The following is a 144,179-nucleotide window of genomic DNA, read 5'->3' as shown; positions in this document are numbered from 1 at the left end:
CTGAGCTGAAGGCAGACATTTAATGGACTGGGTCACCCAGGCGCCCCTGTTTTTTGCTTGTTTGTTTGTTTGTTGTTATTGTTGTTGTTTTTGATAGCCGAGAAGCTGGAGAAGAAACCTTGCAGAAAAACTGCATATATACAAACAGGACTGCTCTTTCCAGCTTGTGAATTCATTTCTACCTGCCAGACATCACATAAGTGCATCTAATTGGTGATCTCTAATTCGCATGCAAAACCGGAGCTGCATGGCATTAAGAGGTGGAGTGAAAGTGGAGGAAACCAATCCATAGAATTAGCACAGTCTGTGATTATTATATAGTATTACTAACTACCCACTTCTGCATAAGCCTGGATAACACACAAATTTCAGCTATTCACTGCCTACCACTGGACCTTAGAAGTGAGGGAGGAGACAAAGAGGCAATTCACAAAACAGGAAATGCATATGACTTACAAAATTATGGGAGAAGAATTTTTAAACAACTCACCAGTAATTCAAAATCAGTAGTAAAATTAGATCTTTTTTTTTTTTTTTTGGCTTGTAGAATTAATTAACATAAATTAGAGATAACTTGAAGCTGGTGACAGAGCAATAAAATGGACACTTATTTACTGCTGGAGACAGCATAAAGCAGTCCAAATACTTTGGAAAAGAAATAGACCATATGTGTCAAGAATCATTACTGATAGTCATATGCTGTGACCCAGTAATTACAATTTGGGGAAACTATCTTAAGATAATATTCTTAATATTCTGAAAAGAGGTTTATACTCAAAAATATTTACTGTAGCATCATTTATAATAGGAAAAAATTGTAAACAACCTAAATATAATAATATAAGTAAATTTTGGAACATATACAAAATTAAACATTTTGCAGCCATAAAATAATGCATTAGTGAAATGGTCATTATGTTACCAGAGACTTTTTATTTTAATCCATTGGTCAGTATAGGCACAATGCCTAAGTCCTATGAACTTTTCAAGGACCTTTACAAAGGTATTTGAAGCTTGACCAAAATTACTGGCTTGGAAACATAAAGCTAACTAGAAAATTAAAGTCAATAAATGTTTAAGTAAAGGTTGAAAAATGTAACACGACCATTTTATAAATTATTACATTTCATATTCAGAAAAACTTTAATACTTTGGAAAAATTGATTGGATTGTATCAGTTTGTAAGAATTCTTGAGTGTATATAATCTCTGCCAAGAAGTCATAACTAATGGTAAATTTCAAAAACAAAATTAATTAATTAATGTATTTATTATAATTTCAAGTTTTTATTTAAATTCCAGTTAGTTAACATACAGTATAATATTAGTTTCAGGTGTAGAATTTAGTGATTCACCACTTACATATAACACCCAGTGCTCATCACAACAAGTGTCCTCTTCTTTTTTTAAGAATTTATTTATTTATTTGAGAGAGAGAGAGAGCCTGAGTGAGGGGCAGAGGGAGAGGGAGAAGCAGACTCCCCGCTGAGCAGGGGGACTGATGCGGGGCTCAATCTCGGGGCCCTGAGATCATGCCCTGAGCCAAAAGCACACGCTTAACCGACTGAGCCACCCAGGCACACCCCAACAAGTGCCCTCTTTTTTTTTTTTTTTAAGATTTTATTTATTTATTTGTGTGAGAGAGAGCACATGAGAGGGGGGAGGGTCAGAGGGAGAAGCAGATTCCCTGCCGAGCAGGCAGCCCGATGTGGGACTCGATCCAGGGACTCCAGGATCATGACCTGAGCTGAAGGCAGTCGCTTAACCAACTGAGCCACCCAGGCGCCCCAAGTGCCCTCTTTAATACCCATCATCCATTTAGCCCATCCCCCTGCCCACCTCTTCGCCAATAACCATCAGTTTGTTCTCTATAGTTAAGAGTCTGTTTCGTGGTTTGCCTCTCTCTCTTTTTCCCCCATGTTCATTTGTTTTGTTTCCTAAATTCCACATATGAATGAAATCATATGCTGTTTGTCTTTCTCTGACTGACTTATTTCGCTTGGCATAATACTCTCTAGCTCCATCCATGTCATTGCAAATGGCATATATATATATATCTGTCTATCTATCTATACACACACACCACTTCTACTTTATCCATTCATCTGTCGATGGACATTGGGATTCTTTCCATAATTTGCTATAAACATTGGGGCGCATGTGTCCCTTCAAATCAGTATTTTTGTATCCTTTGGGTAAATAGTAAGTAGTGTAATTGCTGGATAGTAGGGGAGTTCTATTTTTAACTTTTTGAGGAACCTCCATACTATAAAAAACAAAATTTAAAATTTACTTCAAAATTCTAGCAAAAGATACATTTAATGTAGGATATGTGTACGTGTTAAAGTATAAATGGTAAAATGTAGGGTGGCACTTTCAAAAGCAGGAGTGCTTAGGGTTTAGCATTGTCTTAAAATATTCTGCATATGTTTTGAGCACCTACTATGTGCCAAACACTTAATATGCACCATATTCTTTATTTCTTTAAAAAAAGATTTTATTTATTTATTTGACAGAGAGAGAACACAAGTAGGGGAGCGGCAGACAGAGGGAGAAGGAGAAGAAGGCTCCCCGGCTGAGCAGGACCCTGGGATCACGACCTGAGCTGAAGGCAGATGCTTAACTGACTGAGCCACCCAGGCGCCTTATTTTTCTTTAAGTAATCTCTACACCCAGCTTGGGGCTCAAACTCACAACCCCAAGATCGAGAGTCACATGCTCTACTGACTGAGATAGCCAGGTGCCCCTGCACCATCTTCTTTTATCCCCACAATAGCTGGGAAAGGTAGAATTGGAGTTTGAAGGCAGGTGGCTTTGACTCCAAATGCTGAGCCTTTAATGAGAACTGACATATGTTATAGCATCAAACTTTTTTTAACAAAAAGAGCTTACAAAATTGTTTACATGGTTTAATTATAAATTTAGAAACAATACAGTATTCATTGAAAATAAAATATTAAAATAAAGAAAAATATTTTCTCTTACTGTTCTGCATTTTCTAAAATATTTTTATAACAGTCATGTAGCACATTAATTTTTAGAACATAGAGTTTGAGAACTCTTGTATAATAGTGACATCGCGTGGCTACAAGGGATCATTACAAAAGTACTTGGGAAATTCCTTTAATTTCAATTTGGGAGCTGGCTACTAGAGGGCAGCACTGAGCCTCATTCTGGTCAAGTTTTCTGGGGTTGAAGGTGGCAGAAAATTGGGTAAAGATTCCACCTCTCCCCTCAAAACTGCCATAAATAAATCGATAAATCAATAGCTCGATAGATAAACTAAATACCCTTAATTAGCCTCTTTGCATCCGGTAGCAATATAGCAAAGTTATTTAGCTCTGAGCCCTGGAACCATGCTGCTTAAATTTGATCCCTGACTCCACCATGTATAGCTGCGTGAACTTGGCCAAATACATAACCTCTCTGGATTTTATCTTTTTCTCCACCTCTGAGGTGAGAATAAGAATTGTCCTCACCTTGGGGTGCCTGGCTGGCTCAGTCGGTAGAGCATTTTACTCTTGATCTCAGAGTCAGGAGTTTAAAACCCCACACTGGGCATAGAGCTTACTTTAAAAAATAAAATAGGGGCTCCTGGGTGGCTCAGTCCGTTAAGCATCTGCCTTGCGCTTGGGTCATGATTCCAGGGTCCTGGGATCGAGCCCCACATCATCAGGCTCTCTGCTTAGCTGGGAGCCTGCTTCTCCCTGCCCCTCTGCCTGCCCCTCTGCCTGCTTGTGCACTCTCTCTCGCTGTCAAATGAATAAATAAAATCTTTTTTTATTTAAATTCAATTAGCCCAATCCCTCCCACCCCCACCACTCCAGCAACCCTCAGTTTGTTTCTTGAGATTAAGAATTCCTCATATCAGTGAGATCATGTGATACATATCTTTCTCTGATTGACTTATTTCGCTCAGCATAATACCCTCCAGTTCCATCCATGTCGTTGCAAATGGCAAGATTCCATTCCTTTTGATGGCTGCATAATATTCCATTGTATATATATACCACTTCTTCTTTATCCATTCATCTGTCGATGGACATCTTGGCTCTTTCCACAGTTTGGCTATTGTGGACATTGCTGCTATAAACATCGGGGTGCACGTACCCCTTCGGATCCCTACATTTATATCTTTGGGGTAAATACCCAGTAGTGCAATTGCTGGGTCATAGGGTAGCTCTATTTTCAACTTTTTGAGGAACCTCCATACTGTTTTCTAGAGTGGCTGCACCAGCTTACATTCCCACCAACAGTGTAGGAGGGTTCCCCTTTCTCCGCATCCCTGCCAACATCTGTCGTTTCCTTACTTGTTAATTTTAGCCATTCGGACTGGTGTGAGGTGGTATCTCATTGAGGTTTTGATTTGGATTTCCCTGATGCCGAGCTATGTTGAGCACTTTTTCATGTGTCTGTTGGCCATTTGGAGGTATTCTTTGGAAAAATGTCTGTTCATGTCTTCTGCCCATTTCTTGACTGGATCATTTGTTCTTTGGGTGTTGAGTTTGATAAGTTCTTTATAGATTTTGGATACTAGCCCTTTATCTGATATGTCATTTGCAAATATCTTCTCCCATTCCATCGGTTGTCTTTTGGTTTTGTTGACTGTTTCTTTTGCTGTGCAAAAGCTTTTTATCTTGATGAAGTCCCAATAGTTCATTTTTGCCCTTGCTTCCCTTGCCTTTGGTGATGTTTCTAGGAAGAAGTTGCTTCAGCGGAGGTCAAAGAGGTTGGCTGCCTGTGTTCTCCTTTAGGATTTTGATGGATTTCTGTCTCACAATGAGGTCTTTCAAACATTTTGAGTCTATTTTTGTGTGTGGTGTAAGGAAATGGTCCAGTTTCATTCTTCTGCATGTGGCTGTCCAATTTTCCCAACACCATTTGTTGAAGAGACTGTCTTTTTTCCATTGGACATTCTTTCCTGCTTTGTCGTAGATTAGTTGACCATAGAGTTGAGGGTCCATTTCTGGGCTCTCTATTCTGTTCCACTGATCTATGTGTCTGTTTTTGTGCCAGTACCATACTGTCTTGATGATGACAGCTTTGTAATAGAGCTTGAAGTCCAGAATTGTCATGCCACCAGCTTTGCTTTTCTTTTTCAACATTCCTCTGGCTATTCAGGGTCTTTTCTGGTTCCATACAAATTTTAGGATTATTTGTTCCATTTCTTTGAAAAAAGTGGATGGTATTTTGATAAGGATTGCATTAAATGTGTAGATCGCTCTAGGTAGCATTGACATCTTCACAATATTTGTTCTTCCAATCCATGAGCATGGAACGTTTTTCCATTTCTTTGTGTCTTCCTCAATTTCTTTCATGAGTATTTTATAGTTTTCTGAGTACAGATTCTTTGCCTCTTTGGTTAGATTTATTCCTAGGTATCTTATGGCTTTGGGTGCAGTTGTAAATGGGATCAACTCCTTAATTTCTCTTTTTTCTGTCTTGTTGTTGGTGTATGGGAATGCCACTGATTTCTGTGTATTGATTTTATATCCTGCCACTTTACTGAATTCCTGTATGAGTTCTAGCAGTTTTGGGGTGGAGTCTTTTGGGTTTTCCACATAAAGTATCATATCATCTGCAAAGAGTGAGAGTTTGACTTCTACTTTGATGATTCGGATGACTTTAATTTCTTTTTGTTGTCTGATTGCAGTGGCTAGGACTTCTAATACTATGTTGAATAGCAGTGGAGATAGTGGACATCCCTGCCGCGTTCCTGACCTTAAGGGGAAAGCTCTCAGTTTTTCCCCATTGATAATAATATTTGCTGTGGGTTTTTCATAGATGGCTTTTATGATATTAAGGTATGTACCCTCTATCCCTATACTCTGAAGAGTTTTGATCAAGAAAGGATGCTGTACTTTGTCAAATGCTTTTTCTGCACCTATTGAGAGGATCATATGGTTCTTGTTCTTTCTTTTATTAATGTATTGTATCACATTGATTGATTTGTGGATGTTGAACCAACCTTGCAGCCCAGGGATAAATCCCACTTGGTCATGGTGAATAATCCTTTTAATGTACTGTTGGATCCTTTTGGCTAGGATTTTGGTGAGAACTTTTGCATCCATGTTCATCAGGGATATTGGTCTGTAATTCTCCTTTTTGATGGGGTCTTCGTCTGGTTTTGGGATCAAGGTAATGGTGGCCTCATAAAACGAGTTTGGAAGTTTTCCTTCCATTTCTATTTCTTGGAACAGTTTCAGAAGACTAGGTATTAATTCTTCTTGAAATGTTTGGTAGAATTCCCCTAGGAAGCCATCTGGCCCTGGGCTTTTGTTTGTTGGGAGATTTTTGATGACTGCTTCAATTTCCTTAGTGGTTATAGGTCTGTTCAGGTTTTCTATTTCTCCCTGGTTCAGTTTTGGTAGTTTATACATCTCTAGGAATGCATTCATTTCTTCGATTATCTAATTTGCCAGCATATAGTTCTTCATAATATGTTCTTATAATTGTTTGTATTTGTTTGGTGTTGGTTTTGATCTCTCCTCTTTCATTCATGATTTTATTTATTTGGGTCATTTCTCTTTTCTTTTTGATAAGTCTGGCCAGGGGTTTATCAATCTTGTTAATTCTTTCAAAGAACCAGCTCCTAGTTTTGTTGATCTGTTCTACTGTTCTTTTGGTTTCTATTTCATTGATTTCTGCTGTGATCTTTATTATTTCTCTTCTGCTGGGTTTAGGCTTTATTTGCTGTTCTTTCTCCAGCTCCTTTAGGTGTAGGGTTAGGTTGTGTATTTGAGACCTTTCTTGTTTCTTGAGAAAGGCTTGTATTGCTATATACTTTCCTCTTAGGACTGCCTTTGCTGCATCCCAAAGATTTTGAACAGTTGTGTTTTCATTTTCATTTGTTTCCATGATTTTTAAAAAATTCTTCTTTAATTTCCTGGTTGACCCATTCATTCTTTAGTAGGATGCTCTTTAGCCTTCATGTATTTGAGTTCTTTCCAACTTTCCTCTTGTGATTGAGTTCTAGTTTCAAAACATTGTGGTCCGAAAATAGGCAGGGAATGATCCCAATCTTTTGGTACTGGTTGAAACCTGATTTGTGACCTAGGATGTGATCTATTCTGGAGAATGTTCCATGGGCACTAGAGAAGAATGTGTATTCTGTTGCTTTGGGATGGAATGTTCTGAATATATCTGTGAAGTCCATTTGGTCCAGTGTGTCATTTAAAGTCTTTATTTCCTTGCTGATCTTTTGCTTAGATGATCTGTCCATTTCAGTGAGGGGGGTGTTAAAGTCCCCTACTATTATTGTATTGTTGTCGATGTGTTTGCTTTTGTTATTAATTGGCTTATATAGTTGGCTGCTCCCATGTTAGGGGCATAGATATTTATAATTGTTAGATCTTCTTGTTGGACAGAGCCTTTAAGTAGGATACAGTGTCCTTCCTCATCTCTTATTATAGTCTTTGGTTTAAAATCTAATTTGTCTGATATAAGGATTGCCACCCCAGCTTTCTTTTGGTGTCCATTAGCATGGTAAATGGTTTTCCACCCCCTCACTTTCAATCTGGAGGTGTCCTTGGGACTAAAATGAGTCTCTTGCAGTCAGCATATCGATGGGTCTTATTTTTTTATCCAATCTGATACCCTGTGTCTTTTGATTGGGGCATTTAGCCCATTTACATTCAGGGTAACTATTGAAAGATAGGAATTTAGTGCCATTGTATTGCCTGTAAGGTGATTGTTACTGTATATTGTCTGTGTTCCTTTCTGGTCTATGTTGCTTTTAGGCTCTCTCTTTGCTTAGAGGACCCCTTTAAATATTTCTTGTAGGGCTGGTTTCGTGTTTGCAAATTCCTTTAGTTTTTGTTTGTCCTGGAAGCTTTTTATCTCTCCTTCTATTTTCAATGACAGCCTAGCTGGATATAGTATTCCTGGCTGCATATTTTTCTCATTTAGTGCTCTGAATATATCTTGCCAGTCCTTTCTGGCCTGGCAGGTCTCTGTGGATAGGTCTGTTGCCAATCTAATGTTTCTACCATTGCAGGTTATAGATCTCTTCTCCCGAGCTGCTTTCAGGATTTTCTCTTTGTCTCTGAGACTCGTAAGTTTTTGGGTGTCGGGGTGTTGACCTATTTTTATCGATTTTGAGGGGGGTTCTCTGTGTCTCCTGGATTTTGATGCCTCTTTCCTTCCCCAAACTAGGGAAGTTCTCTGCTATAATTTGCTCCAATATACCTTCTGCCTCTCTCTTTCTTTCTTCTTCTTCTGGGATCCCAATTATTATAATATTGTTTCGTCTTATGGTATCACTTATCTCTTGAATTCTGCCTTTGTGATCCAGTAGTTGTTTCTCTCTCCAGTAGTTCTCTCTTTTTCTCAGCTTTTTTATTTTCCATCATTTGGTCTTCTATATCACTAATTCTCTCTTTTGCCTCATTTATCCTAGCAGTTAGAGCCTCCATTTTTGATTGCACCTCATTAATAGCCTTTTTGATTTCAACTTGGTTAGATTTTAGTTCTTTTATTTCTCCAGAAAGGGTTTCTCTAATATCTTCTGTGCTTTTTTCAAGCCCAGCTAGTATCTTTGAAATCATCATTCTGAACTCTAGTTCCGACATCTTACTAATGTCCGTATTGATTAGGTCCCTGGCAGTCGGTACTGACTCTTGTTCTTTTTTTTGAGGTGATTTTTTCCATCTTGTCATTTTGTCCAGAGGAGCATAGATGAATGAGAGAACAAAATGCTAACAGGGTAACAATGACCCCAGAAAAATATGCACTAAACAAATCAGAAGAGACTTGAAACCAGGGGAAAAGAAAGGGAAAGAAAGGAAAAAGAAAAAGATTAAAAAACAAAGAATATGATCAAATATGATCAGGCTGGTGAATAGATCAGTGCCACGCATTAGATCTTGGGCGTATTTTGGTCTGTTAGAAGAAACTGCCTCCCAAAATTTTAAAGAAAGAAAAGCTTATATATGTACAAAAATAAGGGTAAATATGATGAAGGGATGGAATGTGACTGTAAAGATGAAAATTATAAAAGATTTTATAAAAGGAATCGATAAGAAGTTGGTTGAAAAAAGAAAGAAGAGGATTTAAAAAAAAAGGGAGAGAATGTGATCAGGTAGGAGACTAGAACAAAGCCATACACTAGAGATTTAGGGTATATTTTGGTCTGTCAGAAGACACTGTATCCCAAAATTTTAAAGAGAGAACAACTTATATATATACCAAAAATAAGGTTAACTACTATGAAGGGATAGAATACGACTCTAAAAATGAAAAATAAAAAAGATTTTTTAAAAAAGGGATTGATAAGATGTTGGTTGAAAAAGGGAAAAAGAAAATTTTTTAAAAAAAGACAGTTAAAAAAATTATCTTTGAAAGACTAAAGAATCATGGTAAAAAAGCCATGAATTCTATGAGCTGGAGTTCTGCCGTTCTCATTGGTCGGTAAACTTGGTCTTGGCTGGCTGTTCTCGCTGATCTTCTGGGGAGGGGCCTGTTGCCGTGGTTTCCAAATGTCTCTGCCGGAGGCGGAATTGCTCCGCCCTTGCCCAGTCCGGGCTAAGTAATCTGCTCGGGTTTGCTCTCCGGGGCTTTTGTTCCCTGCGAGCTTTCCGTACAGCTTTGGAGGCGGAGAGTGAAAATGGCGGCCTCCCAATCTCCACCATGGAGGAGCCGAGAACTCGGGGCCCCGCTCCTCAGTGAGTCCCCAGAGAAAAGCCGTCAGTCACTCCCGTCTCCCCGGTCTCCGGCCGCACTCCGTGCTCACCCCGCCTGTGACCGCACGTTTCTATCTCTGGCACCCGACCCCGGGTGGAGTCTCCAAAGCCAGCAGATCCCTGAGGTGCACTCCCGCACCGCTCCTCCCAGGGAGGAAGGTGAGTCTCCCCGGATCTGCCGCTTGTTGGGTCCCTGCTGGAGGAGCAGGGGCCCGACTGTGCCGTGGATCACGGTTTATGGCAACGCCGAGCTGAGAGCCCGCTCCTCGGTTCTGTCTCTGCAGCCGGCTTCCCTGCTCCCATACCTGGGAGCTCTGCCGCCCTCAGGCACCCCTGGTCTTTCTGTGACCCCGAGGGTCCTGAGACCACACTGTCCCGGAGGGTTCCACCCCCCGCTTAGCCACCAGAGTGACGTCCCTCAGCGGAGCAGACTTTTAAAAGTTCTGGTTTTGTGCTCCGCGGCTCTATCACTTGCAAGAAGCGGCTGACGGAGGCCCCTCCCCCGCCGTCTATCCTCCCAAATATCGCCTTGGATTCACTTCTCCGCACGTCCTACCTTCCAGAAAGTGGTCGCTTTTCTGTTCAGAGAGTTGCTGCTATTCTTTTCTCTGATCTCTTGTTGAGTTCGTAGGTGTTCAGAATGGTTTGATCCCTATCCAGCTGAATTCCTGGGACCAGATGAAATTTAGGTCTCCTACTCCTCCGCCATCTTGCTCCTCCCCCCCAACATTGGTTTTTGATGTAGTGTTCAATGATTCATCAGTTGCATATAACACCCAGTGCTCATCACATCACGTGCTGTCCTTAATGCCCATCACCCTGTTACCCCATCCCCCTGCCGACTTCCCTTTCCGCAAACCTGTTTGTTTCTCGGAGTCAAGAGTCTCTCGTGGTTTGTCTCCCTCTCTGATTTCTTCCGCTTCAGTTTTCCCTCACTGTCCCTGTAATAATCCTCTGTGCTATTCCTTATATTCCACATACAACAGATGAATGGATAAAGAAGATGTGATTCATATTTACAATGGAATATTACTTAGCTGTCAGGAAGGATGAATGCCTACCATTTACATTGACGTGGATGGAACTGGAGGGGATTTTGTTAAGTGAAATAAGTCAGGGAAAGACAATTATATGGTTTCATTCATATGTAGAATAAATAAAATTTTTTTTAAAAAATTAGAAAAATATATTTCTAAAAAATAAAACCAAAAAAGAATTGCCTCCACCTCTTAGAGTTGTTATGAGAAATAAATGAAAAACTATACTGAGAGTACCAATAGTGCCAGTTGAGAAGAGATAATTGGTAATTATTATATTGCCTCCTACCGCAAACTATCCTTCTTTTAAGAAACAATATATATATGTAACTTGTTGAGTGCCGTAAGTGGAGAGAAAACTTCGTTATTACTGCTGAATTCACCAAAGAACTTTCAGTGGGGTAGGGTTTATGTGAAACATTTAAAGAGAGGTTGAGAATTGCAGTTCAGAGCCTGTGCTGGAATCAGGCGGATCCGGCTTTGAATCTGGCCTGGGCAGGTTACCCGCTCTGCCTCAGCCTCATTTACCTAATATGGAGAAAGTAATATGACATGCATCACAGAGTCTTCATGACCATTGAAATGAGAGAGTGCCTTTCATGCTCCTGCACAGTGATTGGCACGTAGAGCTCACAGCTTCTGTTTTCCTCCTCATCCTCAGTGGGGTTAAACGTGACATGGCAGCCCTTGTGGCAAAATGTGTACATTTGTCTAGCATCCCTTCTTGTAGTTTTCCTCTCCTACTCTCATTCATCTTCCCCCACCTCCTTTGCTCCCCAGGTTCTCACGTGACTTCCTGACTGCAAGGAGCTACTTGTCCAAGCCTCATTCTGGATGATTAACTAGGAACACATCATTCTGGACTTATTTTTATAGTCCATGTTCCAGCCCTGCAGAGCTAGCTATTCGTTCTGTGTCTCAGTCTCAAAAGGAATACGTAGATCCCAGGCTAATGCCACGGAGGGCCTTTGCCACTTTCCCACGAGGTATATAGTTGGGGGTTCCCTGTAGTGTCTAGCAGTACCAAAAAAGTCATTAAATGTGAAGGGACTGTATTTTTGTCTCTGCAACAAAAGTTAAGAAGGAAGCCAGAAAGATGTGTCTGCCCTCGCAATCAGTCTTGTGGGGCGAGAGGGTCATTTTGGATGCTTTCATTCCACGGCTTCTTAGGAAGTAAAGATCATTCAGAGATAACTGTATTCTGTAAATTATTAGGCTTCGATATTGGGAATGTAGAACAGGAACTGATATGTTTCAATAAAATCCAGTAGGATCCCACTAACGTTCCGGTAGGACAATATTTAACCAGATAGTGTGGCTGAGCTTTCTGACCCAGTGGTTCTAAAAAGTCTGTAGGCATGATCCCTGATTATACTCAGGGATGTGGAGTTTTTGAATATTGCTGGACTCACAAGGAACCCAAATAGTTGTTCTAAAATGATCATTAATTATACTGTCCCTGAAGTCTGGAGATCCAATGGGTATTTTTGAGTCTATGTATAAATCCAGTGAACCCACCCTGTGATTTCTTTTATGGGGCAGTGGTTAAGAGCTTTGTCTCTAAATCTAGACCACTTATTTTCTTCACAATCTGGGTCTACCACCTACTAGCTGTGTGTCCTTGGGCAAGTTACTTGAACTCTCTGTGCCTCAGTTTCCTCATCTATAAAATGTGGATGATAATAATACCAACCCCATAGGACTGTTGTAATGATTCAGTTATTTAGTATATGTAGGGCCAATACAGCATTGCCTAGCATATAGTGAACTCTCAATAACTGTTAGCTATTAATATTTACAGAGAGGGGCACCTGGGTAGCTCAGTGGGTTAAGCATCCAACTCTTGGTTTCAGCTCAGGTCATGATCTCAAGGTCCAGGGACAAGCCCCATATGGGGCTCCATGCTCAGTGGGGAGTCTGCCTGAGGATTCTCTCCCTCTCCCTCTGCCTCTGACCCCTCTCTAAAATAATAAATAAATCTTTAAAAAATATTTACAGAGAGACACAAGGACTTATGGATCTCTTTTTAAAGAAATCACTTTAGAAATTTTATTTATGTGCATGGACTTTGTTGGAGCCCCACACACAGCCTTGGGCTTAAAGTCTGCACCAAAATCAGACTGTCTGGGTTTAAATCCTGGCTCCACTGATTAGTGGCTATGTGACTTTCGGTAAGTTACTTTAACCTCGCTGCACATCTGGAATTCAAATAGCATCTACCTCATGGGATCGTTGTGCAGCTTGAAGGATACAGGGCTTCTAAGAATGCCTGTCACATCATCAGCACTCGGTAAATAACAAATTGCCTTCTTTATCTGCGCCTTGGTATCCTCATTTACAGAAGGGGGAGAATAATATCTATCTTCATGGTTGTTGTGAATATAAAATGAGATGATGTACATGTGAAAATGCCTACCATACTAAAAATAGATAATAATGAGTGTCAGCAAGGACATGGAGAAAAAAGACCCTCATATATTGCTAGTGGGAGGGTAAAATGGTACAGCATCTTTGGAAAACAGTTTGGCAGTTCCTCACAAAGTTCAACATAGAGTTATCTCATAACCCAGCAATTCCAGTTTTAGGCATATACCTAGGAGAATCGAAAATATATGTCCACACAAAAACGTATACCTAATGTTCACAGAGGCATTATTCATAATAGCTAAAAAGTGGAAACCACCCAAATGTCCGTCCATTGATAAATGAATGAACAGAAGTGGTAAAGCCAATAAAATGGAATATTATTCAGCCATAAAGAAGGAACAAAGTACTGACACCTGCTACAACACACATGACCCTTGAAAACATGCTCAGTGAAAGAAGCCAGTGACAAATGACCACATACTGTGTTTACACTTATATAAAATGCCCGTAATGGGTGCAGGATTTCTTTGGCGGCGGGGAGAACAAAAATGTTCTGGAATCAGATAGTGGTGATGGTTGTATGACCTTGTGATTATATTTAAAAACACTGAATGGTACACTTTAGACAAGTGGATTTTGTGGTATGTGAATTATGTCTCAATAAAGTTGTTGTGTTTTTAAAAATGTCTGCCACATAGTAGCCCTAATTTAATACAAGTAATTTTCAGCCACCAACACCTCAGCTCACACCTTAGGAATCTAGAACAGGGCCCTGAACAAATGGTGCCCATGACAGAAGGACCACTCAGGGAAAAAGGATAGAGCTAGAGTATGGGAGGTTTGCAGAGGTGTGAGTTAAGTCGGAGGGAAAGGCAGTGAAGGCATTTAAGGGGACTAGAAGGAGAGACAAACTATACCTACTTTGAATTTTGCAGGGAGCCAGCGTGGACCATCTTTCATATCCTGGACTGAAATCACAGCTGATGAATGTTCTGGCATTTCAAGTTGTCCTTGAAAGGGCGATGTGTGGCTATTCGACAGAAAGGAAAAAGGAAGAAAACAGAGGCAAATCCGAGGGCATGTAAGTCTGATTTTGAAAGGCAGAAGAAGGCAGTAGTCCGTGGAGGACGCGTTTATCCAGAGGACTCTAATTGTTCGTTAATCTCTGGGTCAATGCATTTAGGTCAGCACTAACTCTGCTACAGGTGGGATCAATTTAAAGGATTAGAAGTGTCTGTCTAAGTCCTAATCCCGCTCTTGGTCTGGGGATGCTGAAGAGTGATTTACAAGAAGGTTTACTATCCCTCTCAATTATTTACCCCATTAATGGAATTTATCAGCAGACTGGAGTCCTTGGCAGGATGATGAACCTACAGAGGATGCACTGAAATGAACCCACTGGGTAACCATGCCAGAGATTTGCACGCACAGAAGGCAAATTGAAGACATTTGAACAGTGAATTACATGGTGAGTAGTTGACAGCTCTTGTTTATTAGAAAGATTGTAATGGGGAAGAAAGACAGCCCACGTGGGAGCTGAGACTTTTGACTGAGGTATATCAGTTTTACTGCACTATGTAGTAAAAATAAATGAAGCCAAAGAAAGAATGAAGGAGAGAAAAAGAAGGAAAGAAAGGGAGGGGGGAAGAACTTTCAACACTTTAAATCAAGATTTGGGCTCAAAGGTTCTCACCCCAGCTTTCATTTAGATTCACTCATGACTCTTTTTTATTTCTTCCTGAGGTTGTCTTACACAAGCTGTTAAGTTGATTCAGGCTGTGATGGCAAATATCGATCATCCATAGAAGTCCTTGCCTTGACAACCTAGGATGAGGAACCATTTTCCTCAGAGCTATTTGTCATAGTCTGTCTTTGTACATGTTTAAAGAACAGTCGTTTTCCTTGTGAAGTCAGCCTTCCCACCAGATTGTGAAAGCCACCTGAGATGGAATGATGCATCCCTCTGCTCTAGCTACTTTCTGCGGAAGCCTGATTCCGTGCAGGTGTTCGAATCTGAGTTACCTAAGCAACGGCCCCACAAGAGCTGTGGGTCAGTAGTATTCTATTTCCAAAATTTCGTACCTCGAGCTTTTAGTTATGTCCAAATTTCCCATTAACCCTAGGGGAGGCTTCAGCCAGCTTGTTTTGAAGACAGTGTCTTTTACAAAGGGCTTTATAATTTTGTCTTTAAGTCCAGATCAGCAAGTGAAGGCGTAGGGCATCTCTCTCCCTCCTCCCTTCCTTCCACTCTTCCTTCTTTCGCTTGTCTTCCTTTCTTCTCTGTTTCCTACTTTTTTTTTTTTTTTAAGAATGAGTTTCCTTCTGTAAAATCTTGGGATCAGGAACAAGACTAAATCCTAGAGTAATATAGAACTTTCTGGTTCTACAGGGAGTCCTAGCAGAGTTTGAAATACCACGCAATGCATGAAATAGAGCCCCCCCCCCAAAAAAAATAGAGGGACAAAATGTCAGCATGGGGGTTGTTTAACAAAGAGCAATAACAACTGAGAACAAATAGCAAGAGCTACTTTCTAACACGTGGGTTGAGGAAAAATCCATGTTGTAAGTGTGTAAACTTGGAAAATGCTATTTTAAAAAAGCAAAATTTTTAGTTAACTTCTTTTTTGTTGTGATAAGAACATTCCACCTGACGTCTGCCCTCAACAAATTTTTAAGGGCACTATATAGTGTTAACTATATGAACTATGTTGTGTGGCAGATCTCTAGAATCTATTCATCTTGCTTGACTAAAACCCTGTACCCATTGAACAACTCCCCATTTTCCTTCTCTCCATAGCCCTCAGCAACCACTATTCTACTCTCTGCTTCTATGAGTTTCGCTATTGTAGGCATATCATTTAAGTGGAATGTGCTGTATTTGTCCTTCTGTGACTGGCTTATTTCACTAAGCATAATGACTTCCAGGTTCATGCATATTGTTGCATATGGCAACGTTTCCTTCTTTTTAAGGCTTAATAATATTTTATCTATTTATTTATTTGAGAGAGAGAGTCGGGGGAGGGGCAGAGGGAGAGAGACATTCTTTTTTTTTAATTTAATTTTATTATGTTATGTTAGTCACCATACAGTACATCATTAGTTTTTGATGTGGTGATCCATGATTCATTGTTTGCATATAACACCCGGTGCTCCATGCAGTATGTGCCCTCCTTAATACCCATCACCGGGCTAACCCATCCCCCCACTCCCCTCCCCTCTAAAGCCCTCAGTTTGTTTCTCGGAGTCCATAGTCTCTCATGGTTCGTCTCCCCCTCCGATTTCGCCCCCTTCATTTTGCCCTTCCTTCTCCTAATGTCCTCCATGCTATTCCTTATGTTCCACAAGTAAGTGAAACCATATGATAATTGACTTTCTCTGCTTGACTTATTTCACTTAGCATAATCTCCTCCAGTCCCATCCATGTTGATGTAAAAGTTGGGTATTCAGGCACCTGGGTGGCTCAGTCGTTGAGCGTCTGCCTTCGGCTCAGGTCGTGATCTCGGGGTCCTGGGATCGAGTCCCGCATCGGGCTCCCGGCTCAGCGGGAAGCCTGCTTCTCCCTCTCCCACTCCCCCTGCTTGTGTTCCTGCTCTCGCTGTCTCTCTCTCTGTCAAATAAATAAAATCTTTAAAAAAAAAAAAGTTGGGTATTCATCCTTTCTGATGGCTGAGTAATACTCCATTGTATATATGGACCACATCTTCTTTATCCATTCATCTGTTGAAGGGCATGAGAGACAATCTTAAGCAGGCTGCATGCCCAGTGCAGAGCTCGACTCAGGGCTCCATCTCATGACCCTGAGATCATGACCTGAGCCGAAATCAGGAGTCAGATGCTTAACTGACTGAGCCACCAGGCTCCCCTTTTATAATGAATGAATGAATGAATGAATGAATGAATGAATTTTTTGAGAGAGGGAGAGAGAGGGCTTAATATTCTCTTTGACATATAATACCACATTTTCTTTATCCATTCATCCATCGATGGACATTTAGGTGGTTCCCCATCTTGGCTATTGTGAATAGTGCTGCAGAAACACAAATGTGCACACAAGCAAGCAAAAGGAAAAAAATGAGAGAGACTGAGAGAGAGAGAGAGAGAGAGAGAGAGAGAGAGATCAAGAAACAGACTCTTAATTATAGAGAACAAACTGATGGTTACCAGAGGGGAGGGGGATGAAATAGGTTATGGGCGCTATTAAGGAGGGCACTTGCCATGATGAGCACAGGATGTTGTACGGAAGTGTTGACTCACTATATCGTACACTTGAAACTAATGGTACACTGTATGTTAACTAACTGGAATTAAAGCCTTAAAAAACCTAAACATGCACATATCTCTTTGAGATCCTGATTCCAATTCTTTTGGATATATACCCAGAAGCTGGATTACTAGATAAGATGGTAATTATACTTTTATTACTTTGAGGAATGTCCACACTATTTTCCACAGCTACTGTACCCTTTCATATTCCCCCCAACAGTGTGCAAAAGTTTCTGGTTTCTCGACATCCTTGCCAACACTTGATTTCTTTTTGTTTTTTGGGAATAGTCATCCTGAGAGGTGTGAGGTGATATCTCATTGTGGTTTTGAGTTGCATTTCCCTGATGATTACTGATGTTGAGCACCTTCTCTTCTTTTTTTCAAGATTTAATTTATTTATTTGACAGGCAGTGAGAGAGAGAGAGAGGAGAGCACAAGCAGGGGGCGTGGGAGAGGGAGAAGCAGGCTCTCCGCTGAGCAGGGAGCCCGATGCGAGAAATGATTCTAGGACCCTGATATCATGACCTGAATCAAAGGGGAAGGGAGACCCTTAACCGACTTAGCCATCCAGGTGCCCTGTTGAACACCTTTTCTTTTACCTACTGACCATTTTTTAAAAGATTTATTTATTTTAGGGGCGCCTGGGTGGCTCAGTCGGTTAAGTGGCTGCCTTCGGCTCAGGTCATGATCCTGGGGTCCTGGGATGGAGCCCCACGTCTGGCTCCCTGCTCAGCAGAGAGCCTGCTTCTCCCTCTCCCTCTGCCTACCACTCTGCCTACTTGTGTGCTCTATCTCTCTGTCAAATAAATAAATAAAATCTTAAAAAAAAGATTTATTTATTTTAGAGAGAGAGAGAGCATGAGTAGGCAGAGGGGGAGAGGGAGAGAGAGAGAATTCTCAAGCAGACTCCCTGCTAAGCATGGATCCTGACATGGGGCTCTATCCCAGGACCCTGAGATCATAACCTGAGCCAAAATCAAAAGTCATATGCTTAACTGACTGAGCCACCAAGGTGCCCCTTCCTACTGGTCATTTGTATGTCTTCTTCAGAGAAACATCTATTCGAGTCCTTTGCCCATTTTTTTTTATATTTAAAATTTTTTTATTATGTTATGTTAATCACCATACATTACATCATTAGTTTTTGATGTAGTGATCCATGATTCATTGTTTGCATGTAACACCCAGTGCTCCATTCAGTATGTGCCCTCTTTAATACCCATCACCCTCTAGAACCCTCAGTTTGTTTCTCAGAGTCCATAGTCTCTCATGGTTCGTCTCCCCCTCCGATTTCCCCCCCTTCATTTTTCCCTTCCTGCTATCTTCTTCTTTTTTTTAACATATAATGTATTATTTGTTTCAGAGGTACATGTGCTATGGTGAGCGCTGTGAATTGTGTAAGACTGTTGAATCACAGACCTTTGCCCATTTTTTAATTGGGTTATTTGTTTTATTGCTATTGAGTTGTAGAAGTTCCATATATATTTTAGATATTAACCCCTTATGTCATATAGGGTTTGCAAATATTTTCTCCCATTCTGTAAGTTGCCTTTTCACTCTGTTGATTGTCTCCTTTGCCTTACAGAGCTTTTTAGTTTGATGTAGTCCCATTTGTCTATTTTGCCTTGTGGATTGTGTTTTTGGTGTCATATCCAAGAAATCATTGCCAAGACTAACACCAAGAAGATTTTCACCTATTGCCTTCTAGGAGTTTTATAGTTTTAGCTCTTATACATTTAGATTTTTGATCCATTTTGAATTAATTTTTGTATATAGTGTAAGATAAAGGTCCAATTTCATCCTTTTTCATGTTCATATCCAGTTTTCCCAACACCATTTATCGAAGAGACTGTCTTTTCCCCTTTGTGTATTCCTGGCTCCATTTTTGAAGATCACTTGACTATAGGTGTGTGTGTTTATTTCTATGTTCTTTATTCTGTTCCATTGATTCATATGTCTGTTCTAATGCCAGTACCATAGTGTTTTTTATTACTGTAGTTTTGTAATATATTTTGATACCAGGAAGTATGATACCTCCAGCTTGTTCTTTCTCAGCATTGCTTTGTGTATTCAGGGTCCTCTGTGGTTCCATATGAATTTTAGGAATTTTTTTCTATTTCTGTAAAAAAATGCCATTGGAATTTTTATGGGGCTAATACCAAATCTATACATTGCTTTGGATAGTACGGACATTTTGACAATATTAAGTCTTCAAATCCATGAGCTGGGAATGTCTTTCCATTTATTTGTGTCTTCCTTTTTTCTTTCATCAGCATTTTGTGGCTTTCAGTGTACAAGTCTTTCACCTTCTTGGTTAAATTTATTCCTAAGTATTTTATTTTTGATGCTTTTGTAAATGGGATTTTCTTAATTTCATTTTGAATATTCATTGTTAGTGTATAGAAATGCGACTGATTTTTGTATGTTGATTTTTTTCCCTGCAACTTTATCAAGTTCGTTAATCAGTTCTAATTGCGTGTGTGTGTGTGTGTGTGTGTGTGTGTAGTCTTTGAGGTTTTCCACATATAAGATCATGCAATCTAGGGCCTGACATAATTAACTTCTTCTTTTCCAATTTGGATGCCTTTTATTTCTTTTTCTTTCCTAACCACTCTGGCTAGGAGTTCTGGTACTATGTTGGATAGGAATGGTGAGGGTGGACATCATTGTCTTATTCCTGATCTTAGAGGAAAAGCTTTCAGTTTTTCACCATTGAGTCTGTTGTTAGCTGCGGGCTTGTCATATATGACCTTTATTGTATTGAGGTACATTCCTTCTATACCTAGTTTGTTGAGAATTTTTATTCATGAAAGGGTGTTGAATTTTGTCAAATGCTTTTTCTGTATCTATTGAGATGATCATGTGATTTTTATCCTTCATTCTGTTAACGTTGTGTGTCACATTTATTGATTTATGTATTTTGAACCATCCTTTCATCCCAGGGATAAATCTTCCTTGATCATGTGTATGATCCTTTTAATGTGGTGTTGAAAGCAAAGTTTTTAGAACTTGAGATGTGTAGGCATTGTGCTTAGGAGGAATGTGCTTAGGAACATGGATTATAACATAAAAATGCCAGCCTTACATCTGGAATAGACAGCTAATCACTTTGATCTGAGGAACACCAAAAGTCCCTCATTTTTCTACTCCAAAAGTGGTTTCTCCCTTTTGCCTATCTGCAACTGATACTCAAAATTGAAATTATAATGTTGGAGATTAATTCCTTTGGCATAAATTTTCTTGACCCCCTATTAAAAAAAGAAACACCATTGGTTGGGGAGGAATATGGGAAATTTTCAAGTATTATTAATCTTTTACAAATCAGTGGAAATTATGTAAAGAGCTTCTTTTTTCTAGAGTTGTTTTTCTTTCCATTAATAGAGAGGGTGGAGAGAGTCAAACTAGAAGATTGATGACAAACTTTATGTACTAGATGATTTTGTCGAAGGTGATTCCTGACTAAGGCCTAAAATAGAGCCTATTCAAGAACATAGTAATATAAAACATTTCATTTGTGCTCCATTTCTCTTCTTCACTATTTATTCGGCAAGAATTTGTCGAGTACTTATTATGTGTCAGATACTGTGCAGGGCACTGGACATACAGTGATGAGAAAAGCAAGCAGGGAACGTACAAACTTTACCTACATGGGAGCCATGTTGGTGGACATTATTGTCCTCTTACTTATGATGTACCTAGTTGCATTTCTTGGTGAAATTTCAGGCCATATATTTTCCCACTTTTAGAGTTTCAGGCCTAGCACAAATAAGGATCTCAGTGCATACTTGTTAACAATGAAGATAAGAAAATGAATGGTTTTAGGAACCCAGATTTTTCCGTGTAGCATAACTCCAACATTTGGTCTATGTGTGGGGGTTCACACTTCACATTGGAGGTATTTTGATAGAGGATTCTAGACCAAAATTATAAAACAGTCAGGAACTGGACCTGCCAGATAGAGTAAGTACAAACCAGTTGTGGGAATACAACACCAGTGAAAAAACTAATTAGAACAGCAAAGGCTAGAGAACGTTGAATGAATTCAGAAAGCAGTTTAACAGGTGCAGAGGTTTAATAAGGTCACCGCCTGGAAGAAGTACAGAATCCCAGGATCAATGTATATCAGAGAAGAAAGGGACTTGCGGATCCTCTAGTCCAGCCGAAGGAAAAAAAGAGAGATCTAGAGAGGAGGAATGATAACTTCAATGTCACATGGCAAGTCAGTGGCAGAACTGGGCTCAGGGCTCAGGCCTTCTGATTCCCAATGCAGTCCTCTTTTTAAACAGCAAGGAAGAACTAGTATTTATTGAAAGAAAATTGTGAGCTCAGCGTTCTATCTTATTTAATCCCTCACTTCAAAAGCATTAAATTAAATTTACCTCCATTTTGCTGGTAAGGAAATTGAGAATCAGAACATTCCAAAATTGTACTCCCAAAACTTCCATTCTCAAAGACTAGGATTAGCTCTATATAGAATACAGTGTGACTGGTACCCCCCACCCCCAGTTGTGCAACATTGAACCCTGATTCAGAGAGCTGTCCCAAGACTGGGCTTGAACAGCAGAGGTAAATTCCTTTTGGTTGGATAATGAATGTGTTTGTTCCTTCTAGTTTACTCTGCCCCTCCCCCTCATTATGTAATTTATTCTTTCATGGGGGGACTAAGGGAATTTTTACAACCACAAATGAATTATTCAAACTTGGTATGGCTAGCAAAGAAGGTATAATAATAGTGGTCTCAGTGACTTCACAGATTAGGGGCAGTCAACAGTCTATTTCAGTGCTTAATCAGTTGGGGTACAAATCCCCATTCTACCACAGTGTGCCCTCAGGCAAGTTACTTCTCCTTTCTGAGCCTCGGTTTCATCATTTGTAAGTGTAGGTGATAATAGTATCTGCCTCAAAGGGTTATGGTGAATTTTTTCCTTTTGATTGAGTTTTGACAATAAGATAATACGTGAATTTAGCCCAGTGTTTGATACATAGCAAGAACTCAGTAAATCTTAACCTTTGTTACCCAAATGCTAATTTCTGGCTTAAATGTACCACTTCTGGGAGAGAACTCACAAAACTGGGTGTGTCTGGGGGAGAAGAGGCCGTTGGGTGGCCTCTTTGCCCTGTTGCTTGTGAACAGGACTCTCTTCCCCATACAGAGTTACCCTCTCTGTTGTCCACCCCTAGTGGTTGAAAGAGCGAGGTCCTCTAAGGACAGAGATATCATCGAGTTCAATAACCTTGTCACAATTCAGACCAGAAATAAGAACCTCTCCCATGCTACCCTGAGAGTGCCCTGGCTCCCAAGTTCTGCCATGACAGATAAAAGATTTGGGTTGGGGGACAGTGGGAAGAGAAGCATGTGAGCTCTTGAGTAGAGAGCTCAGCTTGTAGTGTTGGGCTGGGAGCTCTTTGAAGGCTAAGTCTACATCTCATACCTCATCCATTGTGAATCTCACCCTCACGCCTTCAACACAGTCAGCACACAGAATAAATCTATTTGGGGGAATGGAGATTGGGGCTAGATTACTCTGACGATCTGGGAATAGATTTGAGGACCTTATGGATATAATCAGCCCAGAACCACCTTTCCACTACCCCCAAAGCAAAGTTGGAAGCTTCCCTTCTCCATTATATACACCCTTCAGCCTCTGGATCAGGCTGTTTTGTGAGACATTTCCTCCCTAAGTCTTTCTTGACCCTCATTTTAACCCACTTCACCTGTTTACAGATGTTGGGGTATACTATTGTGGTAGGTCTTTAAGATCCTGCAGGTGTGCCCCTGACTGGTCTCTTGAGGAATCAGACTTTCCCACAAAATTAGGAATGAGACTCAAGATAACAACCAACAGGGCTGACACAGGCAAAATTTTTGCCAGTAATAAACAACCAGTTGAGCTTGACTGGTACACACCAGCACTGATTATCAGCCCTGAAGAGAGAGACATGCCATTATTTTGATCTTTGGTTAGAATTTAAAATTCACTAAGGATTTTCATCATTAACATCTCCCCCACCTAAGCAATTCATTCATCTTCTTATGTCTGGTGGAGAGGTTATTTCTGACCTTGGATCAACCCTAATGTTTTTTTAATTCATTTCACAAACATTTATCTGATAGCTACTGTATTGGGAACTTGGCTAGGCATTAGGACTATGAAGAAGACCTCTAGGAGCTCCCAATCCAGGGGGCTCTGTTCCCCAGAGGGAGTTGCGCTCATTATTGCTCATCCTTTGTGGTTGAAAGTATGAGGTCCCATAAATGTGGAGATATCCAACAGTATCCATGTCACAATAGAGACCAGAAATAGGGGCAATTTATAAGTCAGAGTGACACCTTCCCTAATGGGTATAAGTATGAGGCACAGATGGAAAAAAACAATGAACTCAATCTGAAAGTGTTAACCAAGGCTACAACAGAGGAGGGAAGACTTCAATTGGGTCTTGAAGGTAAAGTTCATCAGAACACAGGAGTGGAATGTGAGAGGAGGGAAGAGGGAATTCCAGGCAGAAGGAATGGCATTTTCCAAATCCTATGCCTGACAGGCTATGTGATATATGTTTGTGGAACTGCAGGAAATTTACTGCAGCGTCAGGTGAAAACAGTGGGCGATGGGGGTAGAAAGGCAAGGGCTAGATGGAGAAAGGCTTTGCATGCATCACTTTGAAAGAGTTCTCTACATTTACTGACTCCATTAATTCCCATTCATTTTTGACTCACTGTGGTCCCTTAACTCGCAGCCTTACTCTGAATCCAGATCCAATGAACAGATCCTTTTCTATTTTTAGCTTACTTGACTTCTCAGTGGAGCGTGAGATGGGCTAAACACTTTTCATCCTCCAAACTTCATCTCCCTTGGATTGTAAGATACCACCCCATCTCTTGGATGTTGCTGTCTCACTGGACTTGTCATGTAAGTTTTCATTATGACCTCCTTCCTCTCTGCCTGACCTTTAAGTGACATGGATTCTCAGTGTTTTGTCCTGTCTTCTTTCTTTACCTCACAGCTCTCTTTTGTCAATCTTCTACATGTCTTCCATTATCCTCTATCAATTGATTACATTCACATTTCTATCTCTAGCTCAGCTTTCTATAATGAGATCTAGTGTGTCTAATTGTCCACTGGGTATTGCCACTTGTATATTCTACAGACAATACCAGTTCACCATGTCTAATTGAATGTGTTATATCTCCATCCCCTTCCTCCAATGTTCCTATCTCAGAGACTTGTATCATTTTCCAAGCAGTTGCCTAGGTCTGAAAAGCTCAAAATCACCCCAGAGTCCTTTTTCTCCTTACCTTCTCCATCCTGTCAGTCACTGAGTTGTTGTTGGTCCTACTTTCTTAATCTCCTTGACATTTTCTAATCTTGGTGGAGTTTGATTCCATTCTTCTACATCGTTACGACCCCTCTCTTGTTGTCATCAGTTCCCATATGCGATTACTACAACAGCTTGCAACCTGGAAGCCTCCAGTCTTACCCACTTCCAACCTGTTCATCACACTGCTCCTTGAGCAATCTTTTAAAAATGGAAATCTGGTTATGCCATTTCTCTGCCTAAAACTATTGTCTACAGGATTAAATCTAAAAACCTATGAATGACATATAAGGCTCTTGGTGACCCGTCCCTTGCCTTAGCTGATGTCATAGATTTGAGCAGAACAAATGTCTTGGAATTCCAAGTATCTAACAGATCCTTTTCTTTCTTTTTTTTTTTTTTTAAAGATTTTATTTATTTTTTAGAGAGCGAGAGAGAAACAGCATGAGAGGGGCAAGGGTCAGAGGGAGAAGCAGGCTCCCCGCTGAGCCGGGAGCCCGATGTGGGACTGGATCCCAGGACCCTGGGATCATGACCTGAGCCGAAGGCAGAATCTTAACCATCTGAGCCACCCAGGCGCCCCAGATCCTTTTCTTTAAAAATAATTTTTAGCGGTGCCTAGGTGGCTCAGTTGGTTAAGTGTCTGACTTTGGCTCAAGTCATGATCTCAGGGTCCTGGGATCGAGTCCCGAGTAGGGCTCCGCGCTCAGTGGAGAATCTGCTTGTCCCTCTCCCTCTGCCCTTCCCCCTGCTAGTGCCCTCTCTGTTTCTCTCTCAAATAAATAAAATCTTTAAAAAAATAAAAACATTTTTTAAAAAAACCTCTGGGTCTTACTGTACTCTGTTCCTTCTGCCTGGAAGGCGCTTAGCACCAACCCCCTCATAACCCCATTAACCTGGCTAACCTTTCTTCCAATACTCAAGTTGGAGAGACAGTCCCTTCTCCCTTCTCACCTTCCATGAAATCGGAGTTTGGGTGATCCTCTCTATCTTCCTCTGCTGAGCTACTTAAATCATACTATATATTTTTTAAAGATTTTATTTATTTGACAGAGAGAGACAGCGAGAGAGGGAATACAAGCAGGGGAGTGGGAGAGGGAGAAACAGGCTTCCCGCTGAACAGGGAGCCCGATGCGGGGCTCGATCCCAGGACGCTGGGGTCATGGCCTGAGCCAAAGGCAGACACTTAACGACTGAGCCACCCAAGTGCCCCAAATCATACTATATTTTTACTCTGCATTGCCATTATTGGTTTTTTATCTGTGTCTCTCTCCAAGAGGCATTATGGTGGAGAAAAATGAGCACATTTTAAACTATAATAATGATAATGATAGTAATACCGCTAATATAATGCTAAAAATATGCCAGACCCTGTCATAAGCGCTTGCTGTATGTTTATCCATGTAATCCTCAAAATGCTGTGAGGCGGGTAGCTATTGCTGAAGTTGAATCAACAGGACCTGGTGATAGATTGAATGTGGGGGCAGAGAAGAAGGCAGAATCTCAGCTGACTACCAGGTTTCTGACTGGAGCAAGGGGGCCAACGGTGGATGGAGGTGCCATCTATTGAGATGAGTACAGGCAGTACAAGAAGAAGAGGCGTTTTGGTCAAGGTAGTGGGAAGAAACTTTCAGTTTGGGGACTGCCATTCCTTGCCATTCTTTTGTAGTGAATCTTTCCAGAAGCTTCAGGAATAAGGCAAGTAATGAATGTTTCCTTCTAATTGACAGACATTTGGAAACACCGCCTCAGGAAAGCAGGCTAATCTTCCAACATTTCTTCACTAGCTTGCTGGAAGCAGGAGGGCTATGTTTTGGGGACCCTGGCCTCTTTGTCACCTTATGCTCTGGTATGCGGCTCCCAGAAGACAGCGAAGACACCAGGGCCTTGCGGCCTTCAGGCTCCTGTGGTGCTTGCGCCTCCTGGCCCTCACGACCATCCCGCAGCAGGTGTGGGCGCCCCCTTACAAGATAGGGGTAGTGGGCCCTTGGGCTTGTGATCCGTTGTTCTCAAAGGCTCTGCCTGAGGTTGCTGCTCAATTAGCCATTGAGCGGATCAACAGGGACCCATCGTTTGACCTGGGTTACTCTTTTGAGTATGTGATTCTCAATGAGGACTGCCAGACTGCCCGAGCCCTGTCCGGTTTCATTTCTCACCACCAGATGGCCTCAGGATTTATAGGCCCTGCCAATCCTGGCTACTGCGAGGCCGCCTCGCTCCTGGCAAACGGTTGGAACAAAGGGATTTTCTCTTGGGCTTGCGTGAATTACGAATTAGACAACCAAAACAGCCACCCGACCTTTTCTCGGACAATCCCTTCACCCATCCGGGTGCTGGTAACGGTCATGAAGTATTTCCAGTGGGCTCACGCCGGAGTCATTTCCTCCGCTGAAGACGTTTGGGTGCACACGGCCAACCGAGTCGCAAGTGCTCTTCAGAGCCGTGGTCTACCTGTAGGGGTCGTCCTGACCACAGGACAAGACAGCCACAGCATTCGGAAGGCTCTCCAGCAGATTCGCCAGGCGGACAGAATTCGCAGTGAGTGCTTTCTCCCCGCGGAGGTTTAAACGCGGCTTGGGGCGGCGCGGGGGTGCGGGCGGGGGTGGGGGGGCTAATATTACAATCTCCACAAGGTCTCCTACCCTCGCACCCTAGGAGAGCACATTACTCCCCAGGTTTTCAGGCGGCCACCCTCTTTCACTCACACTCAGGCTCCAAGACCGTCCAGCTTCAAGGGAGCCTCCTTGATGAACGAGATAAAGGTACAAAGAACTCGGTGGTTAAAATGCCCTTCGGTCCCAGTGCCTACTCTCAGCATCATGGCAGCCACCCCCCAACACACACACACGCCTTTAGGACCCCAATAGTTTCAGATCAGCCAGAGAGGGGTGCTCTTATGGCTCCAGTTTGGTCCATTCTTGTCACCTGCTTCATCACATTTCACTTGGAACCTGTCTTCTCTGGGCCCCCCAGTATACCCCCCCCCTCTTTCCCCCCCCCCCCCCCCCCCCCCCCCCGGCGCCCCGGGCCTCCCCAAACAGGGCTTATCTGTTTGCAGCACACAACTAGCTGATTCGGAGGGACCTAGCTGATAAATAAAAGCATATTAAAATGAGGAGACAGGGCGCCTGGGTGGCTCAGTCGTTAAGCGTCTGCCTTCGGCTCAGGTCATGATCCCAGGGTCCTGGGATCGAGTCCCGCATCGGGCTTCCCGCTCCTTGGGAGCCTGCTTCTCCCTCTGCCTCTCTCTGTCTCTCATGAATAAATAAATAAAATCTTAAAAAAAAAATAAAATGAGGAGACAGCCCAGTTTTTAACCTTTCCCCTTCCAAGAGAAGGTTGATGTTCAAAGGTGATTCTTGCAGAGACAATGGACAAAGCATGAAGCAAAGGGCTGACCCAGCAAAGCTACCATCACCAGAGTGAGCTGAGTAGATTTGGGGGAAGAGGAGCCCTTCCTGGTCCTCTTGAATCCGGTGTCTCTTACTTATTCTTATTGCCAAGCCCTTGTGGCACTTGGTTTCGATATTTTCTATTCCAGTTTTTTTTTTAATTAAGATTTTATTTATTTATTTGACAGAGAGAGACACAGCGAGAGAGGGAACACAAGCAGGGGGAGTGGGAGAGGGAGAAGCAGGCTTCCTGCGGAGCAGGGAGCCCGACGCGGGGCTCGATCCCAGGACCCTGGGATCATGACCTGAGCTGAAGGCAGACGCTTAACCATCTGAGCCACCCAGGCGCCCCTCTATTCCAGTTTTTTAAGGCTCGACTTTTTTCTGGAAAGTGGCAGTGATTTGTGGGAACACTGCTCATTTCCCCATTGCAGGCCACTCCCCCGCTTGAGAACGGACAGCTCAGAAACTACTTGTCAAATTGATTACTGCTAGGGTTAGTCCTGGTCCCAGTCATTTTCTTAACATAACAATGGGTTTGTTAGAGAATGGTCCGGGTTAGCCCGGCCTATACACAGAAGCCCATTTTAAGGTTCAAGCATCACCAATCTTGGACCTTAATTATGATCATTATGGGAAGATGAGGGCAAGAAGTTTTAGTTCCTGGAACTACAGTAGTCCGCTTCCAGCTCCGGCCTACGAGATCCTGTAATGTTAAGCAATCAGTGTGGCTCTGATTACTTCATAATAGAGCCTAATACTTTCAAAGCAGAGCACAGAATCATTTTGAAAGATATAAAACCATTTCCAGAGAGAAGTCGTGCCAGAAGCAGGCTCACAGATTTCGTATCGTAACTTTAGAATATGTTACAAATCTTCACGAAGCCCAGTGTCTCCTGCAAGCTTACATTCCAGAAGTGTTTCACATCCCGCCCATTCTAAATAGTATACTCTTTGAAATGACATTTTGGCCTCTACCATGAAATGTTAAATAAATCCAGGCTCTGAAACTCTCTGGGCTGTCAGACTGAGAGAAGTTAGGATTGAGTGCTCACCACCCACAAGTCCTTTGAGGCAGAGAGGTAGCAAATGTACATATCATTGCCTTCCTCTTGGAGATTCATTCCTTTAGGTCAATGGTTCTCACTCTGACTGCACGCTAGAATTACCTGGACATCTTTTCAAAATGACTGCTGCTAGAATGCCACCTCCAGAGATTCTGGTGGTCTGCAGTGGGGCCCCAGCAGAGGTATTTTCAATAGCCTCCCAGGTGCATGTAAAATGTAGCCAGGGTTAAGAACCACCGCTATAGGAGCGCCTGGGTGGCTCAGTCGGTTGGGCATCTGCCTTCTGCTCGGGTCATGATCTCAGGGTCCTGGGATCGAGCCCACATTAGGCTCTCCATTAGCCGTGAATCTGCTTCTCCCTCTCCTTCTGTGATCTCTCTTGCTTTCGCTCTCTCTCAAATGAATAAATAAAATCTTAAAAAAAAAAAAAAAAGGAACCACTGCTTTCAGTTAATGAAAATGCAAATAAATGTTCCTTACTTCGGGTTGCCAGTCATTTTGGTCTTAATATAACTTTGTTTAATCAGATTGCTTTCTTTGTAACAGTCTGCATCAGCCCATTAAAGGAATGGAAGTTTTAAGATGGGGTGGGGGAGAAGCCTAGGGAGGAAGGTCTGTGGTTATGGAGCAGAGGCCGACCCTGGGTAGGGAGGACAGCAAGGGGAAGTGAAGTAGGGACTCAGAAAGGGAGAGAAAAGGGAGCAAAGACAAAGCTCTGCACTGCAGGATTTTGCCTCTGGTTTCTGACAAAACACAGGCAGACTCAGATGGGGCATGCTGGGACCTCAGTGACAGGAGTCGGAATGTGGGTAGGGGTGGGGAGCAGGGACATTGAGCCATCAGCTGGGCTGTGGCCTGAGTATGACCTCTGACAGTGTGGCATATCCAAAGGTGTGCGGTGCTCACATTTGCTATAGCCAGTTGGTGGCATCGGAGGGCACGCCAAAGCCGTGGGTGGGGTGTGACGCTAGGAGTTGCGGAAGGGGTGTGAGTCAAAGTAAGATAGCCTTGTTGTCGGGTGAGAACAGTGTCCCCGCCAGTAGAAGCATGAGAAACAGGATCCGGAGTATGAACATAAATAGACTCTCAGGACTTGAACCAAGCGGCCTGGGGTATAGGGCCCAATTCCTGTCCCAGTAGAAAGTGGGAGATCTGGTGAGAAACTGAGCCAGAGGCCAGTGAATATGGACTGGGGCGACAGGGCAGTGAGGAAGGTTACAACACATGAAGCACAGCATATACCAGATCAAATCTCTGACTGATTTTTCTAGCCCCTCTTATCTGGTCGGGCCAAGACAGCTGAAGTATTCCTAGCTGTTACCTATCTTGATTGAAAGTCAAACAGAGAAAGACATGTATCATATGATCTCACTGATATGAGGAATTCTTAATCGCAGGAAACAAACTGAGTGTTGTTGGAGTGGGGGGTGGGGTGGGAGGGATGGGGTGACTGGGTGATCGACACTGGGGAGGGTATGTGCTCTGGTAAGCGCTGTGAATTGTGCAAGACTGTTGAATCTCAGATCTGTACCTCTGAAACAAATAATGCAATATATGTTAAGAAAAAAAAGAAGAAGAAGGTAGCGGGAGGGGAAGAATGAAGCGGGGGAAATCGGAGGGGTAGACGAACCATGAGAGACGATGGACTCTGAAAAACTAACAGGGTTCTAGAGGGGAGGGGGGTGGGAGGATGGGTTAGCCTGGTGGTGGGTATTGAGGAGGGCACATTCTGCATGGAGCACTGGGTGTTATGCACAAACAATGAATCATGGAACACTTCATCTAAAACTAATGATGTAATGTATGGGGATTAACATAAGAATAAAAAAAATTAAAAAAAAAAAAGAAAAGGCACTAAACTTTTTGTGTGAGCTCAGCTGAGCCTCTTCTCTATTCTGCTGGATATGAGGCTACTCCTTACACTGTGGGCCCCCACCTGAACCTTCAGAGAAGGACCTTTTGTGATGTACAAAATGCGGTGGAAACAGATCCTTTCCTTCGGAGAGGCCCAGCAATAATCTGGCAGTAATAAAAATAGTTAAAAGATGGTTTTAGTCTGATCTGCTGCTCACAATAACAGTGATCCCAGCCTCGTGTGGTGGTGGTATGGAGGAATGGTGGTGGGGAGGAAGGGGAGAGAAAGCGAGTCTACTACGGGCTGGTGTGTGGCTTCTCGTTTCTGTAAATTTAGGTTTCCAATTAAGAAGTATCGCTGGCACCTCAATGGAGTCAGAAGAACCGTCTTTCTCAGAAACAGGTCTAAATTGTGCTTACACAATACCGAGGCAGTACTGACATTTAATAGTAAAGATGATAATAGCAATAATAATGGCTGTGGGCTCTTTGGACTGGAAGCAGCAGGGGAGTTATTTCATGCTGCCATAGAGACAATGAAAGCAACCATAATACTACTTTACATGTGAACAGCTCTCTACAGTTTACAAGGTATTTGCATACGTTTAATCTCATTTAATCCTCAGGATTACCCAGAAGATAGGTATTTCCTTTCAAGTTTTACAACACCTGTGAGCCTCACCTCACTAGTAGGTAGGTGTAGGCCTTCTTAACAACAAACAATGGGGTAAGTGAAGTCCCAGAGAAGGGGAGATTCGGCCTCTCCCAGATGCTCAGCTCCTTTCCCTGAAGCTTCAGAAGCAATTACCAATAATATGTGTTTCTGACAGAGTCAAATAGGAAAGATCGTAATCAGAGACAAAAGGCCTCAATTCACAGTCGGGGCTGCTGTACATATTTATGGAGGTTGTACCTGGCACCGGGGGATCTAGCTGAGTGGGCAGGAGGGCCAAAACCCAGTTCATTCTCTACTTAAACCATGAGCCCTGGTGGACGTTTTGATCCCATGGTATAAAAGAGCATCAACTCACCGCGTGGAGCACCGGTGGGATTGCAATTCCCCAGAAGAGGTTTTTTGGTTTGGTTTGGTTTGGTTTGGTTTGGTTTGGTTTGGTTTTTGCTAATTCTCACAAAGGTTAACAGGAGGCCCCACTGAAAAGCTCTTTGGAGAACTTTTCAAATGGCTATTTCAAATTCTCCTCTCCTCTCATCACCTTTTTGCCTACGGATGCTTGGCTGACTGTGAAATCCTTTCCATTTGGGCTTACCGGGTTGTTGAACCGTTGGGAATGCCTTTAAATCCTTTCAAATTAGGAATGCTTCATTACAATATGATATTTAGTAAATAGAACACAGAATGGTCTTCTCTTGTTTGTCCAAAATTGAAGACCTTATTACTATGTTATTGCCAGGGATCTGGCTAGCCTCTTCCCACCTATTGAAAATTATTGTACATTAAAAAAAGACAAAGAAATAATAGCAACATTGGTAATAGCTAATATTTCCTGAGAGTTTATTGCGTGCTAGTCATTTTGCAAGGGCTTTGTACAGACCATCTCATTCAGTTCTTGCAACATCTCTATGTAATAAGGTTATTATTTAACACACTTTATGGATGAGATTTCAGAGGCCAAAAGAGGTTGAATAACTTGCCAAATGTCACACAACTAGTGAATGGGAAAGCCAGGCTATGTACTCAGGTTGGTCCAAAGCAGAGCCTCTCAAACCTTGGTGTTTACCAGAATCCCCTGGAGGGCTTGTTAAAACACAGATTTCGGGGTTCCCCCTCCGGAGTTTCTGGTTCGGGAAGGAAGCAAGCCTGGGGAAGGGCCCCAGAATTTGCATTTTTAAAAAAGATTTTATTTATTTGACAGAGAGAGAGAGAGATCACAAGTAGGCAGGCAGGCAGGCAGGCAGAGGGAGAGGGAGAAGCAGGCTTCCCGCTGAGCATGGAGCCCAATGTGGGGCTTGATCCCAGGACGCTGGGATCATGATCTGAGCCAAAGGCAGACGCTCAGCAGACTGAGCCACATAGGCATCCCCAGAATTTGCCTTTTTAACCAGTTCACAGTGGGGCCCGTGCTGCTGGTCCAGGGATCACTCTTGGAAAACCACTGGTCTAATGAAAGACTTATGCTCTGCTGCCTCCTGTCTACCTGAAGTATGTCCCCAAAGCATACTCACTTGAGATCGTGTGTGCCAGATAAGGTGTACAATTCGGCTCTTCCATTTTTCTTTCTTAATTGTTGGGTCCACTGATGAAATTCTTTGAAGTGCCCCAAGGTAGCCGGTGTTGGCCTTATTTTCCTACAGTAATAACAACAGTGATACTGATAATATTGTGGCTAAGAGCCTTCGTGTTGATAGGGCATTTGGTATGGAAAAGCGTAAGTAAATGTAAATGGTGAAAGACCACCTGCTCTCATGAATGGGTCCGATATCAGTAATGATAAAATTATTGAAGACCCAGCACAAGAGGAAGTCTCTAAAGAGGCATCCTGCATCTAAGCTTTCAACATTTAAGAGGCCTTATCTGTGTAGCAGCTGTAAAAAGTTGAAGAAAACATATGTTGCAAGGTGTGGAGAAATATTAAAAACTTATCTCAAGCTGGGCAGCGATGTGAAAGCAATAAATGCACTTGCAGTACCAGTTTTATTGGGTATGAGAAAACACGATCTGATGTAGGTGGTGGTCTCTGGACTTAAAGCCAAAAATGTGTGTGTCGGGGTGGGGGTACCCTTAGCTGATAGAAACAGTCACACAGTGCCCAGAGCCACGTTCTTACATTGTGCTTTGAAGCCAATCACACTAGGGGGCGGAGCTTGGAAACAGTCAGATTCCAGAGCCTCCCACTCTCTTCTTATGCATCCATTTTATAGACTGAATAGAAGAAAGCTGACAGGGAGAGGGTCTGGATGTACTTCTTTCACAGAAACGTATGGCCAGATGGCTGAACCCTGGGGGAATGTGAGACTTGGGGTAAATCACAGAGCATGTCCCCTCCCTTCCTCTGGCTTGTGTACCTTCCCCCCCCCTCAACATTTGTTAAAACAAAATAGGTTAAAATAAATGTCAGTGATAGGAGATGTCACAAAAGGGTTAAAATGAAGATAAAGAACAGTAGAATTTGGAGGGGGGTGTTTCTGTGGATTGGGAGCAATACTGTGGGCTCACAGTGTGAATACGACAAGGACTAAGGACTTGGGTGTGAGACTGAGCCCGTTTTCCTCCACTAAGGACTCTATAGCCAGTAATCTGTGAGAAATAAAGAAGTGAACTTTGCCTTCTGAGAAACACAGTTCCTCTATCTCAAGGAACTATCAGACAGAATATTTCAATATAAGAAGAAAAGTGGGAGTTGAGCGACTTAGTAATAGACTTTTCCTGGAGTTTCATGATGTTTCTTGCTGCTAGTGTTGAGGGTGAAAGAGAAGGTCCTGGACAGGCTGCCCTAGTGGGTACCGCAGTATGAAGACATAGCCGCTGGATGTCTTCGGTGGGGCTCAGGAAGCTTAGAGAAAGTGCCAGTATCATATTGTGGTGAGCTGGGATCTCAGCAGGATGTATCTCCTGATCCTTGTTTTGGCTATAGAGTGGCTGACTGTTAACAATCGGGATGGAAAGTTACAAATTAGTATTATTCAATGATCACCCATTGACCCAGGCCTTGTCTAGGATTTAAGGTTTCTGTCCACTAATCCTTTCCTGACAACAACTTACAGGTAAAATCCCATTTTAATGAATGTAATTTTGCGATAATAAAGCTATTTAGTAAAATCATCATGTAGAACAGATGCATCCACAAATCCCTGTTCACAAAGCACTCAATCTACTAAATTAAGATGCTGTTGTTTGAATTCAGTATTTATGCTTTCTACTTTAGTCATGTTCAATGGCAAGGTCTTGCCATACAAAAAATGGAGGAGACCGTGATCATACCCTCTCGAGGCTTCCATTTTCTCATCTGTAAAATAATGAGGGGAATGAAAGGAACTAGTAGGTCTCAAAGAGTCTTCCCAGTTATAAAAATTCTGACTCTTTGTCTAAGATATCCTTAGTATGGGCCAATGAAAGAAAAATTACAAGGAGAGATTAAGGTTGAGGGTAAGGTCTTGAGCATAATTAATGACACTAAGCATTAAGGACAAGTATGGTAGAATTTACCTGCCCAGTAAATATCACTTCAACTTGTTTTTCCATACTAACCATCAAAATATGACCATGCCTCTCATCTCAAGGAACCCACAAAAGATACCCAAGTGTACAACCTCTCTGAATTTTTCAGGCATTCGTTTAAACAATGTTCATTGGGTGCATAAGATGTACCAGGATACAGAGATAAAGAAGACACAGTCCTTGACCAGTCATTGGGGACAGGCTGATGCTGAGAAAGGGGTACAGTATGATAATGATTGTTTTTTTTTTCTTCAAGATTTTATTTATTTATTCGACAGAGAGAGAGAGAGACAGCTAGAGAGGGAACACAAGCAGGGGGAGTGGGAGAGGGAGAAGCAGGCTTCCCGCCGGGCAGGGAGCCCGATGCGGGGCTCGATCCCAGGACCCTGGGATCATGACCTGAGCCGAAGGCAGACGCTGAACGACTGAGCCACCCAGGCGCCCCTGATAATGATTGTTTAATAGCTGGTTCGTGGAAGGAAAATAGCCCTGATTTGTAACGTTTGCCAATTTTCATGGAGTGATTTCCATAATTACTCCCACCATGCCCAATTTCAAGCTATCAGTCTGACACTGACTAGCGCACAAAATCCCTGAAAATTTAACCACAGGCTCTTGTGAACCAGCACCAACCAGCTCCAGCATACTTCTGAAGGGGTGTGACCTTGGGAGAGGTGGCTCTCCTCAGCTGAGGGCAATTCCCAGAGAGGTGTTAGCTATCATCTCCTAACACCGCCCCACCCCCAGCAGCTAGGAGAATGAGAGCTTCAGTCGTGAAGGCTGCAGCTGGGAGGTACACCACGGCACCCACTGCACATAGTGTATGTTAAAGTATTTGCTGTGTTTCAACCAACACAAAGCACTTAATTCCATTTAGCGTTCCATCTAGCGAAGTAATTTTAATATTCCTTGAAATGTAGTAAATACAATTTTATCTCTGTTGGGTAATCTTGGTCAAGTCACCTAATCTCTGTTTTTGTTGAAGATGCCAATATTGACTTGCTTGCTAAGGATCCTGGTGGATGAACTGGCCAACTAACTGAAACACCTGACTTAACTCGTTTTTCCCCCTCAGTGGACCTGTTACTGGACTAATTTGACCAAACTGATTCACATTTAATGGTGTAACCAAGTTTAAGGACTTAGAGGTCTTTGGTTCTAGATTTCCCATCTAAATCCAGCTCTTTGCTTGTCAAACCTCTCTGGCACTCCATTTACCCATTATGCAATATGTAATTATGAACAAAGGAGGCTGAATTCCTTGTGTGGCTCATGAACTAGCTCCAAAGATATCCCAGAGTATTTGAAGGAAGATTTAAGGATCAGAATACATGTAAAACCTCTTAGGGCAATTATATTGAAGGAACTAATGGTCATTTGAAAACTCAAAGTTACACTGTATGTGTGTGTGCGTGCATGTGATTTAAATCATCTTCATAACTTGCTAGTTACACCTTAAAAAACTGGAAGGCATCAGCTCTAAGTCAAAGGGGAAAGTTTCTGGGGGTATTTAACCAGTGTAAAAAAATGACTTTGGAAACAGATGAAGAAATATGTAAACGCCAAAGACCAGTCATTGAACGTAGTTAAGCGTATTCAATCCCTGAGATGAAAGGTTCCGTGTAAGCACGTATAATTAATATTTACCAATAGCAATGGGACCTTTGCCTTTCTTCAAGGAGCTCAGAATACTTGCCAGGCATTATCTAATTAAACTACTCAATGTACCTGTGAAATGCCTTGGAATCTACATTTTAAAGATGTGGGCACTGAAGCACAAGTGGGCTTAAACTAAACTCATTTAGCATGCCAAGGGCGAAATTGGATAGAAGACTTTCAGTCTCATGATCTTGCTGCCATTCTTCAACCGTGGCCTCCTCTAATCCACTCTATTCTAGCATGGCCTTGCCAAACAACATAGTTTCGTAAGTCTAGGAAGAATTAAATAGACTGCAAAGTCATTCCAATTATAGGGAAGTTAGATTTTTAAAAGTTGAACATATCACCCATAATATTATTAGCGTTTAGAGGTCAGTGTGAGCTAGTGCCACTCATTGTCTACAATGGCCACGGTAAGGGTGGGAGCAGTTGTGCAAAATCTGTTGGAATGTTGTTTGCAGGAGCCGGGCCGTAAGTAGCGGTGGTGGCTCTGAGAATGTCCCCCATCCTCTCCCTCTAGCCTTCTTATTCTTCGGTACTAATAATAGCTACTCTTTTTTGAGCGCTATGTGCTAAGCCCATTATACGAATTGCTCCTTCAATCATCACTACCACCCCATGAAGTACATATTTATGATCTCCATTTTATAAACGAGGCAGAGAGAGGTAAAGCAATTTACCTAAGGGTATACAGCTAACAGTAATTAGTGATTTTAAGATATAAACCTGAATCTTCCAATCCCAAAGCCTGTTCATTATGCTACCTCCCATTTGCTAAATACGTTCTTGTTCCTGTCTAGCAGTAGGCTCTGCAGGCTATATACGTATCTGTGACATCCCTATGCCTAATCCAGAGTCCCTGAACATACCTCAGCCTTAGCTCAGGGTTTCAGCATCTTGATCATCTTAGAGGCATAAGATAAAAATCGTTTACCAGTTGGTTATAACACATTTATTTATTTCCCCCTCTGTGGTTTTTGGAATTCTATTTTTCTAACATATTACCGCCATAACCTCCCTGCTTTGTTGGTTTCAGTAATCATCATGTGTATGCATTCGGCCTTGATTGGGGGAGAAACTCAGACGCATCTCTTGGAATGGGCTCATGATCTGAAAATGGCTGATGGAACCTATGTCTTTGTTCCCTATGATGCCCTGCTCTACAGTTTACCTTATAAGCATACCCCCTACCAGGTCCTGAGGAACAACCCAAAACTCCGGGAAGCCTATGATGCTGTGTTGACCATTACAATGGAGTCCCAAGAAAAGACCTTCTATCAAGCCTATACTGAGGCAGCAGCTAGCCATGAAATTCCTGAGACGCTGGAGTCAGATCAAGTAAGTGCAGATTTACAAGTTATCATAAGCAGAGGCCCTCAAACATCAGGAAGGTCAATATTGTTCCTATGAAAAGCCTCTATTCTACAGGCAGCCCAATCAAGAGCAGGCAACCACCCACAAATTAAGAACACCTTTTGTTTGCAGAAAACATTTCTAAAACAAAGACACATCGTTGAAGCATTTTTTTATTGTCAAGCCACCCACAATGACAGCATGCAGCCATGAAGAATAAATAAAAATATATTTAACAATAGGGGAACAAAGCTTTTATATATATTAGTGCTGTTCAAGGGAGCTAGAGAAGTCTTATTTCTGACCCAAGTTCAGCTGGTTTGAATAGTTCTAAATCTATTCAAAATAAAAGAGAGCTGGTATATGAGACCATATTAACTTTATCATTGATAAAACTGGTATTAGAGAATGCGGCTTCTGTTTGTAGGCATTTGAGCTTCCCAGTACTGAATCTGAGGATTACCCAGACTTCTTCACCTAGTCAACAGCATTGCAGGACCACCATATTCTGGCACCACAAAGGCATGCCTTTTGTAAAATGTACAGCCCGGAGGAGCATAGTGGGTGTGGGCTTCCTATAGGTAGCTGGCTCCCAAGAGAAAGAAGTTAGGAGGGACTGGGCCACACATCTTTAGTTCTCCTTCCAAATTAACCAGTAAGGTAAGTCACTCCTCCTTTGTGGGAAGGAATGAGTAAGGGGACGAAGAGAGGTCAGGTGTGTTTTTGCTAGTAGAGCTATCTCGGTATGAAAGGAATCATTTGGAATGGGGAAGAATTCCTCCCTTCTAATATGCGAGACATGATATTTACATGCGTATAAATGAATATATGTATAAACATATTTCAGATTCAAATCACAAACACTTAAGGGCTGGAGAAAGGTAAAGGAGTAGGGAGGGGAAGAAAGCAGAGAAAGGAAGGACAAAAACAAAGAGGAAACATCCAAAAAAGACAAGGAATATGGGAAGAAGGTGGTGAGGCCGAAAATACCAGTTAGATTCGAAAAAATACAGAGGGGGTTTTTATAGGTTGGAGGCTAGATGTAGAAGAAGGCAGTCATTTTTAGAAGTATTTAGAATAACACGTAAGTAGGATTAAAAGTTCTAGCATTTGCTAGCATAGTGTATTAGTTATAATGCTTCTGGCTGTAAGTAATAGACTGTTCAACGCAAAATGGCCCAAGTGATTTTTCTTTTCAAAATTTGAAGGTATGGGTGCTCAAGGGGCAGTTAATTCATCAGCTCAATGATGTTATCAATGAACCAGGTTCGACTCATCGTTCCACTTTACAAGCCGTAGCATGCTGTCTTGCCATCGTGATTTGGTTGGTCTTATGGTCCCATGATGGCTGCCACAGTTCCAGACATCACATATTATAGGTGGAATGGTCTCCAGATAAAAATGGGGAATGACTTTCTCTTGTGCCTCTTTTTAAGAGTGAGGAAATCTTTCCCAGAAGCTCCTCAAGCAGACTTCTCTCCATACTTTCCTGATCACATTCATGTCTCATATGCATACCTAAATCAATACTTTAGAAAGAGGAACAAGACCATCATGATCAACCCTATGGCTGTTGGAAAAATGTGAACAGAATTGAAATTCTGTTAGCAGGGAAGAAGGCTGGCAGGTAGGCAGCTGATAATGTCTAACACTCAACGTTCTCCATGATATTCTCCTTTATATCCACCCTTTATTTCTTTATCCTGTGGACTGCTTCTGCCTCTGAACAAATGATTCAGATAAGACTTAGGTTTAGTTTAAGTATGGATAACAAAGATTTTGCTGATTCTTGTTCTAATAAAAAAGTGACTAGCAGAGATATTAACAGGGCAGATTTTGAACTTGATTGCTACTGAGATGTTTATAATAAATCTTTCTTTTAGGAGACACACACATGTTTAAAAACAAATGGTCAGTTTGGTCAAGAATTGCAAGAATCCCTCAAACTGCTAAGAATTGTTGCTCAAACCAGTTGTTTGGTATATTTATAGGCAAGCAGATGGTGAATTTTTGTACTTTTTAGCCAATGATATGGCACCACATCGATACAGACTAAGTCTTTTTACTTTAATCACGAAATTGAGGGAAGGAGAAAGATGTGTGTGTTTCTGTATTGTAAATCATACATACATATGAACAGATATTTTGATACAAAAAACTCAGATCTTCTACTCTTAATATTTGATCCAATCTCTTTGTGCTTGTGGAAAACATAAGGTAATTAAGGCAAGGAAAAAAAAAGACACCTTTATCTTGGTTGCTAGGCAGCCTGCACTCTGCTTTAGACAAGAAAATAGAGCTAAAACAAAGAATCTAGATCTTATAAAACAGCTTATTTGGATGCATTTCCACCCCCACTTTGCAGGTGCCTAAGGTATACCCTCATAACCAAAGATTGAGAGAAGGATGAGACAGTTATCTTCAGATTTCTGATAAACAAAACCCCCTTTTACCTAAAAATTAGTTTCCTAATTTTTGAAGGCAGCTGGTATAGCAGAAAGAGCATATGATAAAGAGTTAGCCACACTTGGGTTGAAATCCCAGGGTTCCACTCTTACTAGCTGTGTGTCCTTGGGCAAATTACTTACACTTTTTTTTTTAAAGATTTTATTTATTTATTTGAGGCAGAGAGAATGAGAGACAGAGAGCATGAGAGGGAGGAGGGTCAGAGGGAGAAGCAGACTCCCCGCCGAGCAGGGAGCCCGATGCAGGACTCGATCCAGGGACTCCAGGATCATGACCTGAGCCGAAGGCAGTCGCTTAACCAACTGAGCCACCCAGGCGCCCTACTTACACTTTCTTGAGTCTCAGTTTTTCCATCTGTAAAATGGGTTAGTGATCTACATCTTCTGGGATTATTGCAAAGATTTAAACAAATCACACGTGTAAGGTAACTAGCAGAATGTTTGGCTCACAGCTACCTTCCTTTCCACTTTTTCTTCCAGAGGGCCAGAATGACCTCATACTTACCATCTAAGTTACAATCTGATTTCAGCCCCCTAGTCTTGAAGTTTTCTGATTCCTGGCAAAAAAATCTCTCAATAGTTTCAGCTTTCAAGATTATTTTGCTTTCAGAATTCCAAATGGTATTTTCTTAGATCAAATGATGTAGTGCATTGTTTGCTTGTCCCTGGGCTCCTGTTGTTTTGCCCTGTTCAGTCAAGAGATCAACAATTATTTGCTGAGCACCTGCCATGTGCCATGCATTATGTTGAACTCCAGATAGAATGGTAAACAAGACAAGATTTTTGTCAGTGGTTTGTTGGAGCCGGTTTACAAAAGCTGATGGTGTGTACCTTTTCCCAGTTCTGTGTTTAGTGACATTGTGTTGGTAGCTAGAAACCAGCCATCGGGAGTATTTACACCACAGAAATTGGTAAATGATACAAGTAAGAGTTATTTTCCTTCTCATAGAGTTGAACACTTACTAGCACATCTCTTGTTCCTGATCTTATAGGGTGTAAATTCCAGTGAGAGAGATAGTAAATGAATAAACAAATGTATGAAAAACATGGCCATATTTCTCTCTTGCCCAATAACTTCCAGTGGAATTGAAATTTCTATAGATAGCAGTGGTTTGCAATCTCTTTTAATTTATGCCCTTACTTCTTTAAAAAGTAAAACCAAAGACTGTCAAAGTAATATGTGCACATAGTTTTAAAGGTTAAGAAATGCTAAAAAGTTTGTGTCAACAACAAAGCAGTTCCTAGGCCTCCCCCCCCCCCTTTTATCAGAAGCAACCACTTTCTTGTCTTTTAGCTCTTTATTCTGGTATTTACCTCTGGGTTTGTAAATACCATACTGCCACTGGTCTCTCTCTCTCTCTCTCTTTTGGTATCTTGATTAATCAACTTATTTATTAAATATTGAGAGAGAGGGAGTGAGTGGGGAGGGACAGAAGGAGAAGCAGAGAGAATTTTTTTTTAAAGATTATTTATTTTGAGAGAGAGAGAAAGAGAGGGTAAGAGCATGGGAGAGGGACAGAGGGAGAGAGAGAGAGAGAATCTTAAGCAGACTCTGTGCTGAGCACCGAGCCTGATGCAGGGCTTGATCTCATGAGTCAGAGATTGGGGCCTGAGCCGAAACCAAGAGTTGGATGCTTAATGGACTGAGCCACCAGGCACCCCTTGATTAATCAAATTTAGACATTATTTGTTGACTTTCTCTTACAGTTGAGTATTTTTAGCTCTTATATACTTCCTTATGCGCCTTCAGACCTTCAATATAGGTACACCGCAATTTTTTGTTAAATTCATATTTGGCATTTTTAATATTATACCTATCTAAATATCATTGACTGCTGACCCATGTGGTATACTACGGTAACAATTCATTCTGCATGTAACTTTTGATTTTTACTGGGGTTGATAATTGCTTTATTTTTAAATTTGTTTACCTTAATTTGAATTTCGAAGTCTTTCCACATTGTCTGATAAAGCTGTAGAATGCTCACAGAACAATTTTATACATGGCAAAAACCCCTTATCAATTTCATTTGTTTTTCCTGAGGCTCTCTGTCCTCCTGTTCCAATCTAAACTTATTGCTCTCTAAAGCTTCTGCACAACTGTTATGCTAAGATCTCCCTTTTTATCACCCTGGAAGGTCCCTTTCTCTTTTTTTCTGTGCTGAATCCACTATTCATGAATCTTGTGACTCCCATTTTTTCCCCCAGTTTACTCTTGTTTTGGTGGAGCACATTCTCTAGTGAGAAAGGTACACAGAAGGTAAATTTTTGAAATTTTGCATGTCTGAAGGTCCTTAGTCTATCTTCACTATTGATTGATAGTTTGAGTATATAAATCTAGGTTAAAAAGTCATTTTCTCTAGGGCGCCTGGCTGGCTGTCGGAGGAGTATGTGACTCTTGATCTCGGGGTTGTGAGTTCGAGCCCCACATTGGGTGTAGAGATTACTTAAAATCAATCAAATCAGATCAAATCTAATCGTTTTCCCTTAGCACTTTGAAGACATGGCACACTGTCTTCTTATTTCCATTGTTGGCACTGACAACTCCAAAGCCATTGTTATTCCTGAGTCTTTGATGCAAACTCTTTACTCTTCCCCATCTCCCCCAGAAGCTTTTAAGATTATTTCTTTATTCTTGATGTTAGGAAATTTCATGATGATGTCTGGGTCTTTGACATATATTATGCAGTATCTACTGTGGGGCCTTTCAATCTCAGTCCACCTGGGAAATGTTTGTATATTATTCATTTGATAATTTCCTCAACAACATTGTCTTTGTTCTCTCTGGAAATACTATTTGTTTTTTATAAGATTGTCTGGGTTGATTTTTTTAATTGTCTAATTATTTCTCTTGTATCATCCATATTTTTGCTATGTTACTCTTCCTAAAAGAGCCTCTCAATTTTGCCTTCTCTTTTACTAATTTTAAAAATTTTTTTCCTATCATATTGTTAATTTCCAAGAGTTGGTTCTTGTTGTTTGATTATTCTATTTTAATGGCATCCTGCTTTTGTTTTGTAAATATGGTATTTTCTATTATTTCTCAGAAAATAGTCACTGTACTTTCTTTGAAGTTTTTTTCTGCTGTCTGTGTTTTTCTCCATTTCTAATTTTTCATGCTTCTTTGTTTTGGTCTTTCTATTTCATGTTGGAAGCTTTCTTTAACTCTCTGGTGATCCTGGTTGTCCATATTTAAGAATGAAGCTCTAAGAGACAGATTTGAAGGTGTATGTACATTGTGTGTTTGTTGACCAGTGGGCTTCAGCATAGGGTAATTGGCTAGCCAGCTGGAGTTTTTCTGTCAATATCTGTAGATCTTGCCTCTTGGGCTACACTTTCTCCAGGGAAGAATACTCCCGTCTTCTTGGGAGTCATAAGCCTGGTTGTCACTATTCTAGGAGTCATGTTGGGGGAAGGAGCCTGGGACTCTCATTATTAAGTATAAAAACTTTAACGTCATCACTCTTTTTTGTGGCCCACCTAAATTTTACCTTCCTTTGGATTGAGTGTCCCAGCTCCAGAGCTGCTCTGAATCGATTTAACCTGTTTCCAGCAGGGTCTGGCTCTCCTCAATAGAGGTGGGGATGGCAGATGTCTAATCATTCCTTGCAGGGACGTTCAAAGGGCTTTCCCTCCTTTAAAGTTCTGCCTCACTACCACTTCTATAGTACTTGGTGCCTCTAATTCCTAAGCCTTTCTGGGATTCTCAAGGGGGAAATCTGCTTGTTGCTTACCAACATTCCCCTCTTCGGGTACTTAGGTTTAATTGCCCCCCACTCTGCTAAATCAGTTATCACTTTCCATCTTCATATTCAGTGGGTCAGAGTTACAGATATCCCCTATTACTGACAGATATGGAGGGTTGGTGTTTCTGTTCCTTGTTCTCCTTGTTTGGGAGTGATATTTGAGAGGAGGAAGAGAGTGAGGAAGAAAATCTTGATCTCACTAGCCTCAATCAGGAAGTCATGAAAGAAAAAAGAAGTTACAAAAAAAGTCATTGGTGGATCTATCACAGTCAGTTAATTGACTTAGCAAGTATTTATTAAGCTCAGGTATAACATGGTGGTTAAGAGCATCGGCTTTGAAGGCAGAGTGCTGTACATTTACTTAAGCTCTCTGCATCTTCTTTTAATTATTTTAAGTTGGGAGTAATAATAGTACCTACCTCATAGAGTTGTTGTGAGGATTAAATGAGTTAATACACATAAAGAGCTTGCCTGGCACCTAATAACCCCTCAATAAATGTTTATTATTAGTGTTATTAATGTTGTTGTTCTTTTTATTATTACTATGTGCTAGGCACTCTGCAGGTGATATCATGGAGAACGAAATAGAAATAAGATCTCTCCCCCAATGAAGGGGAACAGTTTTACCATTTCAGGGTGCTAAGAACACTAGGTCTAAAATTAGGACTTTTAGGGGCACCTGGCTGCCTCAGTTGGTGGAGTGTGCAATTCTTGATCTCCGGGTTATGAGTTCGGGCCCCATGCTGGGTGTAGAGATTACTTACAAATAAGAAATCTTAAAATAAAATAAAATTGAGATTTTTATTTTTTGGTCACAAATTCAAGACTGGGATAAGGTACTTGACCACTATGCTTTCCAGGATGATATTACTAGAATTCTGTGCTCCTCTTCTGAAGTGCAAATAATAGCAGCTCTCATGTATTCAGTGCTTACTCTGTGCCAGGTAATTAACATAAATGGTCTCATCAGATCTGTAGATCAAGCCTACAAATTAGGTATTATTATCTCTACTTTATGGATGATGAAACTGAGGCTCATGGTAACTTTTCCAAGGTCATACAGCTGCTGGCAAGTGGCAGAGCTGGGATTCCAACACTAATCCGCTACCAGAACCTGACCATTTAACCACACATGAGCCTTAAAAAAAATTACACCGTGTCCATGTCCAGTGCTTTATCCAAAGTAATATTACTAAGTAACTAACACTTTGATTTGAATGCGTTTTTCAGATTGTTTTCCTCTAACCTAGGAGGTGCTAGGGCTTTATGAGGACCCATGAAATGAGAACAATAAATCAGGGGCACCTCGGTGGCTCAGTCGGTTGGGTGTCTGCCTTTGGCTCAGGTCATGATCCTGGGGTCCTGGGATCGAGCCCTGCATTGGGCTCCCTGCTCGGCGGGGAGTCTACTTCTCCCTCTCCCTCTGCCTCTCTCCCCTGCTCATACTCTCTCTCTCTCTCTCTCACTCCCTCTCTCTCTGTTTGTCTCAAATAGGTAAATAAAATCTTTAAAAAAAGAGAGAACAATAAATCAGAATGGAGAGATTGGGGGGTGGGAAGCCAGTGAAAAAATTCCTAATTTAGTCTCAGGATGATTGAGCAAGGATTATCACTTTGTACCTTTAAATTTTGACTTCTGAAATAAGGGTTTAGTGCCCGCATCTTTTACTTTTGCTGTCTTCCCAATGCTTGTTTTCAGGAAAATGCTATTGGCTACAAATGCATATTGCTGGAACACACATTTGGGATAATTCTTCCAAATGTGGCCTTTTTTGCCTAAGCAAAGGAAATCCTCTGGATTTCTCAGCAAGCCCGGGGCGGGGGGGGGGGGGGACCTAAAGCTCCTGGCACCCATTGCTTTCTATTACCTTAAATATAGGTGCCTGGCAGGGGGCTAGCGGGCTGCAGGGGATGTGGTTAGGGCTGAAGCATTCCAGGATGGGGCCACCAGAAACTTGTCAGGAAAGGTTGCCTGCAGTTTACGGTGGCTATAGTTGGCTTTGTACATCTTCTATAAAAAAAAAATAGAGTGATCATTCTATAAAAAATAAAGGTATTGTGTTCATGAGGATCATATCAAATAGTTTGGGTTTTCGCCATCTCTTGGCTAAGTCCAAGTGCTGAGACCACGCATTATTGGAGGTACCACCTTGAATAGCAGGAACTTGATTACCATCTGGTTTCGTGATCTCTGCATGTGCCTGGCTTTTTGTTCAAAAGTGATGTTGCCATTTTGTCCTTCAAATGATGCTTTCTGACCCAGGTATGTTTCAATGTATGCTTCTAAGGACAAAATGCTTTGGAAGCCAGGTTTGTGTCTTGCAAGCACAGTAAATCTCAACTGATGACAGTCAACTTAACAACAGCATGAACCATTAAATTTAACAAATTCGAAAATCACTGCTCCTGACCCAGACCTTGTTTTCTTGGATACCAAGCTCCAAGAAGCCTAAGGTAGAGCTAGCTACATTTGCCAAATAACGAACGATCAATTGTCATTCATTTATTCATAATTCATTCAATCAGGTTCAGGTCTAGGCCGCAGGCAAAACTAATAGATGGAGTCATGAGTCGGCTCACCATTCTGGGCTGTGGTGTCAACAAGGTCATCCGCCTGACAGAAACTCCCGCCAATCCCATCATGCTTCTCTGGAGCTGTAGTCAGAAGCCGGGACAGAGGTTATGGAGAGGGCCCTTTCTTCCCTCACCCCACCTTCTACCTCTTCTCTCTCTCATTATTTGCAGCAGCTGCAGCTGGAGGCCTTTTATGGCCAATACTCACAGAGTGTGCCTTTGACTTATGGAAAGGGGCAATTTCTACTGCTGAAGGGCACGGAAGGGCCCAGTGGGTGAAACAGCAACACAAACCAGCTGGAACACAAATCCAAGCCCTCACAGTGAGCGTGGGCCGTTGTGACAGTTCTTTTACAACCCTGATACAGCTATGCTCTTTCCTTTAGCTTCAGGTCCCTCTACCATATTTTTGTGGCTCTGTGTGTGTGTGTGTGTGTGCGCGCGTGCATGCATTTGTGCACATGCACACGTGTAGTGTGTGTGTGTGTGTGCGTGTGCTATGTGGTGGAGGCTGGAGAATCCTGAAAAACAGGCTTCAGGTTTCAGGGTTTCAGTCGTCTTGGAGAGTTGCTGTCAGTCAGCTCTAACGGGGGTCACTCCAAGAACATAAAGGGCAGCATAGCCTGGCCAGCTGAAAACCCTGTGAGATGGGTCAACTCAGAGGTGAGGGTGTTGTTTTTTAATAGTTTCAATCTTTGCTCTTGGCTGTAGGTAGATACAATCTCTTTCCCAGAAGGCTCTGTGCCTTTCAAAACAGAATACTAGCATTTTCTCTGCTTTCAGGGGCTTGCTGCCCTGTGGTTTTTTTTTTTTTTTTTTTAACTCATTTGTTTTACTAGTATTGATTTTATACTCCACCTTCCAGCCTTAACTTATTGTCATAACCTACCAAAGCCCCAGAAAACAGGCAGGCTCTCGCCTGCACATGTGTTAAGGCGGGGCAGTGGAGAGAGATCATTGGATAAATACTCAAGGAACTGAAGTGTTGATTTCTGCCCTGATCTTAGTTAGCTCTGTTATCTGGGGCAAGGTTTTTGGCCTGAACCGTTGGAAGAATGGAGTTGCTCTTAACAAAAATGGGGAAGACTCATTATAGATGAAGCAGGAAGATTTGAGGTGAAAATCAGGAGCTCGATTTTGGGTACATTGAAATCTAACATCCATGTAGAGATATCCGAGTAGGCAGTTGACTTATGAGTCTGGAATTTAGGAAACAGGTCTGAGCTGAAAGTATAAATCTGAGCTTTATGGCATAGATGTGGTATTTAAAGCCATGAGACCAGGAGAGATCCCCAACGGAGTTAAGTGTTGCTGGAGAAGAGGACCAAGGACTGAGCTGTTTAACGCTCTCATGTTAAAAGGTTAGAGAGATGAAGGGGAAAAAAACCCCATATACAGTCCAAACGGAAATGTCTGCAAGCTAAATTTGGTCCCTGTACTAGACCAAGTGTTGGGAAATTTCATAGGAGTTCACGCTTAAACAAGACCACAGGTAATGCCTATTTCAAGCAAAAATGCTAAACTAGGAACAGAAAACCTGGCTTCTAGTCTGGATTTTATGCCCAGGTAAGTGACCTTGACAAATCGCTGAACTACTTTGCTCCTCCCTTTCCTGTCTAAAGAGACAGAGAGCCAGGCCAGATGATCTCCAAGTTTAGACATTCATGGTTCTAGACATTTTAGAGAGGAAGAAACTGAAGCCCAGGGAGAGGGGATTAAGTGACTTGCCTAACATTCTGGCTTTAGGAAGAGACCACAGGCCAGTGTGTCTTCTTCTTCTGTACTGTTTTAAACCCCGTATGTGTATTAGAATACCTGGGGTGCTTTTAGGAATACTGATTACTAGGTCCCAAACCTAAAGTATCTCATTTTGTTGGTCTGCATTGGGTTTGGCCTTGGTATTTTTGACACTCCTTGGGTAATTGACAACCCACTGTTCTGTAGACAGGGCATGGCAGTGTCTTGCTAGCTGCTACCAAACCTCTCTGCATCTTGACTTGTCTTTCCAACACGAAAATGATTCACTCAATTTTAAACCCTTTTATTCAGATGAAGGAGGAGGATAGCTTTCTAGACCTGGTGAAACCAAAGTAGCAAGTGTCAGCTTTCTCTGAAGCTCCGTAAAATGGCATGACCATAGCTTTCTTGCACTCCATCCTAGAGGTGAAATGTTATGGAAAACCCTGAAGCCATGGCCCATGGGCGGTGGGGGGGCTAGGGAGGGATCGTTCCCTCTTCCTCCCTACCTTTTTGGAATAGATACAAGTTTGTTCCCAAACCAAATTTACTAGGTTAATAAGCAGTGCATCAGGCATAGTACACCAAATGCTGTTGCTTTTACTATATTTATATAGCAGGCAGAGTTATGCTGTCCACCATAGAAGCCTTACTGCTTTACAGTGGTTTCTCACCAAAGCTTTGCCACTTTGGACACCAACAGGATATAGGGTTTCTTGGTTAAAACCCACATTCTCCATACATTACAACATTTGGCTCTGTCTTTGGGGGGTGTTATGTGTCAGTATGTATGTTTGCATGTGTATATGTGGGGAGCACGTGTCTAGGAGAAGAGCCATTTTGGACTAAGACAGGACACAGACAGGGACTGTGCAGACACATTATTTACAGCCTCACCACACTCACCTGCTATTCTAGTAGTGCCAGCAAAATGATTTTATCATGCATAATGTACTGGTCATTAACCTGGTAAATTTCTTTGGGATGCCTCTTGTCTGTTCCATACTTGTTTTTTTAGTGCCCTTTATAACTCTAAATCACTTTCTTAGTTTAGGAGCATAAAAATATATTGTGTATGACTGGTTTGCTCATAAAATTGTCATATTTGATATATTTAAAGATGTGAAGGCCTGGGGGAGAAAAACAGAAAAATTCAGGGGAGAAACCAAGCAAGTCTTCAGAAACAATTGTTTATTTCCTCTGGGTCTTCATAGCTCTCCTCCACTCAGACGTGCAGCCCATACTAATGAACACAGGCTTGGAATACACTCTGAGATTGCTCTAGGGTGACCAGGGCTCAAGCTAATTGTAATTTTTAAAAATAGGTTTCACCGTTGTTTGGAACCATCTACAATTCAATTTACTTTATCGCACAAGCCATGAATAATGCTATGAAAGAAAATGGACGGGCTAGTGCTGCCAGCCTGGTTCAGCATTCCAGAAACATGCAGTTCTATGGATTCAACCAGTTGATAAGGACAGATTCAAATGGAAATGGAATCGCAGAATATGTAATCCTGGACACCAACTGGAAAGAATGGGAACTCTATAGTACTTACACTGTGGACATGGAAATGGAGCTGCTGCGATTCCGAGGGACCCCCATTCACTTCCCTGGTGGCAGGCCCCCTCGAGCAGATGCAAAATGCTGGTTTGCAGAAGGGAAGATCTGTCGAGGAGGTAAGGAATGGAAAAATCACTGGTAGTCAATTTGGCTCAGTGTGGGTTATAAGGGAACCTCCTTAAGGGAAGGCGTATTTTAACATTGGAACACTCATAGAATCAGTCACTTGCATTCAGGGGAGATAAACATCTTGGCATTCCAGGTAGTTAGATTAAAATAATGAGGACAATGAGAGGTACTTTGCAGCCTTGGATAATCATCTGCAATTTAAAAGCCAACCCCACTCATTTTCAAAATGATCCCACTCCCAAGGAGGTTTACTCTAAGAAGAGGAAGCCATGAGTCTTCTCCTTGGTCTGTTGTCGACTATGACCTGTGATCATTTCCTCTGCTAGAAAGATCACCTGTCCTTCCCTTGCTGTATCCAAATCCTGTCAGTCAGGTCCACCCACAGAGATACCATTTCTATACCTTCTCTTCTCTGAACTCCCATTGAACTAAAAGTCTGTATCTCACAGCTTAGCACAAAATTGCTTTTCAGTTGTTTCTTGTGTATTGATTGTGTCTCCCCCTCCCAAACATACTGCTCCTTGAGGGCAGGGACCATAGCTAATAGTTCTTATGCGCCACCCCCCAACCAACACAGTCGGCATCCAAAATATACTTGCAGTTTGACTGACTGATGGAACTCCTCTAGCTTGAGGAAGAGTGGAAACTCCATTATATCTCTGAGAGCCAGAGGGGAACTTTGGGAGGATCCATATTATTCCTATGTGAGTGTACACCACACCCTTCTAAAACCACATGCATCTATTTGAAATGGACTTCAATTTCTAGTTTGCTTGAGTGTGACATACCCAACTACCTTGATGTTAGCGTCATCATATATTTCCTTCTGAAATCTTAGTAATCCATCCAAATGTTTAGGTTTTCTAGAGGCTAATTTACATCTCACTGAAACCGTAATTATCAAAACCAGACTCACCCTTGAAAGACAAGTGCTATGTTACTCATCTATAACTCACAAGGTCTATGGGCTCCAGTGAATTTAAAGGTCTTTTATTTTATGAAGGTGACATAATACTTACCCTTCACAGGTGAGATAACATATTTATTCTCAAGAACTCTATTGCCATCCAACTTAAATTAAGGTACTCAAAGTTTTCTATTCGTGGACTTTTTCCTCCAAAGCGACACCCGGGTCAGCCTTAATTCATGTGATTTGTTATTGTCAGAATGGTGAGTGGTTTTGCCTCAGAATGGCGAAATTGCTTTCTGTTTCCATAAAGTCAACAAGACATACTGTGCTGTAGAAAAATGGAATTAAGTTAGGTAGATGTGGCTTGATTTTAGTTTCACCAGAAAGCATGAGGAGCCACTCCGTGGTGCCCTTTATTTACAGCCTCTCTCTGACAATGCCATTCTTCCTCTCGCTCTCTACAGGCATTGACCCTGCCTTTGCTGTGATGGTCTGCCTTGCTTTGCTTATAGCCCTGCTGTCTATTAATGGATTTGCTTACTTTATAAGGTACATTTTTTGTTCTTTTTGGATATTAAAATACAAGCCCGTAATAGCCTTGTGAATATTTATTTCCAGGAAGTCATGTTTCAGTACAATTTCCTCATTACGTGACCCACTGATTTTCTGTTTTCCATAGCAGTTTACTGTCCCTACTGGCCCCATTTAGAGTGAAGTGTTTTCATGATGCCAAGAATAACTTCCTCAGCTGTGTTATCAGTGTGGTTGCCTGTGAGTAGATTTGGCTTGCCACATTATTGTGAAATAAGAGAACTAGTAGTTTAGGGCCTGTGTACTCCCTATCTATGCTCCCTTTTCCAGTGGCAGAGTCTCCACTACCTATCTCTTTCCCCAAATGGTATGGACTAGTAGAAAATAGAATTGGGATATTTTAACCAGGTCCAAGAATTAGTCAGACTTTCGTGAGAATCTAGGAGTTGGGAATAATGGTACTAGTTCACAGGACTGTAGCAGGGATTATTAAATAAACTAAAGTAAGTAAAACACCTAGAATAATAATACCGACTCAGAGTAGGTGCTCAACAAGTAGTAAGGTCTCACCTCCTTCCCAGGCACATGGGATTCTCCTGCTGATTGTTGGGAGCCCAGAATCCTCACTTTGACGCTCATACTTTTTGCCATGGGTATTATACTCCAGAGCCACATTGTCCTGCTTCCTTGAACAAAAGCTATCCTAGCTAATCACCAATATCATCATTATCATTATGTCTTTGTCCCTCTCCCTGAGATCCCATGAGAGGTGACCAACTACTCTGATGAATGAGTTCAGGATCGGGGATAAATGGCTGAAGATGGCTTAATATGATGCTCTTTTCTCATAATCTTTGCATTTTAACGGTTGAACCCTCCCCATATTAAGATGATTTGGGGAAAGTAAAAAATGAAATCAACCACGACCCTCCCACTTTACCTTTTCCATCCTGCTAACCACACCTTTGTTATCTCTTTGTAAGAGTGGTCCTGACAAAAATATGATACAAACTTGGTGGGGAATAGAATGGAGCTCCTTTGGCAAGTTCTGAGAAAAAATGTCCAGAGTGTATTAAGCAGCTGTGTAAATCTGGACAAGACACTAAACCTCTCTCTGCCAGAATTTTCTCATTTGTAAAATGAAGGGATTGGATTAAGTGATCTTTAAGAGCCCTTCCAGCTCTGATGTTTTAACAAGTCCGTGAAATCCTGGCTTGAAACTCTAACAGGTGGTACTCTTAGCGTTTAGTATGTTGGCATCACTGTGAGAAACCACTACTATTCAATCTCCTCATATTAGAAACTTGATAAAGCCATACAGAGTGATGGGTAGCTTGTGAATTGCTAAAACACACTTGACAAAGACATTAGTTCAAAGGAGGTTTTTTTTTTTAATTTCTGCGACTGTGACATACTCCTGCTCAGAACAGAAATTTAATGTATTGAGTTTAGCTGTTGTCAAAGGCCAAAGTATTGAGTTAACATCGTTAGATGCTTAGTGAAAATAAATGTTATCCAACCAGAAAGCTCCCCTCTCTAGGGAGATTTGAAGAGTAATAGTCTCTGGCTGCCTGATGCCAAAACATCCCATGGCCAGGTTGAAAATGGAGTCACTCAGCTGCTTAGGTTACTTGTCAACCTCCCACCTCACCCCCTATGACTGGCCTCACTGGTCTTTCCCATGGAACGGACTGGTTCTTTCAGCTTAGAGTGAGCTCAATCTGCAATTCTTGGGAAGGCAAGGATAAAAAGTCTGTAAAATCACGAGGGGGTTGTTTGGAGTTTGTGGGCTGAAGGGCCAAGAAGGCTGGAGAGGGACATGATTGGAGAGGAAAATGAGTTTGAGACAATTGGTACTCCAAGTGGTACTGAAAACTCAGAGATGGGAGAGAGGCACATCATTTCCCAGAGTCACTTGGTCCTTGGTTCTTCAGCTAACAAAGCACAAAAGATGCCCTCTCTTTGCTGCCTGCCTCCCTCTCTCTGCCCACCACGGCTGCAATCAGAAGAACTGAGCGTCTGATGAGTTTCTGTAATAGATGGTGATTACTTGCAGGAGAGTGACTCTCTGTTCCTTCCTTTTCTCTGTGTTTTGATTGTTTAAGTTTTTTTTTTTTTCCAGAAAGAAAGATGTGCAAAGAACCCAACCACCCCAAAACAAAGGATTCTTTGAACTCCTCCTTTCTCCGGACTCTGAACCAGATTGCCTCGCCTTCCTATAAAGCTCTCCAGTGCTTTGTAAAACTAATGATGATAATGATAATAATGAGCTCTTATAATTTCATGGTGCTTCATGCTTTTCAGAGCACTTTCACATATATTATCTCATTTGATTTCCAAAACAACTCTATAAAGCGGGTAACGCAGGAACCATTATCCTGCTAGACAGATGAGGCCATGGGGGGCGTGAAGAGGTTAAATTTTTATCTAAGGTCATCTGGCTAATTAATGACAGAATTTGCACTACACCCCAGGTCTCTGCATTGGGAGTCTGATTCTCTTTCTACTAGAGTGTGTAGCGTGGTTATTTTCACAGGTGTGCCTACTTTAAGACAATTCACTACACATATGAAACGGATAAGTTAGGGAGTAATGCTTTACTTTGCCAAAAGATTCATGTGCTCTACCCAAGAATTCACTACAGGGCTCTTTTAATTTTCCCTGCAGGGCAGCAGCTCCCACAGTGATAAGGGACATATTTGTTGGCAGACAATTAGAAACACATTAATTGTTTGTTTACAAACCAGTGGAATCACTGAGACAAGCAGACTGTGTTGCTGGTGCTTAAAGCTACAGTGACATCGAAGACTTCCTTACAGCAACTTGACAAAGCATTTTGATTCAGTGGTTGTTTTCCCAGCTCTGGCACTGGGCTTTAATACATTCCACAGGGTGATCATTAAGGGGTTGTGGAAAAAGCGAAGCCAAACTGTAGCCGTCAGCGCCCCCAAGACAAAACAAAACAAAACAACCACGCAGACTAAATCCAAGGTATCCTTCAGGTCTTCAAGTTGTCAGGTTGGCTCAACTGAGATGACCTACCTGGCTGTGTGGGTAGACATCAAAAACTTCTATGTGTCTAGTAACTGATTTGTAGGAAATCATTATATTTGCTGCAAATTAATGGGCATGTTTGAAGAGAATCAGGTTTAAACTGTGTCTGTGTAATGCTCAGACAAGAGACCAATTCAGTAAAAGAAAAAAAAAAAAAAAACAAACCCGGTCAGCCCACTTGTTTGGAATCATGTAGACAAAGCAACCAACTGATTGAATTTTTCCACTTTTCAACCTGTCGCTTGGGCAACGCATAGACGCTACTTCGCAAGACAAGTGGTCTTGTGGGCAGAAATCTGGGCCCACAGCCAGGGACCAAGGATTGGAGTCCCAGCTCTGCCTTGGCCCAGGGGATCTCACAATTTGCTTAATTTTGTTTTGTTTCTTTAATGTGTTTTTGTGTCTATAAAACAGAGATTAATGCTTCTTGGCCTGGGTATTATTAGAATATATACTGTGGCGTATGAGAAAGGGTGTTGAGTTCTTTACGAGTATTACGAGGTGCTGTTTTGAATGTGCTCTTGATGTGGGATCACCATTTTATTAGTCTGGCTTACTGTCCCCATGCAGCATCCTCACTCTTCCCTTTTGATGCCTCTTCAATAGCATCTTCATTTTTCTCTTTTGGTCTTTGTAACTCTGCAAGTCGTGAGAACCAGGGTTGCTATTTCTCTTTGCTGTGGGTGCTAAGGTAAAGACCTATGTGCGGTTAGTCTTCCCATTATCTGGTATATTTTAAAACTTCTATCATGGGGCAAATTTATTCTGGGTTTGCAAAATACCCAGCCGCCTGTGACCCTCTGATTTTACACTTGTTTCAGGCATCGTATAAATAAAATCCAGTTGATTAAAGGACCCAACAGAATTCTACTTACTTTGGAGGATGTGACGTTCATCAATCCCCACTTTGGCAGTAAGGTAAGGAGCATCCCCCTGTCTTGCTGCACTGTCTAATATGGTATCCACAAAGCACAAATGACTACTGAGCACTTAACATGTGGTGAGTCTGGGGGCGCCTGGATGGCTCAGTCGGTTAAGCCTCCAACACTTGATGTCGGCTCAGGTCATGATCAGGGTGGTGAGATCAAGCCCTGTGTTGGGCTCCGCACTCAGCGTGGAGTCCGCTTGAGGTTCTCTCTCTCCCTCTGCCCCTCCCCCCACTCACGCTTTCTCAGTCTCTGTCTCTCTCTCACTCACATCAATCAATCAATCAATCTTTAAAAACATGTGGTGAGTCTGAAATGAGATGTGCTGTAAGAGTAAAATACACTCTGGATTTAGAAGATTTAGTACAAAAACATGTAAAATATCTCATTAAATTAAAAAAACATCAACTACATGTCAAAATGATAATACTTTGGATGTAGTTGGTTAAATAAAGCATATAATTAAAAAAATTTTAATTTTTATTATGTTCAGTTAGCCACTGATGATCTCACCTGCTTTTTATGTTTTTTAATGTGACTACTAGGAAGCTTATAATACATATGTGGCTCAGGTTACAGTTCTAGTGGATAGTGCTGTCTTAGAACAGTTTTGTGAAAGCGATGCAGTGCACTTTGAGCAATAATGTAGCTTTGACTTCATATAACCCTTCTCTAGTCTATCTGAACTCCACATTTGATTGCTTGTTCCTCAAGGGCAGAGGTACATTTTCTCTTAATGTTAGCCCATAGCAACTGACCTCCTGCTGATGGTATAATAGGTGCTCGTAAAAGTTTGGTGAATGAATCAACTAGTGAAAATCAGTTGAATGTCCCCTGGGGTTCTGTTCTGATGGTGATTGTATTAAAACTGGTGCTCTTCACTGAATGCCTATACTGGCCCTGGGCTGGACTTTGTGAGCGATAGCATGGAGTCCCTGCCTTCAAAGAGATTATAGTTAAATTAGAGAGGCAAATTATACCACACAAGAGAGCTGATAGCTGCCATATTGCACAAAAGACACTAGAAATATGGTAAACGTCAGAGGAAACATATCAGTGGAAGAAGGTTTTTTTTAGCGACCCAGCACTAAAGCTGGGTCTTAAACAAGGATGGATAGGATTTGTCTATGTCACAGGTCCCGAACTGGTAAGCACTTTTGTTTGACCCTTATAGTTATAAAAAAATAGTACCCAGAATTTTGAAATTGGGAGATTACACATAAAAATCTGGATTTCTGGGTGTTTTTTATTTTTTAAAAAGATTTTATTTATTTATTTGACAGAGAGAGAGAGCACAAGCAGGGGGGAGCGGCAGGCAGAGGGAGAGGGAGAAGCAGGCTTCCCACTGAGCAGAAAGCCTGACGTGGGGCTTGATCCCAGGACCCCAGGATCATGATCTGAGCCGAAGGCAGACGCTTAACCGACTGAGCCACCCAGATGTCCCTCTGGGTGTTTTTTAAAGGTTGGAAGATCCGTCAGCCTTGGGTATCATCGTGGCAATTGGTTGGGAATCAGTAGTAGTTGCTGTTTTTGGAAGAAGCATGTTCTCTGCAGTTTGACCCAGTTCCCATCACTCTCTACTGTCTTATACTCAGCCTATGTCACCAATTTATATTTACCTTCCTGACCTGTGTAGGCAGAGAAAACAGCGTAAACACAAGCTTGGAAAAAAGAAAGTGTGGGGAAGAGTTTTGTCAACTGTAGTAGTAATAGGAGAGGATGCCTCTTTGTGTCCAGTCTATGTGGCCAAAATAAAGACATTCATTTTTGCAAATTCTAGTATAGTGGTAGCAGGATGTAAGGAGAGAATGCAAACACATCTTATTTGTCCCCCATGAGCTACTTACTTGTGCTAAACCAGTGTACCAGATCTGAGAATTAATGATCTCTGTGACCAAATTGATCATTTGCCTAAATGTGGCACTGAACGGTATACTTGAACTAGTTGGCTGGGTGACTATGGGTTTACATGGCAATACTCTGTGCAGTTGGAATCAGATGAAATGTTCAGCTGTTTAGTTTAATTCTCAATTACAACTCTAACTCTTATTTGTTTAAATCATCACATATTTTTTGTAAGGTTGATATCATGTTCCTGGAAATGTACTGCTGAATGCCAAAATTATCACTGTGGCTGAAAGCTACATTCCACCCTCATGCCATAAAAACGTATTGATGTTAGTCTCTATTTCTGAAGCCACCAGAGGACCCTGGGACTCACTCGGGGTGGTAGATTTTGTCTGGATTTGCTATAATCCCATATGCCTTGTATGAAATATCCCACCTTAATCAGAAAGGGTAGATACTGAAGTGCAAGCTCTGAAGCAATCTCAATAGATAACCCGATACTGAGAAAACAAGTATTTAATTCTATGACAAGATATTTTATCCAGAAATGGGTAATCAGTAGTAAAAGCAGATGATTAGAAATCGTTGTTCAAACCTAGCAATGTTTACTAAAGTTTTGGTTATGAGCACTAAACCTGTTTTTAAAAATCTTACTTCTGTGGTGGTATCCATGTCAAAATGACAGTTCATGTCGATTGCCCGGATGTTTTGGCTCTCGAGTGTCAAAACAACAAACAGATACTTTTCGGGCTGAATTAACCCTCTCTTTGTATAGGCCTTGCAATAGTCCAGTAAAGTGTGTAAAATCTCCACCTGTGCCTTCTCTCTTTCCTACTGAGACACAAAACATGTTTGGGTTTCATTTGTAGTCTCAGAAAATCACCATAAATAATAGAATAGTGCTACCTTCATTCAGATGAACAAAGTGTCTAAGTTTTTAAAATCTTGTTCATGATGATAGATCTTTTCTTTCACTTGTGCATACATTTTGACATGATGAGAGTAAACAAAACAACAACCCAATAATCACTTTTCATTGCATGAGTGAGAAAAATGAAGAGCAACAGGGATTGATAGCCTTATAGGGAGTGTTTCTTTTATTTTTTACTGTTTTTGCCCTGGTGCAAAAAGGATGGCATTATTCTAGAACATAGCTCTTGGCCTCCAGGTCCCTTTTGGCATTTGGCTTTTATCAGAGTTTCTGATGGGAAAAGGTAGGGGAAGCATACATTTTCCTTAATTGCTGTGTAGTCACAAACTTGCAGCTGGCTGTGTCTAATCAGTCAAGAAGCCAAGCCAAGAATTCCATCCAAATGGAATGTCTGAAAGTGTAAACTCTTGGTGAATATAAAATTAATTCAGTCTAGAAAAATTGGCAGGTCAGTAGAAGTCAGGTCAGGAAAGGAAGTTTTTAGAAGAAAGTAAAGCTGAAGCCCAAATCTATGTGGATTTTGGCAGATTCTCTTGCTTTCTCCTGTGCCCCTTCATGGAGAGGTCTATGTCTCAATATACAGATCTAGGTGCTCCTGCTGAGATATGAAAATAAAGAATGAAAGAGAAGTAGATTCCTCCTTGGCCTCGCTCTGTTGAGGAGGGTTCAGGTTTATGCAAGGGTTATGTGAAGAGTCAAGTTTTACATCTTGTCTGAATCGTGAGCTGTTGGGATTTCAACACATTAGGAGTTGGGTATAGTTTACTAGTGCCTTGGAATTTCGTTATAGTCTTGTCTTGGTAGAATGAACTTAACTCGAGGGCCAAATCAACTAGTGATCTTCAGTTTATCAAAGACCATTAAGAGCAGAGTATGTCAAAGTACTTAAGATTCATTTTTATTGGCAAGCAAGAGTGAAACAGAGCATGGTGTGTTCGAAAAAACACAAGACCGGGATATAACATCCACATTCCTCTTCCAGTCCCTATATCCCTCACTAAGTCTCTATTTCCTAGTTGTAAAATGGGGGTGTTAGAGTTGGGGGGCGGGGGCTAGCCTAGACAATACCAAATGTAATTGCTGGCTCTGAATTACTGTAATTCCAAGAAAGGCACATTTGGAGACATGGAGAAGAATATGAGGAACCTGTTTTTATGATTTCCTCACATGAAATAAGTCTACTGGTTTAGTTGAAGATAAAGCTGGTCGATTTTAAAGGTTACCACAGATTGCAGATAGCTCTTCCTCTTGTCATTCAATGGTACACTTCCTGGTCCTCTCTTACCAGATTTATGTGTACAAGTTAACAAATCAAGGAATAAGGAACTTGGCCTATTTAAGCATCAGACTCATAAATCATGGGCAGACGATCTACTCACTCTCTACTGTCTTATTGCTTTGTGGGATACCTTCTGCCATTAATCTTGCCTGCACAAAGAAGACTGCCATTCAAGATGGTATAACAAAAGGAGCCAGGCCTGAGAGCCAGAAGGGTGGGATTATGTGCTAGTTCTGCTATTGATTTTTTCAAAATGTTAGATGCTTATGTTCTTATTTTTGTCTATAGAGTGAGGGTCCCAGATTAAATTATGACTGGTGTTATTTCTTGCCCCCCCCCCCCCAAATCTCTGATTCTTTTTTATTAAGAATTTATTTATTTATTTATTTATTTATTTATTTATTTATTTATTTATTTATTAGAGAGAGAGAGAGCACACAAGCAGGCAGAGCTGCAGGCAGGGGGAGAGGGAGAAGGGACTCCCCGCCAAGCAGAGAGTCTGATGCGGGACTCGATCCCAGGACCCTGGGATCACTACCCGAGCCGAAGGCAGCCAACTAACCGACTGAGCCACCCAGGCACCCCAAATCTCTGATTCTTTTATTTTTTTAAAAGATTTTTTATTTATTCATTTGAGAGGGAGAGAGCGTGCCCGCGAGCACAAGCAGGGGGGAGGGGCAGAGGGAGAGGGAGAAGCATTGGGCTCGATCCCAGGACCCTGAGATCATGACCTGAGCTGAAGGCAAATGCTTCACTGACTGAGCCACTCAGGTGTCCCCCAAAACTCTGATTCTAATCCTTTCTAAGAGATAGAGGTACCTGCGAATATTTACCTTTCTTTTGTGTTATATGGAGGTGAAGCATGATAGCAACCCTAGCCTAAAAAAAGTTGTGCTGGGGGATAGGTAAATTAATCTCATGTTTACAAAGTTCAGCTCATATAGTTACTCTCCGAGGAAAAAAAAAAAAAAAGAAAATGAAAAGCCAGATAAGCACAGTATCTATACCACAGTTCAGTGCTTTGTCCTAAATCATGAGAGTTTTGTTTGTAACCTTTTTTCCTAATCTTTTCACAGAGAGGAAGTCGTGCCAGTGTAAGCTTCCAGATCACCTCAGAAGTCCAAAGTGGGAGATCCCCAAGGCTCTCCTTTTCGTCAGGGAGTCTAACTCCAGCTTCCTATGAAAACTCCAACATAGCAATTTATGAGGTAGGATATCCAACAGCTATCTAATCTGCTGCCCTCTTGAGTTTTAAAATGAGACAGTGATTTAAGACTTAGTCTTTGGGTGAAAACATTGAGGCTTTTGGAAAGTCTTTCCAGTTTTTTGTTCGTTATCCACTCATGGACTTGTTTGGATGACCTTTTGGACAATGATTTTCCTCAGCAACTAATCTACTTACTTATAATTTCATTGATGTTTCAAATCCATCTATTTATTGTGCATGTGAAAAAAAGTCAGCGGATCCATACACTTAACCATGTCACTCGTTCTAGAAGATATGGGTATAATAATAGAAGAAATGACTTCCCGAGTCACCTGTTTGTGATGGAATGTCTAGAAACATGTTTGTGTAGAGTTTGGGGCAAATCCCTCCCTTCAAATTTTAGTTGTTCTTCTATCCCCGTTATCCTCTGATATTACTAAAATCTTTTAAAGATTCTTTCTTTTTTTCTCAGCCTGGGCTGCTGCTGCCTTTTGGAGTAACAGGTGACCCTTCTGCTGTGTAAAATAGAAATCTCCTTTTTTAAAATTTCATTTAAATTTCTGTCTTACAAGCTTTAAAGAGGCCACCCCTGACCCCTTGTTCTAAGATACTGGAATTTGGCAACCAGAACAAATCTTGCAACAGTTGGAGAGATGAACTGTTTCTTCTCAGCAGGAAAGAGTTAAGCAGGGGGTAAGAGGGAAACTAGTCCCTCCCAAGTGATGCCTTCCCAGTGTGGTTTCCTTGTTTTGTTTGAAGATACTCCCAAAAGCAGCAAACACTCTCAACTTCAATAGTAACTACAAAGAAAGTCCAAAACAGGACAGAATGAGTTTTTAGATTGTCCAACATATTGAATTTTCCAAGTGAGTGCTCTCCATTGGCCAAATAATTGACAGACGCCTAAAACACGAAGATTGGCATGGTATATATTTGCTCAGTGTACCTGAGTACTCTGACTTAAATTTGTAGCAGGAAACCTCTAGATCTTGCCTTGAAGCTCATTTAATCAAAGAGGAGATTTGCTTCAAATGTAAACTTGCGGTATTGGGGAATTGACAGCTCTGTTCTCTCAAAGAGCAAAACCAAGACAATCATATAGCTTTTGAATGTCAAATGCAGTGGGCTGATGGCTCTATGAATGTACTGACACCTCGAAGATTCTGAAATAAATCTCAGTAACATAAGGCAGTCTCTTGGTTTTTCATCTGTAAAATGAGGGGTTGAACTAAGTTCTTAATCTTGGCTACTCATTGGAATCTCCATGGGAAAGTGAAAAACATACCTGTGCCTAGCCTCCCCTGCTAGTAACTCTGCTTCGGTTGGTATGGGGTGAGTTCAGGCATTGGACTTTTTTTCAAGTTTCCCTATGTGCGCATCCAGGACTGGGGATGGCTGGACTAAGAGATCTCAAAGGCCTCTTCTGGCTCAGATATGCCATGGCTCTCTGATTCTGGGGAAGAATTTATGTGTTGAGTTGTAGTATGTTTTATTTGGTGGAGACAGAAGGTTATAGTGTAGAATTGAGAAGGGAAAAAATAAACATCTGTATGTAACTGGCCTTTAAGAATCTGTCAGATATTTCCTCATCTTGGGAGGAGGCAGAGAGTTGAGTTAGTTCCCATAATGACTGTTGGTCAGTCAGCTCATGAGTATTTCTGAACTGTATAGGCCAAAGGGGGCCTTTATCTGCACAAAAGGAGGGTGTTAGTGAGAATAATACCACACCATGAAGTCAAGATTAGGCTGATGGCGGGGTGCGAGGGAAGACAGCCGAAGCTGGAAAACTGCCTGGGAAGGAGCCTAAGTTAATTGAATCAACAGATCAAACAAAGAGGTTCAGTGTGCCTTCTGAAACGGTCCTCTGTTGGGAGCATTTTAAAGAAGATTCGTTATCTAGTTTCTGTTTAAAATAAATCAGATTTTCATAAGAATTGTTACTGGAAGATCTGCAAGTTCCAGCTAATGTGCCTGGAGTAGCAGACAGCTAATAGCAAAGGACAGGCTTCCCTAGGATGTGCCATCACATGGTCTGAAACTGATACAGATTCCCACTTCGATTCCATGCAGAGATGCATCACCTTAGGACCTGGACCAGAAAATTGGCCCTTATTTCATAGATGCTCTTTGAGAGAAGAGAGGAAAGTCAGATGAGCAGACTGCTGGGGAGAGAGAACTGGGAATAGCAGATGCCGTGGGAACATGTCACCATCTGCTCTAATAGCCACAGTCTAGGGGAGAGGGGTGAGGTGGGCAGTAACACAACACTGATATGCTCAGCGAGAACCCACTGAACTTACCCTCCCTCTTCATCTCTGACTCCTTCTGCCTCTCAACCTCTCCCTATGTTTTCCTTCTTATCTCCATTCTCTCTCCCCACTCACCGCATACCCTCCCCATTCATATTCTTTTCCCAGAGCCCTTTTTCTTCTATGTTCCCACCTTCTTCTATATCTCATATAACTCTGTCTCCATCCCCCTATCCTTCCCACCAACCACCTCGCTCATCACAGAATTGTCCAGCTCTGTCCATTAGAAAACTCGGGCTCGGGCCAACAAAGTGGTTGCTCGAAGGCCACCCCTGAATTTGAGGCGCAGCCCGGTCCGGGACCTAGTTCTCTTGACTCTTAGTTAAGGCTCCATGGCCTTAGTGCAAAACTGATGGACTTTAAATTACTTCTAAAAACTTTAGTGGATAGAGTTTGATGTTTCTTCCTCTTAATTAAAAAGTGAATGATGAATGAAGTGTTTTATCATTCACTCTCTTAAAAGAAAAAACAAAACAAATAATGTATGTGTGGTGAAGATAAAACCTGCCCTTCCTCATTATTCCTCTTCCTCATTATTCATGAAGTAGGACACACACAGACTCAATAAAAATTTGCTTATAAAGTTTGTGAGAATTATTTAAATCTTAAAATAAATACACACAAATCCCCCAAACCAAAGAAAGCCATGAGAGAAAGGAGCAATAAAGTGGAAAGTGGAAGACCTCGGTTCTGTTACTACCTAGCCTTCTGACCTTGTACAAGTCACTTCATCTCTTCAGACTTCAGTTTCTTTATCAAAATATGAAGGGATTAGAACAGGGATACCCAAGACCCTTTCCAGCTCTCAAATTTGGTGATTTGGCTGGGAAAAAAAAAGCTTGGCTTAATTACCTCTAAAAGTTAATAAGCCAGAGAGAAGGCTAACCCCTGTCTGTAATAAGGCTGACTCCAGGAAGAAAGTGTCAGGTACTGGCTAGAGGCAGAGTCAGGGTTGCCAGTCCTGATGTTCAGGTTGTGCACTGCACAAGGGCACCATATTTAAGATGGTGCTATTCACATTATAGACATGTACTAACTTAGAGGTGCAGGGGTGGGCAAAGAGGTTCTGACCTCCCAGCCTAGTTTGGGAATGAGATCGGGGGGAGGGGAGGGGGCTACTTCTCATATCTACATTTATACTAGCACACTCGACTATGCACATACATAGTCACTGGTAAACATATGCGCACCTGATTATACGCTCCCTTGACTATTCCCCAGGAGTTTTTTTGAAGTTACTCCTTTCTCCTGCCCAATATTCTTGGGGGTCCAAATTCAGCTTCTCTCCTCCACCTCTATAGCCTGACTCCAAACCTGACAAAGAGGCTCCACCTGGCAGGCAGGGCTCGGTGGTATGCAGACCAGCCATGCTGTGAGTGGAATGTGTTCCCTGGTGTCTGGAGGATGTATGAGTAAATGAGAGTGTGGTACACGCACATATGTATACAGCCAGGGCTGCTGCCCAACAGGGCAGGGCTGCCACAGGCTGTAAAATAATATTCTCACATGTCTGTCTGTCTATTTATTTATTTTTCCTCGAGGGAAAGCACCCTTTCTAATTAGCACGAAGGTGCCATTACAGCTCATAGTGACCATGGCCAAGTAATATGGTTGCAAAGGTGCTTGGAGAGGCTTTATTGCCTACCGCTATCTCCCACACATTTGTTGCTTTTGTGAATTCCCAGGTAGAATTTTTTTTTTTCCTTTCAGCTTAAACCTTGGCTTTGATCCCACTAAAGGGCAAAGTCCTCTGAAGGCTAAAACTTTGAGCTCGTGTCTGGCCCTCATGACTTCGGTGATTAAGGAATTAAGTGTGGGTTGGAGCGTGAGACTCAGCCTTTCTAACCAGTTTCCGGGTGACCGTGATGCAGCTGGTCTGGGGCCACGCTCAGGGAGTTTTTGAGCAAGAGACCAGGAAGGCTGCCTTTCGTGCTTGACCGTTCTGCTACAGGCAGGCGCAGATCCTGGACTTAGCCTTGGTGGGCTCTGTGGGCACTGAACCTGGCTGGCCCAGTTCTGTTCAGCTGCTGAAGGCCTCTGAGAGCCATTCCCTAGTTAACGGGTTTCAAGCTCCTTGGCTCGAAGATGCCCTCTAACCCAAAGTGCGGGCGTGTAACTCAGATGTCCGCAGCTCCCGTTATTAGCCTTTGCCTCTGGCAGGTCTCCAGATGCAGTGCCACAGCTGGATATATTCCTTAATAAGAGAGTGGTTACACTCTCTTATTCTTGGAATTTGACTGCACAGAGCTCTCTGCTTTATTATCTCTACCTGATGACAAATTGGTGCAGGCTGAAATGGAATCTCCAGGCTATAGGTAATAGATATGAAAGCACTTTGAAGGGTAAAGAGCACTGTGCAAATGCAAGGCATTATTATTATCAGGGAGAAAAAGGAATCTATATTTGTATTGCTTTTTTAAAAAATTTGGGTCGGACAGAAGCTAAATAGGGCTTGATGACTGATGAATCCTTGGGCTATGCAAGGAGAAGAAAATTATCTATCAGGGGCTGGTGTTAAAGTGAAGACAATAAAATAATTGTTGTTTTTGACTTGACAGCAGCCTTAGAAATAGCTGCTTTGGACTTAAAAAGTCAGAAATAGACTTCTGAAAGAGTCCAGATTACTTGTATTACTACGGTAGTACATTTGTGCATCCAAATAAGAAATGTTTAATCTACATTGAAGCCAATTGGTTTATGATTGAAGCATAAGAGGCCCCCCAAATGGCCTGTCCCACAAGAGAAAAATGGAGCAAGGTAAATGCAGAAAACATTTGCTGCATTACATCTCCGGCCTTACATCTCCCACCATGGATGCCTCAAGGCAGTAAGAATTGCAACCACCAACCATCATCATTAATTGCAGGGAACCTGGTGCTATATCACTTAGCTATGAATAAGTGAAATGACCTAGCACTTTCTGCAGTTAGTGAAGGGAGTCATTGCAGAGTGGTATCATTCCCTTTCTGGGGCCTGCATACCTGCAATGGTTTCCTGTCTTTAGTTAATTGGAATTTTTACCTTTCACTTCTCTGCATGACCTCATATTTAAAGATTTGATTTATCTATCTATCTGTCTATCTATCTATCTATCTATTGGGACAGAGAGAGAGAGTGAGCGGGGGAGGGTCAGAGGGAGAAAGAGAGAGAGAATCTCAAGCAGACTCTCCGCTGAGCATGGAGCCTGATGCTGGGCTTGATCCCACTTCCCTAAGATCATGACCTGAGGTGAAATTAAGAGTCTGATGCTTAGCCAACTGAGCCACCCTGGCGTCCCTGCATGACCTCATTTTTAGCTCAAATACACAATGTCCATGTGGTGGAGGGTGATGGAGGAAGAACAAAACCTGTTTGAGTTGACGGTCTGATTATAAACCCTTCGTGTGGAAGGGACATTGCTCTAAAGCTGTTGGCAACTAAGTCTGATCATTCCTCTCTGCCTTTTCTTTCTAGGGTGATTGGGTGTGGCTGAAAAAGTTCCCCTCTGGAGGTTTTGGAGACATTAAGTCCATCAAATCGAGTGCAAGTGATATGTTTGAAATGGTATGAGAAACCCTGGTTTATGTACATTCCCACTAAAATTAATCCTTTCTCCAAAGTAACTAACATCAGCTGTTAGGAAGACCCCTTAACAAGTCAGTGTGGAGAAACTGCAGGGTTGTTACTGGCTTGATATGATGCTATGGCAGAAGTATGGGCTCTGAAATCAAAGAGACATGAAGGATTCAATTTCCAGCTCTACCCACTTAAGAGCTATTTTAACTTGGGTAAGTCACCTAACCCCCCTGAGCCTTACTTTCCTTATTTGTAAAGGAAGTACTTCCCAGGGTTGGCATGAGGATGAAAAGAGATAATACACATAAAGCATCTTTCACATTTTCTGACACATAGCTTCTTTATAAAATGGTAGCTATTATGATTATTATTAAGTATATATCCCATAATCATTCAAAATCTCCAGTTGCCAGGCCTAGAAAAGTCATCTTGTAATTACTACTTGCATAAGAAAAATGGTGATTTCCCCAGTCCCACCAATTATGTTTAAAGAGTCCTTGGATGGTTTGTTTAAGGGAGCAGTGTGTAAATAAGGCAGGGATGAGGATGATTCCTCCCAAACCATTTAAAATCTTGGCTCCTCCTTGAGCTTTGAGTCCATAAATGTTTCACAGAGACTGTCTCTGGTTCCTTCAGACTCACGAGAGTGGGAATTTTAGGAAAGTAATAAAAGATTTCTTCACATCTATGAAGCAGGCAAGTTCAAATCAATCCAACAGGTATGAATCAGACACCTGCTACATCCTGAGCCCTGTACAAGTGAGAAAATAAAGGAAAGGAGGAAATGGGAGATATGTGGCTCACCGTGGACAGGATGTATCCCCGGGGATCAGATGAGATGTTATGATTTGGTATTTCTCTTATGTGTGGTTTTGATGCTTGGAGCTGATGGTAAAATAATGAGAGATGAATCCAGAAGGGGGACCAATGTCAGAGCTAGAATAGGCAATCCACACTGGTTTGATGATCCAGGATGCTAAACAGAGAGCTAACTTCAAAGTTGGGAGCCAAACAGGCTCAAACTTAGGGGAGCTGATTAACTAGAAGTATGGAAATAAGAAGATGGGTACTGACCCAAGGTAGAATGTGTCCATGATTTTTGGGTAATTTTTGATTTTGATATGACCTCAAACTTACAGAAATGCTGCAAGAAAAATTCAAGGAATTCTTGCATACCCTACCCAGATTAAGCAATTGTTCACATTTTGCCTAATTACTTTTCATTCTCTGTTTATAAGCTTTTGTATATTATTTTTTCTGAACCATTTGAGAGTAAGGTGTAGACATTCTGCCCTTTTATCTCTAAATACATCAGTGTGTATTTCCTAAAAAATGCATTCTTGTATATAACTATGGTATAATTATCAAAGTTAGAAAATTAAACATTGATACAATAATATGAAACTATTGTCCATATTTTAATTTTGTCAATGGTCAAAAATACATGATAGCTAATTTTCCCCAGGCCAATTTCCAATCCAGGATCACATATTATGGTTAGTTGTCATGTCTCCTTAGTGCCTTTCATCCGGAACAGTTTCTCAGACTTTCTTTGTTTTTTCTTTACCTGAATATTTTTTGAAGAATTCAGGTCAGTGATTTGGTAGATGGTCCCTCAATTTGGATTTATCCTATGGTTAGATTTAGGTTATGCATCTTTAAGCAGAATACTACAGAAGTGATGTGTTATCCTTTTCAGTGCTTTATATCAGGATGCACACAATATCAATTGTCCCAGCTGTGATGTTAATTTTGATTACTTGGTTTAGATGGTCTCAAAATCTACTAAATTTCTCCAGTATAGAGTTACTATCTTCTTCCCATTGTAATTAGCACATAATCTGTAAACAGATACTTTAAGTCTGTGTAAATATCTTGCTTTTCATCAAACTTTTGCTCACTAATTTTAATACCCATTGATTTTCTTTTTTTAAATATTTTTAAAATTTTAATTCAATTGGGGCGCCTGGGTGGCTCAGTTGGTTAAGCGACTGCCTTCGGCTCAGGTCATGATCCTGGAGTCCCGGGATCACTCGAGTCCCGCATCGGGCTCCCTGCTCGGCAGGGAGCCTGCTTCTCCCTCTGACCCTCCCCCCTCTCATGTGCTCTCTCTCTCATTCTCTCTGTCTCAAATAAATAATAAAATCTTTAAAAAAAAATTTTAATTCAATTAATTAACATATAATGTCTTATATTGGTTTCAAAGGTACCCGTTGATTTTCTAACTCTAGGGTTCTTTCTGTGTTTATCGGTTGGTATTGTAGTGTTAAGAAAGAGCCTTACCTTTTCTACCATTTATTTATTTATTCATGTATTTATATCAGCGTGCATGTATGGATTTTAATTTTATTCAAATCTATCTATCATCTATCTAAAACCATGAATTCATATTAATACTTCCAATTATAATTGAATGCCACAGAGTTCATTTTGTCTTTTCTAACCCTTTCCATGTTGTGACTCAGTTCTTTAATAGTGAGAAAACTGGCTCCCATTATTCTCATGACATCTTTTTACGTGTCCCCTTACTGACTCGTGTGGCCATGTCAGGTGCAGATAGCAACTCAACTCTAGGGAGAAGGACAAAGTTTTCCAGAATTTACCATGTGAAAGGCCCCAATTCCTTTCTAGTGCTTTTATGAAGCAGGAGACAGAATTGACTGTGCCATCACTGTGCATGCATCCAACACTGCCTTGACCTCTTATGTGCCTTCATGATCTTAAAATGTTGGGACTGGCTATCAGGAGCCAGACTGGAAAGCAGATCTTGGTGAGCCAGCTATAGAAAAGAGCCCTGCACAATGAGATGGATGTTCTTGAAAGGCAAACAGCTGGAGTCAGAAGGCCAAAGGACTGATGACTTTCAACATCCCTTTAGGGCCTAAATTTCTGCAAAAATGTGTGTAGGAAAATCAGGCAGTATCTCCCAGGCTCATGTTCTTCACCATCGTCTGCAGCCGATTGGCATATTCTAACACCTTGGCTACTTAGTTCTTTGCCATATAATCTGTACTCATTTTTTCTTCCATTCCACTTTGGCCATCCACTGCTATCATTATACCTTCGGCTTTGTCATCATCTATAATTGCTACTGAAAATGCTTTACCTCCAAAATCATAGATTCAGACATCATACTCTTTGACTGTATCCTCCTTTTCTTTCACTCGTGCCTGTATTTTACAGCAGGTCTTCCTGTCTACTGACTTCTGCTTTCTTCCAACCCATAAACCCTTGTTTTGTATCCATCTTAGATTCCATAATCCATCATTTGAACACATTCTTATTTCTGACTTTCTGGTCAAACACATCTACAAAATCCAAATTCTGGATGATCCTAACTCTTGACTTTCTCTGCACCTGCACTCAAATAGCCAAGTATTGTAGCAGAAAGTCATGCAACAAGGTATATTGTTTTCACTATAAATTCATGTTTCTCTTCTTAAAATGCCCTTTACCACTGTCCTTTAAGTCCATTATACTTTATTGGTTAGTTCACTTTCTACAACTCATACTTCAAAGATTCTCCATGCTCCTTCAATCTTCAATGTTCTTCTTTTCTTCTATTTTTACTATTACCATTCTGCTCCAAGCTACCAACTTCCACCGGAACTATTGCAATTGTCTTTTTTTAAAGTAATTTTTTAAAAGCCATTTTAGGTTCACAACAAAATTGAATAGGAAGTACAGAGTTCCCATATGCCCACTGCCCAAACTACATGCATGGCCTCCCCCACTATCAACATCCTGAACCAGAGTGGTACATTTGTCATAACTGATTAACATACATTGATACATCATTATCACCCAAAATCCGTAGTTTACTTTAGGGTTCACTCTTGGTTTTGTATGTTCTATGGGTTTTTAGAAATGTATAATGACGTGTATCATAATAGTAACATGCAGAATAGTTTCAATGCCCTAAAAATCCTCTGTGCTCCACTTACTCATACCTCCCTCTCCCTAGTGCCTGACAACCACTGGCAATTGTCTTTTAACTACTCTTTCCACATCTACTTTTATCACTTTCAATCTTTTCTCCACTTTGCAAAGTGGTCTTTTCTTTTCTTTTTTTTTTTTTAAAGATTTTATTTATTTATTTTGAGAGAGAGAATGAGAGACAGAGAGCATGAGAGGGAGGAGGGTCAGAGGGAGAAGTAGACTCCCTGCCAAGCAGGGAGCCCGATGCGGGACTCGATCCCGGGACTCCAGGATCATGACCTGAGCCGAAGGCAGTCGCTTAACCAACTGAGCCACCCAGGCGCCCGCAAAGTGGTCTTTTCAAAATAGAATCTGATCTTGTCAGTTTTCTACCTAAATCTCTTTAAATAGATTCCTATTGCTCTTTTCTTTGTGTGGAGATTTTAAATTACAGATTCAATTTCTGGAATAGATAGTGGACTATTCAAACCTTTTACTTCCTTTTGTACCACTTTTGGTAAGTTATGGCTTAAAAGAAGATTGTCCATTTCATATATGCTGTGAAACTCACTGGCACAAAGATGTACCCAATAAGCTCATGCAATCTTCTAAGTAGCCTTAGGATCTATAGTGATGTCCCCTTTTCATTCTTGATGTTGATAATTTGTGTTTTCGCTTTCTTGATCAGTTTTGCTAGCGGACTATGGATTTTTAAAATCTTTTCCAAAGATCAACTTTTGGTTTTGTTGATTTTTCTTTAGTGTATGTGTGCTTTTTATATATTTTTACTATTTCCTTCATTCTACTTTCTGTGGTTTTTTAAAAGGATTTTTTATTTATTCATTTGAGAGAGACAGAGAGAGCAAGCAAGAGCATGAGTGGGGGGAGGGGCAGAGGGAGAGGGAAAGGCAGACTCCCTGCTGAGCAAGGTGCCCAACACATGGGGCTCCATCCCAGGACCCCAGGATCATGACCTGAGCTGAAGGCAGATACTTAACTTATTGAGCCACCCAGGCGCCCCTACTTTCTATGTTTTTAATTCGTTGCTCTTTTTAATTTTTTAAACTGGAAATCTTCCTTATTTTCTAATATAGTCACTTAAAGCTAGAACATTCCTTCTAAATACTGCTTCAGCTACATCCTGGAAGTCTTTCTTCTCTTTTTAAAAACTTTTATTGTGGAAAATAGCAAACATATACAAAAGAAACAGAATAATATAACCAAACACCGTAGGCCCATCACCCAGCTTCAAAATTTATCAACATTCTACCATTATTATTTCATCTCTAACTTGGTTATTATTGCTATTGTTATTATTTTGCAGTCCTCTATTTTTGAGGTACAATTGTACACACTGAAATGCCCATATTATAGATCTATCATTTTGATAAAGGGATATGCCCACATAGTTTAGACGTTATCATGATATGGAATAGGGGTCAGCAAATTATGGCGCATGGGCCAAATCTGGCCATGGCCTGTTTTTCACAGCCTGGAAGCTAAAAATGTTTTTTCATTTTTAAATGACTGTAAAAACAACAACAAATAAAGGAAAACAAAGATTATGCAACAGAAACAGTATACGACCTGCAAAGCATAAAATATTTATTATATGTACCTTTACAGAAAAAGATTGCTGACCCTGATATGAAACATTTCTTTCTTTCCAGAAAGTTCCTTTGTGTTCTTCAGTAAATTTGTGTCTCCCACAAAGAGGGAAACACTGTTCCAGGGTTTTTCCTATCTTACATTAATTTTGCTTCTTCTATAACCTCATAGAAGTGGCATCATACAACACCCCAACTGATATTAATCCGTGTTATTGTGTGTGTATAAATAGCTTGTTCTTTTCATTGACAAATAGTATTCAATCGTATGAATACAGCACAATTTAATTATGTATTTTCCTGTTGATGGACATTTGGGCTGATTCCAATAAAGCTGCTAGGAATATGCTTTTTACAAGTCTCTCTTTTATTTATTTATTTATTTTTATTTTATTATGTTAATCACAAGTCTTTTTATGGACACATATTTTAATTTCTTTTGGTTAAACACTTAGGAGTGGAATTTCTATGTTAAAGTATAGTGTACATTTAAGTTTATAAGACGCTATCAAACCTTTTCCCATTTTAATTTCCTGCATGCAAGTTATGAGAGTTCCCTTTGCTCTACATCATCAGCAATATTTGATACTGTCAGCCTTTATAGTTTTAGCCATTCTGGTGGGTTTATAGGGGTATCTCATTGGTTTTTAAAACAATTTTTTTTTTATTAAGTAATCTCTGTGCTCAAGGTGGGGCTTGAATTCACGACTCTGAGATCAAGAGTTGCATGCTCTACTGTGGATTGTTTAAGACTGATGAATCACAGACCCGTACCTCTGAAACAAATAATACATTAATAGGTTAAAAAAAAATAGTAGGAAGGGAAAAATGAAGAGGGAGGAATCAGAGGGGGAGATGAACCATGAGAGACTATGGACTCTGAGAAACAAAGGGTTTTAGAAGGGAAGGGGGGTCGGGGGATGGGTTAGCCTGGTGATGGGTATTAAGGAGGGCACGTACTGCATGGAACACTGGGTGTTACACGCAAACAATGAATCATGGAACACTACATCAAAAACTAATGATGTAATGTATGGTGACTAACATAACATAATAAAAAAAAAGAAAAAAGAGTTGCATGCTCTACCAACTGAGCCATCCAGGTACCCCCTCACTGGTTTTTTTCTTAATTTTTAATTTTTATTTTTTTATATTTTTATTTTTAGAGAGAGAGAGAGAGCACACCAGCAGGGGTGGGGGTGGAGGGGCAGAGAAAGAGGGAGAGAATCCCAAGCAGGCTCCACGCTCAGTGCAGAGCCCAACACAGGGCTGGATCTCCCAACCCTGAGATCATGACCTGAGCCAAAATCAAGAGTTGGACACTTACTTAACCAACTGAGCCACCTAGGCACCTCTTAAACTTTTATTTTTAATTATGATAAAAACATAACAAAATTTACCATTTCTAAGTATACAATTCAGTAGTGTTAAGTATATTTACATTATTTTTGCAACACATTGTCACAACTCTTGCATATTGCAAAACTGAAATTCTGTATCCATTAAACAACTCCCCTTACCCACCCCCCTCCAACTCCTTATAACCACCATTCTGTTTTCTGTTTCTGTGAATTTGACTACTTTAGCTATCTCCTATGAGTAGAATCATACAGCCTTTGTCTTTTTTTGTGACTGGCTTATTTTACGTAGTATCATTGTGTTTTTAAAATAGATTTTTTATTCAGGTTTAATTAGATGTTCTATTCAATGAATTTTGACAATTGCATACATCTCTGTAACCACTCCCCAAAACAAAATATAGAATCTGTCCATCATCCTAGAAAGTTCCATTTCCCTTCTCAGTCATTGCCCCTAGCCCAGAGGCAACTACTGTTCTGATTTCTGTCATCATAAATTAGTATTTTTTTCCATTCTTAGATTTCATATAAATAAAATAATGCAATATGTACTCTTACGTGTCTGGCTTTTCTCTGTCAACATAGTACTTTTTAAGGTTAATTCATGTTTTTGAATGTAACACTAGTTCATTTTTTAAAATCACTGAGTAGTATTTCACTTTATAAATATATCACAATTTGTTTATCATTCTCCTGCTGATGAACACCTGGCTAGTTTCTAGTTTTTTGGTGTAATGAATAAGGCAACTATAATCTTTATTTAGTTGTGAAAAAACACAAAATTAGCATTTTAACTTTTTTTTTTCTTCAAAGAATCAACTTTAACTCCAGGTATAGAATTTAGTGATTCATCACTTACATACAATACCCAGTGCTCATCACAACAAGTGCCCTCCTTAACTATCTTTAAATATACAGTTCAGTTCTGTTAAGTATAATCATATTGTTGTAAACAGATCTCCAGAACTTTTTTATCTTGCAAATCTGAAACTCTGTCTCCATTAAGCAATAACTTTCTTTTTCCCCTCCCTCCAATTCCTACTAACAGCATTCTACTTTCTGTTTCTGTGAATGTTACTGCTCTAGACAACTTATATAAGTAGAATCATACAGCATTGGTGTTTTTGTGACTGACTTATTTCATGTAGCATAATGTCTTCAAGGTTCATCCTTGTGGTAACGTGTGACTGGATTTCCTTCCTTCTTAGGGCTGATCAATATTCCATTGTATGCTATTCACTCATTTCTTGATGGACATTTTGGTTGCTTCCCCTGCTTGGCTACTGTGAATAGTGCTCCTATGAATACGGGTTTGCAGATATCTCTCTGAGACTCTGTTTTTAATTCATTGGGTATATACCCAGAACTGGGATTACTGTATCATATGGTAGCTCTATTTTTTAATTTTTTGAGGAATCATCATACAATTTCCCACAGTGGTTACACCATTTAATTACAATCCTATCAACAGTACACAAGGCTTTTAATTTCTCCATATCTTTGCTAGTGCTTGTTATTTTCATTTTTAAAAAATTTTTTTGATAGTAGCCACCCTAGAGGGTGTGACATGGTATCTCACTGTGGTTTTGATTTGCTCTTCTCTGATAATTAGTGATGTTGAGTATCTTTTAATAGGCAACTATAAATTTTTTAATGTTTTTTTGTGAACATATATTTTCGTTTCTCTTGTGTAAATACTTAAAGAGTGGACTAACTGAAGGGTGCCTAGCTGGCTCAGTCGGTAGAGCATGCAACTCTTGGTCTCAGGATTGTGAACTTGAGCCCCATGTTGGTTGTAGAGATCAGTTAAGAAAATAAAATCTTAAAAAAAAAAAAAAAGAATAGACTAAATGAGTCATAGAACAGATACAAGTGTAACTTTATATAAAACATCCAAACAGTTCTTCTAATTGGTTATAACATTTTACATTACTATCAGAAATGTATGGATGTTCCATTTGTTCTAAATTCTCAGCAGCATCTTTTTGATATTTGCCTTTCCGGTGTGTGTGAAATGGTATCTTATTGTGGTTTTAATTTGCTTTTTCTTGATTGCTAAAGTTGTTGAGCACCTTTTCATATGTTTATAACTTATTTGTGTATCTTCTTTTGTGAATTGCCCATTCAGATTTTTGCCATTTAATAAAAAACTGGGATGTTTTTTGTCTTTTAATTTTTGAACTGTAGACATTCTTCATGTATCCTGGATATAAACCTTTGGTCAGATACATGTTTTATAATATTTTTCCTCAGTCTGTGGCTTGTTTATTTTCTTAGTGGTATCTCTTGACGAGCAAAATTTTTAATTTTGAAGAAGGTCAATCTATTATTTTATTTTATTTTATTTTTATTTCATTTTATTGCCCATAAATCCTTGCCTATTCCAAGATTCTAGATTTAGGACTATGACCCATCTTGAATTACTTTTTGTGTATGGGCTGAGATAGTGAACAAGGTTCACTGTTTTTCCATAGAGATATCCAGTGTTCCTACAGCAACTGCTTAAAAAAAGCTTTCCTTTCTCCACTGAGTTAGCTTCTCAGTTTGGTAAAAATCAAATGACTATATATATGTAGGTATATTTTTGGACACTACTATGTTTCACAAACTCATTAATGTACTCTACTGCCAATATCACACTGCTTAATTATCATAACTCTAGAGTAAGTCTTAAAGTCAAGTGGTGTAAACTCCTCCAACTTGTTATTTTTCAAGATTGTTTTGGATAGCGTCATTCATTTTAATTTTCAATAAATTCTAGAATTAGCTTCTTTTACTTAAGCAAAGGCTTCAGGAACTTTTGATAATAATTGTATGAATTTATAAAACAACTTAGCAACAATGGACATCTTAACAATATTGAATCTTCTAGTCCATTAATGTGGTATAGATCTTCATTTAAGTTTTCTTTAATTTTTCTCATCAGTGTTTTGATGCTTTCACATTATATTGAGTAGAATTGGTGAAGAAAGACATCTTTGCCTTGCTCTTGACTCAAGAGGAAAATGATTTAATATTTTACTATTGGGTTTGATGTTACCTGAAGGGTTTTTCACACATGTCCCTGTTTCTGATTTTCTGTGAAAATTTTTTTAATCATGAGGAGTTTTTTAAATATATTCTCTGCCTTCAAAAGTTCATCTTTAGATTTCAGGTGTCTGACTCTGATGTGTCTAGGTGTAGCTTTCTTTGTATTTAATCTGTTTGGAGTTCACTGAACTTCTTGGATATTTAAGTTGATTTTCAAATGGCAGGAGTTTGAGTATTATGTTCCTAAGTTGTTTGTGTTTCTTCTGTTTGGGGTTCAGTGCAGTTTCTTCAATATTTAAATTGACGTCTTTCAACAAATTCAAGAAGTTTAGGGCCACCGTTTCTTATATTTTTTTCTTTTCCATTCTCTCTTGTATCCTTCTGAAACTGAAGTTTTGTATGTGCTAGACTGCTTGATATTGTCCCACAGATCCCTGAGACTCTACTCATTTTATCCCCAATCTTTTTTCTCTCTGTTGTTCAGATTATTGTGTTTTTTATTGCTCTTTCAAGTTCATTGACTTTTCTGTCATTTCCTAAGCCAATCTAGTGAATTTTATATTTTCTAGCTATAGAATTTCCATTTGATTCATATTTATAGTTTCTGTGTCTCTGCTGATATTCCCTATCTGTATATTCATTTTGCATATATTGTCTTTTAAGTCCTCAAATATATTTGGAATATCTGCTTTAAAGTTCTTTTCTGTTGGTTGCAACATCTATATCATCTCAGGGTTGATTTTTACTGACTGCTTTTATTTTTTTGAGTATAGGTCACATTTTCCTGTTTCTTTGCATATCTAAGGCTTTTTGGTTGATTGCTGAATATTATGAATGATACAGTTTCTACCTTCAAGTCTTGTCCAGTTTGGGGAATACAGTCTCACAAAACAAAAACAAAAAAAGCAAATTGTACCAATTTTAGTGTGTTTTTCAGGTTTACTTTTACCTCCATTTGTGTGTTTGGTCACTCTCCACTGTCTTCATGGTTTAAAAAATATTGGTCCATATGTTATGGGGGTTTTGGTCTATTTTGCTGATTTTCTCTTTTTCCCAGCAAAGCCCTTCAGCTGGGCTAACCTGATCTTCAGCTTTTCCAAGGATTAGCAAATGTCCCCAGGGAAGAAAATGGCTGGCAACAATCTGCTTATCTCAGAAGGGCTCCTGCCCCTCTTAATTTCAGGTCCTTTTTTGTTTTGTTTTGTTTATACATATCTTTGTCATCTTTTAAAATATGATATTTTTGCAATTTATCTGGCTTTCTAATGTTGTGGTATTGGGAATGGTAGTCTGCCATGACTTACTATATCCTACATGGTATAGAAGTGCCTCTAATTGCTGTTAATATCAAGAAAAAGCTACTTAAAATGGTCTATTAGATCCTCCATGGTGTGACCCTGCCCTGCCTCTTCAGCCTTATCTCATACCACAATATTTCCTTTACCCTCTCTGCATCAGCCACACTGGCTTTTTTTCTGTCCTTGGATTGTGATATGCTCCTAGCACAGAGCCTTTTCACATGCTATTCCAGTCTCTGGAATACTTTCCTCTCCCTTCTTTGCCTGGTTAATTCCACTTATCTTTTAGCTCCCAGCTCAATTGTCACTTACCAGGAACCCTCCCTCAACCTCTCTGATTGGTCAAAGCCCCAGTTATACATACTTAGATTATGTATCTCTCCTTTATAGGACTTGTCAGAGTTGCAAGTTTACATTTCTTTTTTTTTTATTGAAGATTTTATTTATTTATTTGACAGAGAGGGAGAGTGCAAGCACAAGCAGGGGGAGCAGCAGGCAGAGGGAGAAGGAGAAGCAGGCTCCCTGCTGAGCAAGGAGCCTGATGCAGGGCTCGATCCCAGAACCCTGGGATCATGACCTGAGCTGAAGGCAGGCGCTTAACCCACTGAGCCACCCAGGTGCCCTGCAAGTTTATATTTCTTTATGTAATTATTTAATTAAGAAGTCAGGGACCGTATAATATTTTGTTCACCCATTTGTCGCTAACCCTTACCTCAGGGCCTAACATATAGTAAGGTACTCAATACATGTTTGTTAAATTAATGAAGTGTTACTGGCAGGAAACATAGCATCAGGAATCTTCCACTAGTACCTGGTTAATATCTACTATATGACCATTGACCTCTGGTGGTAAAGAGTGAATAGACTGATACAAGGGTAGGAGGTCTTGAACAACAGCTCTCTACAATGAAACAAAACAAAATGAAATAGAGGAAGAAGACATAGCAGCCATTTAGTCCATGGAGGTAGAAAATCTTACTGCCAAAGTAGGTACCAACAGCTGATAAAGCAATGGCAGGCACTGATGTGGAGAATTAAATTTTCATAAGGGTCCATACCTAACACTAGGATAGTATTGCAGCTGCAGTGCAAGTAGGAATTATTCTGATGTTACAATGTCCCAGAAACATTGTCAAGCAGTTAAAGGCATCTTTAAGATAACTTAAGCTAATGCTTGACTCAGGAGCAGGTTTCTCTGGTGATTGTATGCTTAAAGGTTACACGTCAGATGCAGTACTAACGAACATTTTGGGAGACAGGACAATTTAACTCTTGAACATTTGATGATAACCACTTAGGGGCCTATTATTGAAGGATTAAAGTACATGCCTATCCAGTAAATGTTCAGATGACCTTCTTGCTAAAAAAAGTGTTCCAGACATTCTCTTTTTCCTGAGGTTGTCCAAAATATCAGTAGGACATGACAGCATGTAGGTATCTACCTGGTTCCTATATGGGCTCTTATCTATTGGTTGTAGCTGAGGACATATGACTGTAACAATCTAGGGAAAACCTGGGCCTGAACTTTCTCCATGCTAGGGCTACTAATGTTAAGCTAGATTCTGTAACAAATAGACTCCCAAATATTTAATGTCTCAAACACAGCAGAAGTTTAGTTCTCATCCAAATAATAGTACAAGGTAGGTGTTCTTTGTTGGCAGGTGACTTCCTTCCAATATACGGATTCAGGGACCCAGGATATAGCCATTTTATGGCCCTGCCATCTCCTAGGACCCTGTCATCATCTGCATTCATCTATACAAGTGAAAAATAACATGAAATGCATATATTTACTTCTTAAAAGCCTTAACCTAGAAATGGCATGTATTACTTCCTCTTACATTTCACTGCTTAAAATTCAGTCATATGGCTACACTTAGCTCCAAGGGAGGCTGTAAAATGTGGACTAGTTGTTTTCCCAATAAGAAAGGAAATAGATTTGTGTTGAATAGCTAACAGACATAACCACTTTGTATTCTGTCTTCCAAAAGAGGTTTAGAATCCCATAGTTTTGGCTGCTTGGTTCATAAGAGATGGCACAATAAAACCTTAATAGTAAGGGCCCACTTTGCTACGTGTGGGCTGAATTTCCATGTCCGCCTTAGCTGGTTTAAGCTGCATTGGACTAAGTGGCTTGTAATGGGTGGCAGGCTTTTATGCTTAAAAGGCAGCTTTAATGGTCAATAGCTGCCATTCACACCAGGGATAATTTAACCTCAGCTTGGATCACCCTGTTGGAGAAGTAGGTTCATATTCTAAGTCAGTGTATTCCATCTCAATAAATGTCCCACCATACTCCCAATGCTCAAAATAGAATAGTTTGTGATTTAATCCTTTCCTTTATTTTCCACATGAAATATATATGTGTGTATATCTTTGTATATCTGTGTAAACATATTTATAGGTTAAGTTTCTATAATTAATGATTTATTACTGGTCAAATTCATCAGATATTTTTCTGTCTTCATCTTCATCTGACTTCTCTGGTATTTATAACATTTTCCTGAAATTCTTTCTGGCATTTACCTCAATTTCCTGAAACTCTTCCTGTGGTGTTCTTAATATTGTTCTAAATAGTCTTTTCTCCACTTTCTTGGCCTTATTTCTAAGTCTATTCAGGATGTTCTTTCTTTTCCATTTTTTAATTTTGATATTTCCCTCTTCTCTTTTTATTCTGTATGTTTTCTTTGGGCTATCTCATCTACTCCCATTAATTTCATGTACCATGCTTTGCATGCTTACAGTTCCCAAGTTTATTTATCCAGATCAGACTTCTTTCCTGAGCCCCAAACCCTGAATATCGAACTGTCTTTGGAATAGTTCCACCTTAATGTCTCACAGGCACCTCATTCTTAAGATGTCCCAAACTGAATTAATCAGCCTTCCCCACCACCAAAATTTTGTTTTCCCATCTGTCTTGGGTCAGATTCTCTAAAAGCTGAGCCTGAGATGGAGTTTCTTATTCAAATTACTCGTTGAGAGAATGCTCCAAGAGAAAGGGAGTGAGGGAAGAAGGTTAGGGCAGAAGTAATAGCTCAGCAAGTATGTGATCTCTGCTGGAGACTAGCTTCAGTATAATGTCATGGGAGAAATGCTAGAGTGCAAGTTATACCATGAGTCCCAGCTTGAGGCTAGGGAGTTAGACTTTTGTACCAACCCCAGGCAGTCAGTCATTGGCTAAGGTCTGTGGGAGGGACCTAACCTTTAAAGTTAGTTGGCTTCCATTTGGTTTGGGCTCTAGGACAATTTTCCCAAGAATGGGACAGCTGTGAGTTATCAGCCAACATTCACAGTGGCTGGTGAATGCACAGTAACGGTGATATGGGTGGGACACCAACATATCCATTACTGCGCCATCCCTGAATTCCTTATATTGGTGTGTGGCACTGCTATCTACCTAGGAATACCAGTAGAAATCTGGAAGTGATCATGGAGCCCTTTTCCCTCTCATCCCCTATTAAATAGTAAGAATAATAGGTAGCTGTTATTGAATGCCCATAATATAAATTTCAAATACCATAGCAAGGTTCTCAAAGATGCTTGGGATGTGGTTCCTATCTCTCCAGCCTTGTGTCTCATCTTCCTTCCCTGCACTCTGTTCTGGCCACCCTAAACCTGTTGCAATTTCCTCAACATAACATGCTTTCCCTCTCAGCCACTCCCACCCTGTAACCTTCACCTGGTCAACTCTTAACTTGTCCATGACAGTCAAGACATTACCTCTTCAGGGAAGCCTTCTCTGATCCTTCAAGCTGAATAAATATCTGAGCTCCCCCAGCATGCCATCCCCCCTTCCATAAGAATACATTTCACAGTAAAATACAGCTGTCAGCTTATTTGTCTATCACCCCCAGTTTGAATATGAGCTCTTTTAGGACAGGGATTTCATTTTGTTTAACTCTGCATCTCTAGCACACAGTCCGGTTCCTTGGACATTGTGGGCACACACTAAATGATTCTTGCATTAGTGAAAAAATTAATGATGCAAAGGGAAAATGTAGTCAAAATTCTAGATGTTTCTTCTGAAACAAATTTTGAAGATTTTGGCCTGATGTTTATGTAGGCTATTTATTTTAATAGATAAATATTCACAAATAGAAAATCTATTCCACCTTTCATAGTATGAAACTTCTTTAGTCTTCCTGGCTCCCCAAGCTCCATTCTAGAGTCCCCAAAGAATCAGGAAGAAGGCCACAGCCCGAGCATTCACTTAATATACCAAGAGAGATCTCTCTCTAAAATCTCCCTCTTTGACCATTGCATTAATTTTCTATCACTGGCTATGATATTGTGATTTATAGTAAAAAATATATATTTGGTCTTCATCCATATTTCTAGCACAGAGCTCCTAAAACCCTTGGAATTTCCTAAGTGAGGAGGGTGATAAAGGTGTCTTTTGTTATGTTAGTGAGATTTTTGGATCATACCTAAGGATGGGAGCTGGTTGCCTGGGAACCAATCACTTGATTAGAAGGTTGGAGCTTTTCAGTCCCACCCACCACTGACTACTGGGGAGGAGAGAGGGGCTGAAGGTTGAATCAATCATGGATGACCAATGATTTAATCAATCATGTCTATGTAATGAAGCCTTCATAAAAACTTCAAAGGACAGAGTTTGGAGAGCTTCTAGGCTGGTGAACATGTGGAGATTTGGGGAGAGTGGCATGCGTTCTGAGAGGGCATGTAAGCGCCACACCTTTCCCCCATACCTTGTCCTATGTGTCTCTTCCATCTGGCCATTCCTGAGTTATATCCTTTGATAATAAACTGGTCATCTAGTAAGTACAATGTTTCTAAGAGTTTTGTGAGCCACTCTAACAAATTAATTGAACCCAAGGTGAGGGGTGTTAGAACCTCCAATCTATAGCTGGTTTGTAAATGCCCAGGTGACTTGGGCTTGTGACTATTGTCTGAAGTGTGTATGGGGGGAGGCAATCTTGTAGGACTGAACCCTTAACCTGTGGCCTCTGATGCGATCTCCAGGTAGATAGTGTCAGAATTGAGTTGCATTATAGGACACCCAGCTGGTGTTGGAAAATTGTTTGGTTATGTGGGGAACCCCTTCCCCCAACAGACACAGTGGAATTGGTGAGTAGAACCTTTATCACCATACCAAAATAGCACAAACATAGTGGCTTAAAACAACACCCATTTATTATCTCATTTTTCTGTAGATCAGAAGTCTAAGTGGGATCAACTGGGTGCTCCACTTAGTGTCACATAAGGATGAAGTAAAGGTGTCAGTCACTTGGGGCTCTTATTTGGAGTCTCTGGGGGAAAATCACTTCTAGGCACAGTCAGGTTGTCAGCAGAATTTAGTTCTGTTCAGCTATAGGACTGAAGTCCTCATTTCCTTGCTGGCTGTTAGCTGAGAGCTGTTCCCAGCTTCTGGAGGCTCCCCACAGTCCTTGGCTTGTAGCCTCCTTCCTCTCTCTTCAAAGCCAACAACGGAGTGTTAAGTCCTCACACTTTGAATCTCTCTGACTTCCTCTCTTCCCTCCTCTTCTGATTTAAAGGCTCATGTAATCAGATTAGGCCTACCTGCATAATCTCCCTTTTCCCATATAACATAACAATCACAGGACTAACATTAGGGACTGGAGATCATGTGGGCCAAAATTCAGCTTTTCACAGCAAGCAGTCATAGGAAGGATGAAGAGAAGGGTATGTGCCCTCAACTCTGGTCCCCAATTGTGACAGGACAGTTGTGACTTTCCTCTCTCCCTCTGTTTCCAGATGAAGGAACTGCGTCATGAGAATATTAACCCTTTATTGGGTTTCTTCTATGATTCAGGGGTGTTTGCCATTGTGACAGAATTCTGTTCCAGAAGGAGCCTAGAAGACATATTGACAAATCAGGATGTGAAACTTGACTGGATGTTTAAATCGTCACTTCTGCTCGATCTCATCAAGGTTAATGGAAAGACTGAGGAAATCTTGGATTTTCCCTATAGATTAGAATTTAAATGTTTTGGGATATTTTATTTTCCTTGGATCATTGTGATGATCTCATTCTTCTACCTTCCTTCCCAAGGTCTGCCCCCACCCCTTCTCATAGTCCCTTTGTCCATATCTGTTATTAAGGTACTGATATAAAAGGGACTTACTTGACCCACCCCTTCTCCCAATTTGAGGGCCAGATTTGTCCTTGCTTTCTGTTGCCATTGAGCACTCTTTGCCTTAAGGAACCCTTTCTTCCATCCCATTTCTCTGCTTTCTGGATGTGGGAAAGTATTCATTCCCAGACCTTTTGGTGCTGCTTAACCTCAAATCCTGGTTTTCACCTTCTAAAAGGTGGTTCAGTCTAGAACTAGGTGATAGGTCTTTGCACAGCATAAGTGTAGATATGTAACTCAGCATGACCAGAAAGCCAAAAGATCATAGGGTCTATCAGGCAGCACTTTCATTCTCTGAGGCAGGGACTATTGAAAGTCAAGGGGGTTCATGGATGCATCTATAGATGGGCTTTAGTGGAGTCCATGAACTCCTGGAAATAATATGCAAATTGTGTCTATGTGCATTTTTATGGGACTGAACTGGTTAAGCAATGACTTGTTGAGCTTCTTGCATATTGACCACAGTCTTGATCTTTATAGTGTGGCCTAACCCTTTTCAAGGTAGCTTTATAGACATTATCTCATTCCAATTCTCCATAAAATAAGTATGATTAGCCTCCTTTTACAGAGGCTCAGAGAAGCTAAATGAAGTACACTTTGTTATATAGTGTCTGCCATACATAGTAAGTGCTCAATAAATATTTATCAGCCAACTATTAAGTGGCAGAGCTGATGATAGAATTCAAATCTCCTGATTTCAATTCTAGTACTCGTTCCACTCAACCTGTAAGCAAGGTCCCATGAGTTAAGGGAGAAGCTTCTAAATGACAGACCTCTCAGGCCCATGATGAATGAAACCCAAACATTAGACAACCCCTGGGGGAAATCTCACCCACTGCAGACTCATCTTGGAAGTACTGGGGAGTGCAGAGTTTCTGAGAGCACAAGATGTAAAGCATACAAATACAAAGGGGTGTCAGGGTGCAAAATAGAGCCAGATACTTAAAAAGGCTCAGCATAAAAAGTTCTGAGATGATTGCACCAGAACATGAATTTTATTTATATGTGAATGAGTAAACCCATCTGATAGAGTCCTCATAGATCACATTTGAATGTCATATAAAGTTGCCAAACAAGCTGCAAAGATCAACAGTATTCAGCTTTCTTCTTTTTAATTACAAAAATAATGTATTAAATTAAATTTAAAAATCAAAAGATATAAGTATATATGGGAAAAATATTGACATTTACTCAACCCTCTCTCATATCCTCCCCCAGAGTTAATCACTGCTGACAATTTGGTGATTAACCTTGCAATTCATTTCATGTGTGTTTACATACATTCTAGATTTTGTTTGTTTTTTAAAATACATACTGTTATGTAGTTTTGCACCTTTCTATTTTTCACTTACTTTATGGCTTAAAGATGATTCCGTGTTAGTATATACAGATCTATTTCATTATTTTTAACTGCTGCAGAATATTCCATAGTTTGGATGTACCAAAATTTGGACAGTCCCTTCTTGACAGATATTTATTGTATTTTTAATTATATAATATTATAAAGTGGAGCTGCCTTGAGCATTCTTGTGTATGTCTCCTTGTGCAGATGTACAAGCATTTCTTTAGAGGAGAAGCAGAATCCCTAGGTCACAGGGTATGCATGCTTTCAATTTTGATATCTACTGCCAAATTGCCCACCAAAAAGGATGTGCCAATTTCCATTACTGCCAACAGTGGATGAAAAAGTTGAGTTAGACCTTTTTGGGAGAAAATCAGAATCTTCCAATTCTTGGAAATTATATATGTATGGATCCATCCTATGTTTGAAATGTTAATAAATCTCCCAATAGCATACAATTCTCCATACACACAAGATACAATTCTTCATCAAAAGCATAAAATTTTAGAGCCGAAAGGGACCTGGAAGTAATTCTTGTCAAAGTTTTGCTTTGCCTGCATATAAGAAAAAAGAGACTGAATTCTGGACCATAATAGCTCATGCCATTAACAAGCTCAGAAACTGGCTCTAAAAGCACAAAATAGTTAAATAAGTTACTAAATAAATCCTGTTTGTATCATCTGCAGGGCATGAAGTACTTACACCACAGAGAGTTTGCTCATGGGAGGTTGAAATCTCGGAACTGTGTGGTAGATGGGCGTTTTGTACTAAAAGTGACAGATTACGGCTTTAATGACATCTTGGAAACGCTAAGACTCTCCCAAGAGGAACCTTCTGCAGAAGGTAAGCAATGTATTTATACCCTTCTGATGCACACAAGGTAACTCCAAAATTCAAATGAGAATATGCACTGAATTAAAGCCTCAGGCTGATTCAACTCCCCACTTTTGTTGAAAATTCAGCCTCATTTCCAAGCCAAAGGAGTTGAATGAAGTCTGCAGGCTGTAATCTCAGCACAGCCTACGCTTCAGAACAAAGCCGGTGCAATAATGTTGAGTTCCTGCTGTGGCAGGATTAGGCTGTATTGTTTGGGGACCCCAGGAGTCTCTGGAGGAACTTGCTGAGCGATAGGCACACAGTAGGTGCTCAATAAATACTTGTCAGATTGAATGGAAGGTAATTTGGTAGCTGGACCCCCACAAAGCCCATTCTGGAATGGGATGTCCCTAGAGCCTACCCTCACTGTCTCCGTCAGAGAGAAAGAAGTAAGGAGGGGGATCCCAGCAAGTAAATACTCTATGGGTTGCGCGGGATGGCTTCAGACAGAACTGTGTCCTTCTAGTAAATAAGTAGGCAGGCCTGTAAAGCGCATTTGGTGTTTTCTGTCTTCTATTAAGTGCCCTAGTGACAGCACCAAACAATGCCTGTAGGGGTCGTAACAGATCAAAGAAATGGGAGAAATCTGAGATGGGGAATTGGGAGTGGGTGAGTGAGAAATAGGAGGAAATGAGTTGACAGAAGAGAGGAAGGAAGAAAAAGAAAGAGTAAGGAGAGAGAATGAGTAGAGTTAAATACATAGAGGAAATTTGGGCATTAAAAAATTTAACCAGCAGGGCGCCTGGGTGGCTCAGATGGTTAAACATCTGCCTTCGGCTCAGGTCATGATCTCAGGGTCCTGGGATCGAGTCCCACATCAGGCTCCCTGCTCTGCGGGAAGCCTGCTTCTCCCTCTGCCTTTCTCTCTCGCTCTGTCTCTCACGAATAAATAAATAAAATCTTAAAAAAAAAAAATTTAACCAGCATTGCCAGGGTGAAGAAAAAAGAGTGACACAAAAACACAGAGAACCAGACAACCCAAAAAAGACAGACAGAGGGACAGATCGAAATTACAACATATATTCTTAAAAGAATCTTTGGCAGTGTAAGTTTTAAAACTGCCGACGTGAGAGAAACAAAGACTGAAAGACACAGAGAAACACGTGCACAGATACAGACAAGACCGCCCAGCCATCAGTGGCAGCATCAGTATGGTGCGCAGGGATGGGTTGAATGTTGGGGAGGCATCTAGTCCAACTCTCTCATTTTACAGATGAGATAAGTGAGGCTCAAGATTTTTCCCAAGTCCTACAGCTACTTAGCAGCAGTTCCAGAAAGTCAATTCAGGTCTTTTGAAGACTGGCCCCTATATGCAGCGAAATTACAACTTATAATAACATCTTCGTTTCTCTGCCTATCCATGCTTTGGAGGACGTGAAGCTCCCGGTAATCACAATAAAAACCATTCTCTCTTTTCTCCCTCTCTCTCTTTCTGTGGACCTGTTCTTGTTGCCAACTTAGTCTTACGGTTATTGTTTGGCTAATTCCAATTTGAAAGCTTGGAGTAGTTGCCTGGTATTATGGCTAGGATGTTGGGGACAGCAGCTGCAGATTGGCAAGTACTTAGCTTCCTGTCAAGATGAGTCATCTACAAAAGATAAAACACAATGCCCAACTTCCCAGAGTTCCACTTAATTCACAGGTTGGCAACTTGCAAACTTAAGAAACTCTGGTCCTAGAGTGGGGAAAGGATAGGGGGTGGGGGGAAGTGCGTGTGTGTGCGTGCGTGTGTCTGTGTCTTTCTCTGTCTCTCCTTCTTACTGTTTCATTTCACTCTCCAAATTGCAATGGCAGTCTGGATCACAATCCATTCTTCACACACCGCAGCCAGAGGGAGTTCTCTCAACTGCAAATCTGATCATGTTAGAGCTGTGCCAAAATGCACTGAATGGCTTCCCATTGCTCTTAGGATAAAGTTCAAATTCCTTTACATGGCTTATGAGCCCTGTGTGGTTTGGGCCTTGTGGACCTCTCGTGCTTAATCAACTCCCCCTCCATCTCTGGGCTCTAGCAGTGCTGAACTCCTTCCAGTTGTTTATTTACCCCAGGCTCTCTCTTACTCCCAGACCGTCACACACGCTGGGCCCATTCCTTGGGACACTCTTCCTTTCCCACTCTGTTATAAACTCCTCGGAGTCTGGCTAGATTCTATTCCTTCTTCAGGGCTCAACTTAAATACCACTGATTCAACAAGAGACTTTCCATGACCCCCTCTGCTCAGCTAAGTTTCCCTCTTTATGATCTTAGGGCTTTGAACTTTGTTGTAATACCATACTTTGTTGGTATTACGTGTTTAATTAGCTGCCTTCTCTCCCAACTCAACCTATAAGCTCTGCAAAGGCAAGAAACATGTTTGCCTCGCTCAGTGCCTTTCACTGTACCTGGCAGAATAAATGTTTGGTGAATCAATGAATGGATGAAGTAAAATGAAATAAGGACACTTGCTGCTTCCTCCATAGATGACAGAGCTAATAGAATCTTATAATTGCGAGCCTCTTGCAGATCGTCTGGCTCAACGTCTGTTTTACAGATGGGGAAGCTGAGGTTCAGTAAGGTGAGCGACTTAGTGACCAAGCTCAGATTTTGAACCTCGGTCTCTTGACTTTCAGCTCTCTGTTCTTTTGCGCTTCACCGCACTGGCTCTCCACAATTGATTCTTATCACCACAGCAAGGCTCAGACTTAGTACTGGCATCAGTAGATGCTAAACAAGCCAAAGTAATTTTTCTAGTTTTCCTAAGAGTTCAAGTCTAATGGTAGGTAGTGGCTCTTACTTGGCTCTAGAGTGGGGATGGGGAAATGGGGGTGGGTTGTAAGTGTATTCATTACTGTCCACTTTCAATTACATAAGTATAGCACAGATAAAGCCTCATTTTAGCCATTAACAACATACATGTAAGTGCTCTTTGAAAATACTCTTCGGTAATGATTGTATTTAATCACCCAGCTTTTTACTGGAGAGTTCTGTCCTTTTTTCCCTTCTTGTGCTTTTAAATGTATAGGAAAGAGGATGGCGGAAGAAACAGCTGCATTTTCCTTGCTGCGAGATAACCCTCCTGCCCTCCTCCTCCAAACCATATCAAAAATGTATTCCTGAAATCCCACAGTCAGAAATGCATTCCTTTGACCAAAGTAACATTCAGTCTCTTTGGGAGTTCTTTGCAAATATAAGTCCTCCTAGGCAAGAAGACATAAAGGCAAAACCACTATAGTGACTATATCAGAGACTTCCACGGGGGCGGGAGAGTGGGGTGTGTGTGTGTGTGACAAAGGCTGGGGACACCTGGAGGACAAGGAGGGGAGATGAGTACATGATTGGGGGTAAGGCTAGAATTCCCTGTTCCACCATTTTGATCAGCATTGGCTTAAAATAGGAGTTTCCAGGGGGAGTTTCTCTTTCCTGGGGTTCACTCACACACCAAAATAATCTCTGACCTTTCCATCCTCCTTCCTGCTTCACAGGAACTTGTACCCTGGGCTCCCTTCCCAATACTCAAAGTTAACAAGATGAAAAGGTAGCCAGCACTTTTCCCCCACTACCCCCACTCTCAGCAGACTCTTCTCCAGCCTTCCTTTCTGGACTTCAACCCCTTGTTTACTCCAGACCTTTTCCCGCCAAGGAGCACATTGAGTCCGTCCCCAGCCCTGTTACTCCCTTCTCCATTATAGCCTTCCTGTGTATCTGGCTCCCTGTCCTACGGCTGCCACCCCCACCCCCATTCAGGCCCCTTTCACCTCGCCTTGGGCTCCTACTGTAATAACTTCCTAACTGGTCCCCCTGACTCCAGCCTCTCTCCTTCAATCCAGCTTGTGCCGGTTGCCAGATTAATCTGACGAATACAGCTTTCATCAAATCCCTCTCCAGCTCCTGCACCCCTACTGCCTTTTGTATTCACTCCAAATGCCTTCATTTGGCTCTCAGGGCCTCTCACCTTCTGCCCTCATTCTTCTAGCCACCCTCCCTCCCCCAGTTCATCAACCCCATTTCTCATTTCTCATTATTCCTTAACAGAGCCCTTCTCTTCAGCCAAGCTAATCTGCTTACCACCACCCCCATCGGCAATTTGCTCCTTTCTACTTCTTGTTCTTTTGCACGTACTGTTCTTTCTCCCTGCAAAGCCCTTACCCTCTCAGCTCTAGGGAACAGCATCCTTGACCTTTTTAACAAGATCCTTTAAGATCTAACTTTTCCAGGAAGCCTTCCTGGATCAATTTGATCAGCTCAGTTTTCTCTCTCTCTCCTTTTTTTTTTTTTTAGTTTGAGCCTCATGGAATTGTCATTATTCAACCATTTTTACCCATAGAAATGGCAATTTCATATGATTCCATGTAAAATGCTCCCTCCCACTTTTGACTACTCCATTTATATTACTAATGTGTGAATGTGTTATTTATTTATTCATTTATTTATTTATTTAAGAGATGGAGAGAGAGAGAGAGGCACATGAGTGGGGAGAGGGGCAGAGGGAGAGGGAGAGAATCTTAAGCAGACTCCACGCTGAGCACGGAATCTGATGGGGGTGGGGGGTGAGGGCTCGATCTCATGACCCCGAGATCACAACCTGAGCTGAAACCAAGAGTCAGACGCTCAGCTGAGCCACCCAGGCGCCCCACTGTGTATTTCTTTATATATTATTTAAACAGCCCTGCCATGTATTGCAGTTAGGGGGTTCACATGTCTGTGTTGCCCATTGCTCTGTGAACTCTGCAAGGGCAGAGGCAAGGTCTAATTCATCTCTGGTGCCATCCCTGCACCTAGTGTAGTGCCCAGTACATAGTAGACCCTCAATAAATATTTGTAGAACTGACTTGAAGGAATTGTTGCATCTTCTTGCTCTGTGAGGAATAGAGGAGGCCTGGAGATCCTCTAATCCTCTTAGAGAAGACCTGGAGAAAGCAACTTGTGAATCCCTGAGCCCCAAGCACAATCAAATTACCAGACACATATAGATCTCAGCAAATAGCAAATCCATGGCAACCGGAGTGGCTGTGCACTTGCCTTTCCCTGGAAGCTTGCCAATTACTACTTGCAGGCTCAAGAGAGCAAGAAAGCAAGTGCCAGATAGTTTTTCTACTTTGAGCTTCTCTGTCCTGCCCCACACCTCCGCTCTATCTGCCTCCATGGTCCTGGAGTGGGGAGAGTAGTATGCTTTCTCTGTGTGCAATTTCTTAGATTCATAGATTTGGACCCCGGGTGGGGGGCACTAGCATGCTAGTCTGTCTAATAAAAATATAAAGCAGTCAATGAAACAGCACCCTTGGAACCCTTGAGGGCATTGCAAACACTGTCAGTTAATCCTCCCTGCATTCATTACACAATGCTTTCTTTTCAGAGTTGCTATGGACGGCCCCTGAACTATTGAGAGCCCCAAAGGGCAGCAGGTTAGGTTCTTTTGCAGGAGACGTCTATAGCTTTGCCATCATCATGCAAGAAGTGATGGTCCGGGGCACCCCATTCTGCATGATGGATCTGCCTGCCAAAGGTAAGCGGGAGGTGAAAAAAGGCCACTAGGGGCCCACCATGACCCACATCATCAGCCTACCCCAGGCGGTTGTAATTTGCCAGAAGAGTGAACACAGTTATGTGTTTGTGCTAACTGCCTGCTAGTCTGCAAATAGCCCATGTTGTGTGCAGGTGGGACTTAGAACCAAACAGATTTAGGCATTTTGAAGAAGTTTCCCAACCCAAGAAGTTGGCCCTTTCCAAACTGGAACATTAGCCAAGAACCTACAGGACCTATGTTGGACTATTTTTTTTGTTTGTTTTTTGTTTTTGTTTTTTTAGCAGCCTCCTCTACTTTGAGACACTCCCTGTCAGGTATTTCAGTACCCCTCATGATGCGCCTGGATGGCAAGGTCCTTCCATACTTTCCCTATGACATGCCATAAGCTTTAATCCTCATTTTTCATCAAAATGATTGCCTATCAGGCACAATCCATCAAGGAATGGTAAAATCAGTGGGCAAAAGTTTGAGGGGAAACAGGATATTTGCATAATCTAAGAGTATGAACCCACTAGATATGTAGTAATTATAAGTGGAAAAATAATAAATTTACTAGGGGAGGATGATCCTGCAGACACCACCTTAACCAAGTGATCAAGGCACACTGTCATCATGTACCCCGTGACATGATGCACTGAGAAGGGCACAATGTCACCTTTGTGGAATTTTTGCCAAAAAATGCATAACAATCTACCCAGGAGACAACATCAGACACATCCCAAATGAGAGACATTCTGCAAAATAATTGGCCAATATTTATCAAAAGTCATGAAAGACAGGGACAGAATGAAGAAACATCACAGACTGAAGGAGACAGAGACACGATAATTAAATGCAATATGGGTCTTGAATTGGATTGTGGGACAGAAAAGGAATATTAGGAATAAAATTGATGAAATTCAAATAAAGACTAGAACAGTAATAGTAATGTACCAATAGTAATGTACCAACCATTGTACTATGGTTATATAAGCTATTAACATTAGAAGAAGCTGAGTGAAGGGTATACAGGCAATTATTATACTAGTTTTATAACTTTTCTGGAAGTCTAACTTAATTTCAAAATAAAAAAATAAAAAATACAAACAAAACAAAACAAAGAAACCCAAAATACTTAGCTATCTTTTGCCCCCACTCAGAGTCCCATATCACTCCTCTACTCAGAACTCCCTAACTGTTCCCCATCACTTGTCAATGAAGCCCAGATTCCTCACGTGACATACAAGGCTCTTTGAAATCTGCCCCTAGCCACCTCTCTAAGCTTATGTTCTGTCACTCCCTACACTCCAGCTAAACCACATGACTGAAAGTACCATGGTCTCTCTTACCTCTGTGCCTTCAAGAGAGCTGTTCATAGTCCTTGGAATGCCCTCACCTTCTCCCCACTTTGCCTCGTCCAATTTTTGTCACCTCCTCTGGAAAGCCTTCTCTGACCTCTTCAGTGTGGGCCAGGTGCCCCCTCTGTGCTTACCTGTGTGGAATATCTGCTAGAACACATATTTTTGGTCCCTGTATAGCTCCTCCATTGAACTCTAAGCTCCTCAAGGGCATGAATTATGCTGGGCCTAAATGGAGAAGTAACCCATTCAACTCAGTGGTGTTCTGGTAAAAAGATCAGGACTCCCTTTACCAGAGAGTGGATGAGGGCAGTCACTCTCCAAGGGGTTTGTTCACATGGAATCTATTACACTGAGAGCAGGGCGCTGCAATGGAGAAACCATTACTGGTATGGGTCAACGTGGGTTGAAGGAGCAGAGGTGCAATATCAGAAGGAGCTGAGAGGTCAGAGGCGACAACCTCCCCTTCTTTCATGGAGACAAGGGGGCACTTACTATGGTATGAAGCAGCACTGTTGGAGTGTTACAGCCAATATAGGGGTGGGAAGGGCACACTGGTGGGGCAAGCAAGGTTTGGTGCCTGTTGGAGTTGGGGCTGTGGGGAGGGGGTTAGGGATAAGAAATGAGCTGAAGAGATAGGGCTTAGATTTTACCCTGTGTGTTATGAGAAGTCGTGAAAGGGTTTTAAGCAAGAAAGTGACATGGCCATATTTGTGTGTGTGTGTGGTTTTTTTTTTTTTTTGGTTCGTGTTTTAAGAATAGATTTATCTATTTAAATTTACATTTAAATACTTAAATGTAAATTTAAATTTAAAAATAAATTTAAGAAGAATAGAAGGCTAGGCTGGAAGCAGAGAGAACAGTTTGAGGTCTAGTGTGGGTTGCTGAGGACATTGAAGGCTTACTATTTTCTCCTACTTCCAGGGAGTTTTCACTCTTTGTCAGTCTGCCTGATCTGGACTTCTCAGTCACTAATGGCTTTTGGGTCTGAATAGGGAGTTTTGGAACTCCCAGTTGAAGTCTGAGGCATTTGGAAGCGGGACAATGTAGTAGATTGAGACTGCCTGGGGTCAAATTCAAATTCTGTCACTTGCTAGCCATGTGACTTTGTTTTGTTTTTGTTTTTTTTTTTAAAGATTTTATTTATTTATTTGACAGAGAAAGACAGCGAGAGAGGGAACACACGCAGGAGGAGTGGGAGAGGGAGAAGCAGGCTTCCCGCCGAGCAGGGAGCCCGATGCGGGGCTTGATCCCAGGACCCTGTTAAGGCAGACGCTTAACAACTGAGCCACCCAGGCACCCCTAGCTAGCCATGTGACCTTGAACAATTTACTTTCTCTCTGTTCCTCATTTTCACCGTCTGTAAAATAAAAATAAGGGCTCCTACCTCATCTGTTTGTAGTGAGAATCTAATAAAAGAATGCATTCAAAGTCCTTAGCCCATAGTCTGATACATGGTAAATGTTCCACTGAAAGTGAAGTTCAAGGACAAGCAGTTAGGAGGATCTAGATGAGGTCTTGAACTATTTATTGGAGTTCTTAATCCTCTTTCCTAGGGGCCAGGCAGGGCTCACAGTGTGCATCTGGGCTGGGCCTGGGACTTTAGGGAGGGCTAAGTGGGTCTACTGTGGGGATTGGAAAGTTTAGATGATTTGGAGGTAGGTGAAGGGAGCCAGATCATTGGAGGTATAGTGTTAGAATTGACATCAGATAGGACACATCTAAAACCTAAAACCTAAAAGCAGGATAAAGCTGTGCCTAAATGATACTACTGGCCCAACTGATTTTCTTGTCCCCTCCTCAATTGACTAATACTTCCTTTGCTCAGAAACAATTTACATTCAAGCCACTTGAGGAAAAAGCAAAGGAGATGGCCTTTCTGTGATTTTTTCCCTGGTTAACCTCTTTCTTTGCTAAAACTCAATGATCTTTGTCAAATCTTGGTGCTCTTTCTATGATTTGTACAACTTTCTCCTCTTACTTCCGGACAGAAATCATAGACAGACTTAAGAAGCCTCCTCCTGTGTACAGACCAGTGGTTCCTCCTGAGTATGCCCCTCCAGAATGTCTCCAGCTGATGAAGCAGTGCTGGGCTGAAGCTGCAGAACAGCGACCAACTTTTGATGAAATATTTAATCAGGTAAGGACTCTGTGAATCTTAGCACTGCCCAGAAGTCATCCTAAAGCCAGCCTACCGAAAACTAACTCCTTGGGTTCTCATCATATTGTGAAAGGAAGCTCTTGGAAGAGAAAAAAAAAAAATCACTCCTCTTGGGGAGGAAGCATTGGGGTGGCTACTTGGAGGCCTTCGATACTGGAGCATCCCCAGCACATCCTCCAAGAGCGCAATGGTTGATTTTAATGTGCTTCTGTATATGAACCTCTGTTCCAGACCATCCCCAACCTGACCTAACCAACCTTTCAGAAATAGAATTGAACCACTGGGCACTTGCAAGGCAATGGCATTGAGACTGTTAAAAATGGGTATCATAGAATAGATGCAGGTCCTCATAGAGCCATGTTTGCTTTGGAGATCCCAGAGAACTCTGCTGAGTATACCATTGAAGTGATGCCAGGTGGTTTTGAGGGGTTAGGAAAGACATAGGGTCTTCGAAAGATGCTCATGACAGAAGAAAGTGCAAACGGGGAGTACAAAAGCAGGAGATTTTGTAGGTTCCTAGGGAACTACTTGAGGCAATAGAGTGCACAAAAAATGGTAAACTCTCTCCTTAAGATACTAAATTTCTGAAGAGGCTAATTTTTTCCCTAGAGTTGGGGATAGAAAGGGGGAAATGAGGAAAAGGCAGAGAGAGCCCTGCTAAGGGGAGCTAGGGTGCAGTTCTTATGTTGGAACACGCAGCTTAGGGCTTTGTTGAAACTACAGGATACCAAAATTGAGGGTGCTCTCTATGAGTGCTGTGTCAGCTCTGGTGGAGAGGCTTTTGAGCCTGGCTGGAGTACAGCACTGAGATGCTTTGTGAGTGGCAGGTATCTGAGGCGGAAAAAAGGAGTTGGATTGAAAGCCCGAGGGGCCCTGCATTTGTAGTCATCCATGTCCCCAACTAACAATGCCTCCATTAGCCTGGCTGGGTTTCTTGAGGACACTCAAACAGGTATTCAATAGTATGGAAAAGGCAAAGGACCATGAAGGTCACATTTCTGAAAACTTACCATGAGGCAAGAGAAAAAGCATTTGCCCTTGTGTTGATGCTAGAGATGTTATTTCAGAAGGCAGCAGAGAAGCTGGTGATAGATAGAAGGAGTGCACGTCATACAGCCTTCAAACAGACATTGGTGGGGCTGCCTTCACTGAAATGCTTTGGTGGAAGTTTAAATTGTCTGAAAGACCAGGATAGTCTGCCCACTCCCTGCAGCTAATAAAACTTAAACGGGAAGAGGAGGAGAGGGAGGCTCCCCGGGTTAGGCAATAGGGGAGCCTTAAACATTTGAGCAGGCTACTGAGATTACCTGCAGGACCTTGGTAGACACGTCGATGTGGACCAGGCTCAGAAGAAAACCCCTGGTATCAGCTTTGGGGCATTGAGTGCTAAGGGGAGCATGTGTGGCCCAGCTGTGTAAGAAGGTTCATTGGGACAAGATTCCTAGATGTCTGCTCAGCAAAACTACCACCAGTCTTCTTATTGTTGTAAACACAGCCTTGTGCATACTGAACACATCAGCAAGGAGGGGCTACCCCCTCGTGATTCCAGTGCTATGCCAAGCTCCCTGTCTCTGTAGATGGACAGGGCCTCAGGAGGGCACATTAAAAATCTGTGGCATGCAGCCACCTCTAAAGGATCAGAGCATAGAATGGGGCAAGACCAGTTGAATTTCTACATGAGCCTGACTGACATGAAGGGTAGGTGCTAGACCACATCATTATTCCTGGACTTCCATGGTAAGATGGTAAGAAATAGGGGTAGATCTAACCATGTAGATCTTGGGTCATATTTAAGAGGTCAAGGAACCATCCACTGTCCAAGAACTGGTAACACAGTGGCATTAGAAGTCAGGATGACTTCGTAGGTTGATTATCCAGAAGGGTAAAGCAGTACTCTCCTGCCCTCTCTCCCCTTATTCAACTCACAAATGGCCTGGGCTCAAGACCAGATCCTATTGCCTTTGTAGTGGCTACTACTCATGTGAAAGCATCTGAGAGCTGGAGAATCCTTCCCAGAGCACCTTTGCTCAGACTTCAAAAAGCCAGAAGGGTAGGGGGAAGAGCCACTCAGGGAAAAAGAGCCCTGTGAATGGGCCAGGGTAACAATGAGGTTGAGTGGTGACTTTTCCTATTTATATCTAGGTTTACTTCTTGTGCCCTGGCATTTTAGAGGAAGGGATTTGTGATAAGGGGTCCTACTCTATCATCTCTGAGTTTGGAGAGTAAAAATTCCCCTGGCTCCTTGTTCTGTTTTACTTCCAGTTTAAGACTTTCAATAAAGGGAAGAAGACCAATATCATTGATTCCATGCTTCGAATGTTGGAGCAATATTCTAGCAACTTGGAAGATTTGATTCGGGAACGGACTGAAGAACTGGAAATTGAAAAACAGAAAACGGAAAAGCTTCTAACACAGATGCTACCCCCGTATGTGTGAACACCTGAGGAGTGTGAATCCTTGTAACAGTGTGTTCTAGTAAAAATAGAAAAAAAAAATTACCCATCAACTAACTGTTCCCTCCCCCTGTCCTGTACCCTCTCTTTTCCCAGTAGGCTTGAGTCACAACTTCAAATCAAAGATGAATTGGAAACCAAGGAACTAGAGCACACCTTCCTAATTTCCCACTACCTGTGGAGCATGCTGGTCATTTAAGTTTTTGGTGCTTCAGTTTTTCTATGAGTCACTTCATGACTTTGCCTGGAAGCTGACCAATTAAAAGGAGTCAGTTCTTTGAGCTCCTAGAGGACAGTAGCAGAGTTGTTTTTCTAGGTTTTTCCTTCCTTAGTTCAAAGCCTTACCTGTTGATACTGTTTCCAAAATTTCCAAGGCACCTGATCATGTTGTAACATGATCTTCTAGGAGATAATTGGGGAAACTGGTCTCATGCAAAGCAACCACCTGGGATCATTCCCTGAGTGAAGGGACAGCTGAGGAAGAAGGAAAGCTGAAAAATCTCCACAAAAACACAGACCAGGGCTGTCTGTTCAGTGCTGTATTCCAGCATCTGGCAGAGTGCCTGGCTCATCATAAGCACTCAAAATATATTAATAGACTAAATTAAAGATTTAATGTTTTCATCCAGACGACATCTTCTTCCTCATTTACTTGGCAGTGATTTTGGAGAAATTGTGTTCTAGCAGATGTGTGTGTGGCATGCAGGGAGGCCACTGTCCTCTGAGGAATAGCTGTGTCTACTTTTCAGATCAGTTGCCGAATCCCTCAAAAAGGGCTGCACGGTTGAACCTGAGGGCTTTGACTTGGTCACCTTGTACTTCAGTGACATTGTGGGCTTCACCACCATCTCAGCCATGAGTGAGCCCATTGAGGTGGTGGACCTTCTCAATGACCTGTACACACTCTTTGATGCCATCATTGGCAGTCATGATGTCTACAAGGTAAGTTATTGAGCAGAGAAGTATATTCTAGAGGGAAATTTTTATATGATGTCAATATTCCAAAATTAAAAGGTGGAATTTTACTGAATGTTGTTATGTAGGAAGTAAAATTTATTTATTATTTGTTTGTTTGTTTATTTATTTTAGTTTCAGAGATAGAGTTCAGTAATTCATCAGTCACGTATAACACCCAGTGCTCATCACATCACGTATCCTCCTTAATGCCCATCACCCGGTTACCCCATCCCCCCATCCCCCTCCCCTCCAGCAACCCTCCGTTTGTTTCTTATAGTTAAGAGTCTCTCATGGTTTGTCTCCCTCTCTGATTAAGGAAGTAAAATTTAAATAGTATACCAGTTCCATTAGTATCTTATTTGAAATGAAGGCCAGACAGAATGCATAAAATTTCACATTTTACAAAATAACAGTATGAACCAAGCAAAAGATTGCCAGTCAGATTTCTCTTGAACTGTTTTCTGGAACTGAGACGAAGAAGAGGTTGGAGCCAAAAGGGTTATTGTACTTCAGTGGCTAAGTAACCACAGTGTAGGCAGTATCATGCTAGGTACTGAAGGGGAGACCGAAGAAGGATTGGTGCTTTGCCTGTTGTTGGTGACTGCTACAGAGTTCATCTTGGTAAAGCTTGTGTAGCTCTAACACATACTGTTAAAATTTGGTTTGCTCCCTTAAGTATCATTTTTATACAGGAGGGAACTCTGGCATCACATAGGTCAAAGACCTATTAGACCTGAGGCTCTTTGGGATTGCTACAGGGTAACCAAGAGCCCACCTAGTGGTCTGAGGTCTAGGGAAGTCATTAACCGTGAGGTTGCAACCCCCTGCTCCCACCTTCCCTCCACCCCTCCAGCTGTCAATTTCCATTCTTCCTATCCAAGATTGCAGAAGATGAGCAGAGAACAGATGGCTACGTTCACTCATTTGGGTGCCATGCTTCCTTACTCTTGACTTTTATGTGTTGTCTTATCTCTAGGCAGAAAATGACTAAAAATCTTATAGCTGTGCAAGGCCATTTCCACGTTTCTGCAACATGGATACTTGTCTTATTGATGGAGAAATATGCCCCAGGCATCCCAAACTTTAGACAGCTCCTCTGTCCCAGGAACCAAGGTAGAGCTGGGGAATGAGTACCTCCATTCATTGGATCCTTCACAGTAGTCTGAAATGTTCCAACTCTCAAATCGCACACAGGGCAGTATGTTTATCTCAGATTAGACAGGGCCCTTTCAGGTCAGGTAGAGAGCCTCAGGGTTAGGCCAAGCTACCTAAATAGGTCTCAGAAATAGACATTATACCTGTCAATCAGCCGGAGCTGCAAACTAATCAAGAAGCACACATGGAAACCACAGTGGAGGAAAAAATCCATGGAATCAGACTACCTGTCTTAACTTGTTGATCTCAAGCAGCCTGAAGAGAAAAACAAATCACCAAAAGCTAATTCAGTTGAAACTAAAGTCAAAGATGATTCCGCGTGGGCAGTAACACAGCCACTGGTTTAATCAATGCAGCTGATACTGTTCAGACAATTGGTGGAAGTCTTAGGGATGAGGCCATAGGATATTTTGGTACTTTGTGGCTGCAATAGGGAGTTAGTGGTCTGTTTCCAGAATAGAGCAGGGCTATACAAATCCAAAAATGAAATCTAATTTTTCAGTCCTGCTTATTAAAAACAACAGTGCAAAGGAAATAAAATTGAACCAGCAGTGAGTCACCAAACCTGTTTGTGTTTTCATTTTCTTTACCTGTAAAATTGGAATCACCTCCCTGGCACTTGATAATCTGAAATGGAAGTGAGAAGGTTACTGCAGAATTACAAAGCTGGTGATTTGTTTTCAGTTTCCGTTCTCCTGCTACCACCCAATCTCAACCAGCCCCCTTTCTATACCTCCTCTGCCCTTTCTGTGTCCTTCTGCTGGCTCATGCCGCCCACAGTCCCTCACAGCAGTCTCTCACCAAGGCTAGGTAGTGCCCATGCTCCCTGCCCTTCTAATCTCCTCATCCATGTCTGTGGGGCTCCTGAGTGACTGACTCGTTTCGGGGAAGAGTCAACCACTATTCTTTGATAATGGCCAGCCAGCGAGTCTCTCCCTCCCATATAACATTCACATTGTACCTGTTGCCTTCCTCTGTGCAGGGATCCCTTTCTCCAATTGCACCAGGAAAGGGAGGCCCTGGATGGAAGCATGGAGAGGTACAAAGTCCCGTGGGTTCAAAGCATCACTGTTATTGGCTATATAGAAAGTCATGATGAGAGGCCTATTGCTGATTACTAAACTCTCTCTGGAGCTGAGTCATAGCCACCATCCCATGGCATGTGTCAAGACATATCAGTTTGGTGATGATAATGATGATGATGATAGCTTGCCCTTATCCACCAGGTAGGTTTTAAGTGCTTTGGCATATATTAAGTTATTCAGTCCTTAGAAAACTCTATAAGGTAGGTACTGTCATTATCCCTATTTTACAAATAAGGATACTATAGCACAGAGAAGTTAAGTGACTTGGCAAGGCCACACAGTTTGTAAATGGTGCATCTGGGAGTCTAACCAAGGCAGTATGACATCACAGTTTCGTGGTCTTAACTATTGCACTTCTCCAGAAAAGCATGGATTTTAATTAGATCCAAACTTATACTAGCAGTCTGACTGGCACATTTCATGGAAGTCCTTCCAGGTTACTTATCTTTTGGATTTACTTGAAATGCTTCACCTTACTAGTCACCTAAAAGAGTGAGCACACGTCTTTTAGGAAAATGAGGAATACAGATTTGCCTTTCTTTACAGGTGTCCAGCTCAAAGCAGCTGAGGGCAGATACTGCTGCCCTTTTGAGAGGTGGCACTAGGAGAGGAGGGGGTGGCTGATGGAAAAAAGACTCCGTTCTCATACCCAAGGGACTATAAACTAACTTCATCATATTAGCAATGCAAAGCAGAAGGAACAGTCTCTTCCACCTCATTCCTTTCCCTTTCTCTATACTTGCCTTAAGGCTGCCCTAGCTCATTACCAAATCTTTGAGAGAGATGCTTGCTAGAGGAGTGCCTTATGCACCTTCTCCTAGGGTGTTCTTCCATGGACATCTATGGATACTCTCAGAAATGTCCCTTTTCCTTCCCCCAGGAATTACTTGGGGCCTGATAGTTCCTGAGGGCCAGCCAGGAAACTGCAAAGTAGCGTATGTCAGAATCTATGGGTGTGGGACCTAGACATCAATTTTTTTTTCCCTGAAGCTCCTTAAATGATTCTAATATGTAGCCAGACCTTGAACCTCTGACAGTCTCTCTCCATCTTCCTCACTGTACGAGAAATAAGCTTCCCTCATACCACTTAAACTGTGAAACACACACACACACACACACACACACTTATTTCCCTGCTAATTCTATTTCCCCTGATTCCCAGGTAGAGACCATTGGAGATGCTTACATGGTGGCCTCAGGCCTCCCAAAGAGGAATGGCAGTCGGCATGCAGCTGAGATTGCAAACATGTCCCTAGATATCCTGAGCTCTGTGGGTACCTTTAAGATGAGACACATGCCAGAGGTGCCAGTCCGGATTCGAATAGGCCTGCATTCAGGTAACCACAGCCAGCTAAAGTGAGAAAAGACATTCCCATGTGCCTCAAGAGAAGATTAGAAAAGGTCGGGGAGGGTAGTGCTGCCCTGATTACTGGCAGCTGAATTATCCAGGTGTCTAGTGCTGCCTAATTTCTTTATGCCTACCCAACTTTCACTCTCTTCCCAGCACCTGCACTACCCCCGTGGGAAGCAGTCCTTGTTCTAGGTACCAAACCCTTTCAATCTACCTTTCTTGTTAGAGCCAACATTTCCTATGTGCCTCAAGGGAAGACTAGAAAAAGGGTAGTGTGCCCCTGATTACTTTATGCCTAAAACTTCCCTCAACTGGCTTTTATGACATGCTCCTCACTCTCTGAATGCTTTTTCTCCATTTCATTCACTGGCTGTCTTGGCAACTCCTGCTCTCTAACTGTGGCTGTTCCCCCATTTTCTGCAAAGCTCTGAGTTGTGGTCCCCTTGCTCTCTGCACGTCTTGATTTCTGTTTCTCAACCCACTCCCACCTGGCTTTCATTTTCTACCATTGTCTGATAATCTCTTCTGTCTTTGTCTGTCCCTTAAATATTGATATTCCCCAAGGTCCTGGCTTTCACCCACTGTTTTTCTCCCCTTACATACTCTCCTCTCATTCATGTCTATGATTTAACTACCACTTGTATGCTGACTTCCAGTCCCACTTCTATACCATTTATCTTACCTCAACCATACTTTGTCTTGGGTTGTTGCTTAATTACTTCCTGTTTAGTAGTCTCTTCTCTTTAATTAGACTATAAACTCCTAAAGAACTGAGACCATGTGTTACACTTCTTTTTTATTCCCCTTGGTGCCTAGCTCAGTACTCAATGAATGCATATGAATGGTGAGAAATGAATTAAAATGAAAAACATAAGTTTTGTAGTTCTTACTTATTTTTATCCTTATAAATTAAAGAAAGAACTTTTTGAAACAAAAACAATTAACTTTCTTTTTTTGAAAGATTTTATTTATTTGAGAAAGAGAGAGAGAGTGCTCACGAACAAGGGGGAGGGGCAGAAGGAGACAGAGAAGTAGATTCCCCACTGAGCAGGGAGCCTGACATGGGACTCAATCCCAGGACCCTGGGATCATGACCTGAGTTGAAGGCAGACGCTTAACTGACTGAGCCACCCAGGTGCCCTTAATTACTTTCTTTAACTCAGGAAATAGCAAAAACATAATGCTGAACAATTTTAAATAGAGAGCAGAGGCCAGAAAAGTAAGGGTGGAGAACTTTTTAGATACTCCTGAATTAGGTTTTCAGTATGGTTGCTGAAGTTTTATCAAGTAATGTTCACTGTCTGAACACCTAACATGGCCATATTAAAATGTAAGAACAAAACACATTCTAAGGGCAAATAGAATATATTCTTATCTATATATGCTGCTTGTCCATGCCCCTAACACAAATGATTGAAAGTCAATTCTACTTCTTTTCAGATTTTCCAATTGTCTTAGCAATAATTCTCTTGGGAAATAAATAGCCCCATGAGATCCCTTCTTCCTACCCTAAGACATAAGAAAGGGTCACATTTTTTTTTTATTATTACAACAAACATGCTTGGATCCTGAGTTCCTACCTGGGCCTTTCTGGTTTGGCTTTTATGCTTATTTGTCCCTGTTGACAGATATAAGTATCTTGGGTGTAACTGTGACTTGGAACAAGAGTGTAAATCAGAAGTGTAGTCATGTCTGCATCATTATAAACTTGCTTTCTTGTAGGGCAAAGAGTTTATTACTCATTGTAGGACTTCCGTCAGATTCCCAGAGCTATTTGGTAGCAACTTTGTTCTTTTATGCAGCTACATTCCTTCCCTTGGCAGTGTTCCTCTATTAGCATTGGATGTATACCTGTTGACTATAACCCCAACTGACTGCTACTCTACAGGGCCAGTTGTTGCTGGAGTGGTGGGCCTCACCATGCCCAGATACTGCCTGTTTGGAGACACTGTGAACACAGCTTCTCGGATGGAATCAACAGGCTTACGTGAGTACCTAAATGATGGGATGGGATGGTAACCTCCTACTGTTGGAAAAGTGATTTTCAAGAGGGGGAAGAAGAGCAGGATACCTGATGTTTTAATGTTTTTTTTTTTTAAATAAAAAATAATTTGAGAAGAATAAGATTTTATACACAGATTTCCTGGTCTCTAATGGCAAGCCAGTAGGGGGTGATATTGGATTAAACATGTACCTTTCTTGTCCTAGAAATGAAGCTGTAGCTAAGTGACACTGAAAAAGTCGGTCAATTTGATCGAAACAACTAAAAATGTCCCTTGGGTACAGAAAAAAATTGGCCAGCCTGGTGGGGAAGTCATGTTGAAAAAAGAAAAAGTAAGGGACTGGCATTTTTAGTTTTTCATTTAGTTTGTGGAGACACACCCAGAATCAGCTGCCTCCCACCCAACTGCTGTTTGCTGCTCTAGTCCTCTCTCTGAACTTGTTAGGATCCTAGGAGTTCTGGTTTTATCAAATAGCCCCCTTGAATTTAGCTAGCAATAGTCCCTCAACCTAAAATCTGAACCTTGGAAATCTGAAATAGTCAATTCCAATTTGCCTGTATATAAAATCTTTAGTTTTTATCAAAACAAGCGTGGTGTCAAAGATACCATTTCTTCCCCCTCGCCTTCTTTGAGAATAAAACTGTACAAATCTTTATGCCATCTGTCTGTTGCCGGCACCTCTTTATTGGTTATTTACGGCCACTACTAAGGCGATGTCAGAATCACAACATGTCTTTCCCTTTATCATGGTTGAGCAAAGCAATCTGTTTATGCTAATATAGGAAAGCATAGAAAACGATAATAAGTTCTATATACAGTTTTCATGGGTTTTCTATTTAAAAAAAAAAAAACACTTAAGCTCTTAGCAGCCCTGGTTTTGACAGCTACTAGGCAAGAAAAGCTCTTCCCAAACTCCAGCAGTCTACGCAAACTAGTCTCTGATGATATGGTGGCCTACATCACAGTGGGTGGTGCCCTATCTGACCCCACTCCTCATCACTCATGTGCAGAAACAGGCTTGCACAATGGGTCCAGTCTTAGTCAATCTAGCCTGTGAAGCCATGATTAAGGAGGCAGCACGGAACTTAGAAGCTGTTGTCAGAATAAATTTTCTGACATCTGGGAAAGTCTTCAAACTCCACAGACATGGCAGAAGCCATGGAAGTAGTCATCCAGGAACCGCTGCATGCATATGACTTTGTTCTTGAAGTGCAACCCAAGATGAAGTGAAATTGATCATGGAACCGCAATGCAGATTTGGCACAGCACTCTGGACTGATGTAAGCTTGTAGAAGACTGAAGTCATCTTCTGGTCTGCACCGGGGAAACTCCACTCATTTCACATTGGAAATATAGAGCTGAGAGCAGAAATTGAATTTTCAGATTTAGGCAGCACCTTGTCCAGTGATGAGTTAGGAAGAGGAAAATGGAGTGAATCATACACAGCAGGTGTTTATTAAGCACTGACTATGCAAGGAATGCATTGTGAGGGACACAAAGAAGCAGACACATGTGGTCTCAGCACTAAAGGAGCTGGTTAGTGTGCTTTTCTGGAAACTAATGACTGTGACCAAAATAGAGCATTAAGCTCCACACCTGATTGAAGATTTGTAAAGAGGTAGCCTCATGATGGATATGAGACTAGGACAAGTCAGAGGTCTATTAAAAATTAATTTCCTAAATATCTCCATTATGCCCAGTTGAATTCACTGATTCTGGAATGGAAGTAACTAGTGACCCAGTCCTGGAGTGATTCTCCTTGCCACATACCTGGGTGCTCATTGGAACGAGCTATCTCTCTCTTTTGACCTGTGTTCCCCACTAGTAGGATTATGACTGACAACCAGATGCTAGAATGGCATACACGGAGCTGGCAAGGGGCACCTAGACGAGCAGGTGGCTTTTAGGAACCCTTTTTGAGCAGAGGTTTTGGGTGACCATGACTTAGTGAGGAAGATACAAACAACAGTACTGAGCTGGAAGGAAAGTTATTATGTTATTATGTGAAAGTATTATAAGAACACATAGCAGAAATTTCTTGCAGTTCTTTCCAGCCTATGCCTTCCTACTTAGATTATTCTCAGCTTCTAAAAGAATTATTTTCTCAAGTGTGTGGGAATAAGTCTTGGACTTTTATTTAAGACTCAACTTGAACAGGTCTTACTTCATAGGATAACCGTTTTCAAGAAAGTCAAGGATTCTGCCTGAGTTAATAATAAATGATTGTTCTTCACCAAAGAATTACACTTAGTTTCTACATAAAATTTTTAGTCGTAGTTCTCCATGTAACACTCTTATCCCAGGTTGGGCTCACTAGTTGGAAAATAACACATTCGTGTGTGTATCTAGATGCATCCACCCAAAGGAAAGCTATAAATGTACAGTTGCCACAGAATGTTGACCGAGGTCTTGGGACATTTTTTATTGACGTTCTATTTTAAGTGCAGCAATATTGGAAGATAGTTGTATGGATGTCTATGTAAAAAGACACCCTGTTGTCTCTTAAGTAGGATAGGTAGACCTTGGGAGCTCTGCTTTAGCAGCAGCCTGTAGAAGAAGCTGCTGAAACCTAACTTCCCTCTGAGGAGGTCCCATTTCAGCTGAGAGCACAGTAGTGGCAGCCAGTTTCTCAATCACAATCGAGTTAAATTAACACCTTTCTATTGCATGGCCTTTCATCTGAGATAGTGTCTAGGAGGCTGATAGGTGCTATAACTAACACCTTATTTGGGCCTGGTGAGGAAGGCCACCACTCCCCATTCCTCCTCCTGTGAAACCCCAACTGAAGCTCTCTCTCAGGGACTTTTCTTAGGGTCTTATTCATTTAGGAGTGGGGGGCATTTATTATATTAATATTTTCTCATTGATTTTACCTGGAAGGATCCAAAGTCATGTCTGTCTTTCTTTCACAGCTTACCGCATTCATGTCAGTCACAGCACCGTGACAATTCTTCGAGCTCTGAGTGAAGGCTATGAAGTGGAGCTTCGAGGAACGACAGAGCTCAGGGTATAATGTCCTTTTGTCTTTGTTTTTGTTTTTTTTTTAAATCAAACCACTTGGACACACCTGCTTCTGGAGAGGTCATGGTCTGCTGAAAGAGTTTACCTGGATGTCTGAGACTTAGAGCTATAATTTGGGCAGAATTTCCAGCCCTATTTGTGGTTCCCAAGAGATTGTTCCTTTTTGCTTTGATTTTCTTCTCCTTAAAATATGGCCACAGTGAGGAGGATTGTTAGAACTCCTTCTGAATTTTTCAGACTATGAGCCGCATCTTTCTCAAAGGATTGCCCAGAATTTGGGTTTTCAATGAGCTGCACTATTATTTATTTAGATCTTCTAACTTCCATTTTGTTTACTCTTTGGCAGTTCCAGACATGATTCAATAAACTAAAGTATTAGTGAGTTTGGGTTTTCCATTTGCCTGCTCAGTGGCCACATTTCTAATTTTTCATCCACACCATTGACCCCCTTCCATTTACAGAGAGGCTTTATGTCTTCCCCAAAGGACCAGGAGGAATAAAGTCAGTTCCTGTGAAAGACAAACATTTTGTAGCACCTTTTCTTTCTGCTAGGACTATCCCTTGATCTAGGATTCAGGATTAGGATAATTTTCCCTTTTCTTTCTTTCTTTTTTGCCATCTCCACTGGATTCTTTTCATCTTCCTCTGGATAACCCCAGAGCCCCTGACTTCCCCATTTGTAAGAGACTCTAGAGAGCTAATCATCTAACTTCTTCATTTTTAGACGAAAAACCAAAGCCCAGAGAGGTGAAGTAACTTGGTAAGGGTCACGCAGTCAATTGATGGCAGAATCAGGCCAAAACCCAGGAAGTCTGACTTCCCACTCAGTATCCTTTCTACGGTACCATTGTGCATGAAAATTATTTTCTCAGTGATTATGCTTGGGCAAAGCAAAACCCAGGTACTGAGTGATGCACAATTTGTTCCTGTCATTAACAAGCCTTCCTCAAATGGTGGCAATTTATGTGTAAAAGGATTTCACAAGTTAAAGGTTGGAAGGCTTGATTCTGGTTGATCAGTTACTTTTCTGGCTAATTCTGGTTTGTCTCTTCCAATAGATCCTAATATCTTCTAGCAGATGGGATGAGTCATTTATGAGGGGACAGAGGTTCCTTTCCCACCTCTGCAGAGAACTCAGTGAGATGATAGGAGTGGCAAAATTACTTGAACAGTGAATCACATCACTCAAGGCTTTTGTGATCCCTCTATATATTGACATTTCTTAGCAGAGGAGGACAAAGGTGGCTTTATTTCCTGAGGCACTTTCCTGTCTGTATTGCTGGGCACAGATTCCATCATTTAAAAGCTGAAGAGCTAAAGAGGTGACACTTTTGAAACTGAAAAGGAAAATATGCCCCCACCCCATGGTTTTTATTGCCCCCCACATTCCAGTCAGGAAGCATTATATCTTTGGGTGTTTTGAGTACAAAAGCAGGACTACTTCAAAAGGGCCCTTTGCAGCTTCACAATTTCCCTTACCCCAGGGAATTTGGGAACCTGCTACAGCAAGTTGGAGGAAGAAGCAGGGAGAGGCTTCCCCTAAGGCCATGTCAGGCCATGCTTATTGAGGTGGTAGAGGCTTCCTGATGGAGAGGGAGATACTGAGAGAGAAGAGAGGGGGCCCCAGGGGAAAGGAAGGGGCAATGTGAAGAAGAGAATAAGAAGTACCAAAGAAGGAAGGGAGAAAATGGGAGATCCTTTCTGCCTCTGTACCCCTGCCCCTGACCAGAGGCAGGTATTGGACATTACATAGTAAGGACTGGGGGACAGGAGATTCCTTGTTCTTTGGGGGCATGCAATATATCCCCAATAAGACCATATCACCAGTACACTTCAGAAATTCTGATTCAACATTTCCATCCCTCATTCACTCTGTGTTGTTGGAAAGCAAGAATCGCTTTAGTACATGGGTCAGAAGGACCACATTTGATAGCCTGCCAGGTGTGATGGCCAAGACGATGGTTGAAAACATCCTCTCCTTCAAGCTGGCTGATATTTGAAATTCCTTCATCAGAGCCTCTTCTCTTGGGCTCAAGGATTACATCCAGTAACAACACTCTTTTCCCATTCCATCTCCTTCATTGGGGTGATGACACTTTAAGTTGTTTCCCCTAGTGGGAATCAAAAGTGTGGATTGGGGGCGCCTGGGTGGCTCAGTCGGTTAAGCGACTGCCTTCAGCTCAGGTCATGATCCTGGAGCCCCGGGATCGAGTCCCGCATTGGGCTCCCTGCTCGGCGGGGAGTCTGCTTCTCCCTCTGACCCTCCTTCCTCTCATGCTCTCTGTCTTTCATTCTCTCTGTCTCAAATAAATAAATAAAATCTTTAAAAAAAAAAAAGTGTGGATTGGGTTGGGTGAGAGAAAACATAGTGCAGTTGAGTAATTAGGTGGGTGGGGTTTACAAAGAAAGACATCAAACTGAGGAAGCTGAGGTAGATTGGGGGAGGACTCATTAGAGATGACAAGCTCAGCCTCTCTGGGGAGTTGTCCTGCCCACTCCAACCCCCTTTTGTACTCTACTGGCAACAAATCATCAGTGCTTAACTGGCCAATTCTGCCCTTTTCAATATTGCTCTCCTAATGACCTGGTGATAAGTCATCTTATTACCTCTTTTCTTACATGAATCCTATTTTAGTTACTGTTTTACTGACAAGTTCGAAGCTTCTTGCTGAAACTTTGTATATTTTGAGGCTTATCAGTTGTATTTACTAGGGCCTCTTAGGTAGATTTACATTCTGAGAAGACTTTCCTAAATGGTTGTTCTCAGCCAGTTTATGTCCTTGCCAGAGGTGGACACTTGTGACCTTGTCTCTGAATTCTGGGGCTAAATAGTATTTGATTCTCAGGCCCCTAAGCAGTAGTCCTGTTTTATTTGTGATTTCTCTTTTTTCCCCAACCTCTTCCACCCCTATTGTCAACTCCCAACACTCACATACACAAGTTTGCACATGAGTAAGCAGGTGCACACACATGTGCACACACACACACATACCAGCAATTGAGCTAAGAAGTAATGAGGTTGGGGGCACCTGGGTGGCTCAGTTGGTTAAGCGTCTGACTCTTGATTTTGGCTCAGGTCATGATCTCGGGGTTGTGAGATGGAGCCCTGCATCAGTCTCTGTGCTGGGCATGGAGCCTGCTTAAGATTTTCTCTCTCTCTCTCTCTCCCTCTCCTCCTGCCCCTCCCCACCTACCTCTCTAAGAATAAAAAGAAGTAATGAGGTTGTATTGGCAGAGTCATGAAGGTCAGAAGGTCTGGTCTGTAATTCTCGTCCCATCAATGACTCAATGTGTGACATTGGACAAGTAACTTTATCCTCTCTGTGCTTCCATTTCTTCACATAGAGTCCTCTTCTGACCTGTGATTATCAGGAAGCTCATTAATCACAAACTATAAAATTCCCAACAGTTGCTTTTTGGCCTCTAGACCTGTCCCTTGACTCCAGTGTGTTGGAAAAATTATGTGGTATAGAAGGAAGAGCATTTAAAATTTGGAGTCTAAGATGTTAACTAGACTTATTATGATGAGCATTTTACAATATATATACATATCAAATCATTATATTATACAGCTGAAACTAATATAATGCTGTATGTCAGTTATACCTCAATAAAAATAGCTAAGTCGTAGTAAAAAGAAAATAAATAAAACTTGGAGTTCAGTAAAATTGGGTTCAAGTTCCAGCTATGCCTGCTTATTGACAAGTCATTTAATTTCCATGAAACTCAGTGTCCCTATTTGCAGAATGACGTTAATAATAAACGCACCTTCCAGAGTTTTTGTGAGAATTAAAAAAGACAGGAGATGCCAAAGTGTCTTAAAAGTGTCAGGCCAAAGGAAGATGCTATTATTTGGTGGTGGTGGGGGGGGTTGTCTCTGGGACTGCCTAGGGATTGATAACAAGTCAAGGGTGTGCTTTAGATTTTAGTTGTTGCAGCTTGTTCCCTCCCTTTCTCTCTCTTCTGCAGAATTTTGGAAATAGGGTGGGTAAACAGAGAGCTAGGATTCTAAGAATTCTCCTGGATGGGCTCCAAAACCTCAGAGAGCCCCTGGGGCTCCCCTGCATACTCTTTGATTTGGAAGCTTGCCTGAGTCCATAACACTCCCATTCTCTTTTGCAACCATTAGTTCTGGCATACCAGTGTGTGTCCCAGGACTCACCCAAATATCTGGACAATCCTGGCATCCACAAATCTCCCTTGGGGATTGGCACACTATCCTGATAGCCTCTAGATCTCAAGACAAACAGCCAAATGTGCCTGGGGGTTGGGATCCTCAAGTTGGACCTTTAAGAGTATGTTTTAGCAAAGTGAGGTCCACTGACACCTGAGTATTCCAAGTGCTCAAGGGTTGAGTTTTCCAGTGAATGGAACAGTCTATCTACTGAGCAACTGTTCTGTATGAGACACTGCACTAGGTACTGTGAGGAAAAGAGCTTAGGAGGCAGAAGATTTGGGCTTGTATTTAGAGCCCAAAGCATGGCTTGACAGTGTTTTTATTTAACTGCACTGTGAGTTCCTGAAGGACAGAGCCATTTCTGTTTTTCCACACCTGGTACAGCGAGGGTAGAATAAATGTAAGAATGAGGGATATGAGTATATTTTAAAGTTGTTCACTTCTTCCTACTTGCCTATAGTGGGCTTGTTCCGAGCCTTGAACCAAGTATCTGCAAAATGATTTGAGAGTCTTCCATTAAATGTGCTTATTATTATTATTATTATGGTTGTTGTCATTGTTGTTAAGGGAAGAATATATGTGATGTAAAATAGAGAACAATGGATTTGATATTTAAAGGGGGGACAACCTAATTGGAATTTCTAAGTTAAACAATTTAGAACTGTTCCAAATGAGATCAGCCAAGAGTGAGACCATATTTCAGATTAATGAGTTGGAAACACATCCCATTACTTTTTTCAGTCTTAGTAAACACATTTTTTTTTCCTTATGGATTGGAGGAAATGAAAGAACAGATGAAAGACAGTTGAAAGGAGGAGAGTGAAACACATTGAGAGGAGGGTTTATTAGAAAAAGGGGAGGGCAAAGCAGAGACAGAAAACTTGGCTCCTCTGAGGTCATCACTTAGGCTCTGGGGTGACCAGCTGGAGTTTACACTCCCTTTCTCTTCTCATACCCATGGTTCTTGACAACCAAGGAACTGGGCTGTAGATGGAGGCCTCCCTGGGGTCTCTCTCTACCTGTAAGAATCCCTTGGCAGGAAGAAAAGAACACTGCAGAAATGTAGACCTCTCTAAGCAGCCAGGATGCCCTGGCCTGCACAGCTTGCTTTCCATTACTATTCCAATTTTTGGGTTTTGTGAGAGCCTTTGGATGGTGAGTATTTGGGGGAGGTAGACTCTGAATGTATCTACTCTAGACAGGAAAGACAATGGGATGCCTAAGGCCAAAAGATCAGGGCAAAAATGACAAACAAAATCTTGAATTCAGCATCCAGATGTTTGGTTACTATGAAGCCAAACAACAACATGTTCCCAACGATGGAGCTGCGTGGCAGTGGGTAGACAAAACATCTGGATGACAGCTTCAAATGGTGTTCACTTTTCTTTTTCTTTCTTTTTTTTTTTAGAGAGGGTGGAGAGGCGGAGGGAGAGGGGAAAGAGAGAATCTTAAGCAGGCTCCATGCTCAGCGTGGAGCCCAAGGCAGGGCTTGATCTCATGACCCTGAGATCATGACCTAAGCCAAAATCAAGAGTTGGACACTTAACTGACTGAGCCACCCAGGTTCCCCCAAATGGTGTTCACTTTTCATCTGCCTGCTGTGTCAGCTTATGGAGCTTGCCTGAGGCACAGGTATATATAGCAAGGAAGCTGTGTAGGAAGGAAGACTCCAGGGAGTGGTGATAAGGGAAAAGCAGAGGCAATTTCTGAGCCAGACTGAATGCTTATACCCCATTGATCAGAAGCACATCTTTGGGAAAATTGGTTATAGCACATTTAAGATTTTCTGTATTTTCTATAATAAGGGCAAAGGCACAGAAGAGACCTTCTGGCTGGTTGGAAAAAAAGGCTTCACGAAGTCCCTTCCTCAGCCCCCACCAGAGGGCAAAGATGGGTAAGTAGAGTTCACACTTAGAGTCTTCCTATGCCCTAGTCTGCTCCACTGTCTTCACTATTTTTGTGTCTCTCCTGCCCCACAGGCAAGTGGGCCATGGCTTACAACCAGTGGAGATTGCAGCCTTCCAAAGAAGAAAAGCAGAAAGGCAGCTGGTGAGAAACAAGCCATAAGGTAATGGCCAGCAGGAAAACAGAGCACAGGAGTTTGCCAAATTTTCAAAGCTGGGGCTCCCTTTGGCAATGGGTGCCAGTCTCAGCCTACGCTCTATTGGCAGAGTGTGATGAAGTTGGTGAATTTCCAAGCTCCACTGAGTTGAGCAAAAACCTTGTGGGGAGGCCAGTTGCAGAGCGAGCTGCATCTGAGGGAGGTCAGCTACCCTGGCCTGAGAGACCCTTGCCTCCTGCACTGATAACACATTTGAATGTTAACAAGGCTGGCCATGTCATCTAGTTATCAGACAGGAGCACCTGTCTGTTTCATTGTCAAGAACCTGGACCACATGATGAGCCACTTCACATCTTTGGAGATTCACATCTATCTAAGCAATACAGCAATATTATGATGACCCCCTTTTCCCAGGATCCATTGGCAAGACCATCTTTGAGGGGATATTATGTCATTTCCTCTGGAGGCACTGCTTGATCCCTTCTGAGGTTGGCATTGCCAACCAAAATAAGACTGTTTACTCCTTGACTGCCTGGCTTGAATTCAGGACAATTTCCCCCATTGCTCCTACTCCTACTAGAATGGTATGATTCTGAAGCAGCAACAACAGCCTAATTATCAAGAATTCTCCCCATATATTTATCTCTGAGGAATCCATTGCTTTCTGGGGCTCCTCTCAGCATCTCTTCTCTATCTTGCTTTCTTATTTTCTCTTTTATGGAGACTTTGACCCTAAGGCCTATAGCTCCCTCTACATATACTTAGAAATCACAAGATTCTGAAGTAAACATTAAGGCATCTCCACACACTCCTGCTCCCTTGTTTCAGAATAATCACAATTCTAGCAGCAACTACCAAACGCATCCACATACTTCCTGTTTTCCCATTAACCTCTGTTTAACTTTGTCAGCTCTCTATGACTGGTTCTTTCCTAAGGAAAACCAGGGTATCTTCATTTCTGCAGCTATCACAGGTACCCTCTGTAAATCATACTATTTATGCTTCAGAAAGGCTTCAGTACTGAACATGTGTCTCCCCTGAAGCCCCCTTTACCATCCTCTGCCATCCTTCCACCTGGGGCCTAGCTCTGTTTTTTTCCTATTGGTCAATACAAGCAGATTAAGCAGCTGGGACACACATTCATCTAATTTCCAGGAGCGTTTTTTCCCATGGGGAAGGAAACACACAGACACACATAGACACACAGTCCGTCTCTCTCTGTCTCTCTTTCTCTCACAGCAAGAAAGGTCTTGGAAGCTCTTGAAGGGTTTTCCCTTTGGTGGGGTGGCCTAGGCATTGTAGGCACTGTGCAAGAACCTATCCGTTCCTAAGAATGTGTTGGAGCTTATAGAAGACACTGCAGCTGACTCATCATCACTGGTTGTGTACTCTGGGGTCAGACCGGGAGGAAAGAAAGATGCTGTGAAAGGGGCACAGCTTTGGTGAACTGACTGTTGTGGCTGCCTCTCAAGCAGGGCCCTGCTGTCTCCCTAGTAGCTCCTTCCTCATGTCCCCAAATATCTACCACTTTTCAAACCTTTCTAAAGGTTATCACTTCATCTAGTTACTTGCCCTAGAATTTCACCAACTGGGCTATTTGGGGTTGATGAGCCTTTCAATCATAGATATACCTTTTGGAGAGTAAGGGGTGATTAATTTCTCATATCAGAGTGAAGGTGAACTGAGCTAGATGTTCAGGAGCACCTGGAAATTTCATTTTGGTTGGGACCAGGAGAAATGAGGAAGTTTGGCAGTTATGGAGAATCGAAGGTCATAGTGGAGGTCTTCAGACAACACAAGAGCAATGGATCCCTGGGAGATGGGAGAAGGGTGAAAACAAGTATGGGAGTGGGAAAGTCAGTTTATAGATTCCCCCACTTTTAAACCTTTGCTCTGGGTTTTCTTTGGACACAAAGAATGGGAAGAAAGCATGCTTTTCCTTCTGCTCTCAGGACCTAGGACCTCTGCCAGAGCTCTAATATAACTGCTCCATGTGGGTTAAATCAGCCTTTGTGGACTGGCCTAGAAACCTGACCACTACATATATATAACACAGTTTCTATGGAGCAAGGCATTCCAAGTTCCGAATCATTGACTTATAAATGTTTAGGACACATCTCATTAGTAAGTTGAGGATTACTTATATATTAACATGCCCCCTTTTTTCTTAAATTTGTAAAAACCCTTATAAATAGCAACATCTAATGCAAACCTGACAAATATAATGTTTATTTGTTCAGTGATCCAGGAAAGTTTAGCAATTTGCAAGCTTTTCATGTAGAGTGGCATTGTGTGGCTTGGAGTCATTCATATTAAAATCCTGTGAAAGGCCTAGGATGGAGAAGGTATACTTACTCTGTTCTCTTTCTCCCCACCCCCCCCAAGAGTGAATGGCTGTGAGATTGGAATCTTCTATTGATGAGGCAATGGAAAAGCTCACTCCAGTTCAACAAATTGTTCTGTTTGGGCAAGAAATTAGTGAATGACTATACCTCTGAGGATGACCAGTCTGCGGGGTTATTCGAGCCTAATTCCAGTGTAAGGGGGCCCCTGGGAAGTAACTTTCATAACTTTTGTTCTTTACACAGCTATCACCAAAAAGGCCATTTGAATGTAAACTGCAGTGGATGTGAACCCTAAGGAAGGGTAGAGAACCACCTCCAAATTTAGTCATTCCAAAATAACAGGCCCAACTTGGACTAAGATAAGAAGGTCTCTATTTTCACAGAAAAAGTAGGAGGCGCTTTGTTTTCTTTTTCATTTCGTTTGAATCTCTAGAAAGTATTTAATGAGTATAATTTATAACTCAGATACTATGAGATTAGTGCCAGGGAAAAAAACTTCCAGCAAACATACATCTGAATCCCAGTCCACTGTGACCTCAGTTGACTGGAATGCATAGGGAATAGGGGGGAGGAGAAGAGTCTGGTTAATTGTGTTGTTTGGATAATTGAAGGCTAAGAAGTTCCTTTGTTTTCTTATTGCTTATTATTCAAAATCTTTCCACAACTGTCATGGTCTCTTTTCCTGTCTAAGTAAGGAGAATCTAAGCAACATAATTGAATTGTCCTCGCTAGATAGGTGAGTAGCTCACTGGGCCTCAGGGTTATAAATTCTGAACATGACGGAAGAGATGTAAGAGATATTGTCAGGGTAAAAGATACAGAAGTAGTGGATTGAATTGAGCAATTCCCTTTAGGTTTTATTCTTTTTCTCCCTTCTCCTGCCCACTCTGCCTTTCAAGCCCCTACCCTGGCCCCTAAAATAAATCCCTTTGAACATTTGTTTTTACTTTGTGCTTTTAGTTTTCCAGATTCTACTTTCAAGGGGTTATTGGCAGTGGCTTGCCACAGTCACATGGACCAAAGCAATAAGACTTAAGTCACAGGCATGTTTAAAATAGTTAAGCAAGGTTTTCCTCCCTTTTATTATAAAAAATAATCTCTTTATTAAAACAGCTGAACCCAAACATATCAGCCAGTAAAGCAGTTAATTCTTTTAGAACAAGCCTTTTTTAAAAAAGAAATACCTAGTGTATAATTTGATACCTTTCTCACTCATATTTAATTTTTCCATTATCAACTCACCCTGAATCTAAGCTTAAAGTCAAAAGCTCTTCCTGGCAGTTTCCCCTCCACTTTCAGTCAAAACACAAACACCCTCGGACTCTTCACAGAAGCTTAACCTCTCTCAGCCTCAGGTAGTCTATTTACTATGCTAAAGCTGTTCAAGAGGATGCAGAAGAGGCTGACGTTGCCTTTCAGCTTCCTTGATCAGAGTTTCTAATTCCTTTTTCTAGACATGGCAGAGGAGAAGGAGACATGAAATATCATCCTCTACTTGTGGCTAGGTCTCAGTCAAAAGCTGAGCTTTTAAGAATTCTATAGAGGCAAAAAAAAAAAAAAAAAAAAAAAAAAAGAATTCTAGAGAGGCAAGGGCTAAGGGAAGTTTCCAAGAAAGATACCAACTCAAAACAGAGGCTTTCACTTCTCCTAGAGGAGGTAGGCGCTGCCCTCTATTATGAATTGGAAGGATCATTGAGGGCAAGGGAGGGGGATGGGGCTGCAGCTATAGGCTTCATGGATCAGGATTCTCCCAAACCTAGTCCAGTCCTTTAGTGCAGGAACTATAGCCCCAGGGCTAGGCCTGCAAAATATTGAGCAACAAGACCCACTGAGGAGGATCCATTAGCTCTGTGTCTGATCCTATCCCTTATTTCCCTCTTTGGTATTTCTCAAGTCCAGCATGTCAACCAAATCCACTTTTTATAGCCTACTGATTCTGTCTTGTGCATGATCACGTCTTCCTTTGCTTGATTCTGTCATGAACCCCTATCTAAAACCAGTCTATTCTTTCTTGTATTCTTTTTCATTAAGGCCTTCTGCATTGACCAAAACTAAGCTCTCTTTAATTTGCTTAGCATTTTAATTATCTGTGGAGAAGAAAAACACTCTCTACTCCCGTGAACCATCGTGGGGTAAAGCCTACTTCTTATATACAACTGATTATTTCTCTCTTCACCTGTTGCTAGTGCAGTGTCTTGAGTTGGTGGTTAAGAGGGACCAAAATGATTTTTTATCACAGTTCTTTTGTAGCTTATATTCCTTGTACAAAACAAAATATTTAGAAAACAATTTGAATAATGTTTTCAAACAGATTTGAATTTGTTTCATCACCTCTCTTATATCTGCGTGTTTCCCTGTGATTTGTCTCTTCTCAAAATAGATTATTAGAAAAAGAAAGCCAAATGCTAATGAATTGCAAGTTAGGTTCTGCTTATTTGAGGTTTTACTGTACTTTACAATGTAACTTTACAAAATGGTCATCCCATGGGACATCATTTAAGTCCTTTAGATTTTTTTCTTACTGATCTCAATGGCAATGCAGGTTCGTTATAGAAAATTGAGAAAACACAGAAAGGTTTATAGGAAATTTAAATTGCTCAGATTCCTTTTAGATCCTTTATTCTATTTTATCCTTGTTTGGGCTCACTTCATACATTATTGCATGTTATTAAAACACCCACTCAGCCAAATAATACCTTAAGTCAGCTGATTCTCAAATTAGCCCGTTTTACTTTCATTTTATTGCTCGCCACGTTACTCATGTTTTTGGTGGTAGAGGCTGAATCTGCTTAGAATGTGGACAGCTCTCAGTGATCCACTCGTTCCTTATTTCTCTTGGCATAGCTAAGCAGGAGGAAAGAGCAGATGGCTATACCTCATCAGAGAGCTCTAACTCGGTTTGCTACATAAAGATACTCTACCGAAAAGTGTTGTTCCAAGGACTCCCATTCTGTCTACCTTGTCTTAGACTTAGTATAAACAGCTTTATTACCAATCTACTCATCTCATCACATTCTTATCCTTAATCCAAGTGGAATCAACTTGCAAGGAGTGGGAGGTGGCAAACAGCCAAATAGTAATACTTCATGCACGGGGTGGTCACGTCTATGTGACATCAGACAATTGGATGTAACTTAAAAACTTAGTTGAATCAAGTAAGTATTAATGAGATGAAAGGCCACAGTAGATTGACCATTTTATTTTAACCTGTTCTCCAGTTAAAGCTGGTTGACCTAATCAAGCACATTTTCCATCTGGTTGGTTGCTTCTAGCCCATTAAAATAGTGGAAACTCTCTCTCTTACCCCTTTTCTGGTCCGTGCCATCTTTTCAGGTCAAGATAATTGATGGGTAGACCACAGACACAAACACAAGTTACCTTAAAAAATACATGATATATTTGTTGTTTGTGTGTTGCTTGGGTTTCTCTGGAGTTGTTTGTAAAAACCCTGCTATCTCACCTCTTTTCCCATTTGAATTTGCTGTAGGCAAGCAATAGTGGATCTTTTTCAAGGAGGCACTGAGAATAGAGGTGACCATTAATCTATATTCTCACTTTGGCTTACTGCAAATTAGAGTGGCTCCAGGAGCCATTAAGAATTTTTCAAAGGTGACCTAACTCCAAGCAGATAAATATGCACATAGAATCATAGAGTTGGAAGGGCCTTGGAGATCATCAACCCTGTTGAGATGTGAAAAAGGATATTGGGGTCCAGAGAAGAGAAGTCATATTTTTATGGTCACCATCTAGTTGGTAGAAGAGGAACTGCTCTTACCAGGGTCAAAAACAGATCTCAGTTATCAAGGACAACCCTTGACCTTGGGAACACTTCTTTTAGAGAACCTGGAATAAGACCTCTAACCATGTATATGGGCACAAGCTTGGCAGGAATACTTTGGTTGAGAGTGTTTTGAGCTAGGTGACTGTACTGACATAACAGTCCAGAGAGAGAGAGAGAGAAAAGATTGCAGATTCCTAAATCACCTCTACCATGCAGACAGGATCTTATCCATAGCCATAAATATTCCTAAGTTGATTTGTCCCAAGTGTATGGAAAGCAAACCTCCAATTCTTCCCAACCCTATGGATTCACTTGTAGTTTATAGTACATGGCCTTAGTCCCATTTACAGAATTAGCCTCAAAAATATCTGAGAGGGGGCCTGACTTCAGAGGACATCTTAGGAATATTTTCACTGTGCCCATCATCCAAATAATAGCTCTAGTATATAGTGAGGGATGTCGGAGGAGAACTAAGCCCACGAACTTCAAAGCAAGATAAGAACTAATTCAGATTACTATTTTTGACACAACCTTTATCCTCCAGAACCATGAAATCTGAGTTGTGGGCATAGTTGTGTACCCAGTGAGTATAGGCTAGCCAAAGAGGGACTTAGCTCCTGTGCTCACTGACTTCAGCTGCTTCAGGGGTGATTGAGCCCATCATGGGGAATAGTCCCAGGTGAACCTCTCATGACCATGCCTTCCTGGAGTGAGAGATCAAAGGAAAAGCAATGCAATTGCTGGGAGCCCTCTAGGGGGCTAGCTGATGGAGCTATGTTCTTTACAAGTGGCAGTGTGGTTAAGAAGCAAGACAGGATTATTCTTTTGGGTATTCCTTCTTGGGCCAGGAGCAACCTAAAGTCAGAGTAAATTCGTTGGGATAGTTGTGAGTCTGTAGAACCTGCCCCATTGTCAGATTTGGGTTGACTTAGTTACTTACTGTCCCACAGGACAAACATTAACATGGAATATCCTCATTTATGCCTATAATTTGAAAATACAGTATTACTTTCATGGTTTATAATGATAGTATTCCAAAAGAGTGTCATAAGGTGGTTATGTTACTCCAGAGAAGTAACTTTTTCCCTCTGTGTGTACCTCTGTCTGTATTTCAGTGTACTTTCCTGGGATTAAAGTTCAGGTCTTGTTCCAAAAATTTTACTGTTTGTACATTTTTATAAATTCCTTAGTGAAGTTCCAATCTAACTTTCTCTATCCTTCCTCTTACAGTTAATGCTGTAGCCCAAACCTATTACTTGCTCTTTCCCCTGACCTTTTCTGATTCCATGCCTTTATTCATGCTTTTCCTTCTATCTAAAATTTCTCCCCTGCTTCCCACCACCACAGGCCTGAATTCAACCCATCCTTGAAAGTCTAGTCAAATATTACTTCCTCCATAAAGCCTTCCTTTTCTCTGTAGTGATTATGTCACTATTTCTGAATTTCTATAATAATTTTACCTATACTTCTTTAATGTTTATATAATACTTACTTGTTCTATATAGCTGTTTGTGTACTTGTCTCTCTTATATTCTGATCTAGAGAAAATAGTAAATGTTACAGCCTCTTGAGGACAGGAATCATGTTTGAGTCATCTTCGTACTCTGCACAGTGCCTGACACATATAAAAGGCACTCAATAAATATTTGCTAAATAAATAAATGAATGTTTCTATGCCTCTCTGTGTACTTTGCGCATTTTTATCTCTTTTCCCTTTTTACTTTCATGTTTTTCTTCCTGTACAGCTGTTTATCTCCTATTACCCTTTTCTATCTCTATTTCTAGATATGTAAAATGATATATTTATACAATTTAGTTAACTATTATTTTAAAAGTATATTTTGTATTTGTCATGTTTATTAAGTTGAGGTTAAATATATTCCTTCTAACCTGAAAAGCAGTAGTGTTTTCATATTCCCCTCATAAAATTCCAGAGATAAATTAAGTCACATTTTTATTATACCACTGTTGGTTAGCTATTTTTTCTTGATGGTTACTAACCTTTGATAGCAAAAATGTTCCCCATTCATGCACTGAATTCTATTTTTTAATTTTTGTGAGGAACCTCCATACTGTTTTCCACAGTGACTGCATCAATTTGCATCCTCACCAGTAGTCCATGAGTTCCTTATTCTTCACATCTTCACCAACACTTGTTATTTCTTGTGTTTTTGATGATTCATGCATTGAAAAGAATCCAGTTATTGTTTACTACGGTTTTCCCTTGAAACATTGAGGGGAACCAATTTTAGGAATTATAATATTTAGCCAAGAGAGGTAGAGACTAAAGGACTAAGGGGGGCCATGATAGCTCTCTTGATATATGTGAAAAAATAAGATGGGGAGCAGGGTTTTGCTTTGTTTTATGGGGCCTCAAGAGATAGAATCTGAATCAAGTGATGGAAGCTGGAGGCAAAAGGTCAACATAAGGAAAAACTTTCTAGTAATCAGAAATGTCCAAAAAGGAATGTACGGGTCTCAAAGATAGTGAGCTCTCTGGAGTTTATTTATTTATTTATTTATTTATTTATTTATTTATTTATTTAAAAAAATATTTTATTTATTTATTTATTTATTTATTAGAGAGTGAGCAAGAGAGAAACAGCATGAGAGGGGAGAGGGTCAGAGGGAGAAGCAGACTCCCCGCTGAGCAGGGAGCCCGATGCGGGACTCGATCCCAGGACTCCGGGATCATGACATGAGCCGAAGGCAGTCGCTTAACCAACTGAGCCACCCAGGAGCCCAGTGAGCTCTCTGTTGTTGGGAGTATTCAGACAGAGGCTGAATGGTCATGAGGAAGAGTAGATGATATTTCTAGCATTGTATGAAGGATTGGGATAAATGGTCTTTTGATATTCCTTCTCACTTGAGTCTTTGGTTCTTGATTTTCTAACATGCCTCCTTAAAATAGACTAAAGCAGTATTCAAATGTTAAGAACACATGAAAACAGATCAATTCAAATTAAAAGCAGACAAGTAGTAATGAGAGGCAGAATTAGAAGCTTTAGATAGCCTCATGATAAATCACTGTTTTTGACCACTAAATTTTACTCTTGACTTTCTTGGCAGTTAAGGTAGAAAGGGAGGAAAACAACAAAATTGAGTCACATCGTTCTCTGTCAAGTAAAAAAGTAAAATGACTATGAGTTCATCTGCCTAGACAGACTTTTTCCCCTGCCACTGAATTCTAGGAGGAATTTATCATGTCATTCCTTATATAATAAGTAGTGTTTATTATAATGGACAATGTGGTTTTACAAAAGATACAGATATAATCTTCAAGTGGAAATGTCTTTGCTTCCCCCTAAAAAAAAAAAAAAAAACGGCTGTAAAATGTCACATCTTAAGCCAGTAGGAGTCTTTTTCCCTTAAAAAGCTAGATATTATGGTTAAGGTAAATTGCTTTCTGTTGATCTGGCTTAATATAGAAACCTGGCACAGAAAACCTAGAAGAATGGACAGTTAACATGATCCTTATCTGCTCTCAAGTATCTCCTGTATCAAGTTATCCTTTGGATCACAGACAATTTTTTGTTGAATTATCGGAGGAACATATAAAAAAAATAGAGATTAGGAGTCTAAGGATTTGTGGTCTCTTCCAGTTACTTGCTGGCAAAGGACAGTAGAGATATGCATTCTGGTCCTACCTACCTCATAGGGATGCCGTGAAGATGGAAGAAGAGAAAATTGATGTCAAAGCACTGGAGAAAGTTAAAATTTCTAACCAAATGTCAGGGATGAGGGATAGTATTATTGCCATCAGACTGCATCTCACCAGGGCCTAAGCCTCAGGGAGGGCTTTGATGGTTAGCTACTGGGAAAAACCAATTTGTCAGATCTGCTATGAAGTGCCATTGCATATCTACAGGGGTAAGGCATTCAACCTCAGAGAAAGATGATTTTATGAAATTAATGGAACTTTTATGGAGTAAGGACCCTTGTTGACCAGTGTCAGAGTAGTGTCTTGGTCAAAGGCATAGTCTAGCTACCAAAAGTAATTTAAAAATAATTCATATCCTGGCACTAATCAAAAACCATGAAGGGGATTCAGAAAAACTCATTGAAATCCTACTTTCTCTCCTGTTTTTTTTTTCCATCATATTCCACAGGCCTCTAGTGTCTCTCTCTTCAACTCATCACCCCCTCCAACTTTTCCAGGACCTCAGGCAGAACAATTCTGTTTTCTCAATATCACCCTTGCTCCAAGCACTTTATTATGTATATTGACTTAGAATTCAGCCTAAATACTTCCCACCTGCCTCTCATGTATTCTTGCTCTTTCTCTTCTTGATTCTTCATTATATAAGGCCAAAAATCAATTTGCCAAACACAGAAGGAAGAGGTTGCGTGGTAAAAATCTGAGAAAACAAAAGTCAACCTCTCTTTGATAGAGGAGAAAGTTGGGTTTAACATATACACATTAATAATTTTCACCCCATCACACCATGATATGGGTTTAGTCAGTTCTTCACTATGGACAGATGAATTACCAGAATCACTCAATTTCACTCCTTTTTGTTATTAACCCAATTTCTCTTCTTTTCTATTCCAACTTATAAAATAGGCTTTCCCACAAAAGTTGGAAACAAAAATATTTGGAAACAGTAGTTAGATATAGCAAAAACCTCCTGGTGGATGTGGTCAGAAAAGGCAGCAAGCCTGGTGGAAGGGCTGAAGCCCCTCTTGAACTAGGTCTATACATCATTCTGAAAGATGCTATCTTCAACACACAGAGAGAGCAAAGAGGGGCTGGCTAAACTTCCCAGTGCTTTCTTTACCTGTCCTTTGCAATGCAGCTTCAGTATTTGGCTCGTGGTGTGAAGTCCTTAAGTCCTTAAGTCCTTAAGTCCTTAAGCATTAGGAATACCTCTTGAAACAAAGTGTAAACTTTCTAAAGGCAAGTGTAAATATTTCAGTAACCAATCATACCGTCCTTTTTATTAACAAAAATTTTGGCTAAGAGATAGAAAATTGAATTGAAAGCACTTTAAAGGCATGAAGAAAACATTTTTATCCTCTCATTTATAGCCCTAATACTAGCTGTAGAAGTAAAGAAATGCCAGCTTCTATGTATTATAGAAAAGGTAAAGTCAAAATTTAGTATGCCTAAATTTCTAGATCTCTTCAAGATTACTCCCAGATTAACAAAGTCAGTCACTTCAGTATTCATTCTACCTTACTATCTCATGTAAGTCATGGGATTTTGACACCAGATGGGATTTTCACTGATTATAGATACGGCGAGTAGTAGATGGCATAAACACAGCAATGAGAATAACTCAGTGATTCATAGAAGTGTTGGCATAATGTTTTAAGAACTTAGCAAAGGCTCTTTCATGTATTGATAAAAATGCAGGTCAAGCTTAATGGTTGACGACTATAATATACATTCTTTATCATCTACCCAAATATCCCACCTACAGGACCCCAAATATACAGTTTTTGCACCTTCTTATTCCTTTTTCTGTTCCCAATAAATAGATTTATAGAATTTTAAAGCTGGAAGGGACCTCAAATATCATTTAGTTCAACTTTCTTATTTCACAGACTGGGAAACTAATCCCAGAGAAGAATTATCTTCTCCAAGTTTGCACAGCTGGTAGGTGGCAGAGCTGGGACTAGAACTTCTTTTCCGTTTTGGGTGCATAGTTACTATTAAATTTAAACATTGGCTATCGGCAGAGTATCTGCTACTGAAAAGGCACCAAGTGTCCATAATAACTTTTGTGCTTCAGTTCAATATATTCTGACCCCTTTCCATTATGAAGCCAATGAATCATTAGTAATTAATTAGGTCTTCATGTGGCAATATAATTTCTAGCCTGCTCCATGATCTTGCATTTTCTCCCTTCCTCTTTGGCACTGACTGAAAAAGCTACACAAACTATTTTTTGGACGAGCTCAGTTGGTTAGTTATATCACATCAGTAGAAAGGAAAGGCCTCAACTTTTGATTATTTAGTCTACACTCTTAAGAATTTCCTGACTTATACTTTCTAAATGGACTTAGTCTTTAGACTTTACAAGGAAGTAAACCATGCTTATGTGAATAATATATTTATTCAGCTTTCTTGTCCCCCATGGGAGAAAGATTTGAAATTATCAATCTATGGATCAGTTTAGGATCACGTACCAACTGGTTAGTTTCCAAATCCTCTGACCTAAATCTTCTGACTGTGAAAAGTTACAACCAGATCGAGAATCTACTAAGACCTGCCATATCTTCTAGGTAACAGTTTTTCAGACTAACTTCTTAAAATAATGCTTTCATGATATTAAGTTTACTGATTTCAGAATTCTATCTTGTACTTATGCCAGTGAGTGCTAATTCACTTATTTATGACACTCGCTAGAGTGGTATTCTCTATTTTGGGAAAAAGAGAATTGAATTTATTCAAAGTCAGTTATAGGCAGTGGTGACATTAAGTTCAGTGGAACTGCAATTCTGACCTGTCCTCCCTGTTCCTCTCTCTGGGCAGTGGCATAGAGATAAGCTCAGCTTCCAAAGGACACTTTAATATATTGAATGCTAACCAGTGAAACAGACTATTACCCAGAGGACTGATATACCATCCACCTACCTGACTACAATAGAACAATTTGGAATAAGCTGTCTTCTAGAGCCTGTCCAAAGTCTTCCTCATTAAAGTAACTCATTGGTTAATCTATATCCTGTGACATCAGCTGGGTATTCATATAGCCTGGCAATCCTGGGCATGTGCTTGGAAGTTTCTCCAGTCATTTTTTATTACAGTGTCAAAGAGATAGCGCCAGATGCATAATAGTTGGAGTTTCTTTTCTGCTTCTCTTCCAATCCATTTCTGAACCAAGGAATCAAGGTAAGGTTGACAAATATGGCAAAGAAATCTGGCAAAACCCTTTTAATCAGATCCACAGAAGAAGCAAACCAGATAAGTGGTCTCCAAAGTGGATTTTTGTTTGTGATAGGGGTGCTGAAATGATCTTGGGTGTCTGTTTATGAGAAATCAAGTCGCTGTAGAATTTTTAAGACTCACTTCCTTTTTAGCTGATCATCCTTGGAGTAAACATCAACTGTGGCTATTAATTCCAGGCACCATTAGTTTTCTGAAGAGCCAGTTAACAACATTTTCAAATCCAGGAATTGCTAATCTATTGCTTTTGGCAGAAAATCTCATTATTATCATTAGCACTATCACTGTGTACCTACTATGTGCTAGAAACTGTACACACATGATCTCTTCTGGTCCTCACAACAGTCCTGGGAGACAGGTACTATTATTAACCCCAATTCACAAATGAACAAAGTGAAGCTCAGGGGTTAAGCATATTACCCAAGGCCACAAACATGGTAAGTGGCGAGCAGAATCAAAACCAGTTCATCCTGGTTCCAAAGCCCATTCACATTCTGCTATACTCACATGATGTGAAATTATCCAAGGAGACCAAAATAACATTTTCACTATAGACTTTGCAAGGCACTGGACTATTTGGAATTCTGAATTCTGGGAATTCTTTTCCCACTCGAGGGAACAGTTTCCTAGCTTGGAGGCTTGGTTCAACAGACACTTAATGGACGAAGCAGATACTGGAGAACCCAGAAAGGTGGGGGACAAGCATAGTCAGCAACCAGAGTCAGAGTGTGTGCTCCCTGGGTTTTGTCTGGCCAGATAAGTGGAAATAAGTTTCCTCAAAATGTGAAATGAAATACACAAACACAAACCATTAAATCACGTTGCTGTTAACCAAAGTTCCAGCCTCTTAGAGGTTTTATTTCAAAACATTTGACATAGGAAAAACTATTTATTGAACCTTTTTTTTTTCTTTCAGATGGTCTTTTATTCTTTATTTATTTTTTTTCGTATTTTTTTTATTAACATATAATGTATTATTTGTTTCAGAGGTACAGGTCTGTGATTCATCAGTCTTACACAATTCACAACACTCACCATAGCACATACCCTCCCCAGTGTCCATCACCCAGCCACCCTATCCCTCCCACCCCCCTCCACTCCAGCTACTGAACCATTTAAAAAAAAACAACAACAAAACTTTCATATAGGGTCTCCTGGCTTGCTCAGTCATTGGAGCATGCAACTCTTGATCTTGGGGTTGTGAGTTCGAGCTCCATGTTGGGTGTAAAGATTACTTAAAAATAAAATCTTGAAAAACAAACAAACAATAAAAAACACTTTCATATCACTGACACCATCAATGCTTCAAGAAGCCCTACCTCTGCTTACAGAACGGACCTCTGATGGATATTGAATATTGGAATTTGGATGGAACCAAATAAAAAACCAAATCCTAGGACTAGCCACACCTATTTACTAAGCCACACTTCACCAACTGAAGCCAAATATTCTCACTGAACTGTAATCTGAACCAAAATGTGTTGTTCATGCAAAAGAATGCAATTGGGCCACTTTCTTACACCAAACACACAAATAAATTCAAAATGGATTAATGACCTAAATGTGAGACCTGAAACCATCAAAATCTTAGAGGAGAACACAGGCAGGAACCTCTTTGACATCAGCCATAGCAACTTCTTACTAGATATGTCTCCTGAGGCAAAGGAAACAAAAGCAAAAATAAACTACTGGGACTTCATCAAAATAAAAAGCTTCTGCACAGCAAGGGAAGCAATCAACAAAACTAAAAGGCAACCTACAGAATAGGAGAAGATATTTGCAAATGCCATATCTGATAAAGGGTTAATATCCAAAACATATAAAGAATTTATACAACTCAACATCCCAAAAATGAATAATCCAATTAAAAAATGGGCAGAAGACATCAATAGACATTTTTCCAAAGATGTACAGATGGCCAATAGACACATGAAAAGATGCTCAACATCACTAATTATCAGGGAAATACAAATCAAAACTATAATGACATATTACCTCACAACTGTCAGAATGGCTAAAATCAGGAAAGGGAGAAAGGGGAACCCTCTTACACTGTTGGTGGGAATGCAAACTGGTGCAGCCACTCCAGAAAAGAGTATGGAGGTTCCTCAAAAAGTTAAAATTAGAACTACCCTATGATTCAACATTAATAGGTATTTACCCAAAGAATATAAAAACACTAGTTTAGGGGAGCCTGGGTGGCTCAGTTGGTTAAGCGACTGCCTTCGGCTCAGGTCATGATCCTGGAGTCCTGGGATCGAGTCCCACATCGGGCTCCCAGCTCAGCGGGGAGCCTGCTTCTCCCTCTGACCCTCTCCCCTCTCATGCTGTTTCTCTCTCGCTCACTCCCAAATAAATAAATAAACAAAAAAAACCCCACTAGTTTAAAGGGATACATGCATCCCAGTGTTTATAACAGCATTATCTACAATAGCCAAACTATGGAAACAGCCCAAGTGTCCATCGACTGAAGAATGGATAAGGAAGATGTGGTATATATATATATATATATATATATATATATATATATATATATATATGGAATATTACTCAGCCATCAAAAGGAATGAAATCTTGCCATTTGCAACAATGTGGATGAAGCTAGAGAGTATTCTGCTAAGTGAGATTAGGTCAGTCAGAGAAAGACAAATATCATGTGATTTTATTCATATGTGGAATTTAAGAAACAAAACAAATGAGCAAAGGGAAAAAAGGAGAGAGAGAGAGAGAGAGGCAAACCAAGAAACAGATTCTTAACTATGGAGAATGAAATGATGGTTACCAGAAGGCAGGTGGGTGGGGGGAGTGGGTTAAATAGGTGATGGGGATTAAAGAGTGCACTTGTGATGAGCAGAGGGTGATGAGTGAAAGTGTAAATTACTATACTGTACCCCTGAAATTAATATAACACTGTATGTTAAGTAATTGGAATTTAAATAAAAACTTTAAAAAAGTGTGTTGTTGTTTTCTTAACATATACTGAATTGATTCAAACTGGAACTGATGTGCATTTTCTAAAGTGATTTAGCCAAAACTAACACAGAACTTCAAAATAATCTTAATATTAAATTTGAATTGAATTGATACAGATGTAGTGTAGTCAGTTTTGGTTCTTGATTGATGATGCCACTGAGTTGAGCTCTACTCTGGAGAGCTCAGCTCTGCCTTGACTGAGTTGCTCCCTGAGTCATATTACCCATAAACCCACCCAAATTCTGAGAGCATGAGTAACAGACTAGGGTGGAAGAGTGTTGTCTGCTTTCATATACAGTAAGATGTCTGTGGATGTCATAAAATATGCACTGATCTCCTTACTGTTCCTCAAACACACTATGTATATTTCTTGCCTTAGTCTTTGCCATGGCACATGCTATTCCCTCTGCCTGGAATACTTCGCCTTCACATAATCTGCCCTTTCCCTTTTTTCAGGTGTCTGCTCAAATATCAACTTAATGGAGAATGTTTTCTATGATTATCTTATCAAAAATAACACCCATCACACTTTTCATCTTCTTTTAAAAATTTTTTTATAGCATCCAACACCACTTGACAAATTATACCTTTATGTTTAGTTGTTTACAGATTGTTTCCCCCCACAGGAATGTAAGTTCCATGAGAGCAAAGACTGTTTTGTTTGCTGCCTTATCCCCAGTTCTTAAAATAGTGCCTGCCATGTGGTAGGTATTCAATAAATATTTGGAAAAAAAGGAAACATGACATAAGATAATATGGCACAGTACAAAGAACATAACTCTGGGAGTTAGAAAACTCAGACTTAGTCTAAACTCTGTTATTAGCTTGTTGCAGTCTGGGACAAACCATGTCACCTCTCTGGACTTTGGTTTCCTCACTAGTCAAATAGGACTATTTGTTTCTTCTTTATCTCATTCATGGAGATATTGCTAGATTCAAAAGAAATAATATATATGGAAGTCCTTGGGAAAATAAAAGTTACTAGATATGTGTATGTTTCTTTCCAGACTACTGAGGTCAGGTGTTCTGCAAGAAGCCGTTTTCACTGGTTTAACCTCGTGCAAACGTCATGTTGTCTTCCCATATTCCTAAACTAAGATAAGCCCCTGGGGACAAAAAGCAAATAAGCTACTAGTTAATGAGGCTGGTCAGGCTTAATCCTTGGAAAAGCATGCCCCAAATCCAAAAGGCCAGTCTAACTTGAAACCAGAATCCCAATTGATTCTCTTTGCCAAAACTTCCACTGGCCCTGAGAATGAGCTGCACATTTGAAACAGAGACTCAAAGCAATGACCTATTTGGTTCAGCTACCTCAAGAACCAGGCTAGAGTCTCCTTAATCCTTCAGGATTTGGTCAATCATCAGTCTCTTAGATGGCCTAAAATCACTATGCCTGAGGAAATAAGCAGTTCACCTCTTTCCTGGCCATCTTGTTCTGCCCTCCTGTGGCTTGCCATGGACATACACTGAACAAGTCATCAAAAGTCACTAGATATCTCAGTGTCCTGGTGGGTGTCCACCTACCCCAAATCCAAATCCAATACAGCTAAACAACAAGCTGTTGATGAAGTCCCTGAATTAAATTTATGTGAAAGGTGCTATAGTCTGTACATACAAAGATTCTTATTCATCTTCCATCCATCACCTGGGCATGCCTTTAGGGATCATAGGCTGGCATGGTTACTTTGATGAAATATGAAAACAAATCTGCTTTCCCCCAAAGTTTTAAATGAATTGACTGCACAGCCATTGGCTAATGCTTCAAATGAGACTGACTACTCCATGCTGCCAGAATAATCCCGAGCTTTTAAAGGTAGTAAGACGTGGGGTGGAAGAGGGGGTGGATGGTGGGTAGAAGCTGTGGCTGCCTGTGAATAAAGAAGAGAGAAAAAGGAACATTTAAAGAGTCCTCTGCCCCCTGAGTATAAAATAACTTTAAGGGTAGGTTTTGAGCTAGAGGAAAAGGGACAGGAAATAGACTTCCTTATTCTCTCTGCTCACAATTCACCCCATTGCAGCTCTACCTCAACCACTCACCACTTTGATTTTTTGTTTCTGGGGGTGGTGGGAGTAGGTTGGTCATGGTGAAACAAGTCCATCAGGGCCCCTAGGAGTCAGCTGCAACTCCTAGCTCCAGCCCAATCTGGGAGGAGCCCTCATTGCTTTGCTTCAGGCTGACCACACCAATCCCTGGCTCAGAAATTTAAGTGCTCTTGGCACCTCTCCTTCTCAGGTGTCTTATGGCCTAAGCCTATCTTCCTTCCTCAGCCGTTTAAACTGGCACCAAATCTACATTCACAGATTAAGTTATTTGAAATTACAAAAGACATGCATACTTGTTGTCAAATTTTCAACAATACAAACATGTATAAACTAAAATGGAAAATATTCCTTTTTAATCCCCCAATCTCTATCCCATGAGTTAATGCTGTATGCAGTTTGGTATGTATAGCTCTAGAAAATTTTCTATGTACTGTAAATTCAGGCAATTGAACCAGAGAAATTAAATTTTGAATTCTGGTAATGCCAAGTGTGACAGACCACAGGACAATTAGGAAAGCTAAAAAACCTTGGCTGGCATGGCATGGCTCTTTGAGACCCCTGCTGTTTGGTGGCAATTCATGTGCTGGATAACTGGTTGGCTGCCCATTAATAAGATGCTTGGTGAGACACATATGGGACCCCTATACTTCAGCAAGCTGTCACTAAAGCAGCCTAGAACATAGGCTGAACATTTTTAGCTTACATGGGTTGTGGCTGAAGCCAAACATCCATGCCAGCCTGAGAGATAAGATGTCTTGGTGAAGATAAAAGGCCAACATTTTTGGTGACATGATGTTTTGTAGGTGACTTTTCATGCTCCTGCTTGCTCTGCTCTGGGCCCTCTTCCCAAAACAAAAAGCCTTAGTTAAGTTAGTTAACTTAGCTAAAAGTTCTTAGTTAGAGAGGACCCAAATAAATACAATCAGAAATGAAAGAGCAGAGTTAACAACTGACATCACAGAAATACAAAGGATTATGAAACTACAGTGAAAAATTACATGCCAACAAATTGGACAACCTAGAAGAAATGGATAAATTTCTAGAAACATAGAACCTTCTAAAACTTAATCAGGAAGAAGTAGAAAATCTGAATAGACTGATTACTAATAACAAAATTGAATTGGTAATAAAAACTCCCAACAAACAAAAGTCCAGGACCAGAAGGATTTATGGGTGAATTCTATGAAACATTTAAGTAAGAGTTAATACCTATTCTCCTCAAATTATTCCAAAAAAAATAGAAGAGGAAAACTTCCAATATATTCTCTAAGGCCAGCATTACCCTGATATCAAAACCAGACAAAGACACTACAAAAATATAAAACTATAGGCCAATATCCCTGATGAACATAGATGCAAAAATCCTCAACAAAATATTAGCAAATTGCATTGAACAATACATTAAAAGTATCATTCACCACAATCAATGGAATTTACTCTGGGAATGTAAGGATGGCTCAATATCTACAAATCAATCACTGTGATACACCACATAAACAAAATGAAGAATAAAAATCAAATTATCATCTCCATAGAGGCAGAAAAAGCATTCGACAAAATTCAGCAACCATTTGTAATAAAAACTCTCAACAAAGTGTGTTTAGAGGGAACATACCTCAATATTATAAAGGGCTTATATGAAAAACCCACAGCTAACATCATACTCAATGGTGAAAAACTGAGAGCTTTTCCTCTGAGATCAGAAACAAGACAAGGCTGTCCAACCAGTTCATAATACTGGAAGTCTTAGTTGCAGCAATCAGACAAGGAAAAGAAAAAAAGGCATTCAAATTGGTAAGGAAGATGTAAAACTGTCACTATTTGCAGATGACATGATCCTATACATAGAAAACCCTAAAGACTCCACCAAACAAAACAAAAACAACTATTGGAAGTAATAAATTCAGTAAAGTTGCAGGATACAAAATTAATATACAGAAATCTCTTGCATTTCTATACATGAATAATGAAGTAGCAGAAAGAGAAAAGAAGAAAACAATTCCATTTACAATTGCACCAAAAAGAATAAAGTACCTAGGAATAAAATTAACCAAGAAAGTGAAAGACCTATACTCTGAGAACTATGAAACACTGATGAAAGAAATTAAAGATAATAAAAACAAATGAAGATATTCCATGCTCATGGATTAGAAGAATTGATATTGTTAAAAGGTCCATACTATCCAAAGCAATCTGCAGATTCAATACAATCCTTATCAAATACCAATAGCATTTTTCATAGAACTAGAACAAATAATACTAAAATTTGTATGGTACCACCAAAGATCCTGAATAGGCAAAGCAATCTTGTGAAAGAAGAACAAAGCAGGGGGTATCATAATCCCAGTTTTCAAGATATACTACAAAGCCACAGTAATCAAAACAGGCACAAAAATAGACACATAGATCAATGGGACAGCATAGAGAACAAAGAAATAAATCCATGCTTAGATCTTCAATTAATCTATGACAAAGGAGTCAAGAATATACAATGGGGAAAAGACAGTCTCTTCAATAAATGGTGCTGAGAAAACTGGACAGCTACAGGCAAAAGAATGAAAGTAGACTACTCTCTTACACCATACACAAAAATAAACTCAAAATGAATAAAGGACCTAAATATGAGACTTGAAACCATAAAACTCCTAGAAAAAACATAGGCAGTAACCTTTTTGACATTGACCTTAGCAACATTTTTTTAGGTATGTCTGTTTAGGCAAAAGAAATAAAAGCAAAATTAAAGTATTGGGAAGATAGCAAAATAATAAGCTTTTGTGCAGTGAAGGAAATTATCAACAAAACATTCTCCCATGAATGGGAGAAGATACTTACAAATGATATATCCAATAAGGGGGTAATATCCAAAATATACAAAAAGTTTATGCAGCTCAACACAAAAAAATCTGATTAAAAATGGGCAGAGAACTTGAATAGACATTTTTCCAAAGAAGACATACAGATGGAAAACAGACACATGAAAGATGCTCAACATCACTAATCATCAGGGAAATGCAAATCCAAACCAGAATGAGATATCACTTTACACATGTCAGAATGGCTAAAATCAAAAATACAAAAAATAACAAGTGTTGGTGAGGATGTGGAGAAAAAGGAACCTCTGTGCACTGTTGGTGAAAATGTAAATTGGCACAGCCAGTGTGGAAAACAGTATGGAGGTTCCTCAAAAAATTACAAATAGACATACCATATGATCCAATAATTCCACTACTGGGTATTTACCCAAACAGAATGAAAATACTAATTCAAAAAGTTATATGCAACCCCATGTTTATTGCAACATTATATACAATAGCCAAGGTATGGAAACAACCTAAATGTCCACTGATAGATAAATAGATAAAGATGTGGCATAGATAGATATATAGATAGAAGAATATTAATCAGCCATAAAAAAGAATGAGATCTTGCCATTCACAACAATATGGATAGACATAGAGGGTATTATGCTAAGTGAAATAAGTCAGACAGAGAAAGACATACCATACGATTTCACTCATATGTGGAATCTAAAAAACAAAACAAATGAACAACCAAGCAAAACAGAAAGAGTCCTATAAATACAGAAGAAATAAAATAAAATAAAAATTAAAAAAAATACAGAGGACAAACTGATGGTTACCAGGGGTGGGGGCTGTGGGGAGATGGGCAAAATGGGTAAAGAGGAGTAGGAGATATAGGCTTCCAATTCTGGAATGTATATATCATGGAGACGAAAGGTACAGCATAGGAAATATAGTCAATAGTATTGTAATGGCGTTGTATGGTGACAGATGGTAGTTACATTTGTGATGAGCATAGCATAACATATAGAGTTGTTCAATCACTATGAAACTAATGAAACTAATGTAACATTATGTGTCAAGTATACTTCAATTAAAAAAAAAAAAAGCTCTTAGTGGAAGAGTCCCAGATGCAACAGAGGAAAGTGACATACATACATGGTGGGTTCATGGCTAGGGATTAACCAAGCCAATTTACTTTGGAAGGGAGGAAGATCTGGGAGTTAGATTTTTGGAACATAGAACTCATTTACATTTAGTCCTTCATCCAGAGCACCCTCCAGTCTTACACATTTAAGTGCCTTTCCCTGCCACCCCACTCACAGATTTTATAAACAGTTGTCCCCCTTGGGTCACCAGTGAAGAAACCCTGCAAGGGTGGAGGTCAGGTATTTGGCCTGGAGTAAGGATTATGGAAACCCCAGTAATGGGAGAAAGAACTGAAAAACTAGTGGAAGCCAAGTGTATTGCACCCTGATGTCTGCTTCTCAGAACCAGGTTCAATAGAGTCAGATTTTTAGCATGCTTGCAAGCATTCACTTATTCACTCCTCACCTCATTTTACCAAGGACTCGAGGAAGTTAAGAATGTCAGCTGTTCTATCATACTTTAAAAGTGCCACACAATGGGAAGTGACACCTCTTTCTCTAAAGTGGGTAACTACCAAGCAGCAGCAGGGTTGTGCCTAAGATTTGTAGAACTCAGATTATAAAACTCACTGGTTTAAGAAATATGTTGCCTTGTTCAGGGAGTTACTAGTCTAATCATGTCTAAAGATCACTGCAGTTAGCAGGCTATAATGTAGAGACCCACAGAATGGCAGAGCTGGAATGGGCCAAAAATCATACAATTGATCTCCCTAATTTTACCCTAGCCCTGGGAACACCAAGGAACACCAATGCACATAGTCTCATCAGACCATGGCCATGCCATTCATCCTCCCTGTGGTTACCACTGGCCTATTACAGAGATCAGATGACTTTGTGTTATGAGAAAGGGTCCTTTTACCTTGCAGCTTTTGTGTTTCCACTCCTCTATGGGCTTTGTATTTGTCTTGCCTTGCTTCCCAGCTTTAACCATGAGAAGGAATTACCTACATGCAGGCTACCCCAACACTTTGCCATTGTCAAATTTCCTTTTGGGATGTCTCCAATTTAACAAATTATTTCTTTTAATCTTGCCAATAGCTAGGAGGATGAGCCTGAGAAGTGTGTGAGGTTCACATCATAAAGCAGTTAATTTATTAATAATTCTGTGGCTACCCTCAGTTCCATTAACAAATCGGCATGGCATGTGTGCCTTTCCCTAGGCATCTCATTAAGCATTTGATAAAGCAGTGATTAGCATTAGCATCACTAATACCTGACACTGGCTGTGTTCCTTGTATCTGAAGATTTACTTTTCAGAGCAGGAAGCAAAATTGAGTAAAAAGCAGCAAGCAAAGAAAAGGCCTAGAGAGGGGGAAGATGTGTTGTTGGAAACAGACTGGGTAGCTTACATCAGTGCCCCCCAGAATTTAGAATTTTGCAGAAGAGTACAAATCATTTATTTAGGGATGCATAGGTTGCTTGGATTTTATTTTGTGAAACAAAAAAACCTCTACAAGCAAAAATCTCCATAATTTCATTTAAAAATTTTTAAAAATAAAAATTATACGTTAGCTCCAAAAAGGTAGCAAGGACAGAATAAATTTAAATTTAATTCATAAAAAAACTCACTACTTTGTCCTGATTCATCTAATTTCTTTTTTTAAAAAAAGATTTTATTCATTTATTTGTCAGAGAGAGAGAGCACAAGCAGGGGGAGCAGCAGGCAGAGGGAGAAGTAGGCTCCCCGCTGAGCCAGGAGCCCGATGAGGGACTCCATCCCAGGACCCTGGGGTCGTCACCTGAGCTGAAGGCAGACGCTTAACCGACTGAGCCACCCAGGCATCCCCTGATTCATCTAATTTCAACACAGACCAGTGGAAACATGGTCACAGACCGGAACTGGTCCACATATTGGCTTCTGGAAAGTTCTGGTCTATATGAGAGCTAACAATCTCAGCCTTTTGGAGGCAACCTCCTGGCTGGTCTGGGATGACACTGGCTAGTCTTCCAGAACAGTCAGGTGTGAGGACATAGGGTAAGAAAGTTCTGGACCAAAAGGGTAGAAAGATGGAAGGATGGTTCTTCCCATTATCCTTCTGAGGCATGAGGGTATGCTAAAAGCAGGGATGTCCTATCAGCAGAAAAATAGGTTTTCTCAAAACAATCTGGTACAGTCCCTGGGTAAAGCAAGGTAGCACAAGTAGTCTTCCCAAAGTATACTCTCTTCCCTACCTTTCCAAATGTGTACACTTAGGAGGACCCATCTTTTCTAAATACTGGTTGCTTACATCATGTATTGAAAGGATGAAAAGAGCCTTTTAGAGTTCAAACACCCAAGTTCTAGTCCTGGTTCTGACACTAGTCAGCTGTGTGATTTCTGGCAAGTCCACTGTCCCTTCCCTTTGAGCCATGGTTTCCTCACTGGGATAATGAGGGAGTTAGACTAGACATATCTGCAGGCCCCTGTAACTTTAACATCCTCCCTACACTACTCCATCCCTTATCCAAACTGACCTCAGCTCATTCCCTGGCCACTGCTTCACTTGGGGCTGTTGGAGGCTTCCCTGGTAGCTCAATCCTTGTTTACCAGCAAGTTTCCTTCCAGCTGCTGCTGGTTTGGTGGCAGAAGCTTCCTCATCCTGTTTTTACTCCTCTGCCCCATTACAGGTTCAGCAAGGTCAGCTCAGGATGGTATTTCCCCTACAGCTTTGCATTATATCACCAAAAGAGTGCTTCATGCTGGGGTCTGCTAGCTGAGAACTAAAAGTCACTTCACTAATTGCTCATAGCTCTCTAGCTATATGCTATTTCTCTAATAAACTAATTTGTTCATTTATGATAGACAAGATTGCCTTTGGTCCAAAAACCCTTTCTGAGTGGATGTCTCTATGGTCTGGAGGTTTCTTCTAAACCAAGTTGCTCTCCTACATTAGTTATTGCTGGAGCTGTGCTATTAAGACAAGGAAAAGTGGAGAAATTGGGAGTTCAAACTGGAGTTGGATCAGAGGAAGAAAAAATGCAGTTGAAGCAGAAGGGCTCACTCTTCCAACCACGCCTTTCCCTCACTCTGTATCTCCCACCAAAGGGCCACTACAGGCCAGAGAGACCTGAATTCATACTCCAGCTTGGTCACTTATTAGTTGCATGATCTTGGACAATTTTCTTAACCTCTCTTCAGTTTTCCACATTTGTAAAGTTAGGAGCATTTTTATGCAGATTAAATGTAAATATACATATAAAGTCATTGGCATATAGCAAGCATTCAATAAATGGTAGCTATTGGGCACCTGGGTGGCTCAGTTGGTTAAGCGGCTGCCTTCAGCTCAGGTCATGATCCTGGAGTCCCAGGATGGACTCTGGCATCCGGCTCCCTGCTCAGTGGGGAGTCTGCTTCTCCCTCTGACTCTCCCCCTCTCTTGCTCTCTCTTTCTCTCTCATTCTCTCTTTCTCAAATAAATAAATAAAATCTTAAAAAAATAAATGGTAGCTATTGCTATTCCTTAAAACAGCTCTGTGGAACTTTCTATTGCTGTATAATGAAATCTTCACTACCCATCTGGGCAGACCCAGATAATCTCCCCACCTAGGCATGCCTATCAGAAAGCAGGCCAGTCTCATCAGAAGGGTGAAATATATATACTCAGGCTGACAGTGACAGCCAGGCAGCCGTCTTCAGTCCACATATCAGGGAACAGCTCACTATAAGATGCTACAGGCTTCACTATATCCCAGAGAAGCCAGCCTGAACACTTCTGGATCCATCCTAGTGGTCATGAATCTTCATGGGTCAAAGTGAAGACTGTAAAGGTGTCCCTTTTCTACCTGTGTCTGGCTTATGGTATTTCTAATCCTGACAGCCCTGCAAGATAAATATTACATCCCATTTTCCCACTAGAGAAAGAGGCAGATTAGTTTCACATGTTACTATGGCCGTGGGGGTGCCACGCTCTACTTACTAGGTTAGCTCTGAGATAATGTTAATGCTCACTATTACCTAGTGATACCCATCCTTTTGTGTGGGGGCCCAGGAAGTAAGGTGCTCCCCTAGAGGACAGACACCAAGATGAAAAAGGAGGCACAAAACCACAGACATAAACTCTGTCAAAGACAATGTTACATATTTGTCACGTCTTGTTTTATTTTCCTTTTCTTGGGCTCACAGGAAAGTTATATTTCTCATCCTTCCTTGCAATTGGGTGGGGACAATGTGATTACATCCTTGCCAATGGGATGTGGAAGAAATGATGTATACTTCTCTCTAGTCGGGCCTTTAAAATATTTTTAGCCCTCTTTCACCTTGCTGCAGAGAACTTGGACCTCATGTTGAAATGGTGCCATCACAGAATGGAAAGAGCTTGGATTCTCAAGTTGTCCAAGTTGGAGAAGAGCCCCTGATGACTCTCATCAGATTTTATTTATTTATTTGTCAGAGAGAGACAGAGAGCAAGCACAAGCAGGGGGAGCGGCAGACAGAGGGAGAAGCAGGCTCCCTGTGTAGCAAGGAGCCCAATGCGGGACTCGATCCCAGGACCCTGGGATCATGACCTGAGCTGAAGGCAGCCACTTAACCAACTGAGCCACTCAGGCATCCCTCTCATCAGATTTTATATGTATATGAAAGAAACTCACTGAGATATAAGAAGAGTCTATTTGTTTTTATACTATAGCCTATCATATCCTGACTAATGCACATAACAGTCATATATAGTTAGAAATATGTATATAATCTAAGGAATAAGTAAAGAAAGAGATGGCAGAGAAAATGGTTTGGCATGCCAGGGATGAAGGAATAATGAATGACAAAGTGGATGGGAGTAACACAAGATGGGCAGACAGTGTAGGAGTTTTTGGAGTAAAGATCAAAAGAACCCAAGAATGCCTGGCCCTCTGTGCTTCCTGTTTCAGATAAGAAGAAAATTAGTCCTTAGCTCTCAATGAAGCTGCTCCCCCATCCACAAGGACAGAGCAATGCTGGGTGAGAAATTTCCAGTTTCTTAGATCAGGCCCATGTATTACATGCATCCTGGTTGAGCGGATGCTGACTGTCAGCAACCCCTTGAGCTAGAAGCAATTTCACAGATTGTTTAGTATATTTTCCTTAAATCTTCCTAAACAGAAAGGAATTTTCCTGTTTTCTGTCCTGAGAATAGACAAAAAGAAGTCTCTTCTGGTTGGGCACAATGGCCCAACCCATCCAGGTTGCCCTCTCAATCAGAGGTACCAAATATTACATGGGAGAGTGGTCTCTGCACTCCAAGCAAGGTATGCACATCTGGTTCCCAAACTGCCAAAGATCCACGCTGGAGTTGATGTCTGTGTCTTCCTCCAAGCCTGGTCCATTGCCTGCCAGCAATCCAGACTGTCCCTTAAAGTTCCCCTAAAGCCCATATGCTTTAGTTTAAGAGCACTTCCTCTTGTGCTGTTGTCAATAGAAATGGGGAATGCCTATTACCCATTCTGGCTAATTGCCTCCATCCAGCTTAGCTTCTTCCCTAGGCTGCTAAGTTAACTGCCTTTCATTAACCTAGGAAAACTTTACTTCTTGGAAAGCCTCCCTTGGTGAGTATTCCGAGCCTGACAGCAGCTGTATTCCTTCCAATGTCTAAGGAAGTCATTGAGCATTTTACAACTTCTTGATGAAGTCTCAAGAGGAAGTGAATTCTCAGCTAGGTTGGGCCATCCACAGTCTCCCAGGGGACTGTACAGTGGCTTGAGGAAAACCTCATCCTGGCCTATTACAACAGTGCTGTCTTGCCAAAGTACACAAGGTCAGCCACTGCACTCTGTCGTGAGCTGAGCCAAAGCGATGGAGGGCAGAGTGCAAGAACAGCAGGGCTTCCCTGACCTGACAAGTCAGGTGGTCAATCAGTTCTGTGCCACGCAGGAGTCATTGCAGCCAAGTTAGCACACTTGTTTCCACCCAGCCATGCTGAAAGCAGCACAGATTTCCAAGAAATGCCTTTTTAGTTTCTGCTCTTAAAAGAGGTGTTGAAAAGAACTAGAGAGAAAGAAAGGATGAAAGAATGAGAGAGAGGGCGAGAGAGAGAAAGAGAGAGAGAGAGAAAGAGAGAGAGAGAGACTGAGAGAGAGGAGAGGGGAGGGGAAGGGAAGGGAGAGAAAATGAAATGAAATAAAATAGAGCAAACCTTGCCTCTGAGTGTCCCTGAGTCATGACAATGAGCTGTGTTGAGATCATATTTACACATAGCTGGATAACCAGAATGTGTGTATCTGGTAAATTCACAGCACTGGAATTATGGCAGGAACTTAAGAAAAAGGAAGTCCTCCCTGCCCTGATATGCTTTATCCTGCTATCTAAACATACCCACATGGACTTTAGGACAATTCCAAGAAAGTACAGCAGATGTAAACTAATACACTCCAAGTGGATTTATAGAAGTGCTTAGGTAATTTTCCTCATGCAGCTTAACACCCCATCCTGGGGATGGACAACTGAATTTCTTTCTTTTTTTTTTTTTAAGTTTACTTATTTATTTAAGTGATCTCTACACCCAGTGTGGGGCTCTAACTCATGACCCTGAGATCAAGTGTCTCATGCTCTTCCGACTGAGCCAGCCAGGTGCCCCTGGACAACTGGATTTCTTTCTTTCTTTCTTTTTTTTTTTTTAAGATTTTATTTATTTGACAGAGAGAGAGAGCACAAGTAGGTAGAACAGCAGGGAGAGGGAGAGGAAGAAGCAGGCTCTCCATCGAGCAGGGAGCCTGATGTGGGGCTCGATCCCAGGACCCTGAGATCATGACCCAAGCTGAAGGCAGCCGCTTAACCGACTGAGCCACCCAGGTGCCCCAACAACTGGATTTCTTAAGTCTTACTGCCTTACCTATTGGCCCAAATTGCTATCTGGTTCCACCTGAAAGTTACCCATAGTCTCCCTCTGGTGGCAGCTTTTTAAAAAAATTTTATTTTGTTATGTTAGTCACCATACAGTAGTACATCATTAGTTTTTGATGTAGTGTTCCACGATTCATTGTTTGTGTATAACATCCAGTGCTCCATGCAGTACGTGCCCTCCTTAATACCCATCACTGGGCTAACCCATCCCCCCAACCCCCTCGCCTCTAAAACCCTCAGTTTGTTTCTTGGAGTCCATAGTCTCTCATAGTTCGTCTCTCCCTCCAATTTCCCCTCCTTCATTTTTCCCTTCCTTCTCCTAATGTCCTCCACGCTATTCCTTATGTTCCACAAATAAGTGAAACCATATGATAATTGACTTTCTCTGCTTGACTTATTTCACTTAGCATAATCTCCTCCAAGAGTCATATTGATAATAATACGTTAATTATAGGAGACCTCAATACTCCACTCTCAGCAATAGACAGATCATCTAAGCAGAAAATCAACAAAGAAACAAGAGCTTTGAATGACATACTGGACCAGATGGACCTCATAGATATATACAGAACATTCCACCTTAAAACAACAGAATACTCATTCTTCTCGAGAGCACATGGAACTTTCTCCAGAATAGACCACATACTGGGTCACAAATCAGGTCTCAACCGACACCAAAAGACTGAGATTATTCCCTGCATATTCTCAGACCATAATGCTTTAAAACTGGAACTCAGTCACAAGAACAAATTTGGAAGAAATTCAAACACTTGGAAGCTAAAGACCACTCTGCTCAAGAATGTTTGGGTCAACCAGGACATCAAAGAAGAACTTAAACAATTCATGGAAACCAATGAGAATGAAAACACATCGGTCCAAAACCAATGGGATACTGTAAAGGTGGTCCTAAGGGGAAATACATAGCCATCCAAGCCTCACTCAAAAAAAAAAAAAAAAAAAAAAAATCCCGAATTCACCAACTAACTTTACACCTTAAAGAACTAGAGAAAAAGTAACAAATGATGCCTAAGCCACACATTAGAAGAGAAATAATTAAGATTAGAGCAGAGGTCAATGAATTCGAAACCAGAAACACAGTAGATCAGATCGACGAAAATCTGGCGGCAGCTTTTGTGGAGTTCTGATACCTCATTAAAGTTTCAGGTGAAACACCAGACACCAGCAACCCAGTATCTCCATTGCATTCAGTGCAGCAGGGGAGACTTAAAGGCCAACATTATGAGGAACTGTGTTGGTTCTGGTGACATGGGAAGGAAGTAGCAGGTACATCTTCAATGGACAGAGAGGAAATAAGCACATTCTCTAAATGACTAAAGGCAGGAGTGCTGGAACAGATTTAGGTTTTTTCCTAGATCCCTTTCACCTCCAAAATTCTGTCATTAGTACTGCTATTTAAAAAACTATTTTATTGGGCGCCTGGGTGGCTCAGTTGGTTAAGCGACTGCCTTCGGCTCAGGTCATGATCCTGGAGTCCCGGGATCAAGTCCCGCATCGGGCTCCCTGCTCGGGGGAGTCTGCTTCTCCCCCTGCCCTTCCCCCCTCTCATGCTCTCTCTCTCTAATAAATAAAATAAATAAATCTTTAAAAAAAACTATTTTATTTAGAAAACTGTAAACTTGGCTTCCTTGACCCCTTGCCCTTCATTA

General features: G+C 41.1%; 1 protein-coding gene across 1 annotated transcript; it reads left to right on the top strand.

Moving 5' to 3' along the window:
* Window positions 1–26,468: 26,468 nt before the first annotated feature.
* GUCY2F (guanylate cyclase 2F, retinal) lies at window positions 26,469–113,741 on the top strand. The gene is made up of 18 exons (XM_035005986.1): window positions 26,469–27,198; window positions 37,846–38,147; window positions 50,009–50,363; window positions 51,751–51,835; window positions 55,693–55,789; window positions 60,932–61,063; window positions 66,825–66,914; window positions 83,874–84,050; window positions 86,282–86,438; window positions 91,804–91,953; window positions 95,303–95,451; window positions 97,735–97,898; window positions 98,675–98,867; window positions 102,285–102,459; window positions 104,362–104,460; window positions 107,389–107,483; window positions 113,480–113,568; window positions 113,654–113,741. The coding sequence occupies exons 1-18, from the start codon at window positions 26,469–26,471 to the stop codon at window positions 113,739–113,741; spliced, it is 3,327 nt and encodes a 1,108-aa protein (XP_034861877.1).
* Window positions 113,742–144,179: the final 30,438 nt, after the last annotated feature.

Source organism: Mirounga leonina, unplaced genomic scaffold (genome assembly GCF_011800145.1).
Source record: "Mirounga leonina isolate KUSES-001 unplaced genomic scaffold, KU_Mleo_1.0 Mir_101664, whole genome shotgun sequence".
NCBI lineage: Eukaryota > Metazoa > Chordata > Mammalia > Carnivora > Phocidae > Mirounga > Mirounga leonina.
Note: the sequence above shows the minus strand (reverse complement) of the source record. Positions and strands in the feature narration are given on the sequence as shown.

Excerpts from the sequence above, each read along its gene's own strand:
- GUCY2F (XM_035005986.1), top strand. The coding sequence starts at position 26,469 with ATGTTTTGGGGACCCTGGCCTCTTTGTCACCTTATGCTCTGGTATGCG. Across the intron at positions 66,915-83,873 it reads CAAGTGATATGTTTGAAATG|ATGAAGGAACTGCGTCATGA; the intron begins GTATGAGAAACC and ends CTCTGTTTCCAG. Across the intron at positions 91,954-95,302 it reads GATGGATCTGCCTGCCAAAG|AAATCATAGACAGACTTAAG; the intron begins GTAAGCGGGAGG and ends ACTTCCGGACAG.